Source organism: Chiloscyllium plagiosum, unplaced genomic scaffold (assembly GCF_037043375.1).
Source record: "Chiloscyllium plagiosum isolate Xiang-an unplaced genomic scaffold, Cpla_swu_hap1 HiC_scaffold_13, whole genome shotgun sequence".
Lineage (NCBI taxonomy): Eukaryota > Metazoa > Chordata > Chondrichthyes > Orectolobiformes > Hemiscylliidae > Chiloscyllium > Chiloscyllium plagiosum.
The window spans coordinates 19913965-20054604 of NW_028270151.1; the positions used below are offsets into that span (position 1 = coordinate 19913965).

Here is a 140640-nt window from a genome sequence, read left to right on the forward strand (position 1 = left end):
AGAAGACTATCTAGAAAAGGGAGCGGGCTTGCAAAAGAGGCAACAGAAAATGTCCACAAAATGTTCAATATGACCGGAAATTGTACTAAAATGGTAAACACACTTGCTTCCTCTTTCAAGTTCCAAGGACAATACACTCATCATAACCCTCACAATGGTGCTTAACAAGACCACATTCAGAGGCAACGTTGTAATCAGAGCATTCTGTGAGTAAATAGAGTCACTTCTCTATTTTGTTTCTTTTGAGATTGTTGCTGTTCATCAAACTGCCACACGCATCTTGTATGGACATATTAATTTAGATTTTTAATTTGTCCCATTATCAGTCCCTTCAGCACTGGATGACAAATGATTTTGACATTTAATCAGTTCTGCGTTAGACCTTACCATATACTTGCTCTTTTGTTTTATTTCTATCCACACCTAGCCCCCTCCCCCAGTTTTCCTCCTCCTTTCATTAGCTTAAAACCTCTTGGATTTTCTATTTTTCTCAGTCTGATGAAAGATAAACCAAAAATGTCAACTCTGCACCTATTTCCAGGGATGCTACATGACCTACTGAATACTTGCAGCATTTTCTGCTTTTATCATGGTAAATCTGTGAATCTATTACATTATAAACACTGTAATAGGACACTACATATTCAAGCTACTAAAAACAAACAGATCAAGGACTAATGCCATGAGTTTACTGGATGGTTTCACATTTATGATGCTTGTCCCATGTCCTGGATTGATTGCTGGCAGGAGACAGTTTGTTCTCTATTTTAGACCTTAAACCCTACACAGATGCAGTATGCATTCACATTTTGTCTCTTGTTAAAGTATGTTCCCTCAGTCATTACAAACTTGTCAGCAATGACCTCACTCTTACAGTTTTGCCAGCATTCAGACCAATTACCAGGAACCCCCCCCCCCCGCTCACTGGTACAGTTTCATCATGCCAATGTGTCCCTGAGTTAAGTGTCCTGTAGTTGGTCACACTGGTTTTAATTATTGTCTCCTCATTTTGTACAAAGATTTCACTTTAACTGCATTTATGAAAGTGGTCTGGTTTTAACTAGTTAATACACTACTCAATCAAGTTCGATCTATTTACCAATGCTAACCTGTATATATATTTTACATTTTCTTTTATTTTAACTCATATAACTAACATATTTAGAATACTTTTTATATAAGCAGTTTTAAACAAGTTTTGGTATACACCTTTGTATATTAATGTAGGTATTATATAGGTGCAGAAATTAGGATGGACAAGTTCTTCACTGTCCATATGAGATCTCATCATGTTTGTGTCCTGTTGAATACCCATACTTTGACCTGCTACAGCAGACACAACATGTAGATGGTCACACAGTAGTCTGTTATGTAAGGCGACAGCAGGTGATTCTCCCAATACCTAACCAGCATGGAGGGTGATTCAGTCAAGCAGCATCCTGTATTCTTATTAACATTACCACTGACAGATCTTCAAACATATGGGCTTCCTTCCTCGCATATCATCAAAGTCAGACTGCCTGATACTAAGCTCTTAATTTTAAATCTGTAATAGGGTGAGAGGGGAAAGAGAATAAAGGGACCTAAGAGGCAACTTTTTTATGCAGAGGGTGGTGCATGTATGAAATGAACTGCCAGAGGAAGTGGTGGAGGCTGGTACAATTTCAACATTTAAAAGGCATCTGAATGGGTATATGAATAGGAAGAATTTAGAGGGATATGGGCCAAATGCTGGAAAATGGGACTTGATTGGATTGGGAGATCTGGTCAGCATGGATGAGTTGGACTGAAGGGTCTGTTTCCATACTATACATTTCATTGACTCTATGACTAATAGACAAGGAATTGACTTTTCTTTGATAAAATGCCATTTATACAGGCCTACTAAAATTGTTGCCTAATTATTTTAGACCAAGGTTTTTCTTTAAATTACGGACGGGGTGCTCTATGCGAAATCCCGTGACGGCGGCCTGATTGAAAGTGGTCTGATTTCAACTATTTTAATAGTTAATACACGATTCAATCTAATTCAACCTGTTTACCAATGCTTAACTGTACGTAGATTTTATGTGTCATGCTTTTATTTTTACTCACATAAGTAGCATATTTAAAATACTGATTGATATTTTTATATCAGCAGTTTTTAAAAAACATTTTGGCATACATCATTATAAACCTATATCATATGTATTTACAAATTTTTTCTATTATTTTTATAGGTCTACAAATTTATTTTAAATAAACTGGTAATTTGAAAATAAAAGATTCATACTTTTAAATCAGTTAATAGTAAGTTATTTAAAAAATGCATTACATGTTAGAATGAAATTCATGCTGAGAATTATGGAAGGAGGAAAGCATCAGTATAAAAGGCTCAGGATCTGGTATTTCTAATGTCCTACCATTAGAAAATTTTAAAAAAATTGTGTTTATTAATAATGCATTGTCTTTACCTTCTTGGTGATTTATGTTTTATACATTGGGAAATGCAAATAGATCTGTGATAGATTGCTGATAAATCCTGTGAATATTTGGTAACATTTCATTAATTTAAATCAAATGCTTTATAAAGTGGAAAGATCTTGACAATTGCAAAATGTAAACCAGTTTTCAGAATTCCCTTTTGTTTTCATAGTGACTCAGATGCTAAATGACTGTGCAATAATCACACTTTATTTAACGCTTGTACATTACCAGCAGTGACACCTGAGGCTTTGTTATTGCCACGGATACACTCACTCAACTGTTTGGTAGCACGAAGGAGATGAGATTACATTAAAATTAAACTTAAGTGAAATAGCAGGGTGTATGCATTAAGAGCAAGTGCACTTGACTGGGTGGAACATAGTTCAATTCTTCTAAGTCACATTAAGTGAACTTGGTTCATTAACTCACTTAACTTGACAACAGGATTTTTAATTTCCATTTTGGATTTACATTTTGAATTTGTCAACAGCAGTTTCTTGATTGTGGCATAATTTATGAAAGCAGAGAAATCTGCTTGTAACAATGATCACTTATTGTTGAACTATCTCAAAGTATTTCTAAAAATCAATCACTCCTGGATTAGTGTATTCTTAATTGAATAAAATTAATGCATACTTTTATGCATTATACAATCATAAAGTCTATCACTTGCATGCCTGCTGAATCAAGTTATTCTTTGTTTTGATTGTAACGCCTATTTTCCTGTCAAATCAGTGCATTCAGTTCAGAATTCCTGTTTGTTTGTTTTTTTGTGTGTGACATATTCAATTTTCTGTCCATCAGAAAAAAATATACCGGAATAAGAGTAACATAAGTTGGACTGTTGAAAGAGAAATAAGCCTTCTACTCTGCTGGTAGTTGCATGGTAAACTAATAATGGAACTGTTGACTAAACAGACTGAGCATTCTGTTTATTCCGTCTCTTGTTCTTACTTTGAGCAGGTCTCTGTTATTGGTTAACCATCTGTTTTTACCTGGTTTCATCTTCCACATGGCATGAGCCAAATAAGATCCAGAAGTGTTTTTGCATTGGTGGGTTCTGATCTATATTCACACAGCTACACCTTTATTTGGTGAATCCCAGTGGTCTATGTTGAGGATAGGAACACATATAGTAAGCATGACCTACATGATTGCATCCAAGCCCAGAATGTACTGAAACAGGCTATTTTGTATAATGTCTTGTTAAGTAGAATTTTCTCTACCTCTGCAATTTGAAATTATTTAGTTTTGTAATAGAGGAATCAAGGAGTAAAAGGGCCAAAGGTATACCACCTCACCAAATGAGATTTAAGCATTGAAAAAGAATAAGAAGAACTGAGGAGAAAGAAATTGAGTGAATTTGGGTTAAATCGGGTAGAGAAAGAGAAATAATTAAGGAAGGGAAAATTAGATTCAGAAAGAGAGAGAGCAAAGTAGAAAGGAAAAATAAGAAGAAGAAGTAAAAGACTAAATTTCAAATTGAGAATTTTCAAGCAAGTATTTACGACCTGCAAGAACGAGATCCTATAGGTTTAATTTATGCCATCCTTAGCTGGTAAGGTTGAGCAACATTGATGGAACATAAATTTCATAATTAAAATATTCCTTATGTTTTTTAGAGCCGGCCTAAGTTTCTGCAGAAAGGATATTTGGTACTTAATGCACAAATGCAGGCATCCCATTAATTTGATAGTGACATCGTATGAAATGTATGACAGTTGGAAAATAAGGTTGAGAAGGAGGAAGGTGCATGGAGGAAACTACAGAGAACAAAGGCATAGCCACCAGAACAATGAGAGAACAAAACCAGTCACTTCATACTTCTCAATATTAATTGGAAGACATTTCTGTTTATCCAGCATTAAATGTTTGATAAACAGTCTGATAATTTAGCTGAACTGAAGAAGATAAGAATGATGATGGTGAAGAAGATTGGGTGCTAAGAGTATATGTAAAAACAAAAGCTATGCTTTTAGAACATAGAACAGTACAGCACAGAGCAGGCACTTCAGCCCTCAATGTTGTGCCAACCTGTGAACTAATCTAAGCTCATCCCCCTCCATTATCCCACCATCATCCATGTGCTTATCCAAGGATTGTTTAAATCTCCCAAATGTGGCTGAGTTAACTACATTGGCAGGCAGGGCATTCCACACCTTTACCACTCTCTGAGTAAAGAACCTGCCTCTGACATCTGTCTTAAATCTATCACCTCTCAATTTGTAGTTATGCCCCCTCGTATAAGCTGACGTCCTCATCCTTGGAAAAAGACTTTCATTGTCTCCCCTCTCTATTCCTCTGATCATCTTGTATGTCTCTATCAAATCCCTTCTTAGCCTTCTTCTTTCCAATGAGAACAGACCCAAGTCTCTCAGCCTTTCCTCATAAGACCTTCCCTCCAGACCAGGCAACATCCTGGTAAATCTCCTCTGCACCTTTCCAATGCTTCCACATCCTTCCTGTAATGGGGCGACCAGAAATGCACACAATATTCCAAGTGCGGCCACACTCGCATTGTGTATTGTTGCAGCATGACATTATGGTTCCAGAACTCAATCTCTCTACCAATGAAATCTAACACAACATACGCCTTCTTAACAGCACTATCAACCTGGGTGGCAACTTTCAGGGATCTGTGTATGTGGACTCCAAGATCCCTCTGCACATCCACACTACCAAGAATCTTTCCATTGACCCAATGTTCTGCCTTCCTGTTATTCTTCCCAAAGTGAATCACATCACATTTAGCTGCATTGAACTCCATTTGCCACCTCTCAGCCAAATCCTGCAGTTTATCCAAGTCCCCCTGCAACCTGTAACATTCTTCCACACTGTCTACTACTCCACTGACTTTGGTGTCATCTGCAAACTTACTAAGCCATTCACTTATGCCTGCGTCTAAGTCACTTAAACAAATGACAAACAGCAGTGGTCCCAAAATAGACCCTTCTGGCACACCACTAGTAACCAGATCGAGGCTGGATATTTTCCATCAACCACCACTCGCTGCTTTCTTTCAGAAAGCCAGTTTCTAATCTAAACTGCTAAATCACCCTCAATCCCATGCCTCTGCATTTTCTCCATCAGCCTATCATGTGGAACTTTATCAAAGGTTTTAATGAAGTCCATGTACACCACGTCAACTGCCCTATCCTCATCTACATGCTTGGTCACCTTCTTAAAAACTCAATGAGGTTTGTGAGACACGATCTGCCCTTGACAGAACCATTGTTGACTATCTGAAATCAAATTGTTGTTTGTTAGATTATCATAATCCTAACTCTTATACTCCTTTCCAAAACTTTTCCTACAACAGAAGTAAGGCTCACTGGTCTATAATTACCTGAGTCATCTCTACTGCCCTTCTTGATCAAGGGCATAACATTTGCAATCCTCCAGTCCCCTGGTATTAAACCTGTAGATGATGATGACTCAAAGATCAAAGCCAAAGCCTCCGCCATCTCCACTCTAGCTTCCCAGAGAATCCTTGAATAAATCCCATCTGGTCCAGGGGACTTGCCTACTTTCATTCCTTCTAGAATTTGAGAGGGAGAGGGTACAGTCAGAAGTGACAGTACTTCTGTTGAATAAAGGGAACTATGGAGCTATGAGGGAGGAGCTGGCCAAAGTTCAATGGTGCAATACCTTAGCAGGGATGACCGTGGAGGAACAATGGCAGATATTTCTGTGTATAATGCAGAAGTTGCAGGATCAGTTCATTCCTAAAAGGAAGAAAGATCCCAGGAGGAGGCATGGGCGGCCGTGGCTGACGAGGGAAGTTAAGAAACATATAAAGTTAAAAGAGAAAAAGTATAACATAGCTAAGATAAGTGGGAAAACTGAGGACTGGGAAGCTTTTAAAGAGCAACAGAGGATTACTAAGAAGGAAATACGCAGAGGAAAAATGAGGTACGAAGGTAAACTGGCCAAGAATATTAAGGAGGATAGTAAAAGCTTTTTTAGGTATGTGCAAGGCAAAAAAATGGTTAGGACTAAAATTGGGCCCTTGAAGACAGAAACAGGGGAATATATTACTAGGAACAAAGAAATGGCAGAGGAATTAAATGGGTACTTCAGATCTGTGTTCACTGGGGAAGACACAAGCAATCTCCCTGAGGTAACAGTGGCTGAAGGACCTGAACTTAAGGGATTTGGTGTTGGAGAGACTGTTAGGTCTGAAGGTTGATTTGCCAGGATTTGGTGTTGGAGAGACTGTTAGGTCTGAAGGTTGATAAGTCTCCGGGGCCTGATGGTCTGCATCCCAGGGTACTGAAGGAGGTGGCTCGGGAAATCGTGGATGCGTTGGTGATTATTTTCCAGAGTTCAATAGATTCGGGGTCAGTTCCTGAGGATTGGAGGGTGGCTAATGTCATACCACTTTTTAAGAAAGGTGGGCGAGAGAAAGTAGGAAATTATAGACCAGTTAGTCTGACCTCAGTGGTGGGAAAGATGCTGGAGTCTATTATAAAGGATGAAATTACTGCACATCTGTATAGTAGTAACAGGATAGGACAGTGTCAGCATGGATTTATGAAGGGGAAATCATGCTTGACTAATCTTCTTGAATTTTTTGAGGATGTAACTATGAAGTTGGACGAGGGAAATCCAGTAGATGTAGTGTACCTGGACTTTCAGCAAGCTTTTGATAAAGTCCCACACAGGAGGTTAGTGAGTAAAATTAGGGCGCATGGTATTGGGGGCAAAGTACTAGATTGGATTGAAAATTGGTTGGCTAATAGGAAACAAAGGGTAGTGATAAACGGCTCCATTTCGGAGTGGCAGGCAGTGATTAGTGGGGTACCGCAGGGATCCGTGCTGGGACCACAGCTTTGTAAAATATATGTTAATGATATAGAAGATGGTATCAGCAATAACATTAGCAAATTTGCTGATGATACAAAGCTGGGTGGCAGGGTGAAATGTGATGAGGATGTTAGGAGATTACAGGGTGACCTGGACAAGTTAGGTGAGTGGGCAGATGCATGGCAGATGCAGTTTAATGTGGATAAATGTATGGTTATCCACTTTGGTAGCAAGAACAGGAAGGCAGACTACTACCTCAATGGAATCAATTTATGTAAAGGGGCAGTACAGAGAGATCTGGGTGTTCTTGTACACCAGTCAATGAAGGCAAGCATGCAGGTACAGCAGGTAGTGAAGAAGGCTAATAGCATGCTGGCCTTCATAACAAGAGGAATTGAGTATAGAAGCAAAGAGGTGCTTCTGCAGCTGTACAGGGCCCTAGTGAGACCACACCTGGAGTACTGTGTGCAGTTCTGGTCTCCAAATTTGAGAAAAGACATTCTGGCTATTGAGGGAGTGCAGCGTAGGTTCACGAGGTCAATTCCTGGGATGGCAGGATTACCTTACGCTGAAAGACTGGAGCGACTGGGCTTGTATACCCTTGAGTTTCGAAGATTGAGAGGGGATCTGATTGAGACGTATAAGATTATGAAAGGATTGGACACTCTGGCAGTAGGAAACATATTTCCACTGATGGGTGAGTGCCGAACCAGAGGACACAGCTTAAAAATACGGGGTAGACCATTTAGGACAGAGATGAGGAGAAACTTCTTCACCCAGAGAGTGGTGGCTGTGTGGAATGATCTGCCCCAGAGGGCAGTGGAGGCCCACTCTCTGGATTCATTTAAGAAAGAGTTGGATAGAGCTCCCAAAGATAGTGGAATCAAGGGTTATGGAGATAAGGCAGGAACAGGATACTGATTAGGAATGATCAGCCATGATTATATTGAATGGCAGTGCAGGCTCGAAGGGCTGAATGGCCTACTCCAGCACCTATTGTCTATTGTCTATTGTCTAATTGATAACAACTGTTCATAACTAACCTCGATCCTTTCTAGTCTAATATCTTGTATCTCATTCTTCTCCTCTACAATATTCTCCTTTTCCTGAGTGAAAACTGATGAGAAATATTCATTTAGCACCTCTCCGATCTCCACAGGGTCCACACTCAGCTTCCCACTTCTGTCTTTGATTGGCCTTATTTCTACATGACTCATCCTTTTATTCCTCACATACCTATAGAAAGCTTTAGGGTTCTCCTTTAATCTACCTGCTGCAGACTACTCATGTCCTCTCTTTGCTCTTCTTAACTCTATCTTTAAATTCTTCCTCGCTAATCTGTAACTCTTCATCACCTCATCTTGAACCATCTTGTCTCATCCTTCTTCCGCTTGATAAGAGATGCAATTTCTGTAATAAACCACTGTTCTCTTACCTTATCATTTCCTCCCTGCCTGACAGGGACATACCTATCAAGGACACACAATATCTGTTCCTTAAAGCAGCTCCACATTTCGATTATCCCCATCCCATGCATTTTGCAATCGCATTCTTTGCATCCTAAGTTTTGCCTAATCGCATTATAATTGCCCTTGCCCCATTGAAAACTCTTGCCCTGTGGCATGTACCTATTCCTTTCCATCGCTAAACTAAATGTAACTGAATTATGGTCACTCTCTCCAAAGTGCACACCTACCACTAAATCAAAAACTTGGCTTGGTTCATTACCAAGCACCAGATCCAGTATGGCCTCCAGTCCATGTCTCCGAAATGGGCGGCACGGTGGCACAGTGGTTAGCACTGCTGCCTCACAGCGCCAGAGACCCGGGTTCAATTCCCGCCTCAGGCGACTGACTGTGTGGAGTTTGCACGTTCTCCCCGTGTCTGCGTGGGTTTCCTCCGGGTGCTCCGGTTTCCTCCCACAGTCCAAAGATGTGCAGGTCAGGTAAATTGGCTATGCTAAATTGCCCGTAGTGTTAGGTAAGGGGTAAATGCAGGGTTATGGGTGGGTTGCGCTTCGGCGGGGCGGTGTGGACTTGTTGGGCTGAAGGGCCTGTTTCCACACTGTAAGTAATCTAATCTAATCTAATCGAAATGGCCACAACATCAAAGTTCCAGGTACCTATCTATGCTGCAAGCTCACCTACCTTATTCGGATACTTCTGGCGTTGAAGTAAACGCACTTCAAACCAGCTTGCTGTCTGCCAGCACATTCCTGTGACTGTGAAATTCTGTCCATGTCCTCCCTACTCTCATCCGCCTGTGCACTGGAACTACACCTCAACTTCCCATGCCCCTGCTGAGCTAGTTCAAACCCACCTGAAAAGCTCCAGCACATTTCCCACTCAGGATATTAATACCCCTCCGGTTCAAGTGAAAACTGTCGTTTTTGTAGAGGTCCCAACTTTCCCAGAATGAGCCCCAATCATCCAAGTACCTGAAACCCTCCCTCCTACACCATCCCTGCAGCCATGTGTTCAGCTGATATCTCTCCCTATTCCTTGCGTCGCTATCATGTGGCATGGGTAACAAACCAGAGATAACAACTCTGTTTGTTCTCGCTCTCAGCTTCCACCCTAGCTCCCTGAAATCTTGCCTTACATCCCTATCCCTCTTTTTTCCTATGCCGTTGGTACCTACATGGACCACAACTTGGGGCTGGTCACCCTTTCTCTTCACAACCCCAAATACATGATCCGAGACATCACGGACCCTGGCACCTGGGAGGCAACACATCAACCGTGAGACTCGATCGTTCGCAACAAACCTTCTATCTAACCCTCTAACTATTGAGTCCCCAATGACTAACACTCTCCTCCTTTCCCTCCTTCCCTTCTGTGCAACAGGGACAGTCTCTGTGCCAGAGACCTGGACCCCACTGCATACCCCTGGTAAGTCATCCTCCCAAACAGTATCCAAAACGGTATACATGTTTTTCAGGGGAACAACCACAGGGGATCCCTCCACTTATTGTTTTTCTCCCCCTTCGAACAGTTACCCATCTTTCTTCGTGCCTAGGAGTAACTGCTTCCCTGTACCTATCACAGTCTCTGCTTCCCGAATGATCCGAAGTTCATCCAGTTCCCTAACATGGTCTTGGAGGAGTGAGAGTTGGGTGCACTTCTGCAGATGTACTTGGATGGGACACTAATGTTGTCCCTCACATCAAACATCATGCAGGAGGAACATTCCTCGCCCTGCACTGCCATTCCAGCTAGACCCCTTATCAGAAAGTACAAAAGAAGAGAAGCTTACTTGATGTGTCCCTGGTGTTTAAAGTTAGAGGAGGTGGTTGGATGGGTGGCCCTACAAAGGTAAGGCCTCGGGTTTAGAAAACACTCACTTATGTAGCTGGACAGAAATAAAAAAGTCCTTCCTTTTCCAGAAAACTCTCCTCTCTAATGTCAAATGTAAAAGCTCAAATCAGTGACTCACTGCTCCGACAGGCCCCTGGTCCAAACTTCCGTCCTTCGAGTTGTTGCTGCTGCTGCTGAGAAACAGAAAAATGGGTTTTGGGTTGTGTCACTGAGGCGCAACATCAAAATAGGACCTAGCAGGGGCCAAATCATCAAATCTTGGGGTAACACCAACTGTAAAGTTGCAGGAACAGAAAGTGAAAGCAACCCAAGTGATTCTCTGGCTGTGGCTAGACATATAAAGATGGAGCTGAAAATGTGTTGCTGGAAAAGCGCAGCAGGTCAGGCAGCATTCAGGGAACAGGAGAATCGACGTTTCGGGCATAAGCCCTTCTTCAGGAACCTTTCCTGAAGAAGGGCTTCTGCCCGAAACGTCGATTCTCCTGTTCCCTGGATGCTGCCTGACCTGCTGCGCTTTTCCAGCAACACATTTTCAGCTCTGATCTCCAGCATCTGCAGACCTCACTTTCTCCCCATATAAAGATGGAGCCAAGTGAAAGTGGTCCTAACCAGATGGGTGATAGTAGGGAGACATTGGAGGTGAATGATCTGTGATAAACTTTGTCAAAGGCTGCAGATACATTGAGAAGCATTGGAAAAACATATTTGCCTATTTCTATTCTATTTCTATTTCAATCAGTCTAAATAACAATAATGGTTTTATGCCCACATGGCAAATGGAATCCATTTTCTTGAGCACAATTGCTTAGAACCAATGGCAGAAGGATACAACATCACTGAAACTACATTTAGACATAATGTCCTGCAACATGGCTGCCACCTCCTGCCATGTGCCAGAAACATTGAAAAGCTCTTCCTTAGGACTGCTGTCCTGAGTATCAAACACTAAAATCTGTTGCTCAGTAGGTGTGCAATTGCTTCAGAATGAACAAATTACGGGTAAATACCCAAATCCAGGGTCTTTAGCATCAATATATAAGCTGATATTCAAGGCATAATGAACCACAATGTGATGCAAGTGCCAGTTGGTGAATAGGTGTGGTATTTCTAACTTTTAAAGTCAAAGCAATGTCTTTAGTTTGCATTTAGTCCTTTTTTCTCTCTTTTATTTAAAAATAATATTTTGTTAAGTATGAAATTCGTATAAGTGAAAAGAGCAATTAATTCTTCAAGTATAAGAACCAACAATACTACAATAATGAGTTAATGAGTTAAATGAAATTCAGTAGTTTTGATAATATTGGTGAGGTATTGCTGCTGCAGTATGTGGAAGCTATTGGACACCATCTGGAGTGAGCACCATTACTGTACATAATTGCAGCTTAAAATATTCACACACCTCTGATTAGAAAATATGATCAGGGGCAAGAGAATCTAACTGCAGATGAGGCAGGTGTAGCAACCCATGGAATAGTATCCAAGGAGCTTCTGCCACTGCAATTATCCAACAGTTATGAGGTTCTTGCAAGCTCTGTGGATGAGAGCAGGAACTGCAGAGAGAATGAGTGAACTGACAATGGTATTGTGATGCAGGGAGAGGAAAGTTGGGGGAGGAAATAGGAATGTAGTAGTGGCAGGTGACAGTATAATTAAGGGCATAGATACTGTTCTCTGTAACTGTGAGTGTAAGTCATGAAGATTGTGTGCCTCCCTTGCACCATTATTGAGGACATCACTTCAGAGCTGGAGAGGAGCGTGGGGTGGGAAGGGAGAGTCTCAGTTTCCATCATCCACATTGGTATCAACAGCATTGACAAGGCTAGAAAGGCGGTTCTGCTAAAAGAATTTGAACAGTCAAAAATTAAGTTAAAAGGCAGAATGTCCAAAGTAATTATCTCAGGTTTGCTAACTGAGCCATTGGCAAAAATAATGAGGTAAACCCACTTCTGAGAACGCAGTACAGAAATATTGGTGTGGGAGGAATGGGTTTCTGTTCATAGAGCATTTGTAACAGTACTGGGATGGAATAAGCTTTACTTGAAACATGCTGGGACTGGTGTCCTGGCAAATCAGATAATGAGGGTTGCAGTGGGGTGTTTAATAATTAGAAAGGGGAGGAAAGGGTTCTGGAGAGGAGATGCATACATGATGTGGTTGCATTGCAAGGCAGCTATTTCGGAAATTATACAAAGTTGGACAGGAAGGAACAGAACTAGCAAACAAAAAACTAGGAACCAGTATGGTCACAGGTTGAAAAAAATGTTAAAAAATCAAAATTAATGCCACTTCATTTAAATCACAAAGCATTCTGGAATAATAGCACAAATATAATCATATATCCATTGCAAAGACATTGCTACAAAACAATCTGTAGCTGGGAGCTAAGTATTTAAGCATTTGTGAATATTTGAAAGGACAGGCAAGAAGGGTGATGGGTAGTTTTGTTAGTACAAGATTAAATAACACAATAACAAAAAATAATCTTGGTTTGTTAGATGCAGAATCCATATGTATAAATCAAATAAAAGGAAAAGACGACACTAGCAGGAGTAGTCTATAGGTCCCCTAACAGCAGTTATACTGTCAGTCAGAAAATAAATCAATAGATAATTAGGATATGTATGAAAGACAGTACATTAGTCAAGGAAGAATTCCATTTCCACATAGTTTGGAAAATTGAATTGGCATAAGTAGGCATGAAGAAGAATTCATGGAGTGTATTTGGAACAGTTTTCTAGAACAATATGTTATGGATACAAATAGGGATCAAACTATTTTGCATCTGGTAATGTATAATGTAAGATCTGAGAGTAAAACATCTCCCCTAGGAAATAGCAACCATGAAATGGTAGAATTTAACACTGAGATTGAGAGTAAGTAAATTAGGTTGGAAACAACTGTGCTAAAATTAAATAAGGGAAATTACAAAGTAATGAGTGCAATTTTGACTAGATTGGACTGGGAAAGGGGTTGATGAACACTGACAGACATTTAAGAAAATCATTCATGCCTTCAACAAAAGTATATCCCAGTTTGGAACCACGGAAGTTAACAATAACATTAAATTAAAAGATAAAATAGCCATGTGGCAAAAATTAGTGATAAGCCAAATGATTGGGAATATTTTGAAAAGCAACAAAAGATGACAAAAAAAAAGAAAAATAAAATGGCTTGAAAAAGGTGGAAGTGAAGACTGCAGATGCTGGAAACCGGATGAAGGGCTTTTGCCTGAAACGTCGATTTTCCTGCTCAGCGGATGCTGCCTGACCTGCTGTGCTTTTCCAGCATCAATCTAATCTAGACCCTTGAAAAAGGTGGAGTTGACTCCCAACACACTCTTTCCATCAAGATCATGATGACTGGCCAGAAACGTAACTGGACTACTCATGTAAATATTGTAGCTACAAGAACAGTTCAGAACATTTCTGAGGTAGGTAATCCATCTCCAGACACCCTAAAACCTATCCACTATTTAGTGGTCACAACGATTCATCAATATTGTGATGGTGTTGCCATTGTGTTCAGCTATGTATTAAGGAGGAAAGATCCAGACCTTCGGGAGCAACTGGTTCAGGAGATTCAGATTATTTCCTACTCGAAAATACTCTTCTGTCTAGCAACCAATAAGGTAAATTGAATTTCTGCTTCCTGGTTCTTCATATTAATACTTACCATCAAAGAAGAAAACAGGACATGACATCATCAAAAAAAGTAAACCTACTTCGCAAATTATGTCAAATGCATGAGTTATTTACCAAAGTAATTTGTGTTTCTATGTCTACCATAGAGTCATAGAGATGTACAACATGGAAATAGACTTTTTGGTCCAACCCGTCCATGCCAACTAGATACCCCAACCCAATCTAGTCCCACCTGACAGCATCCGGCCCACATCCCTCCAAACCCTTCCTATTAGGTTAGATATATTGGAAGAACAATGCTTATTGTGGGCAGCACGGTGGCACAGTGGTTAGCACTGCTGCCTCACAGCACCAGAAACCTGGGTTCAATTCCCGCCTCAGGCAACTGTATGTGTGGAGTTTACACATTCTCTGTGTGTGGGTTTCCACCAGGTGCTCCGGTTTCCTCCCACAGCACAAAAAATGTGCAGGTTAGGTGAGTTGGCTATGCTAAATTGCCTGTAATGTTAAGTGAAGGGGTAAATGTAGGTGGGTGGGTTGCCCTTCAAAGGGTCGGTGTGAACTTTTTGGGCCGAAGGGGCTGTTTCCACACTGTAAGTAATCTAGTCTTATATTATTACTTATCATAACAGTTCCCTGAAATTGTTTTCCAACACTCAATGTTATTTGAGCAAAATTAAACGAGCCGAGCAACACAGTAATCAGATTCGGCTGCAGGGGTTGCTAAACTTGAAGTTCACATGGGATTCCTCTAACTTTAATTACGTTTTTCCGTGCTTTCTCATTTGTCAATAATAATTCAATATAAGAAGAGAAACTTGCTCTGATGCCAAATACCAGCAGCGGACTCCACCAGCAATAACTGCAATGTATTTGTTGTGTTTGCTGTTGCTTGTTTTAATGGCCTCTATGTTCGGCAAAGGCAATCAAAGTTGCACACTTCAAGGAAGGTTTAACTTGCCAGAGCTTTCACAAGATGGAGACATCATCATTGGTGGAGTTTTCCCCATTCATTACCGAGGAGAGCTTCCAAAGACTTCCTACCAAATTCTACCAGAAACTCCAACATGTATAGAGTGAGTGAAGTCTTCCTCAATATGTTATTGAGAACTCAAAGGGACTGTGAGAGGAAATGCCATGGTATAGTCCAAACTGACTGAAAACAGAGAAAGGAAGAGCTTCACAAAAAAGACAGGGGTCAGAGATTCTAAGAGTGTGGGAGAGGCTGGTTGGAAGAAGATGCTATTACCAATGTGGATAATTTACAATGAGTGTAGATTTCATTTTTCTCTAAACTAATTCTAAATTTATTTCAGATAGACTGAAATTCACATATGAACCAGTAAAATAATAAGTTGCAACATTTATGTTTTTTCTCCAGATAACATGTAGTCAATCCAATAGCTTATGTTTTTTTTATGAGTGGAAATTGTGATTGTATAAATGTATGTGCTCAGAATGACTTGCTGGTATACATAGTACATGAAAGACTCTGCTACATAAATACATTTGTTTATGTGCATTTTTCAGATTCATAACATTTGTGTTTCCCACAGTTTTAACCTGAGAGCATTTCGCTGGGCTCAGTTGATGATTTTTGCTATTGAAGAAATTAATAATGACCCATTACTACTTCCCAATATCACTCTGGGGTATAAGATTTACGATTCCTGTGCCACTCCAGTGTTGGCTCTTAGAGCAGCCCTGACAATCCTTAATGGTCAAGATGAAAATGTTACACTTTTGAAATGCCGTGGAGGTTCTTCAGTGCATGCACTTATTGCTGATGCTGGCTCAACACAATCCATAGCAATCGCCCGAACAGTGGGGATATTTGGAATACCAATGGTAAGTTGCAAAATATTTAACATGAAGCTGTTATAAACTTTCTCAGTAGCATGGAGATCAAGGATAGCAATGGTACTTCAAGGTTGAGGCAAGTACTTTTTTGTTGATCGGAACTTTCAAAGAATATGGAGCAAAGACCGTTAAATAGAGCTGAGGAGGAGATAAATTTAATGTCAAGTAGGCATAAAAGTTTGCGTGGACTTCTGTTTTCACATCCATAAGTCACTCTGAGCCATACTAACAAAGAAACATCCAGTTTGATCACTAGTTTGAGTTATGTTAATCAAGCTGCACTTGAGCAATGCTAAAGGTTTTGCAATTATCATTCCAGCATGAGATTATAAAAATAAATATTGCTCAGACATGGAGCATGGGCCTTGTTAGCAGGATGCATGATCTGATATTGGGAGGGATGGAATTCAGTCTCATAGCCAGCACATACACCATTTCAAAAGAACGCATCAAAGTGTCACAAGCTGAGATATTATAGATAGAGTCATAGAGATGTACAGCATGGAAACAGACTCTTCGGTCCAAACCATCCATGCCGACCCAATCGATTCCCACCTGCCAGCACCCGGCCCATATCCCTCCAAACCCTTCCTATTCATATACTCATCCAAATGCCTCTTAAATGTTGTAATTGTACCAGCCTCCACCACATCCTATGGCAGCTCATTCCATACACGTACCACCCTCTGCGTGAAAAAGTTGCCCCTTAGGTCTCTTTCTAATTTGGAGCTGTATTTTCACAAGTGGTGGAAGAGAACATGAAAAAAGAAAACCATTCATCAAATCTGTGAAATTGAATGTAGAAAGATTTAATTAGATCAATTCTGCATTCTACATTGTTCTCGCAATATTGCCCTTTGGTATCTGCACAATAATGAATACTTAAAACCAAGAGATGAAAATATTTGTGAAATACATTTGGCCCTTTATGTGCAATGGGTTCAGGGACAATATGAAATAGCATTGAAATAATCTGATTTTATCCCTCCACCCTGGAGGCTTCCTGCCTATATTCCTGATAAAGGGCTTTTGCCCGAAACGTCGATTTTCCTGCTCCTCGGATGCTGCCTGACCTGCTGTGATTTTCCAGCACCACTCTGATCTAAACTCTGATCTGTATTCAAGCTGCATACAGAGAAATTGGATGAATGGCTTCCCTCTTAAGAGTTCTATGTGAAATTGCTTTGAACAATTCTTAGTTCCAGTTCATGGTTTCAGCCTACAGTCCAAATTAGCAACGATTGCTAATTTCACTCATTTTCTGCAACTGGGAACAAAACAGATCAGACTCGTTTGAATTGCCATAGAGGTATTGTTAGGTCAAAGCTTTACTTTGTAGCTAACCTGAGATCTTCCCACTTCCATTTTGAAACAATAAAAGTAAATTATGTCCTTGTACTAGCATACATTTCTTAATTCCTGAAACAACTGCTAAAACTGTACAATTTACATAGATGACAGTCTACAAATTACTGTAATCAATCATACTGGCCAATATCTGAAAGCATTCTTTTAATATTCATATCTTCATTACTTAGCATTGATTGTGGTCTTCAATAAATTAAGGAGTGGACTGTTAAATGAGAACATTGTCTTGATTTGCAAATTTGGCCAAATTTAAAGTTCACAAACGTTAAGAATGTGTATGCGAACTAATCTGCAAGGAATAATATAATGAGATTTCGTCTTCCAACCTGAGTATAAAACTGATATTGTGCATCAGGCACCCATTACAGAAACCCACTTGATTTTCCTTTCTCCTGAAACCAGTGGAAACTGGCGTGGATGAGGTGGCAAATCTTTAATGCAATTTTGAGCTGTGGCAGTAAATTGAAAATCTATCCCTCAACTTCTTGAATAGACATTTTAAAAGACAGACTTCCTAATCACAACAAAAGTACTGTATTAAAATGTCTCTTTTTGATATTTTGACAGGTTAGTTACTTTTCTTCGTGCACGTGTTTGAGCAATAAAAAGCAATTCCCAACCTTTTTCCGAACTGTACCCAGTGATTATTTCCAAGTCACAGCATTTGTGCAGCTTGTGAAACATTTTGGTTGGACTTGGTTGGCAGTGTTTGGATCCAATGATGATTATGGACACTTGGGAATTTCGACCTTTGTGGAACAAGTCACAAAAGTTGGAGTCTGTGTTGCTTTCTCTGACTTTCTCCCCAAAGTGTATGACAAGGAGAAAATCCTGCACCAAGTCAAGCTCATTAAATCGTCGAACGTCAAAGTTATTCTCGCCTTTGCTCCTGAGATAGATCTGAGCTTCTTGATGGAGGAACTTGTGCGGCAGAATGTCACTGGATTGCAATGGTTGGCTAGTGAAGGCTGGAGCACTGCAGCACTGCTCTCTACAGCAGGCAATTCTGAAACTTTGGGTGGGACGTTGGGTTGGGCAATTCGTAGGGCTGATATTCCCGGTATTAAACAGTTCCTGGTCAGGCTCCATCCATCCAAGTACCCAGGCAATGTATATATTAAGCAGTTTTGGGAAGCTGTGTTTCATTGTACGTGGACACCATACAACAACACAGGAGAAACAAGGATGGGGCCTTCAAAACAAGAGTGCACTGGCCAAGAAAACTTAAAAGACGTCCGTACCATATTCACTGATGAATCACAATTGAGAGTTTCCTACAATGCATATAGAGCTGTTTATGCTGTGGCCCATTCTATCCATAACATAATGCTGTGCAAAAAGGGCCAAGGGCCATTTATCAATAAAGCATGTCCAGACATTTCAAACCTTAAACCTTGGCAGGTAAGTGGTCTATCAATAAAAATTGCATCTTAAAGCATTTAGTATTCAAATCACATGACAATAAATTTACACTCAATGCACTTGATAAGAATGACTTGTCAGATAATCCCACACAATAGGCAATAGCATGTGTAATCGTGATCATCGCAACTAAATGCAATTCAAATAAGGTTGTTGCGATAGAAACAAATATAAATTGTGAAGATAAATTGTTTTCACACCAGGTCTCAGTCAAATCCATGCATTCACTTTTTTGAATTGATCTGCCATCGTGTAGTTTGCAGTAAATCTGACAATCTACTATTTGAATGAATAAGAACAAAAAAAATGTATTTTTCTGTAAGGGGAGTGAAGCTTGCTTGATTCTAAATAATATAAGTATATATATTGTCCTTCTGATGATTCATTAAGCCAAGATATATCTGACCTCTCATGTGAACATGAAAGATCCTGTGACACTCTTAATTCTTCGAGTATGGAACATGTATAACCTATGACAGATATCTAAAACAAATTGAGTCATACAGTCCTAGAGATGTACAGCATGGAAACAGACCCTTTGGTCCAACACATCCATGCTAACCAGATAACCTAACCTAACCTAGTCCCATTTGGGAGCACTTGGCCCATATCCCTCTAAATACTTCCTATTCATATATGCATCCAGATGCCTTTTAAATTCTATAATTATGCCAGCCTCCATCACTTCCTCTGGCAGCTCATTCTTTACACACACCACCCTCTATGTGAAAATGTTGCCTCTTATGTCTCTTTTAAATTTTCCCCTCTCACCTGAAACTTATGCCTTCTAGTTCTGGACTCCCCCTACTCCAGGGAAAAGACTTTGCTTATTTACCCTATTTATACCCCTCATGATTTTATAAACCTCTATAACGTCACCCCTCAGCCTCTGATGCTCCAGGGAAAACAGCCCCAGCCTATTCAGCCTCTCCTTTTGGCTCAAATCCTCCAACGCTGGCAACATCCTTATAAATCTTTTCTGAACTCTTTCAAGCTTCACAATATCCTTCTGATAGGAGGGGTCCAGAATTGCACACAGTATTCCAAAACTGGCTCTGATTACTATCTAAGGAAGCTCACTGCGCTCAATTTGACTGTTTTATTTCTTACATTACAAATCTCATTACAGTTTTGAAATGTTCTGGTCATGTGATAAGCGGTGCAGAAATGGAAAGATTTCTTTATTATGGAAGCCAGATTAGATTAGATTAGATTCTCTACAGTGTGGAAACAGGCCCTTCAGCCCAACAAGTCCATACCGACTCTTCAAAGGGTAATCCACCCAGACTCATTTCCCCTCTGATTAATGCACCTAACACTATGGGCAATTTAGCTTGGCCAATTCATCTGGCCTGCACATCTTTGGACTGTGGGAGGAAACCAGAGCACCCAGAAGAGACCCACGCAGACATGTGGAGAATGTGCAAATTCTACACAGACAGTCACTCAAGGCTGGAATCGAACCCGGATCCCTGGTGCCATGAGGTAGCAGTGCTAACCACTGAGCCATTGTGCCACTCCAGATACCATGAGTTTTCCACTATTTTTCCTGAATTTAGCAGGAAACATTTGATTTTCCTTTTCATAGTATGAAATAAGTATTTTGTATCCATTTTCAAATGTGGTGCTTTAAATAAAATAGATACATTTAAAACATTTAAAATTTTCTAATTTAGGATTTTCTGTTACGATACTTAACGTTTGGATTGAAACCAATATCAGTGGAACATGAAGGCAAGTAACTGGCAGCATATAAATTGGAGGCAAAATTCCATTCAAAAACAAAATGTATATGAAAATTTTGAACATTTCCAAAACGAATTTTAAAAAGTCTGAGGATATTATCCCTCAACCCAGATAAATAATTTTAGCACTTGGCTTTCATGCATTTCAGAATGAAAAATGGGACTGGCCTTTGGAATTGTGTTGTATTTCAAAAAAAGAACCTGCATTTTTACTGTAGATGCCAACAATGTACTATTGAAGCATAGCTATTTATATAGACAATTTGGCAGCCAACATGCACAGCAATCTCCCACAAAGTGTAATAGTATAAATGATTTGATCACCTGTTTTTGACATGGATTGAGGAATAAATATTGTCATGGTACCCAGCCAACTCACTGTACTTATCCAATTGTACAATATGATCAATTATTTCCATTTGAAAGGTCAGAAGACTCCTTGGTTTACTTCCTCATTTAAAAGATGGCACCAAAAAGAGTGCTGCACTCCCTCAATACAATACTCAATACTGGAATATCAGATGAAGTCGTGTGGTCAAGTTCTGAAGGGGGGCTTTACTCCATGGACTTATGTCAATAAATAAATGACACTTATGACTATTTCAGATGTATGAGTCAGTGGCAGCCTTACTGGAGTTTCATGTTGACTTTAAATACTGGCTATAAGTATAACAGGAAGCATATTCTCTGATTTCTACACAAAGGTCCTGCGTTACTTAAAGGAGGTTAACTTTACAACTACGCTTGGAGATGAAGTGAGATTCAATGCCAATGGTGATCCTCTTGCAGCCTATGATCTCTTGAATTGGCAGGTGGACTCAAATGGGAACATTAAGTATGTTAAAGTTGGCCAGTACGATGCATCTGCTGAGACTGAGAACCAACTGGTGATACAGGAGAATGCTATAATCTGGAATGGAGGCCAAAAAATGGTAAGGAATGAAGGAAAATTAATGTCCATACCTTATTTCGTGCAGCTGAAAGTTTCAGTGGCCAAAACATCATCAAAGATATACAGATCATCTCAGAAAATTCTACATCCTCTTCCATCATTGTGATTAACATCATGAAACAAACAAGCAAAGATGGGCATGGAGAGTGGGAGTAAGTGATTGTATATTCTTATCAGATTGAGAGGTGTCTATCAGAAAGAAGACACAAAAATTCAAGGAGATAAAAAGGCAAAAGAGAAAGATTTGGAAGATGTACAGAGTGGTATTATGTAAGACCTTGACAATGCCCTATATTGTAAAACAAGCAGAAGTGAGTTGACAGCCTATTTTACTTGTCTCTCTATTTTGATGGAACTAAGAATGATAATGATAGGTAGCCTGCCAACTCATGAACCATCATTTCAATTATCACATGCAGTCAACTCTACTCACAGTGAGAAATTGAAATAAGATGAATCCGAATAAAGGATTCATGCAAATAGAGTAATCAAAAGAGATTTTGATTAATCAGTTTCTGGTATTTCTGATATTGTGATTCTATTTAAATGTTAAACACTTGTGGCCATAACAGAGATGTGGGTTTCACAGGGGGAGGAATGGTTATTAGATGTTCCAGGGTTTAGAACATTTAAAAAGAACAGGGAGGGTGGAAAAAGAGGTGGAGGTGTAGCATTGTTGATCAGAGAGTGCATCACAGCTACAGAAACAAAGATTGTTGAGGAAGGTTTGTCTATTGAATCAGTATAGGTGGAAGTTAGGAACAGCAAGGGATCAGTCACCTCACTGGGGACTTTCTACAGACCCCCTAATAGTAGTAGAGAGATTGAAGTTCTTAAAAGCTGGCAGATTTTGGAAAAATGCAGATGTAGCAGGGCTGTTGTTATGGGTGATTTCCATTTTCCCAATATTGACTGGAACCTCCTTAGTGCAGATGGTTTGGTTGGAGCCTTTTTTGTCAGGTGTGTTCAGGAGGGGTTCCTTACTTAGTATGTAGACAGACCAACGAGGGGAGAGACCATTTTGGATTTGGATTTGGATTTGGTGTTTGGCAACGAGGTATCATTGGGAGCAATTGTTCCACAGAAATGGCACAGCAGACATGTGGAGACTGTTTAAGGAGCAGTTGTTGCGAGTGATGCACAAATTTGTTCCTCTGAGACAGGTAAGAAGAGGTAAAATTAAGGAACCTTGGATCTATCACAGCTTTAGAGGATTACAGGCTTGCTAGAAAGGAGCTCAGAAATGGACTGAGGAGAGTCAGGAGGGGGCACGAGAAAGGCTTGGCAGGAAGGATTAGAGAGAACCCAAAAGCATTTTACTCATATGTGAAGAATAAGAGAATGATCAGGGAGAAGGTAGGGCAAATCAGGGATAGCATAGGGAACTTGTGCGTGGAGTCTAAGCAGATAGGGGAAGCCCTAAATGAGTTTTTTGCTTCGGTTTTCACTAAGGAAAGGCACCTTACTGTGAATGCGAAGTTTGAGAAGCAGGGATACAGGCTTGATCAGATCAAGATTGATAAAGTTGATGTGCTCGAAATTTTGGCAAACGTAAAGATTGATAAGTCCCCAGGGCCAGACCAGATTTATCCTAGGCTGCTCTGGGAAGTGAGAAAGGAGTTGCTACGCCACTGGAGAAGATCTTTGCTTCCTCACTCTTCACGGGAATCGTACAGGAGGATTGGAAGGAGGTGAATGTTGTTTCTCTTTTTAAGAATTCCTGGCAATTACAGACCAGGCAGTCTTGAAGACTGTGGTTAGCAAGGTTTTGGTAAGAATTCAGAGAGATAGGATTTATGACTATTTGGAAAAGCGTAGCATGATTAAAGACAGTCAGCATGGCTGCGTGAGGGGCAGGTCATGCCTAACTAATCTTATTGAGTTCTTTGAGGAGGTGACAAGACAGGTCGACAAAGGTCGAGCAGTGGATGTGGTGTACATGGACTTCAGCAAGGCATTTGGTAAGGTTCCCCATGGTAGGCTCATTCATAAAGTCAGGAAGTATGGGATACAAGATTTGGTGTTCTTGCTTCAGAACTGGTTGGCTTACAGAACTGGTTGGCTTTCCATCTACAGAAGTGGTTGTAGATGGAAAGTATTCCGCCTGGAGGTCAGTGTCGAGTGGTGTCCTGCAGGCCTTTGTTCTTGGGCCACTGCTCTTTGTAGTTTTTTTATGAATGACTAGGATAATGAGATTGAGGGGTAAGTTAGTAAATTTGCAGATGACACAAAGGTTGGAGGTGCCATTGATAGTATCGGTGGTTATTGCAGGCTGAAGCACGACATAGACAGGATGCAGAGCTGGGCTGAGAAATGGCAGATGGGGTTCAACCTGGAAAAAAGCAAAGTCGTGCATTTTGGAAGGTTGAACTTGAATGCTAAATATAGGGTTAAAGACAGGATTCTTGGCAGTGTGGAGGAACAGAGAGATCTAGGTGTTCAAGCACATAGATCCCTCAAAGTTGCCACCCAAGTGGATAGGGTTGTTAAGAAAGCATATGGTGTTTTGGCTTTCATTAACAGGGGGATCAAGTTTAAGAGCCGCGAGGTTTTGCTACAGCTCTACAAGTCCCTGGTGAGACCACACTTCGAATATTGTGTCCAGTTCTGATTGCCCTACTATAGGAAAGATACAGAGGCTTTGGAGAGGGTGCAAAGAAGGTATACCAGGATGCTGCCTGGACTGGAGGGCTTGCCTTATCAAGAGAGGTTGACTAAGCTCGGACTTTTCTCTTTGGAGAGAAGGAGGAAGAGGTGACCTGATTGAGGTATACAAGGTAATGAGAGGCATGGATAGAGTTAATAGCCAGAGACCTTTCCCTAGGGCAGGATTGATTAGCATGAGGGGTCATAGTTTTAAGATATTAGAAGGAAGGCATAGAGGGGACGTCAGAGGAAGGTTCTTTACACAGAGAGTTGTGAATGCATGGAATGCGTCACCAGCGGTGGTGGTGGAAGCAGCATCATTAGGGACATTTAAGTGACGGCTGGACATGCACATGATAGCAGTGAATTGAGGGGTGTGTAGGTTAAGTTATTTTATTTTACATTAGGATTAATGCTCGGCACAACGTTGTGGGCCAAAGGGCCTGTTCTGTGCTGTACTTTTCTATGTTCTACGTTCTAATTGGAAAAATACAACAGTCAATCCATTCTGTATTAATGTATCCATTATCAGTTTAATTTTGTTCGCATAACAGGTTTTAGATCAAATCTCATTATTTTCTCAGGAGGTTAAACAAATGCAATTCATAAACTATGACCTCCTGAATAATGCACAGAATTAATAAAATAGAAAGTTATTGCTCTTTTCCTATCCAGGTCATCAAGTCACAGTGCAGTGAAACTTGTTTACCTGGAACAAGAAAAGGAGTCAGACCTGGACAGCCAATTTGTTGCTTTGATTGTATACCCTGTGCTGAAGGTGAAATTAGCAATGAAACTGGTATGTATATCTATTTGCCTTCATCTCCCTGTTTTTACATATAATTCATCTATTTACACATTTGTGTCTATTTATCTTATCTTTATTTATCTATCTGGCTAACTATGAAATTGAGGACAAGCTATTAAGAGATTAATTTATCTCATGATGGCTATTCAGATCAGTTAGTTGCGATTTTAAAGAGTGCTTTATGGCAGCATCACAATATGTTGAAGGTCATGTGAGTATAATATTCATTCTTCTTTTTATAAAAACTGTAAGTGAGAAATTGGATTTGGGAAAATACAGCACAAATGACCAAAATTTGTCATTTCAAAAAAAAATGCTCATGGTTGTGGGCGTCACTGGCTAGGCCAGCATTTAGTACCAAGTTCTAATTATCCCAAAGAAAGTGTTGGTGAGCTTCCTCCTTAGACAACTGTAGAGACATCCACATTGCTGTTAGGAAGGGGCTTGCAGGATTTTGAACCTCTAACAGTACGGTATGTGGCAGGTGGTGATATGCACATGCATCTGCTGCCCTGTCCTACTGGATAGCAAAGGTCATGAGTTTAAAAATTCCTACTGGAGGAGCTTTGATGGTGTTGTTGCAATGCATCTTGTAGCTGGTACATACTGCAGACCACAGTACATTGGTAGTGAAGGGAAATTGATGGGTGACAATCAAGTGGTTGCTTTGTCCTGCATGAGGTCAAGTTTCCTGAGTGTTCTTGGAGCTGCACTCATTCAGACAGTTGGGAATTATTCCATCATCCTCCTCAGTTGTGTTTTTAAGATGGCAGATAAAATATTGAGGGCACAAGAAATGAGTTACTCACCACAGAATTCCTAGCCTATGACCTGCCATTGTTGCCACAGTATTTCTATGACTGGTCCAGTTCAGTTTGACAGTTTGAATTTCAAGGGTTGATGGTTCTTTATTAGAGATAGCTATGGCATTGGTCTAGTATAAATATTGCCTGTCACTTACTAGCCCAACCTGGAAGTTTACCAGGTCTTGCAACATAGAAACACATACTGCTTATTTGAGGAGCTGTGAATGGATCTGAACATTGCACAATCATTAGCAAACATTGCCACATCTGGCCTTCTGACCAAGGGAATATAATTGATGAAGTACCTGAAAACTTTTGGGCCTAGGTCATAGGAACTCTTGTAGTAATGTTCTGGAGCTAATTCATTTAGCTTATTCATTTGTTTACCTAGTTTAAAATATGAAAAAAGCTTTAATATAAACTGTTACTATTTCTTTATTTTTCTATTATTTAATGAAATAATGATTAACTTTTCAACTCTCGTTTCTCTTACTACTTTGCACCTAAGCTTTTTTTGTACCTAGATACCTTGGTACCTAAGATGATGCCATATGTGTCGACATTATACACTTTTCACTGTACTTTTGTACTTCTGTAATTGAGTATACATGACAATGAAATCTAAAGTCTAAAAATCTAAAATGTAGACACAATTATCTTCCTGGATATGGCAGAAGCCAGTGAAATGATTCCCATTGATTCCAGTTTTGCTGGGGCTCTTTGATGTTAAAGGTAGTCGAATGCTGCCTCACATTTGGAATACAACTCTTTTTTCCATGTTTGGATAAAGGCTTAAATGAGGTCAGGAACCAAGTCGCCCAAACTGAGGGTCAGTGAGTAAATTGTTCTTTGCAAGTCACACTTGATAGCACTGTTGGTTAGCCTTTTACACACTGCTTGATTTTTTTTTCCCATTACTCCCAAATTGCAATGTGCAATAATATGTATGAACACAAGAAATTCATAGTTGATTGTGCACAATGAGGCTTGGCCAGGTGCCCAGATTGCCATTAGATTATTGAAACAACTAATCTTGAGCGAAGACTTTGCCTGATTGTTAGCTCTGGATTTTTGATTTCTTTGTTAAGTGCATAATGTTTATAACATCAGATGTTTGCAATTTCTAAAACCAAAGCTTTAGAGGGTCTAGATGATTTACACTTCTGTTGGCCTGTAGTAACGAGCTTTCTTATTTAGAAAATGAAAGGTTATCAATGAATGACAGTTCTATTTAAAGATGTTTTGCCATTCTAATGTCACCATCAAATACATTGATTCCACCCAGTGTTTAGTGGATAAATGTACAAGGAAGTGTCATAACTTAGTATGGGGGCATGAAAGGCATGAGGGTGGCTGGTGTACAAGTCACACAAGGGTCTTGAGGGGTTTGGTGTTTCAGTAAAAGGGCATCAGGTAACATGGATACAGCATAGGGAGCCTGTGGAAATGAGGAGTTCTGGGGATGAGGGCTCGGAAGTTTTAAATTTTCCATTATAGCTGGGATGATGTCGCAAACCACCAGAATTGACTTTTTAACAATTTTCCTCAACATCCTGCTGCCCCTTTGTCCACCTCTGTATTCTTTCTATCGTTACCTTTCCTGGATCTGCTCTACATAACCTAATTTTGGGGCTGTTTCACCTGATTATCATAAATCATGACAGGAAATCAGGATTTTTGAACCGGACGTGTCGCCTTATTTTTTAGAACATAAAGCCAAGTAGCCAGACTGGGCAAATCACCCCTTGAGCCTGCTCTGTCATTTGATACAACCATGGCTTGTCTCATTTCTGCCCAAAATCCACTTTCCTATCTGCTCTCCACAATCCTTTTATTACTAATAAAAAATCTTTCTCCTCTTTGTATTTATTTAATGTACCAGTATCTACCTCATTCTGGGGTCATACATTCAACAGATTCACAACATGTTGCGAGAAGCAGTTTCTCCTTAGTTCTGGTTTAAAGCATACCCCTTATCCTGAAGCTATGACCCTTCATTGTAGATTGCCCCAAATTGGGAAACATCTTTTCTACATCTTGTTTTGGTCCAGATAGATAAATAGAAAGTAGTCAATCTTGAAATGTACTGAAAAACATGTCCTGTGTTGTCTTCTGCAGATTCCGTGGACTGCTTGGCATGTCAGTCCGATTACTGGCCAAACCTAAATAGAGACAAATGCATCCCAAAGGAAATTGAGTTTTTGTCATTTGGAGACACCATGGGGATCATTTTAACAACATTGTCCTTATTTGGTGCTTGCATATCAATGGTTGTTATGGCTGTTTTCTACTATTATAAGGATACACCTATTGTCAAAGCTAACAATTCTGAGTTAAGCTTTCTTCTTTTATTTGCATTGGTATTCTGCTTCCTCTGCTCCCTTCTCTTCATGGGTCAACCAACAGTCTGGTCCTGCATGTTCCGACATACAGCATTCGCAATCATATTTGCCCTTTGCATCTCTTGCATCCTTGGAAAAACAATCACAGTATTAATGGCATTCACTGCAACACATCCAAATAATGATGTTATGAAATGGTTTAGTCCACTACAACGAAGTCTTGCTGTGTTTCTTCTGCCATCAATTCAAGTTGTGATATGTATTCTGTGGTTGATATTATCACCCCCATTTCCAGCAAAGAATATTGAATATCAAAGTGTGACCATTATATTAGAATGTGATGTGGGGTCAGCAACAGCCTTTTATTGCATGTTGGGCTATATTGGCTTACTCTCTGTTATGTGCTTTGTTCTTGCATTCCTAGCACGTACGTTGCCAGATAACTTCAATGAAGCAAAGTTTATCACTTTCAGCATGCTGATCTTCTGTGCAGTTTGGATAACTTTCATCCCAGTTTACATCAATTCCGGAAAGTACATAGTAGCTGTTGAAATATTTGCAATATTGTCTTCCAGTTTTAGTTTGTTGGTCTGTATATTTGCTCCAAAGGTTTATATCATTCTATTGAGGCCAGAACTGAACACCAAAAGAAATATAATGGGCCGGTCGTCCTCTAACAAGTTTTGAATATGAGAAAAATAATTATCTGTAGTCTATCTAAAAGCAAAATTTATAAGTGGCCCAACTTTTATTTACTGCAATGCTAAAATTAGCATTTGTCATTTTGTATATTCTAATGGCTGTAACATACAGTAGAGTCCTTAGAAAATATCCAAGAGAAAATAAAAAAACAATATAAATATCTGAGAGCTTATTTAGCCTCCCACTTTATCAACACCATCTGACCAGTGACCTTACAATAACAACAGTGTCCTGAACAATAATTATCCTTCAACTAACGTCACTAAAATAATTTACCAAGTCATTACTGCACTGATATTCATGGGACCTTGCTGTGCGCAAATTGGCTGTTGTAATACCTGCATTACAACAATGTCTGCAATTTGAAAGTAATTTGTTACAAAGTGTCTTGGAACATCCAATTCTCCTTTTCTGAGCATAATGCAATTTCACAGCAACATTGTAATCTCTCAGTAGACACAATACCAACATTTATATTTTTAGATCTACATCACAGGAATCCACTCAACTGAAAACAGAAGATATGATAAATCAACAAATTTTGTTTGTGAAGCATTAACTTGACTTTAAATCAATTGCTTCCTCAGATTTTAAGTAGATATGGAAATAAAAATTGTCCAAAAAGCCTTACATTCAGGACAGATCCCAGAGGATTGGAAACCTGCCATGTAACAACTTTATTGAAAAGGAAGGGAGACAAAAATGAGTAACTATAGCCAATTAGCGTAACACCCATCATTGGGAAAATTTTATATTCTATGACAGGGATGACATGCAGAGTTTTTAGAAATACATAATAAATCAAGAAGAGTCAGAATGTCTTTATGAAAGGAAAATTATATCTGATAAATTTATTATGATAAATTGAGGATGTAACAAACAAGATAGTTGAAGGGGAACCAGTAAATATAATATATTTGGATTTACAAAACTATTTAATAAGATACCACAAAATATGCTACTTAAGAGCCCTTAGTTTTGGGAGAATTATATGAATGTGAATCGAGAATTGGTTGACGAATAGAAGACAGAGAGTTGAGATAAAAGGGACACTTTCAAGATGGCAATCTTTAGTTAGTGGAGTGCATCAGGTAATTAGTGCTTCGGCCACAGTTTATATTATATTATATATTAATGACTTGGATGATAGAAGCCAAGATTGCAGATGACATGAAAATAGGTGGTAAAGAAGGAGGGGGGGGGGGGGGGGGGGTGGCGTTGCTAATTAGAAATAGTATAACAGCTGCAGAAAGGCAGCTCAAGGGGGATCTGCCTTTGGAGGTAGTATGGGCTGAAGTCAGAAATAGGAAAGGAGCTGTCACCTTGTTGGGTGTTTACTATAGCCCCCCCCCAATAGCAGCAGAGATGTGGAGAAACAGATTGGGAAACAGATTTTGGAAAGGTGCAGAAGCCACAGGGTAGTAGTCATGGGGGATTTCAACTTCCCAAATATTGATTGGAAGCTCTTTAGATCAAGTAGATTGGACGGGGCGGTGTTTGTGCAGTGTGTCCAGGAAGCTTTTCTAACTCAGTATGTAGATTGTCCAACCAGAGGGGAGGCCATATTGGATTTGGTACTTGATAAGGAACCGGGACAAGTGATGGGCTTGTTAGTGGGTGAACATTTTGGTGATGGTGACCACAATTCTGTGACTTTCACCTTGGTTATGGAGAGAGATACGTGCGTGCAACAGGGTAGGTTTTACAATTGGGGGAAGGGTAAATATGATGCTGCAAGACAGGATCTGAGGAGCATAAATTGGGAGTACAGGCTGTCAGGGAAGGATGTCATTGAAATGTGGAACTTTTTCAAGGAACAGATACGACATGTCCTTGATATGAATGTGCCTGTCAGGCAGGAAAGAGATGGTCGTGTGAGGGAACATTGGTTGACGAGGGAGGTTGAATGTCTTGTAAGGAGGAAGAAGGAGGCTTACATAAGGTTGAGGAAACAAGGTTCAGACAGAGCATTGGAGGGAGACAGGATAGCCAGGAGGGAGCTGAAGAAAGACATTAGGAGAGCTAAGAGAGGGCATGAAAAATCTTTGGCGGGTAGGATCAATGATACTCCCAAGGCAATTTTATGCATATGTGAGAAACATGAGAATGACGAGAACGAGGGTAGGTCCTATCAAGGACAGTAGTGGGAGACTGTGCATTGAGTGCATTGATAGGAGAGGTCTTGAATGAGTACTTTTCTTCAGTATTTACAAATAAGAGAGACCATATTGTTGAAGAGGAGAGTATGAAACGGACTGGTAAGCTAGAGGAGATACTTGTTAGGAGGGAAGATGTGTTGGGCATTTTGAAAAACTTGAGGATAGACAAGTCCCCTGGGCCTGACGGGATATATCCTAGGATTATGTGGGAAGCAAGAGAGGAAATTGCAGAACCGTTAGCAATGATCTTTTCATCTTCACTGTCAATGGGGGTGGTGCCAGGGGACTGGAGAGTGGCAAATGTTGTGCCCCTGTTCAAAAAAGGGAATAGGGATAACCCCGGGAATTACAGGCCAGTTAGTCTTACTTCGGTGGTAGGCAAAGTAATGGAAAGGGTACTGAGGGATAGGATTTATGAGTATCTGGAAAGACACTGCTTGATTAGGGACAGCCAGCACGGATTTGTGAGGAGTAGGTCTTGCCTTACAAGTCTTATTGAATTCTTTGAGGAGGTGACCAAGCATGTGGATGAGGGTAGGGCATGGATTTTAGTAAGGCATTTGATAGGGTTCCCCATGGTAGGCTTATGCGGAAAGTCAGGAGGCATGGGATAGTGGGAAGTTTGGCCAGTTGGATAGAGAACTGGCTAACCGGTCAAAGTCAGAGAGTGGTGGTAGATGGTAAATATTCAGCCTGGAGCCCAGTTACAAGTGGAGTTCTGCAGGGATCAGTTCTGGGTCCTCTGCTGTTTGTAATTTTTATTAATGACTTGGATGAGGGAGTCGAAGGGTGGGTCAGTAAATTTGCAGATGATACGAAGATTGGTGGAGTTGTGGATAGTGAGGAGGGCTCTTGTCAGCTGCAAAGGGACTTGGATATGATGTAGAGCTGGGCTGAGGAGTGGCAGATGGAGTTCAACCCTGCCAAGTGTGAGGTTGTCCATTTTGGAAGGACAAATAAGAATGCAGAATACAGGGTTAACAGTAGGGTTCTTAGTAAGGTGGAGGAGCAGAGGGATCTTGGGGTCTATGTTCATAGATCTTTGAAAGTTGCCACTCAGGTGGATAGAGCTTGTAAGAAGGTGTATTAACGTTCATTAGCAGAGGGATTGAATTCAAGAGTCGTGAGGTGATGTTGCAGCTGTATAGGACCTTGGTAAGGCCACATTTGGAGTATTGTGTGCAGTTCTGGTCGCCTCATTTTAGGAAAGATGTGGAAGCTTTGGAGAGGGTGCAGAGGAGATTTACCAGGATGTTGCCTGGAATAGAGAATAGGTCGTACGGGGATAGGTTGAGAGTGCTAGGCCTTTTCTCATTGGAATGGCGAAGGATGAGGGGTGACTTGATAGAGGTTTATAAGATGACCAGGGGAATAGATAGAGTAGACAGTCAGAGACTTTTTCCCCGGGTACAACAGAGTGTTACAAGGGGACATAAATTTAAGGTGAAGGGTGGAAGGTATAGGGGGGATGTCAGGGGTAGGTTCTTTACCCAGAGAGTGGTGGAGGCATGGAATATGCTGCCTGTGGGAGTGGCAGAGTCAGAATCATTGGTGACCTTTAAGCGGCAATTGGATAAGTATATGGATAGGTGCTTAAGCTAGGACAAATGTTCGGCACAATATCGTGGGCCGAAGGGCTGTTCTGTGCTGTATTGTTCTATGTTCTATATTCTAGGTGGGAAGGCAAGTGGTGAAGATGACTCAACAAGTTTTTGAAGGATGTAGACATGTTAAGTCAGCAGGCAAAAGCGTGAGAATATGTTCTTTGGCAAGAAGAAAAGAAGAACAGAAAATTATTTAAATGGGATAAGACTGTAGAAAACTGCACCACAGAAGGATTGAGTTGGGGGCCTCTCCTGCAAGAATCGCCAAATTTGTGAGCAAGTTTAGCAGTTAATAGGGAAGGCAAGTGGTATGTTGATCTTCATTTCAAAGCCAATAGTGTATAAAAACAGGGAGTTCTTGCTGAAACTATACAAGGCACTAATCTTACCACATCTGGAATACTGTGAACAGTTTGATCCCCTAATCTAAGGAAAGATAAACTAGCATTGGAAGCATTCCAGGTAAGCTTCATCAGATTGAGCCTGAATATAGAGGGATTTTCTTATGAGGAGAGTTTGAATTGGCTTGGCTTGGCTTGAAGTTGAGAATAATTACTGGACACCTTATTAAAACATATAAGATTCCTAGTGGGCTTGACAGGATAGATGTGCAGAGGCTGTTTTCCATCTGGGAATGGCTAGGACGAGAGGTAAAATCTCAGAGAAAGAGATTGGGCCATTTGAGATAGAGATGAAGAGTACTTTTTTTACTGAGAGTAATAGATCTTTAAAATCCTTTACTGCAGCAGACAGTTACGGCTAGGTCATTAAGTTTATTCAAGGCTGAGGTGGACACATTGTGAATCAGTGAGGGAATCAATTATCCATTTAGCAAGTCATGTTTTAATTCAACCCTGTTTAAGGAGATTCTTTTAGTTGATTTGTGGGATGTGGTATTGATGGCTGGCCAGCATTTATTACCTGTCACTAATTCCCTTTGAGAAGGTGATGGAGAGCTGCCTTCTTGAACGTTTGCAGTCCACCTTGTTGATCCACAAGGGCCATTAGGGACAGAATACCAAGACTTTGACCTAGCAATAGTGAAGGAATGACAATATATCTCCAAATCAGGATGATGAGCAGCTTGGAGGGGAACTTGAAGATGGTGTTATCTGCTGCCCTTGTCATTCTAGATGGAAATGGTCATTGGTTTGGAAGGTACTGTCTAAGAATCTTTGGTAAATTTCTGCAGTGTGCCTTGTAAATAGTGCACACTGTTGCTTTTGAGTGTTGTTGGTGGGGTGAGTGGATGTTTGAGGCTATAGTGCCAATTAAATTTCTTGATTGTTGCTGGAGCTGAACTCATCCAGGCAAATGGGGAGCATTCCATCCCGCTTCTGACTTGTGCCTTGCAGATGGTGGATAGGTGTTGGGAAGTCAGGAGGTAAGTTACTCAGTGCAGTTCCTAACCTCTGGCCTGCTATTGTGTTTATGCAAGGTTTGTGAAGGTTTGTAGCTCAGTTTGAGGTTTAGGGTGTAGGTTTACTCGCTGAGCTGTAGGTTTGATATCCAGACGTTTCATTACCTGGCTCGGTAACAACATCAGTGGCGACCTCCAAGTGAAGCGAAGCTGTTGTCTCCTGCTTTCTATTTATATGTTTGTCTTGGATGGGGTTCCTGGGGTTTGTGGTGATGTCATTTCCTGTTCGTTTTCCGAGGGGTTAATAGATGGTATCGAGATCTATGTGTTTGTTTATGGCATTGTAGTTGGAGTGCCAGGCCTCTAGGAATTCTCTGGCATATCTTTGCTTAGCCTGTCCCAGGATAGATGTGTTGTCCCAGTCGAAATGGTGGTTTTTTTCATCCGTGTGTAGGGCTACGAGGGAGAGAGGGTTGTGTCTTTTTGTGGCTAGCTGGTGTTCGTGTATCCTGGTGGCTAACTTTCTTCCCATTTGTCCTACGTAGTGTTTGTGGCAGTCCTTGCATGGAATTTTGTAGACAACACATCTATCCTGGGACAGGCTAAGCAAAGACATGCCAGAGAATTCCTAGAGGCCTGGCACTCCAACCACAATGCCATAAACAAACACATAGATCTAGATACCATCTATCAACCCCTCAGAAAACAAACAGGAAATGACAAACCCCCGGAACCCCATCCAGGACAAACATATAAATAGAAAGCAGGAGACAACAGCTTCGCTTCACTTGGAGGTCACCACTGATGATGTTACCTAGCCAGGTAATGAAACGTCTGGATATCAAACCTACAGCTCAGTGAGCAAACCTACACCCTATTGTGTTTATGTGGTGAGTCAATTGAGTCTCTGGTTCATAATAACCCCCAGGATTTTGATATTGAGGGATTCAGTGATGAATACCATTGAATGTCAAGACTGGTTTGTAATCTCCAATTAATATTTTCCTCTTCACTCACATTTTTTGAAGATAAGTAGTAGAATCAATCAGCATCAGTGACTGACTTACTCCAGTGTATACAATGTTCTATTGGTTTACCTGCTTGATATGAAGCATAAGTAAATGTCTCTCTTTTTAAGGTAAAATTCACCAGTGGTCTGATTTTCCTTGTCAATCTCTGGAAAAAAAAATTCAGGACTGTTCTGTGCCATGTCTCCCTTCTTGTTACATTCTAAGGAAATGTTCTCTTTGTATCACTGCAACTGTTTCAGTGCCTATTTCCTTTCCCGATATCTGAAGGCTCCTTAGATTTATTCAATGACTGCAATTGATCTCTCATTTAAATTCCAGCAATTGGCTTTGTTTCAGCAATGAAAGCATGATAATTTCTTTACATCACTTCTTTATTCTAACCATTCTAATTTGTAACTATGCATCCTTCAGTCTGTTCTCTAAAATGAATACTTCTTCCATCTGCATACTCTCTATTCCTCCAATCACCTTGTGGATTTCCATATGACCATTTGCCATTTGTAATTGCAAGATTCATAGGTATCTACCAAAGCTAATTCTCTGATCTTGAATACTTGACATTCATCTAAATAAGTTTTAACTTCGCTATTTCAGAATTTTTCCATGATTACAATTTTCCTTCCATTATCAAAACTTTCCTCTAGTGTACATGAGCTAAACTGCTGATCCCACAGCATTCCTTTCTCCCTTGAAAATTCCACAAATGTCTTATGATTTGGAGATGCCGGTGTTGGACTGGGGTGTACAAAGTTAAAAATAATACAACACTAGGTTATAGTCCAACAGGTTTAATTGGAAGTACTAGCTTTCAGAGTGCTGCTCCTTCATCAGGTGGTTATGTCTGAAAGCTCTGAAAGCTAGTGCTTACAATTAAACCTGTTGGACTATAACCTGGTGTTGTGTGATTTTTAACAAATGTTTTCGTTTTCTTTCTTGTCCCTCAACTGAATTAGAATCTTTGCAGGAGCTCCCACCTCCTTCTTTCCTCTTTGTTCCAAGCTTTTCTCTTTCTAACTCATGTTCTTCAATTCCTTTATCCATTTAGAGTTCAAGTTTTCATAATTGCATTTCTTTTTAACTTTCTTTCTCTCTTTGTGTTATTGATTGTTTTATTTCCTGCTCTCTTTCTGATATTTTCTGGTTTTTCATTATCCTCTCATTCCATTAATCTCCACAGTTCTATTTTCATGATCTTCTAATTCAACTATTTTCATTTCTCTTTTCCTCTCTAAGTATGGTTTTATCATCTCTAACTCAATCGTAGTTAATTTCAGCTGTGATAACCTAATTTCAGGTTTCCTATCTCCTAATTTTAAGTGTACATTCACTTGAAGAATCTCATCCTTACAGGATCCTGCTTTTACATCTACCTTCAACTGATCTGCTAAATCTGCTCAACCAGTGACACCCACATGCTATGAATTAATGATAAAAAAATGAAGTTTTTCCATTCAGTTCATGGGTATGAATCTCATCAGTAAAATTAGCTTCTGGCGTGTGAATTTTGCCAGCCAGAAAAGCTTTGAAATTTCTTCAAGTCGTTCCAATTGGGATATTTTCGGCTGTTAGATTTATGGGCAAACCCAGTAGATATGATCAAAAAGGAGGAAATGTTGGATAAAGTTGAAGATAACAGGAACTGATAAGAGATTTAACAATGGGCTGTTACGTGAATTGAATGCGAATTCATCATGCAGGTCTGCTAAGAGCTAAAACTGCAGTAAGTCAGTAACTGCTGTCTGTAGGTGATATAGTGGCTCAGCGGTTAGCCTCACAGCACCAGGAATACAGGTTCAAATCCAACCTTGGGTGACTGTCTTTGTGGAGTTTGCGCATTCTTCCCGTGTCTATGTAAGTTTCCTCCCACAGCCAAAAGATGTGCATGCGAGGTGAATTGGCCATGTTAAATTGCCCTGTAGAGTCTAGGGATGAGTTGACCAGATGGGTTAGCTATGGGGGGCTGGGTCTAGATAGAATACTCTTCAGAGGGTTCGTGCAGACACAATGAGCTGAATAGCCTTTTTTCACATTGTAGAGTTTTGGACTAATCACCATATTGACCAATTCCAAACAATAAATATATAAGATATTTAAAGCCAAGTTTAATTCTGGGATCTGAGTTGTCTAGTATTGCTATCAGCTTGGATCTTAACAACCTCTACTACATTTACCTCTCAAAACTCAATTTCAGTTTTGAAATTTTAAATTGATGTGCCACAACCTCAATAGCTTTAAGAGGATATGGTTCCAGATTTCCAAAAATATGTGAACAGATTCCACCTGAAAACACTCCTGATTGATCTATCTCTAAGGATATTCCCCCATGTTATGGACACTTACCAACAAAAAAGTTTATTTCTATTTATTTGCTAAATCTTTTCAGCTTAAATTGGTCAATTAATCTTACATATTTGAGGGAGAACAAGCTTAGTCTGTACAATCTGTTCAAAATTTTAACCATTTTCTCGCAGAGATACTTTAATGAGATGTATCTGCCTGGAGGAATATCTGTCATACGCTGGCATACAGTTAGGATCAATTGTCCTAATTTCCAGGATATAGACCAGTACAGAACAGAACAGGGTCTTCACCAGTTCCATGCTGACTGTAGTGAAATAATTACAGCTTTGCTAAAATTTGTGTTCTCAATGAATTGCAAAGCAGCATTGATTGTTTATCATAACAGGTCAGACAGCATCCGTGGAGAGAGAGCAAGCAAATGTTTCAATTCTAGATGACTCTTCATAGCTGATGAACAGTCATCTGGACTCAAAACGTTAGCTTGCCTTCTCTCCATGGATGCTGCCTGACCCACTGCAATCTCCAGCATTGATTGTTTTCAGTACAGACTTCAGCATCTGCAGTAATTTGCTCCTTGATTGTTTACCACTAGTTGCACTGTAAGTTAGTGGTGTGATTATTTCTTTGAACCATCACGTGGTGTTGGAGTTCGGTTAGGAATTCCCAGATTTTGAGATAGTAATGATGATGGATCGATGGCATAGAGCAGTGAGATTGATTTCTGATCTGGACAGACCTTGAGATGATGGCATTTGCATGATGTTGTTATGTTTGTCTTTCTTTGCTGTAATTGCAGTGGTCCTGTGAAGTGCTGATGAGGTAAAATGCTCAAGAAAAAAACTATGCTATCATTTTAAATTTACACAAATGCAATCAGAAACGCATAGATCAGATACATAATGAGACAGCATTCTCACAGTCTAAAATAATACGAAGCTGCAAGTGGACAAAAATCTTAGAACATTGCAAATTTTCTAAGATTATCTCTGGACTTCCTTATTTTTAAGAACCTCCCCTTTGAAAAGGATTCAAAATTAACTTTTTGAGTCCAGTGAGCTATCAAGGAAACTTATGCCAGCAAAATGACAACTTAGCCTAAATAATAAGTCACTGTGGTGAAAAAAAAAGTCAGTTCATTTTGCCTGAAATGCTTTGCAGTGTTTTTAAAAGAGGAATGGATCATAATGAAAATGTGCACCTTCCTGGGCAGCTACAGTGCTGGTTAATGTTAATGAATTCAATGCAGAGGCAATTGTGGGTCCCTGACTTTATGATTCAGTTGCGCATTGTGTAAGCCTACTCAGCCTTCTGGGGAGAAGGCAGAGGCTCTTACCTCTTAGTTTACAAGATATGACTCAGACAAAGACAAGTTTTCATTGCCCTTATCCATGGATATATAAACCATAATAATGTGAATTCTTCAGGTAATATCTATTCCCAGGAGGTATGGAAGATTTAGTGGCTTGGGTACTGTTGAGCTCTGCAGTAGCATTTGCTGGCAATATTTAATCAACCATCAATTCACTTGGCACTAACTAATCTAGTGAGTGTATAAATGGGGATGCAAAGAAACAGAGTCACAGTTAATGCTGTAGAAATACAGAAATGTGTTTTCTATTGGCTTTGAGCTTGCTCCTTTTCACAACAGCAACAGCTGGAATAGTTGAACCAACATGCAGACATCAAGGAATGTTTGATCTTTCTGGGATTTCTATGAACGGAGATGTTGTTCTGACTGGCTTGTTTCCTATTCATTTTCAAACAATCCAACCGAACCTGTCATTCAAGGTAGAACCAGCTCCACCAGTCTGTAAAGGGTAAGTCAGAATCTGATGATGCCTTTTGTTTTTAAACTGGAAATCACCTCAGATGATTGCTAAATGTTAATAATCATTGAAAATATTTTCAAAAATTATTGATATTTTCTAAATCAACACAAGCTGTAAGATAACATTTCAATTTTACAAATGCAACCAAGCATTTATATATCTATAAGAACATGAAGTTAGAATGTTTTTATTCTGTCAACTGGATTGTTAGGGTATGAAATCTTATTACATATTATTATTAAATCTAGGAGAAAATATGTGCATGTGATAGTATGGGAATGTGGTGAGGACAAGTAGTTTTGTGAGGAAGTAGAAAATTAAAGGCTATGAGCATAAAGTTCATAGCCTTTAATTTGGCAGAAAAGGCAGAGGATGATCCTTTGAATTTGGAGATTAGTGGAGAAGAATGTGAGAACCAGGCAGACCCCAGTTCTGGTTTTGGAAGGGAGGGGTAATTGTAAGGACAAAAGTGCAGGCAATGGGTTGGACTGGATCAAGGGCCTTGTCAACTAAAGTGGGAAGAGGCAGTTTTCTCAATTGAGAAACAAGAATACATGATGCCAGAAGCACCACTGTAGAAGGTAGCATGATGGAGAAAGGGAAACTGGCAGAAAAGAGTGGAGTCCCTTCAGACTACAGAGTATAAGAAAGTGTAGTTAAGATGTTTATGCGAGTCAGTGGACTTTTCTCCAGAAACAGGAACAGTGAACCCAAGGAAGGAGGATGTTGAAGCTGGATCAGGTAAAGTTGAGAAAGGATAGACACCGAAGCAAGAGTAGTGAGTTAATGCAGTAACATTTAGCTAGTAAATTTGGCCAATGATTAGCTCGTTAAAATCCTTCCTCATTCATAATTTTATTGTGGAATAGATTGACTGGAAGGTAATTTCATTTGAGTTTCTTAAGATAAAATGAATGCATGCGGAACTTATGAGATTAATATTTAAATACTTTTTCCATTCCATTTCTTCAAACTTCCCTTGGCTTTATAACAGTGTCACTTCAGAAGTGTTACTTGTATGGCAGCCAGCCAAATATGACTGTACCACATGCAGCATTTGCTACAAGTCAAATTTCACCATCCATAAATTGTTTTGCAAAATATTCATGTTACAGGGTAGAATGTTCTGATCATGTAAGCAGCATTGGGAATTGATTTAGCTCAGTTGGCTGGATGGTTGTCTTATAGAGCAGTGTGACACCAAAGGTGTGGATTTGCTTCCCATCACTGGTTTGAGGTTACCATGAAGAACTCTCCTTCTCTACCTCTTTCCTTGCCTGAGATCTGGTGGCCCTTAGGTGAAATCACCACCAGTCACTTCTCTCTCTAATGAGAGAGCACCCTATGGTCTGATAAGACTATGGTGGTGTAACATTAATGGAATTTGAGGAGTAAAGGCCAGTTGTCTATGCATATCTAAAAGGAAAATTATCCCAACCTGTTTTACAAATATTACATCTGTATCATTAAGTTTTTATTACTATGTTAAAATTGCAACTTACTTGTGTATTGATGAGTTTGTTAAGCAAAACATTCAACAGCATCTACAAATAATGGCTCAACTGAAGTCAGATGAAATATAGAACTCTTTGAACAGTGCTGACAAAGTCACTGCATAGCTGCCTCAGGAGATAGATAAGCACTTAACCAGCAAGATTTTATTTTCATCTTATTGTCTCCAAGGACATATGAAAAAATGGAGCTGATTAGTGCAGATATAAAGCCAACTTAAGTTATGCAAAGCTATCTACGGAGAAATATATTCAGATGACAGATTATATCTCAATTATTAGCATTATGAATTAAAGAATTTGAAAGCTTTACTTCATCTGTATAGGTTTGATGTATAGTCAGTGCTTAAAAGTTAATTACATGGTCAGGCGTACATTCAGGTGTAACAGTTCAATCTTTACTTAGAGACAACTGTCACAGGACTCACATTCAAAGAAATAACACCAGACGTCATTGGGAACACTCAACAAGTTTGCAGATGATACAAAGTTGAGTGGGAGGGTGAACTGTGAGGAGGATGCAAATATGCTTCAGTGTGATTTGGACAAGGTGAGTGTGTGGGCAAATGTATGCAGTGAAATACAATGTAGACACATGAGATTATCCACTTTGGTAGCAAAAGTAGGAAAGGCAGACCATTAGCTTCTGAAAAAAGGTCTCTGAAACCGAAATATTAACTTTGCTGTCTCTCCACCGATACTGCCAGACCTGCTAAGTTTCTTTAGAAACTTCTATTTTTGTTTCAAATTTCCAGTATCCATAGTTCTTTGTTTTATTATATTAAGGCAGATTAAGGCAGATTAAGGCAGATTAAGGCAGATTATATCTGATAGATTGAGAAAAGAGAGATACAATAAGACCTAAGTATCCTCATACACCAATTGCTGAAAATAAGTATGCAAGTGGTGAAGACAGCAAATAGTACATTGGTTTTCACAGCAAGAAGATTTGAGTGAATGGATGTCTTACTATAATTGTATAGGGCAGTTTTGGTCTCCTTCTCTAAGGAAGGATGTTTTGGCTATGAAAGGAGTGCAACAAAGGTTTACCAAACTGATCCTGGGGATGGCAGGATATATCAAAAGACACTAGATTGTTTTCAACTATATTTACTGGAGTTTAGAAAAGTGAGAGGGATCTCATAGAAACCTATAAAATTCTGTCAGGACTAGACAGCGTAAATGCTGAAAGCATGTTTCTGATGACTGAGGAGCATAGAATCAGGGGTCCATAAGAACAGAAGACCATAAGACAGAGGAGCAGAAATTAGCCCATTCAGCTCATCGAGTCTACTCCGCCATTCAATCATGGCTGATAAGTTTTTCAATCCCATTCTCTCGCTTTCTCTCTGTAACCCTTGATCCCCTTGACAAGCAAGAACCTAGCTATCTCAGTTTTAAATATACTCAATGATCTGGCTTCCACAGCCTTCTATGACAATGAATTACAAAGATTCACCCACTCTCTGGCTGAAGAAGTTTCTCCTAATCTCCATTCTAAAAGATCTTCCCTTTACTCTAAGGCTGTGCCCTCGGGTCCTAGTTTCTCCTTGCACTGGAAACTTCTTCCCAACATCCATTCTGTCCAGGCCACTCAGTACTCTGTAAGTTTCAATTAGATCAATCTCATCCTTCTAAATTCCATCAATTATAGTCACAGAGTCCTCAAAAGTTTCTCATAGTCAAAGTATAAGGATAACGGATAGGCCATTTAGGATTGAAATGAGGAGAAATTTCTTACTCAGAGAGTAAAGAGCTGTGAAATTCTCAGGCACAAAGAGCATTAAGGGCTACAACATTGAATGTTTCCAAAAATAAATTAGATATAGTTCTTCGAGCTAAAGGGATCAAAAGGTATGGGGCTAATCCAGGAACAGGGCACTGAGCTGATGATCAGCCATAATCATACTGATTGCCTAGAGCAGGTTCAAAGGGCTGAATGACCTACTCCTACTTCTGTTTACTACATTTCTATGAAACAGAGCTGACACATCTAGTTGGAAACATTTCATCAAAACTGGAACCTTTTAGAGATGAATAACTTTTAAGCAATTTCAGTAGCAGTGAAATTGGGAACAAGGAAAGGACAGATAGGGCAAGATAGGGCAAGACTGATAAAATAACACAAGAAAAATGATGCACAGTGCAGGGAGATAACGGCATAAATAACTGGTGAGTAGAAGAGGTTATCTTCCCTGCTGGAGTGTTAAAAGGTGAAGTGTGGCATATAAATCCAGTGGATGCCCTTCCTGTCTGCTCATCTGAAGTTTAATGCAGCGAAGTATGTATCAGGTGGCTTGCCCAACATTTAAGAATCTCATTCAGCATCAATCAATATGTTATACAGGGCCTTGGGCGGGTAAGGGGGAATGTTTTGAGGCCAATACCATGTGGGAAACCCAACACCAGCTGGTGTGGGGTCGTTAATGGTGGAGATTTCCTATGGCCCCATCCCGGCCAATGTCAATCCCCCTACTAATCATTCTTGTAGCTTGTTGAAACAAGCCCCCAACCCTCCCTCACTATTTTGCCAAGTTTCTCAACTCCAACTGACCTGAGTTCCTGAGAGGGGTGCAACTCTCCGTGGCCCCACCACGTGGCTAGTACTGCTGGGTGTACAGAACTGCCGGCCATCTGATTGACTGACATACTTCTATGATAAGACTTGCTTCCGTGAAAGGGGTGCAAGTCTCTTCACAAAGCAGCTCGCAATGTTAAATTCTGCAGAGAAGCCATTGGGATCATGTGCAGAGTTTCCCAGATGTTTTAGCCAGTGAAGGTGTGAACCATAGTGGCTGGTAAAATCCTGCTCATAAGCTTCTGATTTAGAGATGAGAGTATTATTAACTAAGTCATTCTAACACCATTAATACAACAAAACTGGAAATTATTAATAATTTTAGTAGTCATTAATATCATTCATTGTCTGGAAAGTGGTAGTTAAATATTTTCATTTCCTGTCAACATATAAATATAAAAAAGGAGTAGATGTATGCCATTCAGTCCCTCAAAACTGCTCCACCATTGAATAAAATCTAGGCTAATCTAATTGTTACCTCAAATCTGCATTTCCATCTACTTCTGATAAATACTCAGCCCCTTGCTTAAGAAAAATCCTTAGAAAGAATGTCTGAAAAATATTCAAAGACTCTGCTTCCACCATGTCAGGAAGAGAGTTCCAAAGATTCACATCCCTCTGAGAGGATAAAAAGACACCTCAACACTCTTTAAATGGACAGCCTCTGATTTGTGAACAGTAGCTCCTTTAGTTTGAGATTATCCCATGAGAGGAAACATCATCTCCACATTTACCCCATGTTCCTAAAGTCACTTTTTTCTCTTCTAAACTCCAGCAGATATAAGCCTATCCTGCCCAGCCTTTTGTCAATACACAGTACACAGAGATAGTTGAATAAACATCTCTGAACTGCTGCAAATGCAATTATGTCCTTTCTTAAATAAGGTGACCAAAACTGTAGCGACTCCAGATGTGGTCTCACCAGTGTCCTGTATGTAACTAAAGCATAACATTCTACATTTGCATTCAATTACCCTTGTAATAAAATGATAGCATCCTATTAGCGTTATTTATTACTTGCTATACCTGCCTACTAACTTGTGTGTTTCACGCAATGGGACTCCAAGGTCTTTTTGCTTCTCAGAGCATTGCAATATTTCACCAAAAAGATAATGTGCTTCTTTATTATTTTTTCCCCTCCGTTGATGATGGTATGTCATTTACATTTGCTATAATATAATATGCAAAATTTTCTCAGCTTTGAAATTGTAAAACAGTAATTAATAAATGAACATATATTTCTCAGTTTCAATTCCAGGTCTTTTCGCTGGATGCAGACCATGATTTTTGCATTACAAGAAATAAACAAGGATCCAGTGCTCCTGCCAAATATAACATTAGGTTATAACATTTATGATACCTGTACTACACCTTCTCATTCATTAAGAGCAGCATTAACATTAGCCAGTGGTCCACATGAAGATGTCTTCAAATACAACTGTGTGGGTTCTTCTTCGATCCCTGTGATAGTTGGCGATGCAGGGTCAACACAATCTTTGGTGGTAGCAAGAACAATGATGTCCTTCAATATTCCAATGGTGAGATCATGATTATGAATATTAACCTCAGTCCACAATTCATAAAAGGAAAATGTAAAAGAATGAGCTTTTCTGTCTTTCGGACATCGAAAGCATTTTCGGGTTAGGGTTAGGGTTAGAGTACAATAACTTTTAATGACTAGTCATTGATGCTAACTCTGAAAGCAGTGTTCTTCTCAGCAAACTCCCACAAATAACATTCTTTATTGAAAGAGAATTTCTTTTACATGTCTTTGAAGAAAGAAATAGTGAAAGGGCCAGAAAAGAAATTTAGACCCGGGCTATAGAATCAGAAAGGCTTCAGAATTAACTGAAAATTAACAAGCTTTAAGAAATAAATCTAGAATGTTTAATAGAAGAAGGGAAATTTGAAAATAAAAATGATTTTAAGGGGCCAGGACTCAATAATTAAGCCACAATTTTATTAGGAAGACTTACGAAGGCCATAGGACAGAGTTTAGTAAGTCAACAGTGATTCAATTGAAAAAGCGTTGGTGAATATCAGAAGACAAACATATGAAAGAGCAAGTTTAAAGCAATGCTGAAACAGTACAGATTTAAAGCTGCACGGTAAAAAATAATTAGCAAGATGAGCAAAATATGGATCATTCTTCATAACAGATTCAAAGTCAGAGATGGGCCATGGAGTGCATAAGATTGGATTTCATGTGCATGACAGTTTTTAAGATATAGCATTGCCTCAGATTTGAACACTGAGATTTAAGTTAGTTAAGTCCACTTTTATATCCATGCAGATTACTTTATTAGGTAAAATACTAAAGAGTTTTCAAACAGGTTTGAAGATATCTTAAAGCTTTTGATAGTTATTTCAATTTAAGAACAAATATAATTCTCAAATGAGCAAAATTAACAAAATGAATTCAGCTTCCGGGAGAATATTGTAGACAATTTAATGAATGGCACCCCTACATATTAACAAAAACTATGGTTTGGAACTTTGAAAACAGGATTCACGTGATATAGAAATATTGTTGGACTTTTGATGAAATTGTGTCAGATTTTTTACAGTCCACGGAAAATTTAACTTTAGACAAAGTTTTTCAAAGCCTGCTAAAAAGAGAAACAAAAATGACTTACAGCCCTGAGAGAGATCTTGAGAGGGGAAAACAAACATTACCTCAAGAGGGCAAAAATATTATTTGCTTTATCATTCCAGAGAGGCATTCAACAGATCTACACCGAGAAAACAAACAACTCCTGCTAAAACCCAATGTCAGTGCTGCAGGAACAACAATGTCTCACAAGCAGAAAAGATATCTGCATTTGACCTGATAACTTAATTGGTGAAGACACCAAGGTATCTAGAGGAACTGAGGAGAAAGTGAGGTCTGCAGATGCTTGAGATCAGAGCTGAAAATGTGTTGCTGGAAAAGCGCAGCAGGTCAGGCAGCATCCAGGGAACAGGAGAATCGACGTTTCGGGTATAAGCCCTTCTTAATTCCTGAAGAAGGGCTTATGCCCGAAACGTCGATTCTCCTGTTCCCTGGATGCTGCCTGACCTGCTGCGCTTTTCCAGCAACACATTTTCAGATCTAGAGGAACTGGCTGACCCAGAGGAGCCAGAAGAAGCAGAACCTATCTACATCAGTTTAAATCCTGTTGATTTTATGTTTGAAAAAGATCATGCTATTATCTATTAGATTAGATAACATGGCTGACAAAGGATGTGGAATAACTGTCAGAAGCAGAGAAATACTACAAGTTAGACTACAATGTAATGACAAGTAGAGAGTTGAAAATATGTATGTTGATCACGAGTCAGCTTCACTTGAACCTGCATGCATGCCTTGACCTGAACTTTGTCAGAAGAATTCGTAGAATCCCTACAGTGTGGAAGCAGGTCATTCAGCCCAATTTCACCCAATTCCTGTATTTCTCATAGCTAATCCACCTAACCTACACATCCATAGACAATTTAGCATGGTCAATCCATCTAATCTGCATATCTCTGGGCTGTGGCAGAAGCCTGAAGCACCCAGAAGAAACCAAAGCAGACAGTGACCCAAGAATGGAATTGTACCTAGGACCTTGATGCTGTCAGGCAGCAGTGCTAACCACTGAGCCACCATGCCAGCCACAAGTTGGAGGTGATTGACAACCATTCAGAGAATGACTTGTCTGGCAGTAAACAGCTATCCAAACACAGGACCAAGGAAAAACTGTTGTTAACCAACTAGTCAAGGAGCAATCAGTAGACAACTATAATGGCTTCATATGGGATTCAAATAGTTGAAATCATCCAGTGAGATTCTTAATGTTGGCATAAGGTAGTTGTTTAATATTCGTAATGTGGAGAAGGCCGTACTTCTGTGCTTCATGGGCACAACTGAGGCTGGGCACATCATCACCCTCCAAAATGATGTTTTCATTTCACTTTGTAAATTCCATTTGGAATTTTGATTTTTGTTGCAAGTGCCCCTTTCCTATGTAAATATAGTGTGACATAAATGAAATAACATAGAATATACTACACAGCAACAGGCCATTAGGCCCAACATGAGCCACCTCCAACTATTTTCACTACAATCCGTCAATGTATCCACTACTGCTTTCTCCCTCAGGTTCTTAACTCATTATAGTATCTGTTAAAAGCATCCATGCTTTTTACATCAACCATTACTCTCCAGGTAGAATTTTTTCTTCAATGCCTTCCAAAGGTTTGTATCGTTCTAACGCGATTTCTACATCTCATTCATTCTGCTAGCTCTATTCTTATTTTGCACTTTTCTTTAAATTAAACTTTACATACTTTTAATTATTTTCTCCACAGGTCAGCTACTTCTCATCTTGCACTTGTCTCAGTAACAGAAATGAGTTCCCAGCTTTTTTCAGAACAATGCCAAGTGATGCCCACCAAGCTCAAGGTGTTGCTCAACTGGTGAAGCGGTTTGGCTGGACTTGGATTGGTTCGATCGCAGGTGATGATGACTATGGCCATAATGGAATTCAAGCATTCAGTGACGCAGTCAGAAAACTTGGCATTTGCATTGCTTTTACAGAAGTAATTCCAAAGGTGTACTCCAGGCAAAGGATACTTCAAATAACAGAGACCATCAAGACATCTACTGCAAGGGTCATTGTCATGTTTGCTCTTGAGGGAGATGCATACCCTTTAATCAGAGAGATTGTAAGGCAAAATCTCACTGGTCGACAATGGATAGCCAGTGAGGCCTGGGTTACATCTGCGTTGATAGCAACAAAAGAAAACATCCTGACTTTGAGTGGGACAATAGGGTTAGCAATTCACAAAGCTGAAATTCAAGGCCTGAAGAATTTCCTTCTTCAAGCCCATCCTTCCAAATCTCTGAAGAACCCCTTTGTGAGAGAATTATGGGAAACAATCTTCAATTGTTCTTTTCAGACAACCATCGAATACAAAGTGCAACCAGCATCAAAGGTATCTCGGAAAAAATGCACAGGATCAGAAAAGTTGAACAATATTCACAATATATATTCTGAAGTATCAGAGTTAAGAATTTCATACAATGTATACAAAGCAGTATATGCAATAGCTCATTCCCTTCACAATTTACATTCATGTGAAAATGGGAATGGCCCATTTGGCAATCAAACTTGTGCTAGTATCTTCAACTTGAAATCTTGGCAGGTAAATATTAAGGCATTGTAAATTAATTTGAAATGTATGAATTTCAATGATGCTGCAGTTTCATAGATTTCTTCAGTACAGGTTATAAAAGATGGAGCAAAAGAGAAGATATGATGTAGGGTCAGAAATCAGCAGAAATAGATTCATGTGGTAATGATGGGTTCATGGACATTGGTATCCTCCTACAAGAGATTGCAGAGTTATCAGAAGGATGCCTCATCAGCGTAGAGCATCAAACATCATCTTTTATTCTGTGTGGATCTTCACCAATGGACTTGAAGTAGAGTGCCATGCTATCCCAGGGAGGACAACTTGGTGTTTTCACTGTTCAAAATTCAACCACCTCTCCCTTGATTTCCATGTAAAAGATCTGGGGCATGTTGCAGGGTGGGATGGGGGTAGGGATCAGGCAACCAGGAATTTCTTAAGTTAGTGCTGTAACCTAGTCCCAAATATTCCCTGATGGATTTTGCTTGATTCCCACACATTGAGGGCAGTTTAATTGTTTGTGCTTTTACAGGCTTTTTAGGACAAAAAGAAGATACAAGGATTTTTATTATTTAAGTCCTGTAACTGATTGAGATTTAGTAAAAGTTGCAAAAGTGAATTTTACATGCAACGAGAGTAGAGGAAGAAAACAGGATTTGAAATAGTTTAATCATAGTAATAAGAATATGGTAAACTACAGGTGTTACAAAATGAATTAAATCCAGTGACTTATACATTTTAGTCAGAAAATACCATAAAAGCAGCATGCCAAAACAAATGATATGCATTGTTTACATTAAACTGAGGTTTGAAAATAATTGTTTCCATTTAAGAATATTTATGAAGTTAATAAATCAGATTAAACAATAAGAAAATAAAACTCACATTTATATAAAGCCTTTCACAACTCAAGCTATTGCAACAAGCTTTATGCTTAGTCAGTATAACATCAAACATTGGGACTGAGATGCATTGATAAATGACATAGTCAATCTGGTGTGTTTCCTGTTACCAAAAACAAAGGTGGTTCTTGTTTCGATAATAAAAATGCAAAAGAAAAATGTTGATGTCAACGTAAAAGAAAGAATGGGTTGAAATTAATGTTCCCTTCCCCCACTTCCCAACAATTGAATTCAGAGCTGGGAAGGGATCCATTCAATTGGGTGGAAGGTGCAAGATGGGTATCCACCACCATTCTACCTCCTCTGATCAAATGTAAGATGAGCGGGTTGGGGGTGGGGGGATATTGTAGACAATATTCTTCCCATCCAGAGGCCAATTGACACTAGTAAGTAGGTATTCAACCAAAGGCAAATAAAGGGACTTGAAGGGAGTCTACGCAGAAAAGCTTGTCAGGTTTGTCAGCAGCCTACCAATGAGTCCCTTATTCACAGGTACTCACTGTTGATCATGAGAGACACATCTCACCATTGCTTTCAATGGACCTTCCTATTTTGTTGGTGACATCAGCCCTGCAACATTCCCCTGCCCACATGTACCTCAATCAAGGATTCTACCGTTGATGCTCCAGAGGATAGGATTTCCACTCACCTCAATGCTTAAATGTCAAGCTGTTCAGAAAAATACTCAATTGCTTGATTGTTGCAATGATGGAGGGTGAGACTCCAATCGGATAAATTAAGTTCCATCCATCGTGTGAAAAGGTCTGTTGATCTGCTTTCCCTCATTTTGCACAGCTTCACTAGGACCTCATGGTCTCTGCATTATTACATCAATGAAGATGCAAATGAAGGAAAGGCAGAATTTTGAAACAATTCAGAGTAAGACAGATAGTTTATGATTTTGTTGTGCAACTCCATAATGATGTTGACGATTTTAAACTCTAATTTTTCACTAAGCTCTTACATTACTTGAAAGAAGTAAAATACACCAGTAAATTGGGAGAAGAGGTCTATTTTGATGATAATGGTGACAGTGTTGCAACATACGATATTGTCAACTGGCAGAAGAATGAAAACGGCTCGATCAAATTTGTGCACGTGGGACATTTTGATGCAACTTCAGATTCAGGCCATGACCTTGTCCTAAATGAAAAAATGATCATCTGGACTGGTGGGAAAATTGAAGTAAGTCATTATTTAGGAGTAAGTGAGTACTGCAAATGCTGGAGAGTCAGATTCGAAAAGTGTGGCGCTGGAAAAGCACAGCAGATCAACTCTCTTGCTCCTCAGATGCTGTTGATGTGCTATGCTCTTCCAGCACCACAGTTTTCGACTGTAAGTCATTACTTGTTCACTTTCAAGGCTTGTTATTCCAGAACCAGTGAACAGAATAGACTTGTGATGTTTGTCACATCAAAAATCCTAAGCATACTTTTAAAGATCAGCAAATCCACCACAATCATTTTATTACCTCTAAACTTTAACTTTGAGAAACCTTAAGACAATTCAAATAAACTGATTCTAAGAACAGGTTAGTCAATTTCTCAATGAGATATAAATCCAACTAAATTTGATCATCTCTAATGTTTATAATGAGGGACTGCCTTACGAGAAGAGGTTATGTAGATTAATCTCCTAATCGAAACCTAGAAGAACAAGAGATGACCTTACCAGATTTGTCTTTGTGTATCCTATTTTTTATAGAATTTGACACAGCATATACAGAAAGGATGTTCCCCTTGTGGGACAGTCTCAGACAGAGGGCATAAGCTCAGAGGAAGAAGTTACACATTTAAGACAGAGACGAGTAAGAATTGCTTCTTTCAGAGCGTAGTGAATCTGTGGATTTCTTTACCACTGAGGGATGTAAAGAATGGATCTTTAAGTATATATGAGGCAGATATAGACAAACATTTAAACAGTAAGGGAATCAAAGTTCATAGGGAAAAAGCAAGGAAGTTGAATTGAGGATTATAAGTGAAGCCATGATCCCATTGAATAGCAGAGCAGATTCAACTGGCTGAATTGTCTACTTCTGCACCTCCTACTTTTGGTTTCATATAATCTCTAGAAAGAATCAATGCAAAACAAATTACAACACTGAAGATCTTTTGTAATCAAAATGCCTTTCCTAATTGTCTTTCAACTCCTGCACTTACCAGTCTAATTCAACATCAACCAAATTTCTCTGGGTCTGGAATTACATCTAAGCTAGACTGAGTGAGGATAGCAGATTTGTGTTCTTCTTAAAAGCCATTAGTGAACAATTCAAGATAGTCTCATCTTCATTGTTCTTGAGACTTGGTTTATAATTCCACATTTTCAAATTGAGGTGGGATTTGAACATTGGTCCCTGAATTGTTAGTCCAGTGACAATGCCAATGCACCTTTTTCATTCTAACGGGTTTTTATTAAACTGACTAGTGTATACCAATGAAACTAAATGGTTCAATCTCATATTTTAGAAATAATTTAGTTATTTTAGTTAAAATACAGTTATTTTAAATCAGATTAATTACAATTAAGAATACTAATTTTAGATGATAAGAATTAATTTCAGTTGTATAATAAAACTGTACCAGTTGCCACTCTTAAGAGATATTTTCTGATCAAATGATGACGTTATTAACCAATTAAATTTGATTATGTTGCCTGATTACACTGGTTTTACAGTGATTGCAGCATTGAAGTTAAATGCCACCATGCAATTTTAAAAACATTTTGAGCAATTTCATAGTCGCATCCATTGAAAAAAGCCTCCAATCAGTCATGACTCAAATAAGAGCAATTCTTCTGATCTCTACTGCCAGTAAGACTTTTTCCAGATAGCAGAAATATGGAGAAAATTGCTCCTGTGTTACAATGTCAGTAACGTTATACAACCAGCAGTAATTTTATTTTATGTTTACTAGAATTTACCTATGAAATTATGCACATTCTGTCTCATTAATATTTCAGGCCCCAGAGTCATTGTGCAGTAAAAGTTGCCCTGCTGGATCAAGGAAAGCAATTCGAAATGGGGAACAGATCTGCTGCTTTGACTGCCTACCATGTGCTGATGGGGAGATTAGCACTGAAATAGGTACACATCGCATGGTTGTTTGTTACCATGATTAGGCTTCAAATAATTCTCTGCTTCAATTCATTGGATGTGAGCAGAGATGCAGAAAATGTGTGTTTTGTAATGAGTTGATATCATCTGGAATGCACTGCCCACAAGGCAGGTGGAAGTAATTCAACAGCAATTTTCATAGTGGAGTAAGGTACATGGATGAAAAAGAAGAAAAAGTTGCATGGAGAGAAAGGAATTAATTAGATACTTGTTTCAAAGAATCAACACAGGTGCAAGAGATCTACTATCCACTGTTCAACATGATTCCTTCTTCTAATGATAAGATCATAGATAAATGCATCATGCCGTATGGCACTGATCTGTATAGACTGAAAATGCCTGGACTTTGACACTGTTGAGTTAGTTTATTACAGCGAGGGCAACAATAAGGATATTGCTGTTAGCCTCATGAAATATGAACAAAGAAAACATCATCTAGTAAGCAATCATGGTCAAGATCACAACTCAACCACTCACATCAGTTTACATAGGTGGAAGTCTTTTGAGTTCAAGTTACATTTAGTTTGTCAGCTCACCTATAGCCATAACTCAGGCTTGTACATACCAAACAGTACCATGACAGCTTCAAGTGAAACTACCAGTTCTAGTCACGTCGTGCATCATTTTCTCAATATCCTTTGATATTTTTATTCTTCCAATAGTGATCCAATTCAATCTTAAATAGCATTATATCCTACATAGCAGAAAGGCTGTTAAAGTCCAGAGTTTGAGTCAAGTTGAGAAAGGTGTTTGTCTGAGTAGGCGAAACATCTTCAATCTGGTTCCTTGTGGATGTGGGTCTGCTATCTTGCAAACTCCCCTCCTTTAATGTTGACTCACACACAAAAAAGCAATTTCACTCAGAGGTGTCTCAAACACTGAAAAGATGTTTTAATGTGCTATTGTGGGCTGTGCATAACTGGCATAGGGTCAGGACAAAGGGAATTTTATTATGTGTTGTACCTGTCAATGCTGGAACTGAGTGTTTGAAAAGGAAACAAATTTTATTCCCCAGCAGTATTTTCATACCATTTGTCAAAGCTAACAACACTCTTAAAATAGACTCAAATTATTCTTTTGACCTGAGAAACATGTGAAAAGGAAAGTGTAGTAAAGTATAAACCTATGTAACTAATGTTGCTGTGGTTTGCAAATTGCTTATATGTCATTCATATTATCTCAGATTCACTGAACTGTGTTCCTTGTGCATTGGAAGACTGGTCCAACCTACAAAAAAATCAATGCATCCCGAAAGAAATTGAATTCCTCGCATTTGATGAAGCAATGGGAATCACATTGACAACTGTGTCCTTGCTTGGAACAGCCAGCACAATGTCTGTTGCAGGGGTCCTTTGGTATTACAGGAAAACTCCAATCGTTCGAGCCAACAACTCTGAACTCAGTTTCCTTCTCCTCATCTCATTGATGTTCTGTTTCCTGTGCTCGCTGACTTTTATTGGCCAACCATCAGTCTGGTCCTGCATGCTGAGGCACACACTGTTTGGGGTCAGTTTCGTTCTCTGCATTTCATGTGTACTGGCCAAAACCCTGGTTGTATTGATGGCTTTTCGAGCCACTCTTCCCAACAATAACATGATGAAATGGTTTGGGACTCTGCAGCAACTCCTCAGCGTCCTGGCCTGCACAGTTGTCCAAGTTGTAATCTGTGTTGCTTGGCTCCTTGTGTCTTCACCATTTCCAGTAAAGCAGACTAAATATTACAATAAGAAGATTATTTTTGAGTGTGATTTAGGCTCAGTGATGGCATTTTGCTGTGTGCTGGGTTACATTGGCCTTTTATCCTGCATGAGCTTTGTCCTTGCATTCTTAGCTCGAAAGCTGCCGGATAACTTCAACGAGGCTAAATTCATCACCTTTAGCATGCTGATTTTCTGTGCAGTTTGGTTGGCTTTTGTCCCAGCCTACATCAGTTCTCCTGGAAAATACGCTGTCACTATTGAAATCTTTGCTATTTTGGCATCAAGCTTTGGTCTGCTTATCTGCATTTTTGCTCCAAAATGTTACATAATCCTGTTAAAACCAGAAAGAAACACGAAGAAATATCTTATGGCTAAAACATGTCCCAAGAAATCAACTTAAGGTCAGAGTTTTCACTGAGTGTAAGTCACATGTTTCCCACAATGTTTCATGCTGTGTAGGTGGATGGGATATGTACTGGATAACAAGTCATGACAAATGTATTTCCAAAGAATAGATTTTCTTTAAACTTGTAATACCTGGAGCAACCTTATACTTGGGGAACAATAATATGTCATCATTGCATTTTATGAGTGTTTGGAGCTGCACAAGTTGTGGTCAGTTCAAAATGACCATTCACCGCAAGGCAGCAATGCAATGTGGCAAGAATTCATCTGCCTGCCAAGTGTAATACTATTATCAACCCACTGCTGAAAGTGCCTCCTGCTGGTTTCCTTACCAAAGTATAAAATGTAGTTGACAAAACTGTCCTGCATTAACAGCAATTGATTCACTTGGTCACAGTTTGTACAGAGAAGGTATGCAGACTCTTAAAGAAGCCAACCTGATTTTTGTTTTCTTGTTTCAATTATTAGTTAATATAATCAACTAAAGGCACTGTCATTCAACATAATCATGACTGATTATCCAACCTTGTTGCTGCTTTCTCCCCATAACTTTTGATCCTATTAGCCCTAAGAACAAGATGGTCCAAGGAGCCTGTTCTTACGTTGAATGGCTCTGTGACTCTACAACTATATGTATAACTTATGCCATTTAGAACTACATTTCAAGGATGGAAAATCATTGTGATCCTCAGTAAGAACTTTATAAGCACAAGGGTCATGGGAGTCAGATCTATAACAGCAGGGGAGGGGATTGTGGCAGTCCTGTAAAGGGTTGGGGGAACCTGGAAGACAGAGTTACGATGGTTGTGATGTTTTGTTTTGAAAGCAATTAAGATCTATTATTTTTATTTTCTCATCTCATAACTGTTCACCTCAGTCACGGATCCTCAGGACTCACAATCCCAAAATTGCAGCTTGCAAACCAATTTGGGTTATGATCTGTTATTGTCAACTCCAGGAAGAGGACATACAGACATGGCAACATAGAAAAAAGGTTTAGGGGCTGGCCTCTTTTGAGCCTGCTGTGCTATTCAATATCATCATGGCTGATCACCCAACTCAGTTCCCTGATCCTACTTTCTCCCCATACCTTTGATCCCATTAACTTGAAGAGCCATATCTAACTCCTTCTTGAAAACATTCAATGTTTTGGCCTCAACTGCTTTCTGTAGCAGAGAATTCCACAGGCTCACCACTCTTCGGGTGAACAAATTTTTCCTCATCACAGTTCTATATGGTCTAGTCCACATCTTTAGTCTGTGACCTCTGCTTCAAGACTTGATGGTCATCAGAAACATTGTTTCTCCATTTACCTGGTATAGTCCTGTTAGAATTTAATAGGTTTCCATGAGATTGTCCTCTTTTTCTAAACTCCAGTGAATAAACCGATCCACTGCATCTTCATACAACAGTCTTACCAACCCAGGAATCAGTCTGGTAAATCTTTATTGGACTTCTTCCAAAGCTAGAACATCTTTTTTTCAGATGCAGAGATTGAGATTGTACACAATAAGTCATGTGCAGTGTCACCAAGACACTGTACAATTGCAATGAGACATCCTTGCTCCTGTACTCAAATCCTCTCTTTATGAAGGTCGATGCGCCAATTGTCTTCTTCACCTCCTGTTGCACCTGCATGCTTGCCCTCACCAATTGGTGTATAAGGATACCCAGGTCCTATTGCAGCTCTCCTTTTCCCAATCTATTGCCATTCAAATAATTCATTTTGTTTTTGCTACCAAATGGATAATCTCACACTTATCCATATTATACGTCATCTGCCATGCATTTTCACAAATGCGAAATTTGTCCAAATTGCACTGAAGCATCTCTGCATCCTCCTCATTGTTCACTCTCCCACCCAGGACAATCTGCTCCAATCTCTAAGAATCTGTCCATTGATTTTCTAAAACTAGTAATCAGATGTATTCTTACTCCAGTGTCAGCAGTTAGTTTAGCTCTAGCGTGCAATCTCATGCCAGCAATTTCAAAATAGTATAGAGATGTGGTTCAGTCACATGACTAGGCAATGCACAAAAAAAAGGTTCATTAAGCCAGTTTCAAAAGACACCATTTCACCCTTTATTTAATTCTGCGTTGTGAAATTTCTTCTTACTTCTTTTGAGTACAATTCTTGCAATTAATCATACATTTGCTCTATAATCTGTCAGAACATATGGCTAATTGCTGTCTAATTATTCTTTTTTTGTTATTTTAATAACTTGCTTGCTTTTCCAGAAAGAGAAGAGCCAAATCCCTAAACGTATTCATAGTCCGGCTGGAATCTAGTCTGTAAAAAAGTTTATAAAATTTATTCAACATTTGTATTTGTTGGCTGCACAACTGGTTGTTTTTGGTGTACATTGAAATAAAATAAACTGGCAGCAGCAAAATCGTTTCCCTTGACAAACTGATTCTCTTTTCATCATTAAACATTAGAATGAGCCAAGATTTGTTTAAGCTCCTTGGAAATTTATCAGAATGTGCAGAGGTTCCCCGGGGGGATGCTAATATTTGGAAGAAGTCACTGGGATGTTCAAATTTGCAAGAGGCTTTCTGGAAGTGTGCTAATGGTCGCAAACTATCAACATTTGTGGACAAATGCTTGTGGGGTTCAGCAAGTGTATGAGGAAGACATTCAAATTATGGCAATATTTTTGGTTCATTCTTCATGCAGGAAACTGAAGAAATGGATATAATGAAGCATTTTTATTTGATTTGTTATGACATTATACAACATAAACAGATCTCATATTACCTCTATTTTTATGAAATGCGGCATTGATAAATTGCTGTTGAAATTTAAAGAACTTAAAGTTCTGTAACATTAAGATTAGGGCAACACGTTAGCTCAGTGATTAGCACTGCTGCCTCACAGCACCAGGGCCTTGGATTTGATTCCAGCCCTGGGTGACTGTCTATGTGGAGTTTGCTCTGGTTTCCTCCTACAGTCCAAAGATGTGCAGGTTCGGTGAATTGGCCATGCTAAATTGCCTACAGTGTTCAGGGATGTACAGTGTTCAGTGCATTAGTCAGGGGAAATGTAGGGTAATGGGTCTGGGTGGGATATTCTTCGGAGGATCAATGTGGACATATTGGGCTGAAGGGGCTGTTTCCACACTGTAGGACTTCTAAGATTATCAACTAGAAAAAGTTTATTTCTAAATTGACTTTTCTAACACTTTCTCTCCTCTCCAATTCTGACTGCGAATGTTTATTCTGGATTCGTCTTCCATTATACAGAGCAAGAGTGGACCATTTGCCCTTCTCCACCAAGCCTGGTCTGCCATTCACTAAGACCATGGATGATTTGATTGCGGCGTTACATCCAATTTCTTTCCCAATAATCGTTGACTCTCTTGTAAATCAAACAGTTGCCTAATTCAGCCTTCACAATCATCAACATCTCAGACCCTCGCACTTTCTCTTGAGAGAACAAATGTCTCCTTTTCCCCATCTTAAATAGAAAAGTTTGAAAACTGTGTCCCACAGTTCTAGATACTTGAAGTAAACATTCTGAATGTCTAATATATCAAAATCCTTCAGAACCTTAAATATTTTCATAAAATCACCTCATATTCTTTGAAATAGCAATGAGAATGGGCCTTATAATTCAATAATACTGTATGCTCTGATGGCAGACATAAGTAACTATAAATTTGAATAATGACTGTGTGCATGTTCTTGTGAACAAGGGAGAAGGAGAAAGATAGATATGAATAGATTATGTGAATGAGTCACTGTCATTACAAACTATCAGTCAATCTCTAATCTCCCTTTCCATTCCAGAGTTCTTACATATGTTGTTGCTAAGTTTTAAATGATAAAATAATAACAGCAACAGTGGTCTAATAGACTTGGGGGTTCAGGCCAGTTAAATGTCATTATCAATACAGAAAACAATCAGGAAACCTAATGGACTAGAGGAATTCAATAAATGAGGTAAGAAACCATGCTACAGCTTTACAGAAACTCATTTAGAACACCTGTGAGAATATGATGCTCAGTTTCAGATACTATCATTAAGAAGGGTGAACTAGCCTGAGTAGTAGTGTAACATAAAATGATATCTGGACTGCAAGGTTTAAGGTGTCAGCAGAGATTTCATGAATGAGGGTTGTATTTGCTGGAATTTGCAAAGTTAAGGTTGATTAGCTGATAGTACTGATTGGGTCAATGAAGATAAACTATTTTGCAAGTTGAGGAGTCAAACACTAGAAGAATCACGATCAGGTCTTTCAAAAGTGAGATGAAGAAACACTTCCACATAATTAAGTGTAAAAATGTTTGGGACGGTTTTGTAAAGTCAACAATTGTCATTTGCAAATTTTTGTCTAAGATTGATAGTTTAATTTATTGTGGTTCTGTTCGCTGAGCTGGGAATTTGTGTTGCAGACATTTCGTTCCCTGTCTAGGTGACATCCTCAGTGCTTGGGAGACTCCTGTGAAGCGCTTCTGTGATCTTTCCTCCGGCATTTGTAGTGGTTTGAATCTGCCGCTTCCGGTCCAAGTCCCACTCAGTCCCAGTCGACACGACCAGTTATCCTTAGAAGCCACACACTCAGATGACAAGCAACATGAGTTTAACTGGGACAACACTACTATTATAGGACAAGCCAAACAGAGAACAGCCATGGAATTCCTAGAGGCATGGCACTCATCAACTGATTCAATCAACAAGCACATCGACCTGGACTCAATATACCGGCCACTGCAGCGGATAGCTGGAACTGACAACCGGAAGCGGCAGATTCAAACCACTATAAATGCCGGAAGAAAGATCACAGAAGCGCTTCACAGGAGGCTCCCAAGCACTGAGGATGTCACCTAGACAGGGGATGAAATGTCTGCAACACAAATTCCCAGCTTGGCGAACAGAACCACAACAACAAGCACCCGAGCTACAAATCTTCGCACAAACCTTGAAGTTTAATTTATCAAAGATATTCAGGGAGAGGAGGAAAAAAAGGCATGAAGTTATGGCATAGGTCAGTCATGATCTATTTGAAAGCAATTATCTCACAGGATAAAGCAGCCTCCTTCTGTAACTACTTGTCTCTATTACCAGATATTGCCAAATGGGAAGTAGTTAGTCAACCAGGAAAGTGCTTGGAATGGAGTGTAAATAATCAGGTGGAATAGCCAGATCATTTGTGTCACCAGGAAATGGCCAATCACATTTTAGTCAGATCCTATTGTTCCATGATGATCATACACTTACTCTCACTGGCTAGTGTCATGCCAAACACTGGCCTTGCTTGAGAGGTTTGGTCAATATGTTTCTTAATCCAACAATACCAAACCAATAATAGTGTCCCACTATTGTTCATATTGTAATTAGTTCCTGCTTTTCAGGAACTACCTTTTTCTCTTTCCAGAGTTCAATCATTGAATTTTTCTAATTCAAACCTGATTCTGCACTATCATTAAAAACTATCACTCAATCCCCAATATTCCTTTCCTATCCACAATCCTTAAAGATGTTGTCTCAAAAATCCTTGCATATTTTCCCATTAATCTGCTGGGTGAAAAGGTCCAATAGGTTTTTTTCATTTACCACAGTATAGAAATGAATCCTCACTATCAACATTTTGGGTGGTTACCATTAATTGGTATTTATATAAGTACTGTGGCTAAAGAGGCATTCAAAGACTGGAAATCTTGCAGCGAGTAACTCCTTAAAGTCTGTCCACAAGACACAATAACGGAGTGTGATGGAACACTTCCCACTTGCCTGGATGATTGCCGTTCCAACAATACTCAAGACGCTTGACACAATTTATGAGAAAGCAGCCCACTTGATTGATACCGTATCCACAAATATTCACTTGATCCATCACTGACACTCAGTAGCAGCAGTCTGTACTAATTACAATGCACACTGCTGAAATTCACCAAGGCACCAGAAACAGCACCTTCCAATTGCATAACCACTACCATCCAGATGGACAGGGCAGCAGAGATGTGAGAATTATCACCTGCAAGTTCTTGTCCAAGTCACTCACTATTCTTACTTAGATATAGATCGCTGTTCCTTCAATGTCACTCTGTCAAATTCTTGGAACTTGCTCCCTAATGGCATTGTGGGCATACCCACACCACGCCTTGGTTCAAGAAGGCAGAATACTACCACATTCTCAAAAACATTTAGGAATGGAGCATAATGCTAGCTCAACAGCAATGCCAACAATCCATAGGTGAATAATAAAAATGGCTCAGACCAAAGCACCAATGATATTCTTAATCACTAATGCATTGTCCTGCATTATTTTCCTTGGCTCTTCCATCTATGTTACATCATTCAGTAACACAATCCTTCTTTAATCATACAGAAATAGCTTAGATAAAGAGAAACTAACAAATCCAATCTCTGCTCCATTGCTTAGTTGCACACTCATCTATCCAATTACAGTTATAGCTTCAACAGAAATGGCTGTTGTTCTTGTCCCCAAAATATTAACGCCTGAATTGCTCCAAAGACCTATCCATGGGGCAAAGCATTAGCTAGGAACTTGGGAAGCCTATAGTTCTTAATGACAACGCCTCAGCCAAACAGGGGTTAATTTAACAAACCTTTTCTCCTGTAGTATCAATTGTTGTAATACTTCAAAATTTGGCTTTCTTGCTTTCATCTTGATGAGTCAAGATGAAAAGCTTTGCCAACATGTCTCTCATTAGAGAACTACCAGCCAATCCAGTTGACAGGCAGCTCTGTAATCCTAGCAGTGCTAGAAGATAGAAGCACCCACTATTGAGAGTACTTGCAAGCTAGAAGAAGAGGTCAAGTTGAATATCAGATTACAGGTAACTCCAGGAAATTTCAGCAGGCATACGTGGGAGACACCAGCAAGGTAGCAATGGGGTAGAGGTGTCTGATTCAAAATGCTGAGAAAGGAGCAAACAGTTGTGAGGTACTATCTTGGAAGGCTGCCTCTCATAAACATAGGCAACCACCCCACAAGGGAGGCATCCCCCTTCCTGGCTGACAGCCATGTTACGTTGTTAAATCTACGAGGCTGGTCACTTTGCTTCCACTGTTTCCTGTTCACACAAAAATTGCAGAAGAGGTGGAATGAGGACCCTACTGGCAACTTAATTGTCAACTTAAGTATTGCAACTGGTCTAATGGCTGATGGTCTTCCTGGTGCCTTACCTAGCCCAGCATCACAGCTTCCCCCATAATATGGGGGACAGGATGGAGTTGGATGAAAAAGCAGTGAGGAGGTCATTGCCTTTACATTTAAATTTGCATCACACATACTATGGGGAGACTGTACATTCATAAAACCAAGATGTGATAAGTTATGTCTTAGGCACTGTTGCAGTTTCAATTAAAATTTTTATTTGTTCATGAGTTGTAGGTGTCACTGGATATACCAGCATTAACTTGCAACCCTAATTCCCCTTGAGAAGATGGTGGCCAGCTGCTTTCTTGAATTACTGTGCTCCATTGGAGGTAGGTCCTATGAACAAAAAAGTTCCAATTTTTTGACCCAGTAATAGTGATAGACATCGTAAGTCTTTGGTGCCTGCCTTGGAAGGGGTCTTGTAGGTGTGTGTTCATAAGGAAACGCCCAATCATTCTAAATGAACTTATAATTATGCTAGTGTTCTGGAATATCTGAATGCTACTGATTATTAGTGTGCTTACATTCCTCCTCAATCCTTGACTCCTGAATGAATGTGCTTTATTTTTCCAGGTGGTAAAAGTCATGGATTCAGTAGGTGCATTTAAAGGAGCATGGTAGAATGTACACATTGTTATATATTGATGACGAAGAATGTGAATGTGAAAGATGATTTGATACAAATCAAACAGGTTGTTTAGTCTTAAATGTTGTCATCAATTTCTTATTTCAATTCATGGCTTGTTTGTATTCTGACGGATGATTTGGTCATGTAAATGTCAATATAATTTTTAGTTGCCTGCTTCCAACAGTCAAATTTAGGAATCATTCACTCTTCACTCATGAGATGATAGTGGGCCTTCCGTTTGAATATATGCAGTTAGTATAGTGAAGTAATTTCTGAGCTGTGAAAAATGGAGTTCCAGAGATTTGATCCATTGACCATCAAGGCAAAAGGATGTAAATTGGAGGTAATGTTATCCCGTCCACCGGCTGCCCAATTTTAATTTCCAACTTCATAAAACTGGGAGTGGATTCACAACACTAACAACAAAACATGCAGCACCTTTAACATAGTAAAATACACTAAGAAGCTTCAGGGAGGAATAACCAATCAAAAATCTCTCACTGAGCCACATATAATTCCTTAGACAGGGCCTCACAAACCCATGATCACTATCATCTAGAAAGACAAGGGCGGGAACTACATGGGAACATTATCATATGCATGTTCCCATATATGCCACTCACTATTCTGACTTGGAAATATATCTCCATTCCTTCAGAGTCACTAGGTCAAATCCTGGATCACTCTCCCTTATGGCATTGTAAATCTACCCACTGCAGTGATTCAAGAAGGCAGCTTACTACAATGTTCTAGTTACCCCAGAACAACTATGGATAGGCAATACATGCTGGCCCAGCCTGCAATACCCACATCCTATGAGTGAATTGGGATGAAACCTCAAAAATAGGATAGGTATTGAACAACTTGGTCTAATAAATGGATGTGTCGCAGTGTGATAATCAAAGGTAATGAAAGAGAGAGAGAGAGAGAGAGAGAGAGCAAGAAGCAGCAAGGTTTGGTGCAGGACATTCAGAGTTTCAGCTTTAGCCAATCAGTATTCCAAAATAGAAGTGCAAAAATTTGGTCATGCACAGGAGACAGAATTGATGAAGCACGGAGGTCTTGGAGGATCGAAGGGCTATAGCACTTTAATGCCCTGAAAAACGTTTTCAATATTTTGCGGTGACATTATATCTGTGTAATTTGATATGCAATTATTGGTGAATAAAGTATTAAATGTGCAAACATTTAATTGTGTTGAAAGCTTGTGAATAACATAATCAAAAGCAAATATATTATGCAAAGATAAAACAAAGAACTGAGGAGGCTGGAAATCAGAAACAAAACTGAAATTGCTGGAGAAATCCAGAAGGGCCAGCATTTCTTGAGAGAAAACAGAGGTAATATTTCAACTCCAATTCTGAAGAAGGTAGAATTTCACAAGCAAATTTCAGTTATTACTATGCAAAGAAATGCTATAAGATAACAAAGTCAGAAAAATAAGTAATTAAAGTAAACATGGTTAAAACGCATACATTTGTATTTTCACAGATAAGATTAAGATGACTTTAATTTCAATTAATTAAAACAAAAATAATATATAACTATTCAAAGTATCACCTTTTGTGCCCATTCTATCATGTTTAATTGTATCTAGAGACCTGAAAATGTTCCTTTACATTCCACTGACAATTGATCAACATTTGCAACTTGCAACAAAAGTTGAGACGTCATTGGTAAAACCACAAAGCCTCAGGTGCCAATAATAGTAACAGTCAGGTTCTGAATCAATGGAGAATATTAATCAAGTAAATTGGCATCTGGGCCATAAATTATTTCAAACGTGAATTTCAGAAATTGCTTATGCTTTTCTGGTTTCCAAAGTCTTCCTTCCAGTCCTGCTTAACCAAGTGCATGATTTATATTAAGTGGAAGGTAAATGATTTTATTAAGAGGTTATGGGATAATTTATATTCTTGATTACTTTGGTTTTGCAAGCAATTTTTTGAGAAGACCCATGAACATTGAAATAAAATAAAATTCCTGTTCTAGTGCCACTTACACCTCTATTCATAGCCAAAATTTAGTACCATCTCTCCCTTTAGATAACACTTTTTCCACAGTTTTATTTCTTAACAACACGTTGGCTCATGCAGTTTTCAAAAAGCAGCTCAACTCCCTCAATTTTAGGGAGGCATAGTGGCTCAGTAGTTAGTACTGCTGCCTCACAGCACCAAGAACCTAGGATTGATCCCACCCTTGGGCAAATGTCTGTGTGGAATTTGTACTTTCTCCCTGTGTCTGCATGGGTTGCCTCTGGTTGCTCCAGTTTCTTCCCAAAGATTAAAGATGTGCAGATTAGGTCAATTGGCCATGCTAACTTGCCCATAGTGTTCCCTTTGATTTCAACAACACTTCGGTTCTGAACTACCAACTGACTATTAATAATTTAGTTAAATTCTCCCTTCAAAATAATATCCATGTTTTTAAGTGCCTTCACTAACATTTTAGTGGAAGACCTCAGCCTCTATCAAGATCATAAACTTGAGCTTCATAATTTTCCCATGTGTTTAAGGAATGAAAGCAATCTGAGCATGTGCATTGTGTACAATGTCTAAATATGCATCACTGTGATTCTTTCATGGAAGTTGGATGATTATTTTTCTCATTGGGCAACATGAGTCTTAGGTAATTCTGACTGTTGCTGAGCAGAAATTGGTTGGTCACCTTGATAAAATCACCCCAGAAACCACTCAATTCCCATTCTTTTTACTCATCATCCCTACTCCTAGCAATCTGAGACTCTCATCTAACTCATTTGTGCTTGAAGACTGGATTCTTACAATGTCATTATGATTCTATTATGGTATTTGAATGTCCAACTGAGCGTGATATCCAATGCAATTGCCATATTCAGTGAAATCTGGTCTGTGAGAAGAACAGACAATGTAGGCAAGTGATGCATTCTCCTCAGTGTGACCAATTGAAGCAGAAACCTTTTTGTATGAGGTTTCTTCCCACCCTACCTGCAAGATCAAGCAGTGTGCTGAAGGATGGTATCTGAGTCACCAACTTTTGCCATGTGTTAGTCAGCCAGCTGGTTCTGTATGACCATTTCAAGTAGGCAACTGGCCAGCAGAAACAATAATTTTGATTTATGCAGTGCATTTAATGTAGCAAAGTCTCAAACTAAAGTCCTCAAACAAATTATATATGAAGCAATTTTGTAACAGCTCTTACCCATGAAAAGAGTGAAACTATATTTTTAAACACTTTCATTATGAAGTGTGGACATAACTAAAATAATAACACTGAGAGGTGATGACATATTCATTTACATTCAGTCTTTTTCTTGTAGCCTGTACAGTTGTATCTAATACATTATTATTACTTGGATAACTCAGAGAAAGTTACATTCTTAACAATGCATTAACATTTATATTAGTTCTTCTTTCCACAATGTAAGTAACATGGGGGTGGCACGGTGTCACCAGGGACCCAGGTTCAATTCCAGCCTCACGTGACTGTCTGTGTGGAGTTTGCACATTCTCCCTGTGTCTGTGTGGGTTTCCTCTGGGTACTGCAGTTTCCTCCTATAACCCAAAGGTGTGCAGATTAGGTGAATTGACTATACTAAATTGCCCATAAGTGTTCAGGGATATATAGGTTAGGTGTATGAGTCAGTGGTAAATGTAGGGGAATAAGTCTGGGTGGGATACACTTCAGGGGGTTGGTGTGGGCTTGTTGGGCCGAACGGCCTGTTTCACACAGTAGGGATTTTAATTCTTTAAGTATGAAAGTTCTAACTGCAAACTCCATTGAAATAATTTGGCATTTTAAAACAAAAATACCACAAAGTCTAGGGGATTATGATTAGCTTTTGCTAGAGTCTTTCTGTAGCAGTGATGGATACAAACATCAAAATGTTTAAGAGCCAGTAGCAATCGCAAGGTTTTTTTCTTATCGATGGAGAACCTCTTTTGATATCAATTTACTATCTCAGAAAAGTTATGTAATGCCTTCTCCTCAAATTATTTCCATGTAAAAGGACTGCACCTACCCCAAAATAACCAGCATGATTTTCTATCTTAAAGGATTTGGTGAAATTTAGACCAGCCAGCAAAGGGTCATTAATCAACATTGCTTTCAACATCTCAGAGGATGCCTGACACTCCCTTGACCATGCCACTTTGACTTTCTTTTCAAGAAAACTCACCAGTGGAGCAGCCAGAGCGCTGCAATTCGGCATAAACCAGTGTCAGAAGCCACACACCCTTAAAAACCTCATGGCTTCCCTTTTAGGTATGAGGCAGGGAACTCAAGTAATTCTTGTATTTTTGCTGTTCTTGGCTGCACTTGGCCTGGCCCTACAATATGCCCATGGTAGGTCGCTCACAGCTTTCCAAATTCACTTCTGGCAAAATTTATCACCAAATCAGCCAACTATAAATTTCTAAAAGAAAAAACCTCTAACTATTCAAAATGGTCTTTCCAAGTATCACTGTATGCAAGTATATCATCAAGATAAAACTACGCAGTTCGGAACACTAGTTACTACTTAGTTTATCAATCCCTGGATATTTTCTAGAACAATTTCCCTGCCCAAATGACATCGTTCAGATGGTTTGGTGTTAAAAAAGGCTGATATTTCTTTAATTCTGAACCTTTAATGAAGTTACCTGTATCCTCTCAGAAATCCATTTTGCTAAGAAAACTAGCACAAACACCCCTATCAATACAGTCTTCCACGCAAGGAATGAGGCGGAGTTTGCCTTTGTTAGCCAGTTGACATTCTGTAGTCTATGCAGGATCTGGTTGAACCATTGGGCTTAGGCACTAACTTAATTGGAGAACTCCAATTATTTTGACAGTGTTCAATTTAGCAGTTTTTCAACATGTACTGGATTGTTGGTTTCACCTGAGCTTTTGTCTTTGGACCTGAGCAATAAGGATGCTGTTTTATAGGAGAGGATTCTCCTAAATTCACATCATGATGAATATAATCGTACACATTGGTTTGTCTCAATAGCCTTTTGAAAGCTCTATGAATGACCCTGTGGGGTCTTTCTATACTTCTGTTTTTAATGATGTGAGCATGCTGACTAATTCCCCTAACAATTCAATGGACAGTTAAATGGTTTGATATGAGAATAGTCTAACCTTCCTTCTACTTCATCCTCAGTATCTCGTTCATTCTCCACTGTCCTTGTTTATCCTCCTTCCAGCAGTGGTATTGCTTCAAAATATTGATATGGCACTGCCAATTCTTTTTCAAGCAAAATGAGTTGTCAATTGGATTGTTTAGTCTCCCAAATAAAAACAAAGAATGCTGGAGACATTCAACTGGCACGGTGAGAGAAACCGAATTAATATTTCAAATCCAAACACACTTCCTCAGGAGTGAAGAAGGCTGAAAAGTTCTATTTGTTATGCCCTCAACAAAATATCAAGAAAGGTACTTCAATATGAAAAACAAAAATGAAAAGTGGGCAGCACGGTGGCACAATGGTTAGCACTGCTGCCTCACAGCGCCAGAGACCCGGGTTCAATTCCCGCCTCAGGCGACTGACTGTGTGGAGTTTGCACGTTCTCCCCGTGTCTGAGTGGGTTTCCTCCGGGTGCTCCGGTTTCCTCCCACCATCCAAAGATGTGCAGGGTCAGATGAATTGGCCATACTAAATTGCCCGTAGTGTTAGGTAAGGGGTAAATGTAGGGGTATGGGTGGGTTTCGCTTCGGCGGGTCGGTGTGGACTTGTTGGGCCGAAGGGCCTGTTTCCACACTGTAATCTAATCTAATCTAATCATGATGGGATCCTTTGCACAGTCAAGAATCAGTCCACATTATTCTTGAAGATAATGCAGAGAGTCAGCACCCAGCACATTCTCATGCAATGTATTCCAGAGGCTCATTACTCTGGGAAAAGAAATGTCTGACATATAATATTGAATATAAGCAAATAAAAACTCATTGGAATGAGTTTTCTCTGTATTTCTCTGAATTCTCTGTATATTGTGTTCCATCATAATTCATTAATTTCTTGGTTTATGATATCAACATTTTCCTTACCATTGGTATTGCACAATGTAATCCATGCATTGATGTACAAACTTACTGGTTTAAAGGTCCAATTGAGAAAGTTCAACTATTGAACCACAGCTAAAAAGTGCCTTAAGCAATTAGTCATCACATTTGCTGTCCACCATTGGTATGGTACACGGCAAACAGCTGCTAAAAGGGTTATATACACTTATTTAATCATATCACAATTTAGTTTGAATTGTTTATTTTCTATAGTGCATTATTTAAAATCAAGTTGTGCATAACATTTTCAATAGATGAATTTGGTTCAGTCAAGTGAATATCAGAAGGATCTAATAGTGGAGAAGTAATCTTGGTTTGACCTGGGAATAATGCAATCCTCATGACACATTGATTGGAAAATACCTGAAATGTTCTTTATTCCTTTGCTTTAGAAAAGAGAGGCAAATGCAGTCAGGACCCAATTTTCAATACTTTTGAGCTCATTATCTCATTATTTATTTCCATTAGCAGCAATAATAATGAGAGGGATGATTGTTCACTCTAATATATGAGAAATGTAATTCAGTACATTATACTCTTGCATGACAAGATAAAAGTTCAGAAAATTGCAAAGTGAAGTGAATTCTGTAACAAGATCTTTAGATTACCATGGAAGTAATATTTCTTTTTCCTTTAAAGTTCATCCACCAGTTTATTTTTATTTTCCTTGTTTATGCTCTTTAAAACTTATGGAATTGATTAAGTCACTGTGATTTGAGACTGAATGGGAATATCTGGTGTGTAACAAAACACCTTGGTGAATTTGAGTCAAGACCGTGGTGCTGGAAAAGCACAGTAGGTCAGGCAGCATCCGAGGAGCAGGAGAATCGATGTTTCAGGCATAAGCCCTTCATCAGGATAAAGGGCTTATGCCTGAAACATCGATTCACATGCTCCTAGATGCTGCCTAACTTGCTGTGCTTTTCCAGCACCACACTCTCAACTGTAATCTCCAGCATCTGCAGTCCTCACTTTCTCCTGTATCAGTGAATCTGCCTGGCCAGCAGTCCTATTGAGAAAGGGAAGCTTAAAGGTTGTAGAATCTTTACAAATCCATAAGTGACATGGACATTACTGTTTAGTTGTCAGTTGAAATTTCTTTTCTTTCTATTAATTGAGGCTGGTCAATCTGTCTAGTAAAAGAGCTCAAACACTACTCGCAGCATGCTTAGAGAAAGTATTTGTCCAGGGACAGATGGACAAGAAGTTAAAAGTTGAAATGGCAGTGGGCCTTCTGGTATTTGGAGTATACTACCATACTCAGAAATCTGATTATGTTGTGAAAAAGAATCAGGGGGAGGTTAAAACCTTGAGAAAACAATTAAAGCAGAATCACATCGAATGCCAGAGAAGCTTTAAGAGAAATATTCAATCAAATCACATAGAGAGGAAGATCACCCTGTATAAATTAAAATGTTGGAATTAAAAAGAAATTGAGCCAACAACAGGTATTAATCAGAGTCAAGATAAGACAATAAGGTATAGGAACAGGAGTAGGGGGTTTAGCCCCTCAAGCCTCCTCTGTCTACCCTGATTGAGGCATCCTCAAGAAATTCTCAGAAATTAGTCAGACAGAATTTGCCTTTCATGAAGCCATGGTGACTCTGCCTGATTATGTCATGATTTTCCAAATGTGCTGCGATTGCTTCATTAATAATTGATTCCAATTTTTTTTCCCAAAGCTAGATTTTAAGCAATCTGCCTATAGTTACCTTTTTTTTGCTTCCTTCGCTTTTGCATAGGGGTGTCACATTGGCAGTTTTCCAATTGTAAGAGCATGGTGATGAGATTGGTGAACTCTTTTTATGACTGTATAGTCAAACTACTTGTGTATCTGATGACAAAAGAAAACACTTAGCACCTCTCACTTGATCCACAGATTAAGTGAATTTTTTGATCTGGATACAGCAATTAGCACTGGGATCTTATCATGTTATTACTAATCTGCGAGATAAATGAAGTCAATTATGGTGAAATGTTTGGTTAAAATCCTGGAATTCCCGACCTAATGGCATTATGGGTCAACCTTCAACAGGTGGACTGCAGCAGTTCAAGAAGACAGCTCACCGCCACAAAATAAATAAAGTTTTAAAAATGCAAAATTGGTTAAAAAATTGTGAGGTCATAGTGCTCTGTCTCTTTAACGAGCTACCAACAGCTGTGAAAAGCTATTGCAAAAGTTTTATTTGCAATCAGAATGTTAAAGATTTTTTTGTGAAAATTCACCACTTAGTTTTTAACTACAATTGTAAATTTTAGATTACAATTTAATCTCAAATCCCAATGTTCATTTGATACTATAACCAACAGTAATGCAGTAACTCAGAAATGGAAGTTATAAACAATGCTAATCAAAGTAGGGCAGCAACTTTGTTGGTGTACTACGACTCTTGCCTTCAAGTTCTGATTTCAGCGTGGTTCAAAAACATTGTCTCTTGTCTCTCTGCAACACCCAAGTGCCTAATACTTCTATTTGGACAGGAGGATGCCTTTACTTCAAACTTTTTTTGCACTTTGATCTCTGAAGTTTGTTGCATTTTAATTCTTTCCAAAGCATGAATAATTACATAGTCTGATCCGCCTAGCTGAGGCAAGGCTTATTGCCAGTTGTTTTAAGGAATGCATAATCAATCTCTAATCAGTTCTTACAGTGATTGGTATTGACTAATATCACCTCCCATTACTTCCTGACTGTTCCTTAAGTTGTTATTTATCTATACGCCCTATTGCTTCATTGCAGTCTCTTCATTGCTGCCTGATGACGTTTTCATATTTTGAAATTTTCTTAACCTTTTTTTTGAAAAGTGAGAGGTATATAAAATCAAAACCCACCGATTGATACTTCTGGGATCACCGTCTCAATCTGAATTGGCAAATCTCACGTTAAATTAGACACTAATGACTGATTTCTTTTTCATAAAGTCACTTGTTTGGTGATTTTGTTTTACTCTGTTACTAAGTAGCTGGAGATTGTCATTTTATTATAATAAGATATTGTACAAAAAGCTTCTCATAACCTCAAAACTGTGTAAGACCAAAAAAATCACAAAGAATTAATCAAAACAATGAGACTGCATAAAGAGTGAAGTAGTGAAATATTCTTCAACACGTGGTCTTGAGTGATGGAAGTCAAAATGATTTACAACTTCACAAAGTTAACCTCAACCCAACACCGGCATCTCCAAATCATGACTAATATAAAGGTTACACCAGGTAAAAATGATAAGTTTAGTTACAATAATTACTTCCCTTCTGAAACAATTTAAAACACCAGTACTCTACAACTCACCAGGGGAAGAGTTGTGGTTATAATTTTTTGATAAGGACTTACAAACCAGATAAGGAGGATACCAACTCTACCTTATTCAACCTTGGAAGTTTGGGTGATTTCAAAATCATTAAATAGAAATAAGCTAAATCGGGATCTCTTGACCTTTTAGCTATAATTCTAAAATATCATTGAATTGTTTTCACTCTTTGCAATACCATGTTGCATTTGTTTGTCAAGGGAGGCTAAGCACAGTTACCTGATATTACAGCATCAATATCTACATTGATCAGAGTTAAACAGAAATATTGAATCAATCAATCCAATTAGATTGTGCCATTATAATTAAGCTAAGTTAATTATGAAATGCTAACTTCCATATTAATCCAACAATCCTTCTTAGAAGATAATGCCCCACAAAGTGGGCACTTTTCATAAATATTGAATTGACTCCATTGGCTTACCAAGAGTTATTTTGCAATTCAGTAGAAAAGGATTGTTTTATGGTCTCATTCCTCTCCTTACAAATAAAGGAAACACTTGTTTTTATAGTGAAAATTGATGATCTTATGGTATTACCATTAAATTATTCATCTAGAGACCCTGGTAATGTTCTGGGGATCAGGTTTTCAATCCCACCATGGTAGATCATGGAATTTGATTTCAACATCTGATGATTCAATGATGACCATGACAGTGTTGTCAATTTTCAGGAAAAATCTATTTAGTTCATAAATGTCCTTTAGGGAAGGAAACTGTCATTCTTACCTGGTCTGGCCTATAAGTGACTCCAGAACCACAGCAATGTGGTTGACTCTTAACTGCCTTGTGGGGAATTAGGGATGGGCAATCAATTCTGGCCTGGCCAACAACATCCACATCCCATGAATGAATAATAAACAAAATTAATATTTTATTGATTCCCACAGCTGGCTGAACAGGCTGTAGGACCTACATTTGTTCATATTGCTTATTCTAATGCTGTTCTTATGCATAACAATTTTTGTTACACAATAGACAAACTTATCATTGATTGTAACCCCACTTTTAGACTAATGGGTAATTACAAATTACTGGTTAGTCAGTCACATGGCTTTGTCTATCCACTGACAATTCAGTCAACTGCCTGGCAGGACTTTAAAAAAGAAAATATTCTTTAAGGTCCAACCATTATATTTGTCAAGACCTGTTCATCACTGGCCCTATCTGATTCCTTATGTGTTACCACACACTCTTACACTCTCCCTGCTTTGCAGAAAGTTATAGATATAAATAGATGGCATTGTTAGCAGTTTCAATTCTGTCACCTGTACTGAATTGGATAAACTCAATATGATTGCTACAATAGATTTCAATATCACTTGACAAGCAAGGGACCCAAAAGTTTTCAACATTCAAAATAGTTAGCAACTCCAAATTACATATGCTGCTCTTTGATATGTTAAAAATAAATCAACACATATCAATTAATGGATTTTGTTTATTATTTTATAATAATATAATAAAATGCACATGATTTCTGTCACCAAGAATTGAATATCCACAAAACCCCACATTATCTAATGCAAACAGTGTTCACGGCATTATTTGTAATTATTGATTAGCAGTTGAAAATATTAGTTTTGCTTTAATGTTCAACAATACCATTACAATTCTGTTAGTTATGCCACCATTATAATTCATCTATTGACTAAATATTTTAAAGGACAATTAAAAACCATATGATACAATATTATTTATAATAATCAATGTTACCAGCATGAAGTATCGTGAGAATTAGTACTAATTTTAGTGGGATATCAAAATTCAACTAACTAAGCCATGAAATGTTTGGTGATGTGGCACATTCCAGTTCTGGTAACTTGTAGTTATTTGGAAGAGCTTTTAATGCTTTACTTGGTTGCAATTATATCTATTTCATGTTTCAAGTCTTTGACTAGTTCCTTGGTCAAGATTAAACTTCTTTTTTTCCCCTAATACCACTGATTTCATGTGCTTTAATATAAAGGTGTCAAGACTTTCAGGTTAGGGATTTCCTTAGCTCTGCAAATGAATTCTGTGCACAATGAAGTTGACCACTTTGAGATGCAAAGGTGCCCTAAGGTGTCAATCTTTTCGTAAAATTGAGACCCTTGCAATGAAAAATAACTGGTCACCACTGAAAAATACTTCCAGGTTTGTGACTCTGAAGAACTGGAAGCAGTTTGCCAATCTGATATTCCCAATGCCCATTTCTGACAGGAACAATTGCCCACCACATTTCTGTAGTGAGTAACTTCCTCTTATTGATCAGAAATCAATTGTGTTTATGTGCCATGGTTCAGTCACTTGAGTTGAGTATTGTACTGTTAGTTCCAAGTGATTCAGCTGCTTACAAAGCTGTTAACACCACTGCACTGATATTGAGTTAGCTGTTCCACATGTACAGCTCTCTCTTCACATTTACAGTAGCTTTATGAGACCTCATCTTGACCTATTGCTTACTTCCTGTTCTTGATTTCTTTTCTTATTTTTTTCAACAATACTTTTGTACAGGTTTCTCTTCAGAAGGTATTAATTAAATGATGTTTTTTTATGGGCACAGGTAACACTTGACTCAATGGATCTATTTGATTGTTGGGAAGGGCATCACCCCAACGTTGGCTTTACCCTCAAAAGACATTCAGGAACAGTCCAAGGATAGGAATCAGGAGTGGGAAATCCTGGTGATCTACCCCTGCAGATCCAGAAATTCTAAGGTCCATCATAGCATTATTGTTGCTCTCCCAACAGCAAAGAGCTAATTCACCAGTCAGCTGATCAAGTATGAAAATTTCAGGGATGTTTGGCAGTGCTAGGCTCTGCAAAAACTCAGTAAGACAGAAGGTAATCTAATATTATTACTTTATGTTTTCCATCCCACTTTGGTCAATTATAGGTATTTTGCTTTAAATTTGTGATGAAAAAAATGCATTCAAAGAGCCATGTGGCAGATTCCTCAGTTAATACATTCTTACATACCTGTGCCTTTGATGATAATTTTGTTCCTGCTCATCACATCATTCTTTATCATGATTCCTGGTTCTCTCTTCCTGGCAAATACTGAAGTGCATACTTATTTAGTATTTTTGCCATTTCTCCACCAGTACTTGTGATATTATTTTGTCTTTCCCTTCATGTCCTATTCCGTTTCCAGCCTTCCTCTCCTATTGATATGCCGGTATATTATTATATCATTTTGCCTATTAAATTAAGTTCCACAATTCACTCTTCTTTTTAGATTTAATCTCACAATAAGTAATCTTCAAGCCTTTTTTAAACTTTGGCTTGTCATCATGTTGTAGAGCATGTGTCAGCACAGCAAGGTTAGTGATTTGATATTCAGATAAAGCAAGATATTCAGATAATTTGGAATGTTGTACAGGGTATGGTAAGATAATGGATCTGTTTGGCTTTTAGACACTGTGGAACTGTTCATTATGTACTCCTTAAAGCCTTTTTGAAGGAATTTTCCTCATCAGATTCTGTTTTGTATTTTTCTCTGGTTTGAATAAGATAATGTAGCATTTTGGACCAAAAATGCAGAAAAGTAAACCAAAGCTAGATGACAAAATGGCAAAAATTTCAACTGCAACTATATATTTGCCAGGAGAGCTTACATAGGCTGGAATGAATGTTAACCACACTGCACAGAAGATGAGCATACTAAAAGTTATGAACTTTGCTTCATTGAAATTGCCTGGCAGCTTTCTTGCCAAAAAAGCTAGCATAAAACACACACATGCTAGAATACCAATGTATCCCAATACACAGTAGAAGGCTATTGGAGACCCGACATTACATTCCAAAATAACCTTTGAATTATGATATTTTGTATATTTTGTTGGGAAAGGGGGAGCAACAACAAGCCAGATGATGCATATGAGAATTTGGATGAAAGTGCACGCACACACCATGGCCCTTTGTTGCACAGGCCCAAACCATTTCATCTTATTCATTTGAGGAACAGTTGACTTAAATGCCATGAGCACGACAATAGTTTTCCCTAGTATGCAGGACATGCAAAGGACAAACGTAATGCCAAACACTGTGTGCCGCAGTACACAAGACCAAACTGATGGCTCACCAATAAATGTAAGTGAGCACAGAAAACAAAGTGCCAATGAAAATAGCAACAGAAAGCTTAATTCAGAGTTGTTAGCTTTGACGATGGGGGTATCTTTATAATAAAGAAATGCAGAAGCAATAATCAAAGTGATGCATGCTCCAAATAATGCCACCATCATCAGGATAATTCCCATGGTATCTTCAAAGGAGAGAAACTCAATTTCTTTCAGTATACATCTTTGGCTGTCATTGCTTGACCAGTATTCCAGGGGGCATTTCGTGCATTCTAGTGAATCTAGGAGAATGTAATCAGTGATAGATACTTGATTAGATTAGATTCCCTACAGTGTGGAAACAGGTCCTTTGGCCCAAGTCCACACCAACCCGCCAAAGAGAAATCCACCCATACTCATTCCCCTCTAACTAATGCACCTAACACTATGGGTAATTTTAGAACAGCCAATTCACCTGACCTGCACATCTTTGGACTTGTTTAAGTTGTTTAAAGTTAAACGAACTTGTTTAAGTTAGGTTTAAGTTTAAGTTATTCTTGGAATCAAAAAACCTTGCAGTACAGAAGTAGGCTGCTCAGCCCATTATCCCTGTGCCGGCTCTTTGTAAATTGCACTCTCCGCTCTCTCGTCATTTTTCTTTACTATTACATACGTCCAACTATCTTTTGAAAGTTGAATCTGCATCCATCTGCCTATTCAGGCAGTCCATTCCAGATCAAAACAGTTCCCTGTGTAAAAATGATCATTCTCTCAATCTCTCCTCTGTTTACTTCTTTAGCCATTGCCTTAATCTGTGTCCTAACCCTCCTAACAGTGGAAACAGTTTCCCCTTATCTAATCCCTTCACATTAATATATTTATCCTGCATTTTTCTTGTAAAAAATGCGGCACTTACTTAAAAAATGAAATATCTTTTCATCAAATGGTAAAATGACATTTGCTGACCTGTTGCATTGGTGATTTCACCTTCAGAACATGGTATGCAGTCAAAGCAGCATGTATGTTGTCTGTGCTGTACAGTCTTTCTTGTACCAGGTGGGCAGCTTTCACTGCATACAGACTGTGGGACCTTCATAACAAAAGCAAAAATAAAATTAATATTTTAAAAATAAAAAGTAATTGGAAGGGGAAGGTGATGTAGTATTTATATTATACAATATAAATAAGGAATCTTCTTTAACTTCCAGATGCATTGGATGTGCGGCTTTGCACCACTACCAACACAAGACCTTGCATTAAAGTAATTGGTGAGTACCAACACAATGGAAAGCTCACTGAATGGTAGGGCATGAAATTATGAAGGTAGCACATTGTAAAGGAAGTGCATTTATAGATTGTGGGTAACATACAGAGATAGCCTTGGATTACAATCAATGTCATTTTAGCCTTTTTCTGAAGCAGGGATTGACATGTTTACAGACCCAGGCAGCAGTGAGATGGCTTTTTATGACACTTATTTTTGTGGTGTGGCATTTCCAGATGCCCATGATGAAAAAGGTTTTTGGAAGCTCCCATAAACATCAAAGTATTTATTTTTCACCTTTACCTTGAGAAAGGCACAATGAGCACTTCTCTTGATTTTCTACTGTGCATACCGTGCAGGAAAATATACAGAACTGTTGGAAGGGTATTCCAGGACTTTGACAGTGTGACAATGAGAAAAATTAATATATTTCAAACTAAAGGTTGGGTAGCTCAGTTTGTGATGACACCAACAGCATGGACTCAATTCTCGTACCAGCTGAGGTCCTCACCCATGAAGTTCCCACCTTTTCAACCTTGTCCCTTTCCTGAGGCATGGGGACCCTCACCACCAATTGTCTCTCTAATGAGGGAATGGGACTATGGCGACCTAATCTCTTTATTTCAAAGTCAGGATGGCACATGACTTGGATAGAAGCTTTTGTATAACTGGATCTATTATAGTGTCCTTGTAGATGGCAGAGGTCACAGATGTCGAAGTTGCAGTTATATGAAGCATTAGGTCATGCTGTAGTATACTTTTGTGATGGTTCACAGTCTGTACCCCTAGTGGAGTGTATATCTGTTTAAGGTGGTAGATTGGGTGCTTTTCAACTGTGCTGCTTTGTGAACGGGTCTTCATTATCACTATCAGAATGTTGCCTACAGATATTCAGTGCCCTCAGTTGTTTCTTGATTTAATACTGAGTGAATCGAATTTTCTGAAGACAGGCAACTGTCATAATCAGAAAGACTCAGAGATGAATGAACCATTTGGCACTTCTGGCTGAAGATGACTACAAAAGTTTCAACTAATGTGTCAGACACCCCCATCATTTTTGACTGCAAACATTTGTAGAGGTTTCTCATTTTGTTATTTCAATGTGACAGGATTGCCAAATAATGATCTGATCCATTGGTTTGGGAATTTCTAAGACCTATCAATCACTCACTGTTTCTGCTGTTTGGCACAAAAGTAATTGTGTGTTGCAGTTTCACAAGGTTGGCATCTCATTTAGAATAAAGAACATAGAAGAGTACAGGCCCTTCAGCCCTCAATGTTCTGCCATCCTATTCTAAGATCAGACTAATCTACATACCCTACATTGTACTAACTTCCATGTGCCTATCCAACAGTCACTTGAATGTCCCTAATGTATCTAACTCTACTATCACTGCTGGCAGTGCATTCAACACATCCACCACTCTGTGAGTAAAGAACCTACCTCTGACTTCTCCCCTAAACCTTCCTCAAGCTATCTCAAAATTATGTCCCCTCTTAATAGACATTTCTGCCATGAGAAAAAAGTCTCTTTCTATCCATCAATTTATGCCCCTCAACATCTTGTACATCTCAATCAAGTCACCCCTCATCTTTCTTCACTCCAATGAGAAAATCCCTCGCTCCCTCAACCTTTCTTCATATGACATGCCCTTCAATCCAGGCAGCAACCTGGTAAATCTCCTCTGCACCCTCTCTAAAGCTCCCACATCTTTCCTAGAAAGAGGCAACCAGAACTGAACACAATATTCCAAGTGTGGTCTGATCAGGATTCTATAGAGCTGCAGCATAACTTCGCAGCTCTTAAACTCGATTACCCTGCTAATGAAAGCCAACACAACGTATGCCTTCTTAACAATCCTATCAACCTAGGTGGCAGCTTTGAGGGATCCCTCTATTCCTCCACACTGCCAAGAATCCTGCCTTTAAGCCTGTGTTCTGAATTAAATTTGACCTTCCAAAATGGATGACTTCATACTTTTCCAGGTTGAAATCTACCTGCCACCTATCAGCCCAGTTCTGCACCCTATCAATGTCTCATTGCAACCTATAACAGCCCTCTACACCATCCACAACTCCACCAACTTTTGCATCATTGGAAAACTTACTAACCCACCCTTCCACTTCCTCATCCAAGTCATTTATAAAAATCACAAAGAGCAGATGTCCCAGAACTGATCCCTGAGGAACATCACTGGTCACTGAACTCCAGGCTGAATACTTTTCATCTACCACAACCCTCTGTCTTCCATGGGCCAGCCAATTCTGTGTCCAGACAGACAGGTTTCCCTGTATCCCTTGCCTCTTTACTTTCTGAATGAGCCTACCATGGGAACCTCATCAAATGCCTTGCTAATATCCATGTACACCACATCTACTGCTCTACTCTTGTCACATCCTCAAAGAATTCAATAAGATTTGTGAGGCATGACCAACCCCTCACAAAGCTATGCTGACTATCTCGAATTAAACTATGGTTTTCCAAGTAAACATAAATCCTGTCTCTCAGAATCCTCTCCAATACTTTGCCTACCACTGATGTAAGACTGACTGGTCTGTAATTCCCAGGATTATCCCTACTTCCTTTCTTGAACAAGGGAATAACATTGGCCAACCTCCAATCATCTGGTACTACTCAAGTGGAGAGTAAGGATACAAACATCATTGCCAAACCTAGGATATATCCCATCCGGTCCAGCGGATTTATCTATCCTATCTTTTTCACAACTTTTAGTGCATCCTCCTTCCTAACACCAATCTGTTCTAGTATATCAGTCTGTTTCATGCTGTCCTCAGAAATGTCAATGTCCCTCTCAATTGTGAATACTGAAGCAGAGTATTCATTAAGAAGCTGCCCTACTTCTTCTGACTCCAGGCGCAAGTTCCCTCCACTATCCCTGACTGGCCATACTCTCTGGCTATCTTCTTGTTCCTCACATAAGTGTAGAACACCTTAGGGCTTTCCTTAAATCTACCCACTAAAGCTTTATCATGCCCCCTTCTAGCTCTCCTATGTCCATTCTTCAGTTCCTTCCTGGCTACTTTGTAACCCTGTAAAGCCCTTTCTGATCCTTGTCTCCTTACCTTAAATAAACTTCCTTCTTCCTCTTGACTAGATGTTCCACATCCCTTGTCACCCAAGGTTCTTTCAACTTACCATCCTTTTCTTACCTCAGTGGGACAAACTTGTCCAACACTATCAGCAGGTTCTTCCTGAATAACCTCCACATTTCTCTTGTGCATTTTCCTGAGAACATATGTTCCCAATTTAAGTGCCCCAGTTCCTGCCCATAGGATTGTAATTCCCCCTCCCCCAATTCTTTACTTTTCCATACCATCTGCTTCTATGCCTCTCCATGAGTATAGTAAAGGTCATGGAGTTATGATCACGATCACCAAAATGTTCTCCCACTGAGATATGACACCTGTCATGGTTCATAGCCAAGCATTGCTATTCCTGGCTTGCTATCCTGCACTACTAAATGGATCAGGGTTAATTCCTTAGTTTGTTCATAATGATACCATGAGGAACATGCACTGTTTTAAGGTTATTGATTTCAATCAACACAATTCTGCTGCTGCTGTTGATGGCCCACAGCATCTTGTGGATGCCCAATTTCAGATATTAGACTTTGGAAGCAAATTCAGCAACAGTTTTCAAAAAGGAGCTAGACACATACTTGAAAGAAGGTCATTATACTGTGGAGGAGATGAACAGAGGAGGGGAACTAAATGGGCAACTTTTCAAAGAAACAACACAAATGCAATGGCTCAAATGGTTTCCTGTTTGGGTAAATTATTTTGATTTCCATTACCTTTGATATGAAGAAATAGTTTTATGATATCATCTGTGAATGATCTAGCTCCTTCCACTAATAACAAAACAATTCATTGAACAAAGAAGCATTGATCTTACCTTTGTTTTGTTCCCATGCCATATAATACTATCTTCATTTATCATAAACTTATTTCCAGTTGCTGCAGATGCATCAAAATAGCCAACTGTTACATGTTCAACCAAACCATTCTGCTTCATCTGCCAGTTTATAATATCATATGATGCAGTGGGATCTCCATTTGAATCAAAATATATGTGTTCGTCAAAGCGGTTGGTAAATCTTACTTCTTTTAAATGCTGAAATAGCTTAGAGGAGTAATTAGAACGGAATGTTTAGTTACTCAAAATAATTCATGGACATGGTAATGTGTTCATTAGTCTACTGAACTAACATAATCCACTTGTAGCTTTAAAAAGTGCCTATAACAGTGGCAACAATAATTTGCATGTACATAGCACCTTTCCCAAAATGCCTCACAGAATAATTCATAGCGTCATAGAGTCACACAGCATGGAAACATACCCATTGGTCCAACTCATCCATGCCAACCAGGTTTCCCAAACCATACTAGTCCCATTTGCCTGTATTTGGCCCACATGCCTCTAAACCTTTCCTATTCATGTACATCTCCAAAAGTCTTTTAAATGTTGTTTCTGTACCTGCCTCTACCACTTTAGCTGGCAGTTCATTCCACATACGAAACATTCTTTGTGCAAATGGTTGTGCCTTTTAAGATCCCTTTTGAAGCTTTCCCTCTCACCTTAAATGTATGCCCTCTGGTTTTGAACTCCCCTACTCTAGGAAAAGGATTTTTACTATTCACCTTATCTATTTCTGTCCTGATTTTAAAACCGTCTCCAAGTTCACCCTTTAACCTTCTATGCTCCAGGGATAAAAGTCCTCGCCTATCCAGCCTTTCAGTGTAACTCAAATTGTCTAGTCCCATTAACTTTGTCGTAAATCTTTTCTGCATCCTTGCCAATTTGGCAACCAAAACTGTAGGCAGAACTCCAAACGTGGTCTCACCAATGTCCTGTACAGCCTCAACATGATGTTCCAACTCCTATATTCAATGCTTTGACTAATAAAGGCACCCTTTTTCACCACAGTGTCAACCTGTGATGCCAGTTTCAAGGAACAATGGATGAGAATCCCTCGGTTTTTCTGTTTTATCAAAACACAAAACCTCACATTATCGAAATTAAACTTCATCGGCCACTTGTCAGCCCAGCGGCCCAACTGTTCAAGATCCTGTTGTACTCTCAAAAAACCTTCTTCACTTTCTACTGTGCCATAATTTTAAGTTGATAGGAAGGTATATGGGAGGTATCAGAGGTAGGTTCTTTACGCAGAGAGTGGTGGGCACATGGAATGCACTTCCAGCAGTGATCGTAGAGTCAGAGACATTAGGGACATTTAAGCAACTGCTGGACAAGCATATGAACGGCAGTAAATTAAGGGGTATGTAGGTTAGGTTGATCTTAGATTAAGATAAATGCTTGGCACAACATTGTGGGCCGAAGGCCCTGTGCTATGTTCTACTGTTCTATGTTCTATGTACAACCAATTTTGGAGTCATCCACAAACCTACTAATGGGTAGCAGTAAGTTGAGGGATGCATAGATTAAATTATTTTACTTTACATTAGGATTAACCCTTGGCACAACATAGTGGGCCAAAGGGCCTGTTCCGTGCTGTACTTTTCTATGTTTTATGTTCTAATCATGATTGCTATATTCTCATCCAATATATAAATGACAAATAAAAGTGTACCTCGAACAAATCCTTGCGGAACACCACTGGTCACAGGCCTCCAATCTGAAGAACAACCCTCCACCACAACCCTCTGTCTCCTACCATCAGCCAATTTTGTGTCCAGTTGGCAAGCTGTCCCTGGATCCCATGTGATCTAACTTTACTAACCAGTATATCATGTAGAACCTCGTTGAAGGCTTTGCTAACATCCAAAATTTAACACAATTATGTAAGGAGTTAATAGATTTCTGACCAAAACAGTCTGGTTTACAGGGATGTCTTAAATGTGCAAATGGAGGTAGAAAAACAAACAGACTTAGGGAAAGAACTGCAGAGCTTAGAAACATTTTTTTTTCACAAATTTAGGCATTGTTTCTCCCTGCCTAGGTGTCTGAACACAGAATCAAAACTAGATTTCTGTGATGAAAGCCACTGTAAGTGCAAATTTTCAACTGGAATCTTATTGCCCTTCACCCCTGCCCACCTGGGGTCATTTATATTTTCTCTGGTAACCAAAAGCTTTAACTTGAGCAGGTTTCTGTTTACCATATTGTTGCTCACTCTTCAGTAGATTAATCAACTATTCACTAGTGGATATGTCTGTGTGCTTTCATTAAAAAAAAATTGAAAGAGATGCAATCCCAGCAGAAACAAATAGAGCGAATGCTGGAGAAACTCAGCAGGTCTGGCAGCACCCATGGAGAGAGAAGCAGAATCATCGGTTTGAGTCTGGTGTATCATGAGGGCCTCACAGCACCAGAGACCTTTGTTCGATTCCATCTTCGGGCAACTGTCTGTGCGAAATTTGGATATTCTCCCCATGTCTGCGTGGGTTTCTTCCAGGTGATCCAGTTTCCTCCCACAATCCAAAGATGTCAGGTTAGGTAGATTGTCCATAGTGTTCAGGGATGTGTAGGTAAGGTTGTAAATGTAGAGTACTAGGGTAGGGGCTGGGTTACTCATCGAAGCGTCGGTGTGGACATGTTGGTCCAAAGGGCCTGTTTCCACACTGTAGGGACTCTATGATCCATAGCATTTTGCCAAAATTTAGATTTGAACAGAGCTCATTCCTATCCCCGTACACTGCATAGAAAATTAGGGTCAATTCTTACATCTTCATAATCTCTGAGTTGTCAACAAAATGCTAGCACCGAGCTGCCAGATCATTTAAAGCAGCACTAGCCAGATATTAATGTTTCAGCTCTCCAAAGTTAACGGAATAGAATGGTAATAGTTTGGATCCATTTTCTTTTATAGTGCCCAGACATTGACAAGTGAACTTACTTATTTGTAAACGTTGAGATAAAATATTTTTTAATTATAATTTGCAATGCATCACTCTAACGATGCAAGTCAACTTGTACGGTTTATGGATCTGCATATTTAAGATAGACATTACATTACAGTGTTTGATACAAAGTTAAAAATCACACAACACCAGGATATAGTCTAACAGGTTTAATTGGAAGCACTAGCTTTCCGAGCGCCGCTCCTTCATCAGGTGGTAGTGGAGGAGCAGCGCTCAGAAAGCTAGTGCTTCCAATTAAACCTATTGGACTATAATCTGGTATTGTGTGATTTTTAACTTTGTACAGCCCAGTCTAACACCGGCATCTCCAAATCAGTGTTTGATATAACATTCATTCCTCTTACCTGCCATGGTTCGATATTGGAAACATTAGCGCAAAGATAGGCTCCCAGTAGTTCATCTTCACAAAATAGCAAACTGTGGAGTGCATGAGCTATGGCATAAACTGCTTTGTAGACATTATAGGAAACTCTCAACTGAGTTACATCAAAGAAAGAGTTCTTCACCTTTTGTAATTTTTCACGTCCAGTGCATTTCTTGGTGCGGAAGACGGAGCTGTTTCTGTTAAACGTGCAACCAAATATCGTTTCCCAGAAAACATTCACAAAATCGTTGGTGGAATGTATTGAAGGGCGTAGACTCAGAAGAAAGTCTTTAAACTTTGGGATTGCCATTTTGCGACTTGCAAATCCAATTGTTCCACCGAGAGACTTGAAATTACCCTTTGTTGAAGGTCGTGCCGCTGTAATCCATGCTTCACTGGCTACCCACTGAATGCCAGTGATATTTTGACGGACAACTTCTTTCAGCAACGGGTAAAGGTCACCTTCGGAAGCAAAAGCCAAGATAACCTTTGCAGTCGACATTTTTATGGTGCCTACAATCTTGAGTATTCTTTCTTTGGAATATGTTCTGAGAATCGTTTCTGAGAAAGCGATACAGACTCCAGCTCGCTGGACGAGCTCGCTGAACGCTTGGATTCCATACCGACCGTACTCATTGTCCCCTCCAATGGTCCCGATCCAGGTCCAACCGAAATGTTCCACAAACTGAGCTAAAGCCTTGGCCTGAAACAAATCGCTTGGCACAGTCCTGAAAAACGTAGGGAATTCTTGTTTGTTGCTTAGACACGCACAGGTAGAGAAATAGCTGACCTGCAATGATTTGAATAAAAATAACAATAAACTCTCCATATTAAGATAGATAGCCTTATTCGTGATATGACTGATAGGGTGGAACATGTTACAAGGTGAGGTAGCTGAGGGGAAAAGCATTGATTTATTTAGTGGGAAATTAGATCAGTACATAAGGCTAGCAGGTGTTTGTATCGACCAGATGAAGCAAGGGGGAAAGAAATTTGGGTGAAGCCTAAATATTGATAGTTGAGACGAATGACCAACAATTTTGTTAAATATGATGGATAAGGTTACGTTTGCAGATACCAATAACAAAATGCATTTGATTCAAGGGAAATCACAACCTGCTTCTGAATGGAACTGAGATCAAGAGATAAGTACTTCCCTAAATAAGAGTCATAATCCCTACACTGCAGCAAGAGACCATTCGGCCCATCAAAAAGTAATCGACCCTCCAAAGAGCATCCAATCCAGATCCATCCTCCCAGTAACCCCACATGCCATTTTTACCTTGACAAACTCACCAACACCTGGACACTACAGGGGAAATTTAGCATGACCAATTCACTTGACATGCACATCTTTAGACGTGGAAGGAAACCCCCTACACACATGAGGAGAACATGCAACCTCCACATGGACAGTCGCACAAAGTTGGATCTGAATCCCTGGCACTATGAGGCACCACTGCAAACCATTTAACCACCATGCCACCTCTAGTCAAAGTTACCATTCTGACAACCGAAGTCATGGCAATGTTTTAATTATTTATCACTGGTTATTTTGGTTTTGTTTGGGCGTTTTCCATCCACAAAGAATGAAATGGCCCCTTGTGAAGGAGTGGGAATTCTATGCAATTTGATGTGTAAAGTTGGTAATCTAGGGCTTTTCCATTGATGGATAAAAACAATGACTGCAGATGCTGGAAACCAGATTTTGGATTAGTGGTGCTGGAAGAGCACAGCAGTTCGGGTGCTGCCTGAACTGCTGTGCTTTTCCATTGATGGCCTAATCAATGTGAAATTAGGAGCTTTCTCCCTTATGGGCTTGCACTCCATCACCCATTGTTCCGGTCTTTGCTGTGTCCAGCCCATCCACAAGTCATAAGCCCAGGGACAGCAGTACTTACTTTATGATGTTCAGATGCGAAACAGATTACCAACAAAGTCATTAGATTAGATTCCCTACAGTGTGGAAGCAGGCCTGAAAACAAAAACTATGGATACTTCAAATCAGAAACAAAAACAGGGCTTATTGGAAAAGCTCAGCAGGTCTGCCAACATTTGTGCAGAGAAATCATAAATAATGTTTTGGGTCGAGTAATCCATCAAATGTTAATTCTGATTTCTCTTCACAGATGCTGCCAAACCTGCTGAGTTTTTCCAGCAACATCCATTTTTATCGTTGATTTGAGTGCTGTTTGTAAAGTGTAATATACACCCACGCCACCCTCCCCATGAAAAATCTACCTTTGATATACCACTGTCCCCCTGCTCTCCCCACCTTCCCCTCACCTCACTCTCCTGCTGTTCCCCTGTAAGCCCTCAGCTCTCCCTATCTCCCCACACCCCACTCTCCCCATCTTCCCACCTCGCTCTCCCCCATCGCCCGTGTTGCTCTTAATGTCCAAAGTTTGAGACTGAGCCAAATTGTATGTGTAAGCACCTGTTTCAGCGCCTGCCCCACTTGTGGAATTATTCTTGTCAAAGTTTGAAATTTCAACCTACGTAATTGTGACTTTGATAAGTCATCCCTCCTCACTTTACTCAACCTATCTATAACTTCTGACACAGCTACTCAAATTATCCTCCTCCATCACGTCTCTTCTATCATCCAATCTGGTGGGAGCAATCCTAGCCTGATGCAATTTTTTTAATACATCAGGTGATAGTCAGAGAATCATTTGCAATGATGTCTTTTCCAGATGTTTCAAACATGTTTCAGATGCTTCATCTGGAGTCTCACTGAAGATATTACCTAGTATGGTGCCAAAACATCTGAAAATGAAGCTCCCAGCTCAGCGAGCAAACCTACATCTATGTTTCACATGTTACATCTGAAGTCCTTGTCTCCTACTGATGATTATCTACATCACACCCTTTAGCAATATCATCCAGAATCATATCAGGTCCCACTTATATTCTGGTCTGTCCTAATGTGTCATTATGTTGCTTGATCCCTGCAATGATTTACTGCTGATTACCCAATAACCACTAAAGGTAAGTAGAAATTACCACCAACCAAGTACCAGAAAGGCAGAAGTCATTGTCTTTGGCCACCATTATAAATTTCTTACCCAGCTAATGACTCCATCATTTCCCAAGCAACTCTTTGAGCCCAACCTGACAACATGTATCATATTTGACATCAGAGTGAAGTTCTGAACACATATCCATTATTCCACCCACATCACCTACTTTTCCCTTTTATGTCATTACACAACTGTGTTCCGTGCCCCAGCTACTCTGCTGCTGATGCTGTTTCAATTGTTACCTTGAGTTTTGAATTTTCACGGTCTCTGATCTTCCATCCTGCAGATTGAAATCCAATATTCTGCTGCCCAATTCCAAACTTGCACAGAACTCTTCACCATTGCCCCGCGTTTGTAATCTGTTAGTGCCTCACTTTTAACACCCTCAGCTTTGTTTTCAAATCTCTGAATGTGCTTATTATTCTCTGTTTCCAGATTCAGACTAAAACATTTCAAATCTTCATGCTCTTTTTGCACATCCCCAATTCCCTTTGCATGCAGCTAAAGCTCTAGAATTTAGTTCCCAAACCTTTCACCATTCCAGCTGCTACCACCATGTTCCAAGCAATGTATACCAGCTCATAAAATTCTGCATAAAAATATAAACCTCCCACCTGCTACCTCATCCTCTTGTCAATTACTTGAAATATGCTTCTGTTGGTAATCAGCCACCTTGCCAGTTTCTCATTACCTACTTTTGATAATAATGCAAATTAGTTGCGTAACCATTCAGATTTGTTTGACTAGATCTTTTCGTGCCAGAGTCCAGAAGAAGGGTGCAGGAGTTTGGGGAGGTGGGAGAAAACTAACAGGCATAGTGGGAAATTTCAAAATGAGATTTAGACAATTCATGACATTCTCAGAATGCACATTTTTGATAATTGCAAGTGAGATTCTGGAATTCTTTACCAAAAAGATGGGGGGGGGGGGAGGGGAAGAGGGGGTTCGGGGGCGTGGGGAGTGGAATCAAAAAATTTAAAACCAAGATTGATGGATTTCTGTTAGTCAAGACTGAAACCAAGGCCATTAATAATCTGTTCTGTTTGCAAAAACTGCTTTTATTGAATTGCCTTACCATTGAAATACCAAACGATGCGACTGCCCTTGCTATGGTTATCGACTGTGATGATCCGGACTCTCCAATGATGGCTGCAATAGAAGAACCTCCCTTGCAATTAAATTCTGGAATATTTTTTTCTTGTCCATTTACCAGTGTCAGGGCTGCTTTGAGAGCCTGAGATGGTGAAGCACAGGAATCATGAATTCGATAGCCTAGTGTGATATTTGGAAGTATCTTTGAATCCTGATTAATCTCCTTTATTGCGAAAATCATGACCAGTGTCCAGCGAAATGCTCTGAGATCAAAACTGCAGGATAACAGTGATAAAATGTGCCCATAAATTTTATTGCATTAAACTTTACACAATTTGAATTGACAGTAGTAACACTGAAGGAAATGGTAGAACACAAATGACAGAGGTAGCTAATGCAACTTTATAAACCAAAGGAGACTTTGACACTTCCAAAAGGAAAGCAAAAAGATTAAAATGACTCTCAACATTGAGATACTTCAAGTTGAACATGATATCTAAACAATCACATTGGTATAGTACATGTGCACAAATTAACCTGATAACGTTAAAACTTTCTAAAATTTAACAATTTCTGGATCATAATCTGGATTCTACTGTCTGGTGACTCCCAGTGAATTTGAGAATGCAAATGAATGAAACAGATTGCAAATACATATTACAGTTAAACAACACAAAGATTAATATTCAAAGTTAACAAGACATTTATTAACTGCTTTAATGAACTCAATTCTGAACTTCTAAATTAACCAGAGAGTTTAAACACAATCTCACCTGGCACACTCTGAAGGTGGTGGATGAGTTGTAAAAGACTTACTTATTTTCAATTCTTTATTATAGATGGGAAATACTCCTCCAATAATGATGTCTCCACCTTCATAGAGACCTGGCAAATAAAACTCACCGGAACGCTTACACATTGATTCATCTGCTCCCAGTAAAGGGATGACAATACAAACCACCCAGATAAACGAGTAATACATTATAATGTGTAACAAGGCACCAGAGGTCATTTGTTACAGTGTGCAAAAGAGATTAATGTGCCTTTTATAAAGTTTGATGAAGTCTACAAGGTTGATCACCCAATTTAATTATGCTGCAAAATTCGCTAGAAATCCCAAAAGAAATATGTTTTTAGTTTACAGCAATCCTTGAAAGGTGAGGGTGTATCAAACATCCACAGTCTGGTGTCTGAATCAAGGTTCTCACCTGGGATACACATGCAGAAAACCAATTAAAGCAGATCTAATATTGTCAAATAATCAGTTTTGAGAAATAATTTTGGACTGAATCTAATTAATTTTCAACAATGTTCTGCAAATCTAGTCAATTGTTTAGGAAACTCTTTTCTCCTGATTTTAAATGATGCATATTTGTTTTGACTAAGCTGTAGCACTGTGACCTCTACATCAGATAGTGGTAAACAATTTTCAGTTTCTCTGCAAACACTTATGATAAATTGAATCTAGAAATGGCGATTGTTGTGGTGGTCAAGATGCTTGAAATGAAATTCATCTTTAGAAATAACGCAAATCTGGTGACACCAAATGGCATATTCTGTTTCATTTGTTGTTCATAGGAAAGTAAAAGACTTGGTGTTGATGCAGAGATGTTATTGTGCAGGCATATAGAAGGTTTGCTAAAATGGCAGTAAGAGAGAGGAACTTAATAATATGGAAAGGTTACAATGGTTTGGTTTGTTTTTCAAAGTTCAGAGAAGGCTCACAGGAAATTCAATAAAGGTTCATAATTGTGAAGGATGTTTTTAGAGTAAAGAAGGAGAAGCTGCTTTCATTTGCAGATGGCACCCCATCTTAAAAACACATACATCAGACAATTTGAGAATGCTTCAGTCTGAGATGAAAGGTTTTTTTATACAGTGAGTTGTTATGATCTGAAAGGTGCTGCCTGAAAGTTTGGTTTAAGCAGATTCAATGGCAATTTTTAAAAGACAACTCGATGAACACTTGAAAGAAGGAAAACAATGATAATAGGAAAAGACAAAAGCAACAGGTCTAATAATGGTGCACAGACACGAATGATGGGTCAGCTTGCATTGTTCCATTCTATGACTCTTTTAGATGAATGGAGGTGCCATATTAGTATAGGATACTTCAGAAAATTATGAAATAACTGGAATTTACAAGACCTAGTGCTTGGTGGTGATATTGTAAAAGGCAGTTCATACAACTGCTACTTACTATCCCTTCAACTTCATTATCATTGCATTGTAGTAGTTTCCTCCTTCTAGTGTTAGATTGTGCAATTCTATGGCTCATTGGAGCTTTCCTCTTTTATATTACAGCATGTTTTCCTTCACCGTTAGCCTAATTATTTATATTCTTTGCTACTTGCAGGGTTAAGGAAAATCCCAAAACCTTTTATTCGTATAAAAGGAACAAGGCAACTAGAGAAAGGGTTGGCCCACTGAAGGACAAAGAAGGAAAGTTATGCGTGGAGTCAGAGAAAATAGGTGAGATTCTTAATGAGTACTTTACGTCAGTATTCACTGAGGACAGGGTCATAATAGATGTTGAGGTTAGGGATACATGTTTGATTACTCTAGGTCACATCGGCATAAGGAGGGAGGAAGTATTGAGTATTCTCAAAGGCATTAGGTGGACAAGTCCCCAGGTCTGGATGGGATTTATCCCAGTTACTGAAGGAAGCAAGACAGGAAATAACTGGGGTCTTAGCAGATATCTTTGCAACATCCTTGAACATGGGTGAGATCCTGGAGGACTGGAGAATTGCTAGTGTTGTCCCTTGTTTAAGAAGGGTAGCAGGGATAATCCAGTGAGCCTGACATCAGTGCTAGGGAAGCTGCTGGAGAAGATACTGAGGGATAGAATCTATTTACATTTTGAAGAAAATGGGCTTATCAGTCACAGGTAACATGGTTTTGTGCAGAGAAGGTCATGTCTTACCAACTTAATAGAATTCTTTGCGGAACTGACAAAGTTAATTGAGGAGGGGAGGGCTGTAGATGTCATATACATGGACTTCAGTAAAACATTTAATAAGGTTCACTATGGTAGGCTGATGGAGAAAGTAAAGTGGCTTGGGGTCCTTGGTGTACTAGCTAGATGGATAAATAACTGACTTGGTAGCAGGAGACAGAGAGTAGTCATGGAAGGGAGCTTCTCAAAATGGAGAGCTGTGACCAGTGGTGTCCCACAGGGATCCGTGTTGGGACCACTGTTGATTGTAATATACGTATATGATCTGGAGGAAGGTATAAGTGGTCTGATTAGCAAGTTTGCAGATGACACTAAGATTGGTGGAGTAATAGATAATGAAGGGGACTGTCGGAGAATGGAGCAGAATATAGATAGGTGGGAGAGTTGGGTGGAGAAATGGTAGATGGAGTTCAATCTGGGCAAATGCGAGGTGATGCATTTTGGAAGATCCAATTCAAAACTATATGGTAAATGGAAAAGCTCTGGGGAAAATTGATATACGGAGAGATCTGGTTATTCCGGTCCATTTTTCTCTGATGGTTGCAACGCAGGTCAATAGATTGTTCAAGAAAGCATATGGAATGCTTTCCTTCATTGGATGGGTATTGAGTACAAGAGTTGGCAGGTCATTTTACAGTTGTGTAGGACTTTGGTTTGGCCACATCTTAAATACTGAGTACAGTTCTGGTCACCACATTACCAAAAGAATGTGGATGCTTTGGAGATGGTGCAGAGGAGGTTCACCAGGATGTTGCCTAACATGGAGGGTGTGAGCTAGGAAGAGAGGTTGACTAGATTAGGATTATTTTCATTAGAAAGACAGAGGTTGATGGGGGACCTTTTTGAGGTCTACAAAATCATAAGAGGTATAGACAGAGTGGATAGCAAGAAGCTTTTTCCCAGAGTGGGGGACTCAATTACTAGGGGTCATAACTTCAAGGTGAGAGGGGAAAAGTTTAAGGGAGATATGCATGGAAAGTTTTTTTTTAATGCAGAGGGTGGTGGGTGCCTGGACCGCATTGCCAACGGAAGTGATAGAGATGGACACGATAGATGTATCTGGACAGACACATGAATGGGCCAGCAGCAGAGGGATACAGATCCTTAGAAAATAGGTGACAGGTTTAGATAAAGGATCTGGATTGGCTAAGGCTTAGAGTGCAAGCCTGTCCTGTGCTTTAATAGTCTTTGTTCTTTGTCAGTATTATGATTACTTTTAAACATTTTGTTGCTTAATTCACATTTCAACTTTTCTTTTATGTTCGGTGTACTGTAGTAATGTGTACAGTTCCAACTGTTACATCCCATTCTCCCGATTAATCATGTTTTTCCATCTAACTGCTCATTCATTTGCCTCTGGCAGTAATAGAAATTACTGTAATTTGCCATGAAGTTGTTACAGCTTCAAGACACACACTGTTCATCAAGATGCTCCACCCCACCCCTACAGAGGAATGCCTAAGAGGAATGGTGGCAGAACTGGCAATCTGAAATGCATCAGCATGTTTTGTTTTAACCCAGCGAATTAAGACAGGTTCACAGTTGATCAGAATTCTTTCTTAAGATATTTTAATATACAATGAAGCTATTTTATTTCTACTGTTCCAGAGTGGGAAAGACCATATGCAAAATACAGTCACAAAAATATTAATTTAATCCACGAGCAATAGAACAGTTTACAGAAAGCAATTAAGTTCTAGGGATCCAAACATTGTTGATCTTTAGGATAAACATGACATAGACAATCCATATATTTGGTTTGAAATTTTTTAAACCACATATTAGCTCATATCCTGCATACATACAGTGAACTTGTGACCATTACTATAAATTCATTACGTTGTGAGTGACACTGGGGATTGACTGTGTTCTGGTAGCACAGTAGCATTATTGTTCATTGTAATACTTTTGTGTCAGTCATTACTTTTGCTGCTGTACCAAATTTATGGCTGTTAGCTCATATGAGGTGGAAATACTCATGTATTTGGTGTCAATTTGCATAAACATTATTCCTGATAATCTGACCAACTTGCCAAATTTGTAATATTCTCTCCTTGTTCCTCCATAGGCAGTACAAGATTTTCTCAAATGGATTATATTCTGTAGACCATAATCTACTAAGGTGGGGAACAGGATTGGATGACTCCTCTACAATTATGGGAGACTTGTATTCATAGATTGGCATTGGAAGAACGCAATGCGTAAAATCTTGCTTGCAATTTAACTGAGGAACTGAGCAGTCGAGCAGGTCCTCTACTAGCAGATGTCAATGGTCAGGGACAGCAGCTGAAGCAATCAAATGAATTTGTGCTGTAATAAATTATGTCTTTGGTGAGAAGAGGATGGATGAGCAGGGGAAAAATACAGACAAATGATTCCAATCCCAATGTAACCCATAGGTTTTGCTACTTACGTGTACAATCAATAGTCTGTTGTTCATCCTTAATTTTACTTTCTGTTAGTAATGATCTGATGTTGGTGGAGTAGAGAATCTTCAATGTTATAAATCTCATGTTACATTTCTGGTGTGGTCAGTGGAGTTCCAGTAATCAGTGTCAACTCAAAATGGGTAAGGTTGAAAGACATCTGGCCACAATGGAGCATATGATGAAAGAGTTAGAAGGCAATTTTCAAGACGGAGGGTGAATCTGCTGCAGGATCATTGAAAACTCAGAGACTGGTGTAGGGAATCAGACCTACAGGGCAAACAGATATAGATGCTCCCCATGTTTATTCCCTTTGCATTATGGAAGAGGGAAGCAGTACCTCTAGTCAGATATTCTACTTGCCAATGAATATGAAGATGGATGAATTTGGGAGAAGACTGAAAATAACTAATTATCCTATGATGGAAGACTAGTTTGAGGACATACAGCTGGCCACAACATTCAGAGGGTTCAATCCAAGTGATCAGGTGACTTTGTGATGGAACTTCTGTTGAACAATACTAGGATGTGGTACAAATCATCAAAATGTCTGCAGTGAGTCTTTGAGGTGCCTGAGAAGGGTTTTTTGGAGACAGAAATAGATGCAGTTACAGCAGACGTTTTGTGAATACAAGCAGGCTGAGAGGAATATCTAGTTCCTATATCCCTGGTGAAATTGTTCAACCAAGTCATCCTCCTTAATTTTTACTTCTGATTGACAAGGACTGAATACCAATGGGTCACCTATCAGTCAGAGATGACAAGGTCCAAATGGAGTTCAGGAGGTGTGACAGTGACAAACCTCAACTATCTTTCTTTGAAGCACAGGATCATATATCCAGTTGATGGGGAAAGTTTGGCAGGAAAGAGGTACCATCAGAGAGATGACTACCAGGATGTAGACTTCAGGCTAAAGAGACAGGTGGAACACCTGGCAACACTCCATGTGCAGATCCAGTCCTTGCTCTCTTATTTCCACAGTAAGTCTCATGGCCAATCCTGCTCAAGATAGTCTCTAAAGAGGTTTCTGAATTGTGCCAGGGTTGGGCACTCCAATCTAGAGTGTGCTTTACAGCCATTGCCAACACAGCCATCAGGCACAGAAAACCCATCCAGTTTAATGGTCTCATCATACATTAAACTAGTTTGGCCCAACGTCAAGAACCAGATTGGAGGGAGTTGACGATGGGTGTGTAGGGAGTGTGGGGTAAGTGTGGTGGTATTAAGGTGCTCTCAAGAAGATACTTAGTCTTATGTAGAATAATTGGGTCTCACCCCACAGTGAACATGAAATTTAGGCAAGGTTGAAGCACCATGCCTAACTGACACAAAAGCAGAGATGCAAACCACTACCAGGTTTTTCCATGTGTATCTGCCTCAAATTCACAGGATTATTGATGTCTCTTCCTTCACCTGGGTCTCTGCTTCAAAGGAGTTAGATATTCCGTAGCATGGCTATACCAGGCTCTCCATATCCATTTTCAGTCACACTTTGTATAGCTGGGGTTTTGGGTATATTATGATTTGATCACTATAACAGTGAAGTAAGAAGTACCCATGGTGTTGACGTCAAACAGGTATAACTCATTCTTCCCAACAGCTTCAAGTGTTATTGGCAGTTCTTGATCAAGCTGGACACCAAGTGACAGAAAAAATGGCTACTTTAATCAGTGACTAGTGTTACAGTCCTGGGATAGCTACTGATATTGATAAATAGTGGTAGAATTGTCAGAGGTGTAATTTGGCAAAGCAAGGAAGTGGCATCATCCCAGCAATAGCTCCCTGGTCATCAAGGACATTCTCATATCCATGGATATGTTCAGGTTAACGCAAGCCATTCCCATTCATGAGCAAAAGAATTCAACTGTAGCCAGAACATTAAAGTGTGATTGTTTTGTTTACTTTGGTGTTCCATGTCAGAATTTCAATGAGCTGGAACACAACTTTGAGAGCAAGATCCTACAGGAGTCTTGCGAGGTACAGGTATATGGCATTGACAAGGGCTGCACCACCTTTTAACATCCATATTGTAATAGACAGTGTTAATGGTTTATCTGTATTATGCATGGCTCATGCGTGTACACAAAACTGCTCTGAGTACCTACCAGAACTGGTTTATTTTTATATTAGCACCCCATACTAATGCATGTGCTATTCTCCATACTATCTCTTCTTTAGATAAGAGCTAGTCTTTCCTGTGGTCATCTTTTTGTATTCACTATGCCTTTTGATGGGGATGGCCAGTTCAATGAATGGATAGCCAAGTATTATATGAGGCTAAGCTCGGCATTCAAGAAGATGTCCAAGATCACTGAGAGAGAAGGGCTGTGAACAAAGGCATCGAACAATCACAAGACCAATGGACTGACCTTCTAATTGATGCAGACTACTTCTCCAAATTCAAGGGTTAGCATCAGATACAGGGTGTGTAAAACCCTGAATCCCACAGAGTTAGCAAGCAGCTAAACATGAATTGCCACACCTATGTTATTGAATCAATAGCCAGGAAGATCAATCTCAGATTTGGTTCACAAACGAAGGAGAGCTGTTTGAAGTCAGAAGTCTGGTGGATGGTGCAAAGCAAGCAGCTCATTCAGCAATGTTATGAAACATGAATTGTATTCTGAACCAGACCAGACCCTCGAAAAATATTTTAAGAGGACAGCATAGATTAGATGATTACATTAGATTACTTACAGTGTGGAAACAGGCCCTTCGGCCCAACAAGTCAAACTGTTTGTAATTAAATCTTCCAAAACACACCGCTTGGTAAAAAGAAAACTTCAGACACAGATTCTCACATGCAGTTCTCCAACCCAGGAGGTAAAAAGAAGCATGAAGAGAAAATTCAGAGACAGTAGCAACCAGAAGACATTTACTGAAACCTCCAACTGTGTTGAGACTCCAATAGCTTCTGATGCTACTGAAAAACCAAAACCCAGAAATCTTAATCTGTGATAGCTGGCCACACCCATAAAGGCTGTTAAAAAAAACAAGGCCTCTAAAACTGTTCACTCAAGTGGTCTTCAGTAGCCAGCTTGTCACCTCTGCCTTACAACTTCTCTTTAAAACAAAAGGAGAAAATAACCTCTTAAAGTGACAGAATCATCACACGTGTCAAGCTTGATTGCTGCAGTGAAGTGGTTTGATAATGATATGAAGTCTAGGCTTAACCCGTGAGTTGTGAAGCCAGTGGATGCATTGGAGGCCTACTCACATTCTGGGAAATAGCACAGGGAGGATCTTACAGAAAGCAGATCCCAAAGGAACAACTGCAGCCGATCATAAGACTCCTGGAGCACTGAGTGACCTAGACCCTTGCGTGGATGGTGCACCACAGCGAATGAATCCCATGGGATGTAGCAGTGCAGATAAGAGGTTGAGAACATTTTCTCAAGCAAATGCTGGATATTACCCCAACACGAATCATTTGCTCAGTCCAATAATAAGAAGAAAATGCTGCTATTAATATGGACTGGAACAATCTTGCGATCATGGCTCAATTAAACCTGTTAATTATGCAACAGTTTAGAACACAGTCACTACATGCCATGTGTAATTGGCAGGATGGCAATTTTCATGCAGGGAAGTGTATAATGGGATTTCCAGCAGCAAATGGTAATCATGATAAAGGAAATTGAGCCAGGGTGCTGAACAGTTCACAGGTCCTCCACCAGATGTGGTGATAGTGAGTGATGACAGCTGAGAAGAAAATGTTATTTGTGGAAAGAGAGTTGATGAAAAGATGGAGCACATGGACAAAGGGTTCCTGAGCTCAATGTAATTCACATGTTTTGTTCCATGTACATACTGCAAATGGTTCTTTGTTTATAAGATTAGATTCCCTATAGTATGGAAACAGGCTCTTTGGCCCAACCAGTCCACACCGACCCTCCGAAGAGTATCCCACCCAGACCCATTTCCCTCTGACTAATGGACCTAACACTATGGGCAATTTAGCATGGCCAATTCACCTGACCTGTGCATCTTTGGACTGTGGGAGGAAACCGAAGCACTTTAATTTCCCTTCCTATTTGTGATGATCTGATACCAGTGGAATAAATCAATCACTTCTTAATCGTTGCGTCATCCATGTGGTCAAATCTCATGTTACAGTTGGATTGTTCCTCATTTCCAGCTCATTTTATCATCTAACTGATTAAATATATTGCCATATTCAGAAATATATAGAAACATCTCAGTTAACCAGAGCTACACATTACATTTTCTACTGCTATTTCAAATTCCATATTCTTCAGTGGATCTAAATTGCTATTTTACTATTTGTGTGTTTCATGTTGTTTTCCCAATAATGTTACTTTTTTTTATCTATCTTTGTCAGTTCACATTAAACATAAAGTAATTGCAATAATAATCAGACATTCACATTTTACTTATCTTTCCTCATCAATATACAACTATGAGAGAAATAGACACTGAAAGAGACTTCAAATTATCATTTCAAAAAAGAGCAAATTGACTTTTTGAAATCAAAGAGTTGTATGATTTTGAGTGTGGGTTGCATTTGGTTAATCAAACAAGAGGAATGTTACAATTTATCAAACCAGTCCCACTTTTCCACAGGCATGTTGAAGATGAGGCATTTGTGCAGGTCAAAGTGTAATTCCAATTTCAAACTGACTAATGTCACAGGAATAAAGACATTTGATTTAACCACAATAAACACTTGTAAAATAATTATCCTCTAGATAATTTTCAGGAAAACTATAGGTTAGAATTTGACTTTTTACAGATCAATTCTTATGAATATTAGTTTGTATACTATCAAAGGTGCCGCAGAAAAGCTGCTTTAATGCAATGCTAAAACATTGGTGCACATTTTTCAAGTCAGGTAATGGATATTATCAATGTTGGAATTTACTGAATGCACATTATTCACATGCAGAACTTACAAAGAAAACCAAAGAAAGTGATGTAGTATTTCATGCAATCACAAGTTTAATATTGAAAGAATTCACATAAAAAGACAGGAACAGGACTAAGTCATTCACCCTATTCATAATCTTTCTCATTCAATTAGATTATTGCTCATCTGTATCTTCAGTCAAGTATTTGCCTTTTTCTCAGAACCTAACAAAATTGATCAGTCACAGCTTTTACATATCAGATTCAAGACATTTTGATGAGGCATTTCCAGATTTCTCCCACTTGTTGTGTGGAAAAATGCTTCCTGCTTTCATACCTGAGTAGCTTTGCCCCCAATTATAAAGTTATGCCTGAGCCTCCATGTTTCCACTGGAAGAATTAGTTTGCCACTATGCATATATTCACCTCCTTTTTGTCATTTTAAATATTTCAGTTGGATCATTCTTTTTGAGGTGGATAAAGGGAGGGAAAATGCAGGCTGGAAAACAGGGTTACAACAAGAAATAGATAATCCAGGATAGTCAAATGGAGCAGACCAGAATGGTTGAATGGCCTCCTCCTGCTCCTAAATTGTGCAATTCTATGTTAATGTTCTGGTAAAATTGAGATGTAAGCCAATTACATGAAACCAGATACCACAATTTAATCATTTTAACTCTGTTGTTGCTTGGATAAAACAAGGAAACTGTTACACAGCTGTAAAGAAGAGGAAAGATGAGGAGTTTCTTTCATTTCAAGTGACTTTGTGTATCAAATGTTTCTTTGTATTCTTCTCTGGTTGTAGTAGGATAATGTAACATTTAGGAACAAAAATGCAGACAAGTAGACCAAAACTGGATGCCAGAATGGCAAACACTTCTACAGCCACCATGTATTTGCCAGGAGAACTTAGATAAGCAGGAATGAATGTTATCCAAACTGCACAGAATATAAGCATGCTAAAAGTAATACATTGAGCTTCATTGAAATTATCTGGCAGTCTACGGACTAAAAAGGCAACCGCAAAACAAACACAAGACAAAAATCCTACATAACCAAGAACCAAATAAAAGGCTGTCACAGACCCAACATCACATTCTAAAATAATAATATCTTTAAAATAATTCACATTTTTCAGTGGATAGGGTGGTGATGTAATTAGCCAGACCATGCATATTAGACATTGTATAAATGTAAGGATGAAAATGGCCAGACGTTGTTGTACTGGCCCAAACCACTTCATCATGTTATTATTAGGAAGGGTTGTATTAAAGGCCATCATTACAACCAAGGTTTTGCCCAAAACACAGGAAATGCAGAGAACAAAAGTAATACCAAACATGGTGTGGCGTAACATGCAAGACCAGTTTGAAGGTTTTCCAATGAATGTTATTGAGCAGAGAAAGCACAGCACTAAAGCAAAAAGAAGCAGAAAGCTTAATTCTGCATTGGTGGCTTTAACAATGGGAGTGTTGATATGAACACAGAAAATTACGGTTACAGACACAGTGAAGCCAGTTCCAAGTAATGCCAGTGTCACTAAAACGATCCCCATGATCTCCTCAAAGGAGAGAAATTCAGTCATCTTCGGTATGCATTGGTTTCGCTGTTCATTTGGCCAATAATCCCAAGGACATTTTAGGCACGTTATTGAATCTATTTAAAATAAGCACAAGTACATGAAATAAAGTTTTTTCTAAAAATTAAAATGATATAAATAAGTTAAAATGCATGAATAGTTAAGTACATATGTGGGTTTATGTATTTATATACCTGTAATATTACTGATCTCCCCTTCAGCACACTCTACACAATCAAAACAGCAAATAGGCTGCCCTTTTCTGGCAGCTTTCCTTGTTCCAGGTTTACAACTTTCAGAGCAAATTGCCTGTGGTACCTTATGTAAATGAGATTAATAAATGTTTAGAGCTTTGCACGATCTAAAGTTTGGTCTAGAGATGAAAAGCACAGACTAATGTCACAAAAGTCACAAATGTCCTTGAGATCAAAGCTTGATTTAGATTTGTAGTGTCTCCACCAAAAAGGTGGCTGCGAACATCCAGTTAAATGATATACAAATGTAAGGGAGCTACCAGATGACCTATATTGGAAACAAACACAGAAAATGCTGGAAAAACCCAGGAGGTCTGGCAGATTCTATGGAGATAGAAACAATAATTTACGTTCTTCCAATGCAGATTCATAGCAACTCAAGTTCTCTCTCCATAGATGCTTCCAGATCTGTTGAGCTTCTCCAGTATTTTGTGGGTTTATTTCAGATTTCCAATATCCAAAGTATTTTGTTTTTGTTTGAGCTATGATAGGAAGATTCTTCTGTGAATTACATAAGTCATTGGTATTTATTTATTCACAGGATGTGGGTATTATTGGAAATTAATCTTTGCAGAGTTACTGGTGGCAACTGAATAGCTATCTAGGCTATTTCACAGAATAGTTATGACTCAAACACACTACTGTGGATCTGGAGTCAGGCCACACAGCATATTTTCTTCCCTACAGAATAGTAGGTAACCAGTTTGATTTGTTATAAGAATTTATAGAAATTTCATGCCAGATTTTTTAAATTAACTGACTTTAAAATTGCCAACAACCATATTGCTATTTAAATGCACCATAACATTAGTAGTTCAGGGTTCTGCATTACTAGCAAAAGTATTTTAATCTGATTCCTCATAGTAATTGCTATTGTCTTATTCCATTTGCGCCACCCTCACAGAATAGCCATTGTAAATGTGAGGGTGTACATGAAGATTAATTGGACAAGAAGCTGTATTTTTATTGCCTTCCCTGCCTCATCAATGGTTATTTATTGAGAACTAGTTTATCTGACCTGAAAGATCAAAAAGAAAGATATCAAAACAATAAATTTTAAATTACTTTTCTTCGCCCATCACTCCAAACAACTGATTCTTCATTAATAGAGAATTCTTCACCTGGAGTTGCAGATCCATCATAATATCCTACTGTTACTACATCAGTGCCATCCCCAGTGCTTTGCCAATTTACAATGTCATACTTTGGAATGGGATCCCCATTTTCATTGAAGTGCACCGTTTCTCCAGTCATAGTGGTGAAATTGACCATTTTCAAGTATTGCAAAAGCTTTAAGAGAAAACAATTGAAATAGCATGAACTGCAAAAAAGAAACAACTATTTGAACCTTATTTTCTGTCCTACCATGAATATAATTGGAACACAGTAAGATTTTGTTTCAACTGTAAAATAGTTTCAATACCTGTTGTGATTGAAAATTGGACAGATTGTCACATGTATTATTCCAGGATGCCTTGTCCACAGTGTTACATCTGAGCATGTGGTGCAGAGCATGAGCTATAGCATGTGTTGCCTTGTACACATTATATGTAACTCTCAACTGAGATGTGTCAGTATAGATATTTTTAATGGTTTGCAAACTCTCTTGGCCTGTACATTCAGAAGTTTCTTCTGTTCCATTTGCCTGATTCCCTGCCAAGCTTAGATGACAATTGAAGGTTGTTTCCCAAAATTCTTTGAGTAAACTATTTCCTGGGTTTGCAGAAGGGTGTGCTTGGTACAGAAATGCCTTAAAACCACGGATGTTTGCTTGAGGAATTGAAATTCCTAATGCTCCAGTCAGAAACCTTCGGCTTTCTTTCAAGGGAAGAATTGTTATGGAAATCCAAGCTTCACTTCCTATCCATTGAATGCCTTTGATGTTTTGTCTTGCAATCTCCTTTAGCAAAATTTCCATATCACCTTTAGCAATAAAGGCCACAATAACTTTTGTGTTTGCTTCCTTCACAACATTAATAGTTCTGAGTAACTTTTCTCTAGGGTATGTTCTGCAAAAGGACTCAGAAAAGGCAATACAAACTCCCAACTGCTGGACAGCTTCTGTGAACGCTTGCATCCCAAAGTTTCCATAGTCATTGTCACTCTTGATTGTTCCAATCCAATTCCATCCAAAATGTTTCACTAGTTGAGCCAATGCCCTCGCCTGAAAGTAATCACTGGGTATTGTTCTGAAAAATGATGGATGTTCTTTTTTGTTGCTCAAACAACTACAGGTTGAAAAATAACTGACCTGTTGGAAATCAGAATTGTAAAAACAATAATTAGAAAACAAAAAGATAGGCCTCCTGATGAGTCAGTTATCAACTCCTTTGGTCTATTAACGATATCTAAGGTATCAAATGAAGGGGGTAGCTGTCTCCACCTTCATTACTGAGTGCTTCTTTCATTGATTTCAGCTGTTATGACAGCCAAGATAATGAATCTAGGCAATAAATATTACTCAGGGACCCATGCTGGAAATTGACTGCATTTGAATGTTGATGAGAACAGGTATTAATAAATCTGACATTGTGTCACCATAAAAGACTGAATTAAAGTCACAGCCAAGGTTCAAAGGTTGAAAATGTTCACTTGAGGGTGTTGACACACACCAATGTTATTACTAGTCCTTCCTACATGGGCTAATCTTTAGAGTTGCTCTGATCTTAAAAGATAGTTGAGAGTTTGAACATTTTTATATTTGAATATAACAATATGCATAGAGGTTAGAACATGGAAAAAAGGTGCAAGAATTGACCTTTTAACCCTTGAGCCTCCTCTGCCATTCAATATGATTCTGCTGACCATTCAACTCAGTCCCCTGTTTTCCCTTATCCTTTGATTACTTTAGCCTGAAGAATTATATCTAGCTCTTCCTTGGAAATATTCTCCCTTTTTTTGCCTTCAACTGCTTTCTGTGGCAAAGAATTCCACAGGGCCACCCTAGGTGGAGAAATCTTTCCTCATCTCAGTCTTAAATGACCTACCCTGTCTCAGCCATGATCTGGAATCTCCAATCATTGGAAACATCCATCCTGCTTTTGTTTGTCTCGTCCTGTTAGAAATTGACAGGTTTCTATGAGATATCCATCATTCTTTGCAACTCCAATGACCATATTCGGATTCAATCCAGTCTCCCTTCACATGTCAGTCCTACTATCCCAGATATCAGTCTATTTGCAACACAATTAACACTCAGACAGTAGGACATTGGAAAGGTAATTAATCTTAATAATAATCAGCTAGGTTATACATTTACTTCATACCTCATCAAATATGGTGCTTGGTGGCACGTGTGTGGTATTGATCTGTCACCATGGGCAGTAATCATAAGAACCTATGTCATAATTGAGGCAAGTCCACAGCATCTCAGACAAAATTTTTTGGCAGTGAAGATATGCGAGAAAGATGAAATGTAACCGAGCCATTAACAACAAATGATAAACTGCAAATATACATTGAGACCCTTCTGAATATCAAATGGACATGAGAACAAAAAAGGGCAAACAAAATTTGAAGAAATTATTGTTGAATATTTGAAACTGAGAACAGACAAGAGCGGTTTCAAAACTTTATGATCCAATCTCAAAGAGACTTCTGAACAATACTTCTAGATCAGCAAAATTTAATCTGTCTTTCTTATTCAAAAACACATCAATTTCAAATACCTGGTCGAGTGCCAATAGTTAATAATAACGAATAATGATTAAAGGATATGGTCATTTCATTATAAATACCACAACAATAGCAAATCAGTGAATGAAATTGAAATGTTAAATTCCATTCTTCTCTTCAATCTAATCACCTTTCATTACAGATTTTCACTGTTTACCTGTGGAGATTTTATTGTAAATTTCAAATAGGTTAAATTTATGTTGATTCAATCAACCTCATTACAGTTTATTAATCAAAGTATAGAAAACTAAAAAGGGAAGTAATGATAGAACTGTGCATAATAATACACAACAGCTGAAGTATTGTATATAGTTTTGCTCATTATAAAATGACAAGGATGCACAGTAGAGGGGTGTATAAGAAACTCACCAGAATGATGTCTGGGCAGGAGTGATACATCAATAAACACAGATTAGATCGGATAGGATTGTTTTCCATACACCGGTGTGGGGGGGGGGGGGGGGAGGCGGAAGGTGGGGAGGTGTGGTCAGTGGCGGAGTGGAGGGGGGGGGGGACGCGGATGGAAGTGCCTATTGAGCTGTGCAAAATTCTGAGGAGGATAGCTACTGTCGATAGGGAGTTACAAAGTTAAAAATCACACAACACCAGGTTATAGTCCAATAGGTTTAATTGGAAGCACTAGCTTTCGGAGCGCCGCTCCTTCATCAGGTGGTTGTGGAGGACACAATTGTAAGGCAAAACTTTACAGTGTGATGTAACTGAGGTTATACATTGAAAAATACCTTGATTGTCTGTTGAGTCTTTCATCTGTTCGAATACCATGATAGTTTCACACGATAGGGACAAACTTTTCCCCTTAGTGGAGGGCTCATGAGCGAGGGGTTACAGTATTAATGTGAGGAGCAGGACAGTTCAAGGGAATTTGAAGGTTGCATTTTCTGGTGTTAGGAACTCACTGCCTAAAAGGCTGGTAGAGACAGGACCGCTTGAGACATTTAAGAACTACTTAGATGAACATCTGAAACGCCATACAAGGCTACAAGCCAAGTGTTGGAAAATTTTATTAGAATAGATGGATTATTGATATTGGAAGCGGACTCGAAGAACCGAAAGATATCTTTCTCTGCTGTTAAACCTTGATGACCCTATGCTTTAGTTTTGGAGATGCAGGTTTTGGACTGTGGTATACGAAGTTAAAGATAACGCAACACCAGGTCGCAGTCCAACAGGTTCATTTAGAAGCCTAGCTTTGGGAGCGCTGCTCCTTCGTCAGGTGGTTATTTCTATGCTATGGGAACTTCTCAATGTTGCGCTGTTATAATACTCGATGTAGTTCACTTACCATGGGGATTCTGAAAGGGCTTAATAGCCTTGAAACTGCAGCGGACTGTGAGGATCCTGAATCAGCAACAATGGCATTTACATTCCTACAGTCATCCTCTGAAACAGCGTCCCTTCGCCCATCTAAAATCTCTAAGGCTGCCTTAATAGACAAGGACGGCATGCCACACGAATCATAAATCTGGTAACCCAGTGTAAGGTTCGGGAGCAGAGTAGGGTTCCTGTTTATTTCTTCAATTGCGAACAACATCGCCTGCACAAAGCGAAATTCTCTGAAATCAAACCTACAAAAAAATACAATGATGGCAGAACGGGAAAGAAATCACATTAGCATTTGACCAATAAGTGATTTAGAGACATGCAATTGTACTGTTAAATACAGTAGTTCTTAATAAACTTATCAATACAGAAACGAGAAAAGTAACAGCAACAGACTGTCGGCGGGCGCACAAAAAAAACTTCCCTTTCAACTCCTCAAATCCATACTTGCATAATGGTCGTCGCAACTGAAGGACATTCTTTTTCGCTACAATTTGAGATATAATTCCAAATGCAAACAGGCTCAATGATGCACCCACCAGACAAAACATCACATCACAGAATTATTTAAGGAAATTTTGTTCATTGCAAAATGCAACTAACGTTTTACATTCTACTGCCTCGGGCTGCCTTGCAAATGATACTTTCCGATATTCTACGTTGGAGTGCAGGCTAAAAATTCCGCCCAAAACAATGTCTCCAGCCTTGAATAAACTGAGTAAGTCGAATTTCTCCCACTGTTTGCAGACTGGCTGATAGCCTGCCCATACAGGTGTTAGCAGGGTGAACAACGCCCAAAGCAAAACCATCCTTTATCAGCAAGTCACCGTGATTGGAAATTCCCAGCAAGTGCCTTTATATACAGTTTCATCTCACCGCTTTTCCATTTCTTTCAGTTAGAATTGACTCCGCGTGAAGGAAATGTCTAACAACTGCCTCAAAACCCACAAAGGAACTATCACACGGGCAAGTGGTGACATGTCCTAAGCTCCAGAGAAACATTGAGATCACTGGGACCTTGTTCAGAGGAAATTTGTGGTGTACTAAGGTGATCATGGTGTGTGGACTGATGCTTGGATATGGAGCTACTTGAATGGAATTTTCCAATGGCTGTCTCAGGCAGCGTCGACTAATTCCTCTCTGTCTGCAACATTCTGTCATTAATGCGGAACAGAACGGGGAGAACTTTACCTAGGATTTAGCAGTTAACAGATTAAATATTTTCGTGTATTGTAACAGTGACTGCAGGTCAAAAAAAACTTCATTGGCTATAAAGCGCTCTGGAACCTGGTTATGTCGTTAATGTCCTTATAAAACGCACACGCACTAATACATCCAAGGGGTGAATTTGCATTTGCAGATTTGTATTTGCAGATACATTCTATTTTGTTTTTTAAAAAGACACACAATCTGTAGACATGCAGTCCATGTGACATTTTATAAAGTCCTACTTTGGAAATAATACCAGTCAAGGTTGGAACACAGGCAGACTCTAATCTCACATCTTAATGTATTGTCTGAGCTGAGATATCATTTTTTTAACGTATAAAACCTTAAGTTATCTCGGGAATGCAACATGGAAGAAGTTCTGGGATTTACATATTAATGAAACGAAACCTGCAATTCATTCGAAGTGATTAAAGACTTAACAGCCATCTCGGTCTGTTCAATACATCGCATCAGTTCTATATATAAACTATGTGACCCATGATCCTGCCCACGAGCTGCCTGTCGAAGGAAAAGCGCTCCGAAAGCTTGTATTTCCAAATAAACCAGTTGGACTATAAACTGGTGTGTGATTTTTTAACTTACTTCAGAACGGTCAGTCCAATTTTGAAGAACTGGAGTCGAAACGTTAATGCTGTTTTCTCTCTCTATAGATGCTGCCTGACCTTCTGAATCTCTGTAGCAATTTCTGTTTCTGTTTATTTCAGATCTCCAGCATCCGCAATTCTTTATGTTGTTTTATATCAGCTGAATTTGACGCATTCATAACAATTGTTATGCAATTCAATGGCCTGTCTCATCAATAGCAATTGTACAGAGCTTCAAACAAGGGAACAGCGCTCCAGCAACATAATCATGGGAGAATCAACTAAAAACTCTGCGTGGTTTTCAGGTGTTGCCACAGACACTATACGATCGTTTTAGAGTTTGGAGTGGGGGGGGGGGGGGGGGGGGGGTGGAAACGGAAGGCAGTTTAGCCAGGAGCCTTTGTAAGAAGATGGTACAAATATGTTCCTAGATTCGATCTTGCAAATGAAGAGACAATACAGAAACGGAAATGCTCAATATAGATGAAAGGAATGGATGGTAGAAGTTGTCAGCTCTTCTATATTGCGAAGGAAAGTAAAGATGGAATAGTAAATGCCCAACTCATAATTTTCCGATCCCGGATGACACAGGAGCACTGATACGCGACTATAACATTTCACATGTTACACTTCTGCTGAAATAAAAACAAGTGGGGGGATAAACCGTACAATTTCAGGCCAGTCACCTGAAAGTCGGTGTTGCCGGGAACTCACAGACAATAATTCAAAATTAGTTGCTATTTGGAACAATTCCGGTTGAGTAAATGACAGCAAGTATGGGTTAATTAAAAATAATTTTAACACAGTTATTTGATTACGAAATTCGCATTTTTAAATAAAACTCAACTGGCTTGGATGGTTTTGTTGTAAGAGATGAAAAGGACGCTTCGCGAGGTATTTTGTGTGTGTATAATCAATGCTAGCAACAGAAAATGACGTTTTGGACGGCGCTGAGGTAAACATTATGCATCATGTATTTCCGACATTTGATAACATATTACATAACAAAACTGGATTAAGAGGTTGGTGACAGTATACATACAAGATTGTTGGCGGGAGAAAGGAAGTGTGCTGCATCCTTTACTGTGTATATTCATAACTCGCACTTTAGGTCATCAGAGTTAGATAGTCAAATCATGGGGTGGAGTTGCGTGGAAGTGTGTTTGGCAGTTGGGTGTATATGTGTGTGCAAGCTTGGTGAAATGTGTGTGTGTGTGTGAGTGTGATGGGGTATGTATGAGGAGGTGCGTGTGTCGGTGTGCATATGAGAGAGAGAAGGGGTCTGCATGGATGTATATGTAGACTTGCGTGTGTGCGCATGTATATCATGCAGTGGGCTCACCTGTGGTGTGACATGAACCCAAGGTCATGGCTGAGGCCATTCCCATGGGTACTGAGCTTTGCTATCAGCTTCTGTCCAGCCTTTATTGTCCAGTACTTCCCGGGAGCTGAACGACTACACCTTATTCTTCACAGCCTTCAACACATTATCGATGAGGATGAACACTTCACTAAGACCTTCCTGGAGCCTCCATCTCTCACTTTTAAACAACCACCAAACCTTAAACATGCCATGATTCACAGCAAACTGCCCAGACTTTGTATAACACTGTACAACTTTGCCACAGCAGCTGCTACAAGAGGTGTCAGAGTATCAACACTTTTAACACCATTACACATGGGGACATCTCCCACCACATATGCGGCAAGAACTCATGTGACTCAGCCAACCTTGTCTATCTCACAAACTGCAAGTCAGGATGCCCTGAGGCATGATACATTGGCGAGACCCAGCAGACGCTAAGACAATGGATGAACTGCACAACAGCAGGAGTGCTTGCTCCTGGTTGGGGAACACTTCAGCGGTCCGGGACATTCAGCCACAGACCTTTGGATAAACATCCTCCAAGTCGGACTTTGGGACAAGCAATAGTGGCTGAGCAGAAGCTGATAGCAAAGTTCGGTAACCATGGGAATGACCTCAACTGGGACCTTGGGTTCATGTCACAGTACAGGTTAACCCCCCCCCCCCACACACGCACACACACTCCGATATAGTCACACACCCACGCAGATTCTCTCTCATACGCACACCCTCCCCACACTTACACTGACATATATACCCTCTCACAGACACATACCCCATCACACTCATACACACACTTATGCAAGCTTACACACACACACTCTCTCTCTATCACATGCATTCACACCCACAAATGCACACTCAATCTGTCGCTCCTATATGTGCACACATAGAAGCTTATGGGGTGAATTTGTTTTAGCAGAATTACATTTTATTTTGCTCAAAACCTACATGAATTCATGTAAAACTCTGTAAAATTATACAGAGGGTTTGTCAATCTGAGATGGCATTGGGACACCGACAGACTTCACACCTATTGTTTAAAAACTTGAGCTGTCTTGAGAATGTAATTTTAAAGAAGCTCTGGGATTTACATATCAAAGAACACAACCAGCATATCCCACTATAAAAAAATGAAAGTTTTAATCTAAGATTGTTTTACTGCAACACATCTCCATGACACTGGACTCCTTTGGCTATAAATTCTGTGAACATGATCTTATTCTCCACAACCACTGATGAAGGAGCAGCACTCCAAAAGCCAGTGCTTCCAAATAACTATAACCTGGTGTTGTGTGATTTTTAACTTTGTCCACCCAGTCCAACACCAGAACTTCCAAGAATGGGGTTTTTAAGAGTCATGAGGGTGCAATGGGACGGGATCCACAGTTAGTCATTGGCCTAGACTGAAAATGGGGCAATACCAGGATAAGTATTCAGGTAAGTATCATACAGCAGGCCCACGTATCCAACATTGAGATGTGCTTTCGAGATGGTTTTGGAAGGGAGTGCAAAACTGTCTATTCTAAGTTTAACATTCCCAGTTAATTATCTGAATGTACGCTGACCAGGATTCATGAAGAGTCCTGATATATGATAACAATACACATTGCAATGACCTCTTACGCTGTTACTGAATCAAAATTCTGCAACAGCTTCAACACAGCACAGAATTGACAGGTGTTTGATGCAAATAGTTCACCACCACCATGAAATTAAGTTAACAATCACATAACACCAGGTTATAGTCCAACAGATTTATCTGGAATCATTAGTTTCTGAGGCGGTGCCTCTTCATCAGGTGATTGTGGAACAGGACCAGAAGACACAGAATGTATAGCAAAAGGGTCACAGTGTCACGGAGTTGTAACAATATATTAAACAAACTTAGATTAAGTCTTGCATCTTTTAGGATGGGATATGCTGGTTTAGGCTCTCTAGTTTGTAAATTTGAAAAGACCTTTGAAGTTATATTCTCAAAGTGGCTTCAGTTTATCTAACAATAGGTGTTTTCTTAGCTCAGACAATGCATTAAAGGTGTGAACTTAAAGTCTGTTCCAATGTTGAATCAGTTTTATTTCTAAAGTGGGACTTTCAGATTCCTACATGATTTATGAAGTTCTCTAAAACATTTGAAGTGGTAGTGGAAACCGTGTCAATAATAAAATTCAGAACAGAATTCCATAAGTACTCAAAGTGGAGAAAACTTTCACAATTACCAAAAAGGAGCACGGAAATTGGCTTTAAAAGACTGATGGGGTGCATTCATCCAAATAACCTTCCTCTGCATTGTGTTATTGTATGATTAATTGGAAATTTAGTAATATGATTAATGCAATGGTTGAATATATTTTTTAATAATTTCTGGCATGTGGGCATTAATAGCAAGGTCATCATTATTTCACCATGGCACATTATACTTGAGATGTCGGTGGTAAATCATCCTCCCAAAGTACTGTGCTCCTAATGGTACAGCAACAGATAGCCTGCACTGTCAGACAAACCTCTAAGTTTGTGAAGTAACAGTAAAGGAGCAACAATATATTTCCAAAGTACTGAATGATGCATTAGGAAAGCATATGCCTTACTCAGTGAGTGGTTAGAATATGGAATGCAGTCATTAATAGAGATGGTGGCAAATACATTCATGGCTTCTGAAAGAAATTAGATAAGCACTCTAAGATATGTGTGGTTAGGCGGAAACAGGGAAGCTATTTTGCTCTTGTAATGGGCTGATACAGTTTTGGTAGGCTGAATGTTTGTGGAAAACATTCTCTGTTAAGATGGTTTGAAGCTTAGAGGGAAGATTTCACACACTGGTTTTCACAAAGAATCTGCTGTCATTATTCTTCTAGATGGTAGAAGTCCTGGGTGTGGAAGGAGACACCTTTGCAAATTGCTCAAAAGCACCTGATGAATGGTGCACACTGCTGCTACTCCCCACCATTCAAATTGAAGTTCCAGTTTAATGTGGTTTACATTTTGATCAAGTAAGCTGCTTTGGTCCTTAATGTTCTTGAGGTGTTGTTGCAGTTGCACACACATCACCCTCTGAATTGTATCCCACAGCTGGTGAAAAGCTTTGGGGAAAGCAGGAAGTGAGTCCTTCTATTCAGAATATCCAGCGCCTGAAAGCAAAATATTTCTATGGCTTTTCCAGGCCAAAGGTATCATGCAGGATGTAGGAAGTAGAGAATTTAGCATTAGTAACATAAATTAAGGGTAACAGGTGATAATTGAGTTCTGTTTTGTTGAAGATGGTCATTATTTGACACTTGCATGTTAATTTCCACTTAGCCCTGCCAAGGCTGAAAACGATCCATGGGTTGTCTGCATATGGGTTGGCTCCATCATCTGAATAGTTGGAAATGGAACTGCCATCATTCCATGTCTGACCTTCTGATGAAGAATTTTCAATGTTAAAGTGGGTGAAGATTGTTGGACTGAAATCAGTGCTCTGAGGAGCTGGTGACAATGTGTTTTGAATTCAAAAAGTTTGTGTTAAGTATAACTTTAGCCAATGGACATACTTTGCATGGTTTCAATCTTAAGGGTAGTTTAAGGCTGCCCTGTATCAAATTACAACAGGATCTTGACCAGATGGGCCAATGGGCTAAGTGGCAGATGGAGTTTAATTCAGATAAATGCGAGGTGCTGCATTTTGGGAAAGCAAATCTTAGCAGGACGTATACACTTAATGGTAAGGTCCTAGGGAGTATTGCTGAACAAAGAGACCTTGGGGTGCAGGTTCATAGCTCCTTGAAAGTGGAGTCACAGGTAGATCGGATAGTGAAGAAGGTGTTTGGTATGCTTTCCTTTATTGGTCAGAGTATTGAGTACAGGAGTTGGGAGGTCATGTTGCAGTTATACAGGACATTGGTTAGGCCGCTGTTGGAATATTGCATGCAATTCTGGTCTCCTTCCTATCGGAAAGGTGTGTGAAACTTGAAAGCGTTCAGAAAAGATTGACAAGGATGGTGCCAGGGTTGGAGGATTTGAGCTATAAGGAGAGGCTGAACAGGCTGGGGCTGTTTTCCCTGAAACTTCGGAGGTTTATAGAGGTTTACCAAATTATGAGGGGCATGGATAGGGTAAATAGGCAAAGTCTTTTCCCTGGGGTGGGGTAGTCCAGAACGGGAGGGCAGAGGTTTAGGGTGAGAGGGGAAAGATATAAAAGAAACCTAAGGGGCAACTTCTTCATGCAGAGGGTGGTACGTGTATGGAATGAGCTGCCAGAGGAAGTGGTGGAGGCTGGTACAATTGCAACATTTAAGAGGCATTTGGTTGGACATATGAATAGGAAGGGTTTAGAGGGATATGGGCCAGTTTTAGCAGATGGGACTAGATTGGGTTGGGATATCTGGTCGGCATGGATGGGTTGGACCGAAGGGTCTGTTTCCAAGCTGTACATCTCTAATACACTATGACTCTAAATGCTGCCTTCTTCAATGGGTGGCACTTGTAACTCATTTCTGGAATATGATTTTTTTTTGGGTTATCTTTGGAATAAAGTAACAATGAGGGCTTGTGTCAAGTCCAGACAGAACACAAAGATACATTAGAATTTGCTAGATCCAAAAATGGCAAGAAGAGCCATGAAAAATTGAAGTGAGCCATTATAAGCTGTTAAGTAGCAGTTGGTTGTTTATCAGTTTCATGCGAACACCATTCGAGAAGTCACCTCTGCTCAACAAAATAAGGATGTCCTTCACAAATCTCGCTGTCAAATTCCACATGATATTCAATGTTGATGCTATGTGTGGTCAATCTGAAAACAACTGCTGTGGCATGGTTTTCCCATGAACTGTAAACTAGACACTGAACTATATGTGGACGGTATATTACCCATCTGCAGACTCTTCAGCTTTAGCCTCCATTTCAGGAAGTCCCATGCCACTCATTGCTGACTGCATTTCCTTCAACTCTGCTGATAGCATTGTTATTATCCGCTCAACTAGGCCACCTTGATACTACTGAATGATGCAGTAATATAATGGATGATCTGTCTGTAGCCTCGATAGCACTTCCTTCCTTTGGTCTCACAACCATAGACTCATTTGTTTGTTGAAAAACAATCAAACTTGCCCTTGAATATATTTGTTGACTCAACTTCTACTGCTCTCTGGGAAAGAGAATTCCAAAGATAACAACCACCTAGGAGAAGAAATTCTTCCTCGTCTCTGCCTAAAGTGGGAACCATATTATGTTTGAAATTATGTGTATTATTCTTCTGTCTACCCTAATACAAGAATTCAGTTTAAACTACTCCACATAAAACTGTATTTATCCATTCACCTAACCTACCTATAGCTCTTTCCAAGTATATTATCAAACATTTTACATTTCAAAAATGTTTTCCTGTTGTTCTATCATCAGCAAATACATCAGCAAAAAATTCTATCCCATTAAACACACTATTAATATATATTAAATAACTGTAGTACCATCACTGCTGCATCTAATAGTTACAATTTTCTAATCTGGAGATGAACTATCTATTATGTCTCCTGTTAGTTAGCCAATCTTATAATCATTTTAATATATCAATCCAACCACAATGCGCTCATATCATGTGCAGTAATCATTTATATATCCTATGAAATGCTTTTCGAAAACTGACATGCACCACACCAACTTTTCGGCCTTTTTTATAGCCTGCTTGTTCTATTCTTAAAGACATCGAATAAATTCATCAAACATTCATAAATGTGGTGTTGGAAAGCTCTGATAACCAACTTCCCGGGTGGCTGATGGGAATTCAAATGTTGTAATTACGTTTAGTCACTTTAATTTATCTGCCTCCCAACTCCAGCCATGGGTGGCAGGCTTTCCTCTGCTGCCTAGAAAGCTGACAGCTAAAGAGACACAATGATTGCTATGCAGAAGGGGTACATTTATTTCTATGCTGATGAACCATAAGACTCAGGAGTGCCTGCGATATGGATTCTTAGAACAGCTGGTGCTGGAGCCTACCAGGGAGAAGGCAATTCTGGATCTGGTATTGTGCAACGAACCAGAATGGATCAGGGACCTCGAATTGAAGGAGCCATTGGGAAGTAGTGACCATAATACAATAAGCTTCAATCTTCAATTTGAGAGGGAGAGGGTACAATCGGAAGTGACAATATTTCTGTTGAATAAAGGGAACTATGGAGCTATGAGGGAGGAGCTGGCCAAAGTTCAATGGTGAAATACCTTAGCAGGGATGACAGTGGAGGAACAATGGCAGATATTTCTGTGTATAATGCAGAAGATGCAGGATCAGTTCATTCCAAAAAGGAAGAAAGATCCTAGGAGGAGGCATGGGTGGCCGTGGCTGACGGGGGAAATTAAGAAACATATAAAGTTAAAAGAGAAAAAGTATAACATAGCAAAGATGAATGAGAAAACAGAGGACTGGGAAGCTTTTAAAGAACAACAGAGGATTACTAAGAAGGAAATACGCAGAGAAAAAGTGAGGTACAAAGGTAAACTGGCCCAAAATATAAAGGAGGATAGTAAAAGCTTTTTTAGATATGTGAAAGGCTAAAAATTGGTTAAGACTAAAATTGGGCCCTTGAAGACAGAAACAGGGGAATATATTATGGGGAACAAAGAAATGGCAGAATAATTGAATTGGTACTTCAGATCTGTGTTCACTGGGGAAGACACAAGCAATCTCCCTAAGGTAACAGTGGCTGAAGGACCTGAACATAAGGGAATTTATATTTGCCAGGAATTGGTGTTGGAGAGACTGTTAGGTCTGAAGGTTGATAAGTCCCCGGGGCCTGATGGTCTACATCCTAGGGTACTGAAGGAGGTGGCTCGAGAAATCGTGGATGTGTTGGTGATTATTTTCCAGAGTTCGATAGATTCGGGATCAGTTCCTGCGGATTGGAGAGTGCCTAATGTTGTACCACTTTTTAAGAAAGGTGAGAGAGAGAAAGCAGGAAATTATAGACCAGTTAGTCTGACTTCAGTGCTGGAAAAGATGCTGGAGTCTATTATAAAGGATGAAATTAAGACATATCTGGATAGTAGTAACAGGATAGGTCAGAGTAAGCATGGATTTATGAAGGGGAAATCATGCTTGACTAATCTTCTTGAATTTTTTGAGGATGTAACTCTGAAGACGGAAGAGGGAGATCCAGTAGATGTAGTGTACCTGGACTTTCAGAAAGCTTTTGATAAAGTCCCACATAGGAGGTTAGTGAGCAAAATTAGGGCGCATGGTATTGGGGGCAAAGTACTAATCTGGAATTTTGGAATGGCAGGCAGTGACCAGTGGGGCACTGCAGGGATCAGTGCTGGGACCGCAGCATTTTACAATATATATATAGTGATATAGAAGATGGAATTAGTAATAATATTAGCAAATTTGCTGATGATACTAAGCTGGGTGGCAGGGTGAAATGTGATGAGGATGTTAGGAGATTACAGGGTGACCTGGACAGGTTAGGTGAGTGGTCAGATGCATGGCAGATGCAGTTTAATGTGGATAAATGTATGGTTATCCACTTTGGTGGCAAGAACAGGAAGGCAGATTGCTACTTAAATGGAACTAATTTAGGTAAAGGGGCAGTACAAAGAGATCTGGGTGTTCTTGTACACCAGTCAATGAAGGTACAGCAGGTAGTGAAGAAGACTAATAGCATGCTGGCCTTCATAACAAGAGGGATTGAGTATAGAAGCAAAGAGGTTCTTCTGCAGCTGTTTAGGGCCCTGGTGAGACCACACCTGGAGTATTGTGTGCAGTTTTGGTCTCCAAATTTGAAGAAAGACATTCTGGCTATTGAGGGAGTGCAGCATAGATTCACGAGGTCAATTCCTGGAATGGCGGGACTACCTTACGCTGAAAGACTGGAGTGACTGGGCTTGTATACCTTTGAATTTAGAAGACTGAGAGGGGATCTGATTGAGACATATAAGATTATTAAAGGATTGGACACTCTCGAGGTAGGAAACATGTTTCCGTTGATGGGCGAGTGCCAAACCGGAGGACACAGCTTAAAAATACAGGGTAGACCATTTAGACAGAGATGAGGAGAAACTTCTTCACCCAGAGAGTGGTGGCTGTGTGGAATCCTCTGCCCCAGAGGGCAGTGGAGGCCCAGTCTCTGGATTCATTTAAGAAAGAGTTGGATCGAGCTCTCAAGGATAGTGGAATCAAGGGTTATGGAGATAAGGCAGGAACAGGATACTGATTAAGGATGATCAGCCATGATCATATTGAATGGTGGTGCAGGCTCGAAGGGCAGAATGGCCTACTCTTGCACCTATTGTTTATTGTCTATTGTCTATTGTCATCCCCTGAAGCAACATGATAATCCCATAGTCAAGTTCCCAAAGATACATCCCTCCATCGAAGGATTTGCAATCCTTCAAGGAGTATTCAACTGTCTTTCTGCACCATTCACCTTCCCCAATTTCATGAGAAAAAACAGGTCTACAGGTTTCACTTCATCTAAGGTTTTTGACTTCTCTCACACTCAGAATTCAAAGGAACTTCCAAAGTTAGATAAGTAAGACTTCCAAATAAAGCACCTCCATTCACCATTAAAGATTTTATTCTGAATCAAATATTCAATCATCTTATGTTTAATCACCCACAATAAATGCCAACACTTCTGACATCTTTATTTGTATTGTATTGTAAATAAAGTGCACCAATATTGGATAAATGTGTTGAAATCAACAAAATGTAATCTGAATTGGTTTCAAACAAGGTAGAAAACTATGCATTCAGTACTTGATAGTCAAGGTAGAAATCTATGCATTTACTACGTGATAGTCTGAGTGAAGAGCAAATATTCCAGAACTGACTTGCTAAATTTGAAATGCCCAATTTACAATGTATCAGTGAATTACAGCGGTTCAGTGATATGCAACAGGAGAAGAACAGGAGAAGCAAATTATTTGTGAGCTCCTTTGGAATATGAATGGAAAACTAATTCTAAAACAGTCCGAAAATTCAGTTTTCCACATTACCGCCAAAATGGTGAACTCAAGGATTCCAAAACCATCCCTTTTCCCATGACCAAAATCACCCCACCCTTCCAAAACCGATCTCCCACAATCTCAATTTAACACAGTTAAGGTACTTTTATTAATGTGTTTTTCGAAAGCGATGTGAGCCACCCATTTTGGACACTTGAATAGGCCAAGTTTCAGAATTTATTGATAGATGAAGCAAGTCGCAAATCAAAACTCCAAGCAATGAAGAAATTCAAGGCAAGACGAGGAAAGTAAAAATGACTTTGAACCATATTTAAATAAAAATAGGTCAGACATGGTTTTCAATTCTGATTAAAAGAAACTCGGAGAGATTTACAAAATAATCAACAATGTCAACAAAATTGCACTTCCTGCAGGTCATTGTGGCTTTGTTCAATTATGTAAAATGAGTGCTGGTAAAACATTCGGCTTTATGGCTCTTCACATGGGATTGCCATTCACTCTCATTAGAACAAAACAATTAACTACGAAAATATTCGGGCCTCATTTATGAACATTTTCAAAGCTTTTTTTGGAAGCCCATCATGTTCCTCTTTGTATTGTTTTCTTTCTTCAGAAGAACAATATAGCATTTTGGAGCAAAAATGCAAATAACCAGACCAAAGCTGGAGGCCAAAATAGCAAATACTTCAACCGCCACAGCATATTTCCCTGGCGAACTTATGTACGCTGGAATGAAAGTTATCCAAACTGTGCAAAAGATAAGCATGCTAAACGTTATGTGTTTAGCTTCATTGAAGTTATCTGGAAGTTTTCGAGCGAGAAACGCCACCACAAAGCACACACAGGACAGAAATCCAATATAACCGAGTACACTGTAGAAGGCTAACAAAGATCCTACATTACACTCAAACACAATTATTTCATTTGAGTGACTAGTGTTTTTCAAAGGATAAGGTGGAAATACAATTAACCAGGTAGTACATATTGCACATTGTACCAGTGTGAGGATGTAAACCATCAGCCGTTGTTGTCTTGGTCCAAACCACTTCATCATATTATTGCTGGGAAATGTTGCTTTGAACGCCATCACCACAACAATTGTTTTACTCAATACACAAGAAATACAAAGAACAAAACTAATACCAAACGCTGCGTGGCAGAGCATACAAGACCAAACTGAAGGTTCCCCAATGAATGTAATTGAACACAGAAAACAAAGTGTCAGGGCAAAAAGAAGAAGGAAGCTTAACTCAGAATTATTAGCTTTCACAATCGGAGTGTGTCTATAGATGTAGAATATTGCGAACACACCAACAGTGGTGCAGGCTCCAAACAGCGCCAGTGTCACCAGAATGATTCCCATTGTCTCAGAAAAGGAAAGAAACTCGATTTCCTTTGGAATGCACTCATCCCGCCTTTCATTAGATTTGAATTCCAATGGACATTTTATGCAGGAAATGGAATCTAAAACAAAACACAAGACTTTGTCATTATACACGTAATCTTAACGCCTGAGCAACGCAGAAATCCAGCTTAAGCAGAAATGCACTTTGCAATGTTGTTTTCTTACCAGTCATGTTACTAATTTCACCTTGTGCACATTGTACGCAATCAAAACAGCAAATGGGTTGCCCTTTTCTTCCTGCTTTCCTTGTTCCATGCTGGCAGCTTTCAGAGCAAAAAGCTTTAGGAACCTCATTAATAATGTGAATACAAGGGAAGAGACATATTAGTAAGTCCATATGGCAAATGTACAATATTATGTCTGGTGTACAGCACAAAACCAGCTTCTGTTTCCTTTGTTAGGACTGTCTTTTTTTGAAATAATATCGCAGTTTGTGACATCATCATGCCCAAGTTTAAAGCCACTGTAAAGTGATTGGAATAGTTGTGAAGTTGCAGAACCAGCATATTTTTGTTAAATTCAAATTCTCATAATAATATTGATGATGTGCCTTTGGAGTTACTTCATTTATTATTGAAAAAGGATATAGGGAAGCAACTAAATAAAATTGGATGTAATTTGTAGTAATACCATTTTATGGCTAAAATGAAAAGCAAATTCAGAAGTAAAAATGTTTTTTTCTTAATTTATACACGTGATGTGATCCTTGCTGGCCAGCCCAGCACTTATTGCCCATCCCTAGTTGCCTCTGACCTGCCTACCTGAACTAGTGAAATCTATTTGCTGTAGATTGGCCAAATTGACATAAAGGAAGAACTGACACATGTTTCCAAGTCAGGAATGGTGAGTGGCTGACAGGGGAACTCGAAGGTGGGAGCATCCCCATGCATTAGTTGCCAGTATTCTTCGAGCTGGAAGTGGGCATGGGCTTGAAAGTTACTGCCTAATGAGCATTGTTGAATCACTGCCATGTATCTTGTAGCTGCTGTTGCCGATCATCTGTAGTGGGGAAAGTGAACATTTGTGGATCTACAGCATCTGATCTTATATGATTAGTCCAGTTCAGTTTCTGATCAAAGATATCACCTGGGATGTTGCTAGTGTAGGATTCAGTGATGTTGATGCTATTGAATATCATGGGGAGATGATTACATCCTATCTTGTTGGAGATAGCCATTGCTTGGCATTTGTATGGCACAAATGTGTTTGAGATCGAGATGAACAAGAACCATGTGACGTCTAAATAAAAGATCCATTGCTCCCATTTTTTAAAAAAAAATTCAAACCGTGCAAAAACTTCACAAAATGTTTAGATCTTACTTCGCTGTTCATACATTCATTTGTTCATGCAGTGTCATTTAAGATTATAGTTAAATTTATAATTTGTTCTTCAGCTGCATTCTCACATTTCTGTCAATTTTAATTGCATCAGTTACGAGAAATAATGTTCTGCTGTGGAAGTGGATGCAAATAAAATGTCTCTGGTCTTACATTCTTAATTGATCAAACAAAGCGACTTGCAAATTATTGAACAGGTTCTTTCTGATTAAAATGCTTGACAAGTTGCAATTTTATTTAATATGTGGAAATGTTCAGTAGCGGGTAGGGAAACAACAACCATCTGTTCACTTTCAATTTCCATGAATGGAAGTTGATATTAAAAAGCTGACAATTTTTTTTTAAAAAAGGATTGTTCTGCACAGATCTTACCGACTTCTGACCGCCACTCCAAACAATCACCCCTTCTGTTATCGAAAATTCTTTTCCAGAACTAGCTGATCCATCATAGTGCCCAACATTTACAATGTCAATGTCATCGAGGGCATTTGGTTGCCAGTTTACAATGTCATATGTTGCGACAGGGTCTCCATTTTCGTCAAAATAAACCTTTTCGCCAATCTTGGTTATGAAATTCACTGTTCTCATGTAATATAGCAACTTTAAATAAAAACAAAATGGGAAATCGTTTACATTAATTGAAAATATTCAACCGTGCATTCGGCCACTTTGGATATATATATAAATGCAGTCATCATACTACGTTAAATGCTCCTCACCTGCCATGGTTGAAAGTTTGAAATGTTTGCACAACTCCCATCGGAGAAAGGTCCTTCCCCAGTTTTACATGACACCATATTGTGAAGTGCATGAGCTATCGCATAAGTTGCTTTGTACACATTGTATGTCACTCTGTACTGCCACACATCAGTAAAATCATTTTGGACATTCTGTAAATTTTCTCTTCCTGTGCATTCCTTAATATCTGATTCAGTTTTTCGAGAATATGTTTTGTTTCCACCACTTAAAGTGCAGCCGAAACAACTTTCCCAAAACTTTTTTACCAAGAGGTTCTCTGGATACGAGGTTGGATGAACTTTCATTAGGAACTCCCTCAACCCTGGTATACCGAATTTACGAATTGCAATTCCAATTGTCCCGGTAGCAATCTTTTTACTTTCCTCCGGAGGAAGAAGCAAAGAGGAAACCCATGATTCAGTTCCAATCCATTGTATGCCGCTGACATTTTGTCTAATCATTTCTTTTAGTAGAGTACGCATGTTTGATTCTCCCACAAAGGCAACGACAACTTTTGTAGAAGAGGTTTTTATGGTGTCGATGGTTTTCATTAACTTCTCTTGAGCATGTGTTATATGAAATGACGCGGAAAAGGCTATACAAACGCCTAACTGTTGAACTGCCTCTTCAAATGCTAGCATTCCAAAGTTTCCATAGTCATCGTCACTCTTAACTGTCCCGATCCAGGTCCATCCAAAATGTTTCACCAGCTGAGCTAATGCTTTAGCCTGATAGTAATCACTTGGTATTGTTCGAAAAAATGATGGATGTTCCTTTCTATTGCTCAGGCACGCACAGGTTGCAAAGTAACTAACCTGTCACAAATAAAGCAAAAACATTTGTGTTTCAATTATAGTTTGTGGTTGTTCATGATATCAACACATAGATATCGGTTGAGATGAGCAAATATGCCATCTCACGTCCTGCTAACAAGAGTAGCCCTGCTTAAACGCAGAATAAACTACTTATTTAATAATTTCAAAACACTCCCAAGATTCATTCCGAGCACTGATCATTCATAATTCGCCTTGCCCTTGCTACAAACACACACACGCCAATCCACAATTTAACTTGAAGAACTTCTTCAAACATTCTCTTCCCCACTGTCTCTGCAGGTTCGTTGGGGAGAAGTCTAGCTGTGTCTAATAATGCATCGAGAGTCAACTGTTGATCTCGTCTTTTGTCCCTTCACACTGAAGTTAATAGAGTGAACAGAAAAGCAAGGTGTCAGATATGTAACTAATTCTACATGACCTGCCTTACACCATTGCCGAAATTTACTCTTCAACCAAACCCTTATATCTTTTGCAACATTTTTAACATTATCCTTTTAAAAAAAAATCAAGAATGCGAGGTAGAACATTGAAGAATTTCATCCAGCTTCTGGCAGCAAAATTAAGCGCATTGTCTCTCAGGCTTGATTACAGACATCCGCCGATACCGAAACATTTAGTTTAATTTAGAATTATTTCATCTGCTAACAATGTTTGCGTTGCAGTCTATTTATCGTGTAGTTTACTGCTGGGTAGGCTTTGTAGACATTACACTCATTTACTATGTAGCTTCTCTTTCAATTCTATAAATAGTTAATTTCAAAAATTCAAGGAATACTGTAGTATTTTGGGTAAGTTTTTTTGTCAGCTTTTGCCTCTTGCACAGTATTTTTCTGGTCGTACTGGACGAAACGTTGTCATATGTAGTCGAGCATCGCAGTGCTGAATTCAATAAAACATGGCCTCATTTTTGAAGCTATGGTTTCTCTCTTCACAGATGTGCTTGACCAGCCAGTATCTTGAACATTACCTGCTTTTGTTTTAAATTGCACTTCAAATTCGATAGGACGTGATTAAATAAAAATCCTTGACCACGGGGTTCATTTCTGCAATAAGTTGTTTCCAGTAAGTGAGTTAAGATCTCCGTTAAAGCAGGAGACGGACAAAGTGGCAGCACATTAAGTTTTGAAAAGCGAGCAATTTACCCTGAAGGAAGATTCGTAATGGCTGATTGATCAGTGGAAAATTAAGTCAACATGGTTCAAAATATTGACAGATGCACGAAAGAAAAGTGCTGTCGGGCTCTTGTGGTGCAGTGTTCGCATCCTGACCTGTGGACCAAATGCCATCTCATCATGAGCAAGGGATGCCATAGCATCATTAGACAGTTTCATTAAAAAAAAGCAAAACTCTGATAAAGTAGTTAGTTTAATTATTTAGGATCTCTTCATACGGACAAAGTGTAAAGGTCCAGTGTACATGTGTCATCAGCCCGTCACCATGGCAACCAGTGGCGATTAAATACAAGGAATGCTCTTTGAATATCAAGGTAGCTGCAGTAACGCTGACCATCAAGACATGATTGTAGTAAAACAATGCCTTCTTGTTCACTGATATCGACCCTACATGTGATACTATCTAATGTTCTGAAGAAAGGTCAATAGACGTGAAACCTTAACGTTGATTTTTCTCCACAGATTCTACCATATCTGCTGAGATCTTCCAGCAATTTCTGGTTTGGTACCATATATAATTCCCTCAAATAAAAACCGAAAGAACTGTGGATGCTGCAAGTTAGAGCCAGAGTCAATCAGAGTGATTCCCTCTAAACCAGCTCACAGATGATCTAGGAAGACATTCAGTTCAAGGATAACTTGGGACTGAAAACAAGTATTGATTTTGCCAACACAGAAAGAATAAAAATGAACTAAAATTGCCATTTTTGTAACGATTTTTGAACATTTTCTTTCTCATAGTTCAGTTTTCTTCATCATCAGATTTCTGAAATGACACTTTCGAGGCAGTACCTTAGAAGAAGAATAACAGCCTCGTTATAAAGCCCTGGCTTTGCCGAGCCAAAAAAAACCAATCTACAATAATTGTACTGAACCGTCTCATCCCAAATGAACATTCTAAATGCGATGTAATTGAGGATTTTGGTCTCTCTTAGATTGACAACGAATGTTCCAAATTGCGTATTAGATGGATTAAATGACACAGAGAGCATCATATCATATACAATTGACCCAAGTTTATTCACACTGCATAACCGAGTTCTTCAACACCAGATCTTACCATAGGGATTCTGAAGGTACCGATGGAAGGTGCAATTGCTAAAGACCTCGTGGATCCAGAATCAGCAACAATCGCAGAAACAGTGGAGGAGTTCTTGCACTTAACAGAAGGTTCGTTTGCCTCGGGTTTGTTCAGAAACGCCATAGCTGCTTTTAGCGATAATTGCGTCAACTTACAAGAATCGTACAAGCGGTATCCCAGTGTGACACCGGGAAGTAGAGCTGTATCGTTATTTATTTCCTCGATTGCAAAAATCATCGCCAGTGCCCAACGGAAAGGTCTGAATTGAAAGCTGCAGAAGGGAAAGAAACAAGATTTTAAAAAACACAGAAAACAACGATAACAGGTAACCATTACAAAGTTATGATTAGCTATAATTCAGTAGTAACACCACTGTCTCTAAATTGGAAGTTGTTGGACATATGTTCCAAAGCAGACATTGAGCACAAAATCTGAGCTGACGTTAATCAAAGATTGTGCCCAATTTCAAATACAATGTTAAGAGAACCTCCAATCTTCCTTCTCAGATCCAATAGACGCATTTCAAAAAAGAACGGGAGAACTTTCACAATGCTTTCATCGATAAATATCCCACATTCCAAAATGCTAAACAGATTTTTTTTGACGACAAGACTGATTGTGCCAGATTGCGGTGCATGCACTGATTGCAATTTTATCAATCTTACAGCATTGACTGAATTGCAAACGTACCTGATTGGTTATAAAGCACTCTGAGATGGACCACAACAACAAAGTTAACGATTTTTTAAAAAGTCTTAAATTCGCAAATTAATTCAGAATGTGAAGCAGCATGAGGGCAGACGATTTCCATTTTACTAAACAAAATGAAAGGTCTAATGGCACCCACTAACCTGAGACATTTTGCTGTCTCCGGGTGTTGGCTGAATGAGAGGCGCTGATGTTCAACTTGGTAAGAATGCACGTCAAAAATTCCACCAAACGTGATATCTCCATCCTTCGACAAGCCCAATAAATCAAACCTACCCCAATGTTTGCAATCTCGCTCTTTACTCGACAATACCAGGGCAACAGCCGAATTCACCACTAAAAGGAACCAATAATCCATCTTTGACAGTGCAAGAAATTGCCCTTGGCTTACAGTAGGGTGACTGTTTTATAAGCTCTAGCTTTTTCCATGAAAAACTCCTTAATGGGTGCGCAATTGATTTCAATCTCTGTTGAACATCAACAAATTACTTGGCTAGTCCCTTAAGAAAATACACCATCACTTTCCTCAGCACGAGAACCATAAATCAAATAATTGAAAATGTAGTCACCTGCGCACCTTCAATCCAAATGGGGCGCCGCTGTGGCACAGTGGTTAGCACTGCTATTTCATACCGACAGAGGACTAAGGTTGGATTCCAACTTTGGGCAACTTTTTGAACGCATTCTTCCCGTGTCTGCGTGGGTTTACACCCACAGTCCAAAGGTGTACAGATCTACGGATGCTCAGTACTCTGAAGTGGTCTTCCAGTAGAAAACGTGAAGTGGATTTTCCAGTGTGATTCAGGACCGCAAAACTACAGATCGAGCACTTGTATTTGCTGGCTTCCAGAATTATCTCCATTTAGCTGTCCTCGTATTCCGCGAGACAATGTTAAATTGGGTCAAATCATTGTTCATTCATTACACAAATTCCTAAATCTGCCAAAGCCCATCATTTTTTCAAAAGTGCCCGCCTTATTTCAAATTACTTAGAAGCGCAAAAGATCTCAACTACCTGCACGGCAGGTTAAGCAAGTTGTTTAATGCTGCTACTGTGCAGTGGCTTTGTGAATTGTATGTTTCGCTCACAGGGTTCAGCCTGCAGGCCCGACATGCCGACTGGATGCAATATATATCATCTTTGAATGCCAGTGCCCAATGACCAGCGTAAGCTGTGATTTGCTTTTTAGGCAGCAATTGCTGATCAATCTTGACCAATTTAAGATCATTAGTTGAGGGGATAAATAACTCACATAGATATTATCTAGTCATCCTGTTCAGAGATGTTATTATAGAGTATGGGACTTGAAATCAGGACTCCTGGCTCAGAGATAGGGAGACTTCAGTATGTCACAAGAGCCGTTGAAAAGTGCTAATTCTACTTACTTGATGATGTGTGGGGGCTGTATACAAAAGAAATATATTCAAGCAGGTGCCTAATTGAATTGAATTGAATTGAATTGAATTTGTCACGTGTACCGAGGCACAGTGAAAAGTTTTGTCTTGCGAGCAATATGGGCAGATCACAGAGTTAAGTAGCATAGGGAAGTAACTAATAGGTAAACAGCGGCAAAAATAAAAGCACAGGTACAGGCAAATGTAAAGAGTTTGTGAGTCCATTCATTATTCTAATAACAGTAGGGTAGAAACTATTTTGAAACTGGCTGGTGTGTGTGTGTTCAGACTTCTGTACCTTCTCCTCAATAGTAGAGGTTGTAGAAAAACATTGTCAGGGTGGGATGGATCTTCAAGAATGTTGGTGGCCTTTCCTTGACAGCAGGCCTGGTGGATGGATTCTATAGATGGGAGGTTGGCCTTTGTGATTGTCCAGGCCAAGTTCACCACTCTCTGTAACCATCTCCGATCTTGAATAGTACAGTTGCCATACCAGACAGTGATACATCCAGACAGAATGCTCTCGATGCCGCACCTATAAAAGTTGGCAAGGGTATTTGTCATCATGCCAAACTTACTCAGCTGCCTGAGTAAGAAGAGATGGTGTTGGGCCTTTGTAACCAGTGCATCCACATGAAGAGTCCAAGAAAGCTTATTGTGGATGATGACTTCCAGGAGCTTGATACCCTGCACTTGTTCCACCTCTGTGCTGTTAATGTGTGTGCGTGTGCATTTGTGTGTGTGTGTGTGGGGGGGGGGGGGGGGGCATAAGTAATATCCCACCGAAAGTCAATACTGAGTTCCTTGGTTTTGCTGGCATTGAGAGCTAGGTTGTTCTCAGTGCACCATTTTTCCAGGTCCCATCTGTAGCTTGTTTCATCATCATCTGAGATTTGATCGACTATGGCGGTGTCATCAGCAAACTTGTAAATGGCATTAGTCTGGTATTTGGTGATGCAGTCATGAGTATACAGTGAGTACAGTCAGGGGCTGAGTACATACACCTAAGGGACTCCATTGTTGAGTGTTAGTAAGGATTGTCTCCAATCTTCACTGATTGTGGCCTGTAGGCCAGGAAACTGAAGATCTAATTGCAAAGAGTGGTGCTTAGTCCAAGATCACTAATTTTAGAAATCAATCTCAAGGGGATAATAGTGTTGAAGACTGAACTGTAGTCAATGAGTAGGAATCTTACGTAGCTATTCTTGGTGTCAGAATGCTCTAGGGAGGAGTGAAGGGCAAGTGATATGGCATCTGACGTGGATCTGTTGGTCCAAGAGGCACATTGGAGTGGGTCAAGAGTAGTGGTGAGGCTGGACCAGCCTTTCAAAGCACTTCAAGACCACCAAAGTTAGGGCCACTGGGCGGTAGTCATTGAGATATGCTACATGAGCCTTCTTAGGCACAGGGATGATGTTGGCCCTCTTGAAACAGGCAGGAACAGTGGCCTGCTGCAGGGAGAAGTTGAAGATGTCCAAAAAGACCTCTGCCAGTTGATCTGCGCATCCTTTGAGTGCGGCCTGGTACTCTGTCTGGTCCCATCACTTTCCTTGGATTCACATGAAGGAAAACTGATCTGACCTCTGACGCAGTGACTGTTGGGATAGATTCATCAGGATTTATTTGAAAGATATTGCCAATCCATGGTTCCCACTACGGCAACAGTGCATCAGTTAATCAGAATTGATTGGCCAACCAATCAACACTGTTGAAAGGAAACTAACCCAGTGCCAAGCTGACCTCTGTGGGGAGGCTCAGGCACGAGTTTGCCAGTGACTGTTTGGTTTGGCATGGCCGCAGTGGCTTACTGGATAAGGTATTGATCTTGTAAAACAGGAATTGTGGGTTCAAGTCCCATCTGGGATGACTAGAGCTTTGACCTCAAGTACTTGAAAGGAAATTGGTGGCTGTTGGATTACTTACAGTGTGGAAACAGGCCCTTCGGCCCAACAAATCCACACCAACATGCAACACGCCCAGACCCACTCCCCTACATTTACCTCTTCACCTAACACTACAGGCAATTTAGCATGGCCAATTCACCTAACCTGCACATTTTTGGATTGTGGGAGGAAACCGGAGCACCCGGAGGAACCCATGCAGGCACGGGGAGAATGTGCAAACTACACACAGTCAGTCGCCTGAGGTGGGAATTGAACCCGGGTCTCTGGCGCTGTGAGGCAGCAGTGCTAACCATTGTTCCACCATGCCGCCCACCATTGGCGCTTCCATGCATTTGCTGTTTTTGCTCTTATAAATTGGAGAGATTATCAGATACTGTCAAAGGAGCAATAGTGCTACTGTGCATCTTGTAGATGGTGTTCTCTTGCTCTTGTGCACCAGTTGTAAAACTAGTTCATTCTGAATGTGGTGGGGTGTCAATCAGTTGGGTTGCTGATCTATGGTTAGGGCCATGTGGTTAAGGTAATGGGTGAGACATCATTTGGGATGCCTCTACATAGACTAAAATATTTTTGATTGCATTTATCATCCTTCCTGCTCTTACTCAGTCCCTACAAAAGTTAGCAACATTTAGTTGTTAACCAAAGTATTGTTGCTTCAAAAACAAAAAGGGCTGAAATCTGCAGCGTTTTCCAACCCATTACATATCATTGTAACTCTGCTCCAGCTTGAGAATAGCAACCTTAGCTCCCAGCAAATATCCTAAAGTGGTTCCAGCTTTATTCTTATCAACTAATTTCAAAGAAGCTGTTTTCTCCTGGATAGTATCAAAATGTTTCAGTGATCCTGGAGTTGGAATCATACACACAAGTGGAGAATATGACACTACACTCCTCATTCATGACTTGTAAACAACTGTTACCCAGAGGAGGTGAATTATTTGCAACAGAATTGGAAGCCTCTGACCTGCTCGCATGGTCATGTTACTGATGTGCAGGTGTCAGACGATTGATTGTGGAGGGTAGACTCAGCAATTTTAAAATCATTGACTGACAAAGGGAACTGATTGGATTATTTCTTGATGGACAAGGCTGTTTTCTTGGACTTATGTGACATCAATGTTACTTGCGACTTATGAACCCAAGTCTTCAAGTAATCCAGGTCGTTCTGCATTTCAATTTGAGGTGTTTCAGTGTCTGACGGATTGTGAATCCTGCTGTGCATTGTATACTCATCAGAGAACAGTCCCCCTTCGGGATTTCTGATGGATGGATGAACAATGTTAAAATAGGTGAAGATGACTGGGCCTAGGACACTATACTGTGAGATTTCTTCACTGATCTCCTGGCATTGAGATAATTGAGTATTTTGCATCCGTGTTTACGGTGGAGAAGAACATGGAAGGTAAAGAATGTGGGGAAATAGATGGTGACCCCTTGAAGAATGTTCACATTACAGAGGAGGAAGTGCTGGATGTCTTGAAAAGCATGAGTGGATAAATCCCTGGGACCTGATCAGGTGCATCCTAGAACTCTGTGGGAAGCTAGAGAAGTGATTGTTGAGCCCCTCGCTGAGATATTTGTATCATCAATAGTCACAGTTGAGGTGCCGGAAGACTGGAGGTTGGTTAATGTGATGCCACTAATTAAGAAAGGTGGTAAAGAAAACTCAGGGAAATATACACCGATGAGCCTGACATTGGTTGTGGGCAAGTTGTTGGAGGAAATACTGAGGTACAGAATTTAAATGTATTTGGAAAGGCAAGAACTGATTAGGGATAGTCAGCATGGCTTTGTGCATGGGAAATCATGTCTCATGAACTTAATCAAGTTTTTTTGAAGAAGTAACAAAGTGGATTGAAGAGGGCAGAGTGGTGGATTTGATCTATATGGACTTCAGTAACGGGTTCGACAAGGTGCTCCATGGAGACTAGTTGGCAAGGTTAGATCTCATGGAATACAGTGAGAACTAGCCATTTGGATACACAACTGGCTCAAAGGTAGAAGACAGAGGGTAGTGGTGGAGGGTTACTTTTCTGACTGGAGGCCTGTGACCAGTGGAGTGCCAAAAGGATCGATGCTGGGTCCACTTCTTTTCATCATTTATATAAATGATTTGGATGTGAATATTGGAGGTATGGTTAGTAAGTTTGCAGATGACACCAAAATTGGAGGTGGAGTAAACAGCAAAAAAGATTACCTTAGAGTACAAGAGATCTTGATCAGATGGCCCAATGGGCTGAGGAGTGGCAGATGGAGGTTAGTTTAGATAAATGCGAGGTGTTGCATTTTGGAAAAGCAAATCAAGGCAGGCTGTATACAATTAATGGTAAGATCCTAGGGAGTGTTCTTGAACAAAGAGATCTTGGACTGCAGGTTCATAGTTCCTTGAAAGTAGAGTCACATATAGATAGGATAGTGAAGAAGGCATTTGGTATGTTTTTCTTCATTGGTCAGAGCACTGAGTATAGGAGTTGGGAGGTAATGTTGCAGCTGTACAGGACATTGGTTAGGCCACTTTTGGAATATTGCATGCAATTCTGGTCTCCTTCCTATCGGAAGGATGCTTTGAATCTTGAAAGAGTTCAGGAAAAAAAGGTCTTTTCGATCAATATTTTGAGGATTGAATCTTTGTGAATAAAAGATTAGACAACCTGCATTTGATAAACAGGAGAACACTCCCAAGATTATTACAATTAAAGATAAAATCCATGTTTATTTAAAGGGACTAGAATTACAGGTGTAAAACCCTTAAACAGTAGTTGGTCCTCTCAGTTTATAACAGTGTGAGTGAACCTAGATGAAAAGTAGTGGACCCAGCACTGATCCTTGTTGCACTCCACTGGTCACAGGCCTCCAGTCTGCAAAACTACCCTCCACCACCATCCTCTGTGTTCTTCCTTCGAGGCAGTTCTTTATCCAAATGGCTAGTTCTCCCTGTGTTCCATGAGATCTAACCTTGCTAACCAGTTTCCCATGGGGAACCTTGTTGAATGCCTTACTGAAGTTCGACAAGATTCCCCATGTGAGACTGGTTTGTCCTTAGTTTTTTTTTCTCCAGTGAGGCCATAAAAGATACAGAGTCCTAAAGGCCACAGTTGAAGTGTTTTGGGGGCAATTTGATTATAGCTAACAGATACTGCCTCTGACAAGAGGCTTTGAAGTTTCTAAAAAGATAATTTGTGAAATGAAAGAGGAGTGGCCAGTTCTCCCAGCTGAGCTTTGCTCTGGTTTTATTTGGCTTTGGCAGTCAGTCGGTTGAAAAAGCTACTGGACCCCAAAGAAGCAGGCTGATCCTCCTCTCTCTCTGGCAGCTCTCCTGTCAGACCCTTTTGTACCATGGGGTGTTTGTTGCAAGTATTTGGAACAGTATCATTAAGTTCAGATATTTTAAGTTATTTGGTATTCTGTTCTCTTTTGTTTGTGTTTCATTCGGTAACCTTGTAAATAAATTGTTTTGTTTAAAACTAAGTGGTTCAACAAGCTGCATCTCTCCTGGACTATCCACATTACACTTGCCTAAAACAGCCAGCAAAGTCAGGGCCTAGGCTACTTTCTTGAAATGTTTTGCAGGGTCCTGGCCTGGTCCATAATAATGGTGTAAAAACAACTGCAGATCCACAGCAACGTGATTCATACCAGTCCTCCCAGATGGTGTCACAAGTGTATTCCACTCACAGGGCATTAGGGATTGGCAGCAAATGCTGGCCAGTGATGTTCACATCCCGAAAGCAAATGAATTAAGAAGGGGTCACAATTTCAAGATTATAAGCACATTAATTAGCAGTGCAATGAGGAGAAATGTCTTTCCTCAGAAAGTTGTTAGGATTTGGAAAGCAATGCCTGGGAGAATGGAGGAGTCAAATTTCAATAATACTAGACATATGTATTTAAAAGTGATGAATTTCAAGTGTTATAGAGAGAACAAGAGAATGGGACTAGCTGGCTCGAATTCTGGGAGTCAGTACAGACATAATAGGAGGAATGGGCATCCTCTGTCCTTTAAAATTCTATGATTCTGTAATTTTACCATTGTAACTCTGACTGACTGCAAATTCAATTTGTCAAATTTTATTTTATGTTTTCCAATATCTAACCCAGTAATCACAATATCACTCTGGGTATCCTCCTTCAAACAACAATGTTACAGAGATATTTATCTTTATAATGGACAAGAGGAGCAGGCCAGAAAGAAGGTTTGGATGGGGTTGACCACGGAAGTCAGTAGCCATAGGATAGTTGCCAAACCTGGACTGAATGTAACAAGCAATTCAATTGCCTAATTTGATCTTCAATTTGACTACTATTAATTATAACAAGGTCACATCCTTGTAGTTCATAAATGGCAAACATATTCACATCTTCATGTGGGAAACTTGTGGAGCAGACAAAATCAAAAACAGATGCAACAACAGCCCACCGACAGTCATAATTCAATTCAAAGGAAGTGAGTAAAACAGATAAGTAGTAATACTTCCAAATCAAGCACCCCCATTCACTTCACGAAATATTTTATTCCTCAGTAATTATTTAATCATCTTATGTTTAATAATGGCTTCTGCAATGTTGCCTACGATGGACACCAACACTTCTGTCGCATTTATTTAGAAAGAAAATGATTCATATCCATGGACATATTGTGGCTAATTGCATGAATAATGGATAAATTGTTGAAACACCAAGTTGTTATCTTGATTTCAATCAACGGAGAAGTCTATGCACGCAGTATGTGATAGTCTCATCAAGTACAACATTTCTGGAATGACTTGGTAAATTAAGTCTTCGAAATGTCCAAGCTACAACATTTTGGTGAATTACAGCTCTGAGCAAGAAGATACACAACATATTTTATCTAACACATAGGTTTCCTAAGAATTAAATAAGCATGCAGGGCTTGCTGATTAGCAAATACTTGTTGCACAGATGTCACCATTACGAATGAATAAGCAAATTATTTGTATCCTTTCTCAGGAGATGATAATAAAACTGATTCTGAAATAGGTTGATTATCCACTTTTCCATCATGTCACTAAATAGTGGATTCAAAGAAAAGCTCTTTATTCCATTTAGTGTCACCTCAACTTCCCACCATTGACCCCCCCACCAATGTCAAATTAGCACAGTGATAGCATTTTTGTTTATGTGTTTTGTGAAATCGATATGAATAATTTATTTTGCACACATGAGTAGGCCAAGTTTCAGAACTGATTTTTTTTAATTCAAAAAGACAAGTTTCAAATCGAAACACAATGGTGGAATTCAAGACACAGTGAGAAAACATGGACTTTGATCCATGTTTATTCAGACACTATTTTCAATCTGATTAAATGGAAATCAGGGGGAGTTGTATAAAATAGTCCAAAATATCAGCCTGTTACAAAGCTGGTCCTTTTTTTCTGAAAAGCAGTTCCTTTTCTCAAAGATAGTGTGACTTTGGTTTTCTTCAGAGCGGTCGTAAGCAGGCTGGGCTCCAAATCAACTGGCTTGGTACAGAGATAAAAGGGTATTGAGAGACCCTTTTGTTTATATGTAAACAGATGAGATTTTTGGCCAAAGCTTTTATGTTTAAAAATGACCTGTATCATGAAAGGGGAGTGGCCAGTCCTGGAAACTGAAGTTAAGTTAGGAGGTTAGCCGTGGAGCTGTGTGGAAACAGGCTGCTAAACTCTCTCTTCTTCTGCCCTTCTAACTTCAACCCGTAATCCTTTGTTTCATTTTTTTTGCTCTGTGTTTAAGGGGTTGTTTATTAGGACTGTTACCTACATTCAGAACAGCATAATTACGTCCAGTTTGGATAAACTGAGTTCTGTAAATATTATTTATTCTGTTCTTTGTGCTTCATTCTGTAGTTTTGTGAATAAATTTTTGTCTGTTTAAAAATCTGGTAGTCAACCTAGCTAAGTTACTCCAGGTAATTTTCACTGCACACTTACTGAAACAAATTGCAAGGCTATGGTCTGGGCTGCCTGCTTAAGAATGTTTTGAGTGGTCTGGCTGAGTCCATAACAAGCCCAACTTAAAAATTCCTCTTCCTGCTGATCTTTGTGACTTTGTATAATTGTGTAAAATGGATGCTGGCGAAAGTTTTGGCTTTAGGTGTTCCATGTGGAATTGCCATTCATTATTTTTATGACAAAATAATTATCTCTTAACATATCTGGACCTTATTTGTGAATGTTTTCAAAGGTTATTTTTTGGAAACCACTGAACCCATCCTGCTCCTCTTTGGGTTGTTTGCTTTCTTCATCAGAATGATACAATATTTTCGAGCAAAAATGTAAATAAGCAGACCACAGCTGGAGGTCAAAATAGCAAATATTTCAACCAGCGTGGCATATTTCTGTGGTGGATATATATATACGCTCATATAAAAATTTATCCAAAGTGTGCCAAAAATAAGCATGATAAACATTAGTGTTTAACTTCATTGAAGTTGTCTGGAAGATGTCAACCGAGAACAGCTACCACAAAACACACGCAGGACAGAAATCCAATACATCTGAATACACAACAGCAGGCAAATGAAGATCTTACATTGCATTCAAACATGATTGTATTATTAAAGTGACTAGTGTTTTTCAAAGGATAAGGTGGAAATGCAATTAACCAGGCAGTACATATTGCACATTGTACCAGCATAAGGGTGTAAACCAGGATCCATTGTTGGTTTGGCCTTGGAGGAGAAATCTGAACAGTGCAATGCACACATCAAGTTTAAGCAACAATTCCTTTAGCAATGGTGTTTGCTTACCTTTTCTATTACTAATTTCATCTTGTGCACATTGTATGTAATCAAAACAGCAAATAGGTTGTCCATTAAATAATACAAAGCTGGAAATGTGTTGCTGAAAAAGCGCAGCAGGTCAGGCAGCATCCAGGGAACAGGAGAATCGACGTTTCGGGCATTAGCCCTTCTTCAGGATTCCTGAAGAAGGGCTTATGCCCGAAACGTCGATTCTCCTGTTCCCTGGATGCTGCCTGACCTGCTGCGCTTTTCCAGCAACACATTTCCAGCTCTGATCTCCAGCATCTGCAGACCTCACTTTCTCCTCATTAAATAATACAAGTCATGCACAATTTTGTCATCTGAATAAATGAAAATCAGGGACATGTATAAAATTATCCAAGTTATCCACCCAAGTTCAAAAGTCCTGTTACTGCTGGTCATTGTGATTTTGTCTGCTGTAGAAAACAGATATTGGTTAAAAGAAAAACTGGGATTTATGGCTCTGCAAATGAAATTGTCATTCACTATCATTATGGCAAAGTAATAACGTTCTATCTGCTCCTCATTTATGAACTTCCTTTGCAGGGATACCGTTCCATAGCTAAAATGAAAACAGTTTCAGAATATTTCAACATTCATTCACATGATGTGGGTGTTGCTTGACACCATACAAGGAAAACCAACTCAATTTATTGGCATAGCATTCACAAACACTTTTTCCCTCTGCCATTGATGACAGCATTTATTTTCCACCCCAGTTACCTTTGAGCTGCATTCTTGAAATGTTGCTATGCATTTGCTGCAGGTAGATCCATAATATCATTTTTATTGACCCGGCCATGCTGAAGCAACTGCAATATATTTCCAAGACAGGATGGTGAGTGGCTGTCAGGAGAATGGGCAGGTGGTAGTACTCCCATGTATTTGCTACCAGTGCTGTTTCAGATAGAAGTTGGCATGGTTTTGGAAGGTGCTGTCTAAGGACCATAATTGAATTTCTTCGGTATATCTTGCAGATGCTACTTCTGAGCATCTGTGGTAGAGGAAAGAAGTGTTTGTGAATGTTATGCCAATCAATTGGATTGGTTTTTCTTGTATGGTGTTAAGCCTCTTGAGAGTTGTTGGATCTGCACCCATCTAGACATGCAGGAATATTATATTGCAGTCCTGGCTGTGCCGTGTAGGTGATAGCTTGATCCTGGTCCAGAGGTGAGTTACTTGCTACAGGCTTCCCAGCCTGTAACCTGCTCTTGTAGCCAGCATACATATATGCCTATTCCAGTTTAATTTGTGGTCAATAGTAATGCTTAAGAGGGAATTCAATGATGCTGATACCATTGAATGTCAAGGGGAGATGGTTACATCCTCTCTTGTTGGAGATAGTTATTGTTTGGCACTTCTTTGAGACAAATGTGTTTGTAAGCATGATGAACACAAGCCATGATGTACACTTAACATCAAACTAATGGATCCATTGCTCTCTGAACTTTTATTTCAATCAAATGTATTCAAGTGCTTTTCAGTATGCATACATTTTTATGTCTTTGTTCATACATTAATTTGTTCATTCATTTAAGATTTTAATGCATTTGTAACTCTTATTGTTAAACTATGCTGTATTTTCTTGTCATTTTTAACTATGTCAATTATGAATAAAGCCATTCTGCTCTTGAATTGTATGCAAATAAAACATTTTTTAAAAATCTTACATTCTAGGTCAATCTTATATTCTAATCTATCTTAGAATTGGTGAGCAAACTTTTTCCCATTTAAATATGCCTGATGGGTTGACATTTTACTCAACATCACGAAATGGCCAGGAGCGAGAGGCGCGCCTATTTGATACAACCACTAGTTTGCTTTTGCATTTCAGAGAAGGGAAAGTGAAATTAAAAATCAGGCAGAGAAAAAGAAGAACACAGTTGTCCACAAACCTCACTCCAAACAATTGCTCTTCTGTTATTGAAAGTTGTTCACTAGAATGAGCTGATCCATAATACTGGCCAATATTTACAATATCAATAGCACTGAGGACATTTGGTTGCCAGTTCACAATGTCATGTGTTGCAATAGAGTCAACATTTTCATCAAAATAAACCTTTTCACTGATCTTGGTTACACTATTCAATGTTCACATGTAATATAGAACCTTTAAATTAAAGAAAAAATGTAAGAAAAAATGTGAATACTCTTACATTAATTGCAAGTATTTAACTGTAAATTACACCACATTTGATATATATGTAAATGTAGTCATCAAGCCATGATAAACGTTCCCCACCTGCCATGGGTGAAAATTGGAACCAGTTGCACAACTCCCGTTGGAGAAATATCCTTCCCCGGAATATTGGCAGGAGTGGCAATCTGATGTGCATCAGCATGTTGTTGATTTAACCCAGCGAATTGAGACAGGTTGGCAGTTGATCAGGATTCCTTCTTAACATACTATCATGTACAATGAAGTTATTTATCTCTACTGTTGATGAGCAAAATGAACTCTCTAGGGTGCAGAACAACATATGCAAAATATCATCACAAAATGCTCATCTAATCCTACAACAATTGACAGAGAGGAATTAAGTCCTATGGACTCCAGATCTTCAGGATAAACACGACATAGACAAACTTTTTTATCACCACATATCGACTCACATCATATCTATACAATGAAGTTGCTACATTATAATAAATTGTTAATTTTTGATTGACACTAGGGATTGCCAGTATTGTGGCAGCGCAGTGTAATTACTGTCCATTGTGCTTTCGTATATGTCGTTACTTTAACTGCTGCACCAAATTTATGGCTGCTAGCTCATATGAGGTGGAAATGTCTTATGAACTTGGTGTCAGTTTGTATTGATATGATTCCTGACAAGCTGACCAACTACCTATTTTTTATTTATTCATTTTGTGGAATATGGGAGTCACTGGCTGGTCAACATTTATTGCCTATCCCTCGTTGGTGTTGAGAAGATGGTGGTGATCTGCCTTCTTGAACAGCTGCAGCTCACTTGCCCTGGGTGAATCCATAATGCTATTAGGGAGGGAATTCCAGGATTTTGATCCAGCAACAGTGAAGGAACGCCAATATATTTCCAAGTCAGGATGGCGAGTGGCTTGGGAGGGAACTTGAAAGTGATGATGTTCCCATATATCTGCTGCCCTTGTCTAGATGGAAGTGGTCGTGGGTTTGGAGAATGCTGACTGAGGCTCTTTGGTGAACTTATGCAGTGCATCTTGTAGATAGTACACACTGCTGCTACAGAGCATCAGTGGCGAAGGGAGTGCATACCTGTGGATGCAGTGCTAATCAAGCAGACTGCTTTGTCCTGGATTGTGTCAAGCTTCTTGAGTGTTGTCAGGGCCCATAGTCTTTTCAGTATCCAGTGCCTTCAACCATTTCTTGATATCATGTGGAGTGAATCGAATTGGCTGAAGACTGGTATCTGTAATACTGGGGACACTGGAGGAGGCCGAATTGGATCATTCACTTGGCACTTCTGGCTGAAAATTGCTGCAAATGCTTAGTCTTCTCTTTTGCACTGATATTCTGGGCTCTTTCATCATTGAGGATGGGGATATTTGTAGAGACCTGTCTTCCACTGAGTTGATTAGTCGCCCACCAACATACACCACTGGATGTGGCAGGACTGCAGAGCTTAAATCTGATCTGTTGGTCATGGGATCACTTAGTTCTATCTATCATTGGCTGCATATATTATTTGACATGCAAGTAGTCCTGTTTGGTGGCTTCACCTCATTTTCAGGTACGCCTGGTGCTGCTCCTGGCATGCCGTCTGGCAGTCTCCATTGAACCAGGGTTGATCCCCTGCTTGATGGTAATGTTTGCGTGGTAGATATGCCAGGGTGTGAGGTTACAGATTGTGATGGAGTACAATTCTGCTGCTGGTGATGGCCCAGTCTTGAGTTGCTAGATCTGTCTCAAGTCTGTCCTATTTAGTACGCTGATAGTGCCACACAACACAATTGCCGTTGACTGACAGTCAAGTAGATATGATGACCAAACTTGTAATATTCTCTCTTTGTCCTTCCATGAGGAGTACATGATTTTCTCAAATGGATTATCTTGTGTACACCATAAATCTACTAAGGTGAGGAAACAGGATTAGATCACCACTATCGCCATTTGGAAGGACTGTATTCATAGATTGGCATTCGAATAATGCTGTGTAAGAGCTTGCTTGCATTTAGATGTATAAATGGCAAGTGAAAAATCTGATAGCAGTCCTTGAAATTTTTGTAATGGAAGCTCCAGCAGCAGCAGATGATAGTAATAATGTGTACTGAGCAGGGAGCTGAGCAGCTGACCAGGTTCTTCACCACCAAGTGCCAGTCGTGAGGGAGGACAGCTGGTGCAATCAAATGAATTCATTCTGTGCAAAATGGTGCCTTCGGTAAAAAGAGAATGAGTGGGAAGATGAAGCATATGCAAAATAATTCCTAATTCCAAAAAAACCCACCACTTTTCTCCAGGCAAATATTATAACTAGTTCATTGTTCATCCTTAATTTTGCAGTGGAATAGAGAATTCTGCCTCATGATCTTTGATTCTTCCATGTGATCAAATCTCATGAGAAATTTATGGTGTAGTCAGCATGGTTCCACAGTATTCGCATCAAATCCTAATAGGGAAGGTTGTAAGATATCTGACTAAAAATGACAGATGTTGAAACAGTTAGAACAGGCAATTTCCATGAGGACGGATTAAGCTGCTGCAGGATCCTTGATGACTCGGATACTGGTGAACGGAATTTGGTTTTCAGACCAAACGTATGCAGCTGTTCATCATGTGCATTCCTTTGGCATTATGAAAGAACGAGCATTACCTCTGGTCAGATATTCTACTTGCCAATGAATAGGAAGGTGGATGGATTCATGAGAAGGCCAGAAACACTGATGAAGATTTGATTGAGGACACATAATTGGCCTAGCGGAGAGGCCTCAATTCAAGTAAGAAGATCTGTTGGGCTACACTGGGATAATGTACAAACCTTCAAAGAAGTCTGCAGTGAATCTTTGAGGTGACTGACAAGGGTCTCTGAAGGCTGCAATAGACTGCCATAATAACAGTAGAGGTTTTGTGAACCAGCAGGCAAAGGAGAATATCTTGTTCCCATGTCCCCGGAGCTGATGAAGTTCTTCAATCAAATCATCCTTCTGGATCCTTACTTGAAATCAACATGAGAATGAATACTAAAGGATCATATAACAGAAACAGTGAGGGTCAGAAAACACATCCGGTTCAACAGTCTGCCATTCTCACCAGTCATAAACTAGTTAGGCCACCCATTTAAAGCTAGATTGGTGGTCATGATGGTGTGAGGTGGCCGTGGTGTTGGGAGGTGAGGGTGCAGTCTCATAAAGGTTCCTTCAAGAAGAGGCCTGTTTCCACACTGTAGGGAATCTAATCTAATCTAATCTAAAAGTGGCTCCATTTTATATGTTGGGATTGAGTCTTGCACCAGAGTGAGCATGAAACTTAGACAAGGTTGAATTATTTGTGCCTAACTGACACACGAGCAGAGATGCAAACAACTGAGTTTTTCCATGTTTTCCAAGATGATTGATGTCTCTTCCTTCATCCAAGTGTCTGCTTCACAGTGATCAGACATTCTCCAGCATTGCTAAACTGAGCTATTGGTTATCAGTCGCACGTTGCATTGCCTATAGTTTTGAGCAATTAACGTCCTGATCACTATGACCGTGAAATAAGAAATGCTCACGATGGTGATGATGAACAAATATAACTCATCCTTCATAACAGCTTCATGTTATTTACAGTTCATGAATAAGCTGAACACCAA

At 39.4% G+C, this 140640-nt stretch overlaps 5 protein-coding genes across 5 annotated transcripts; 2 read left to right on the forward strand and 3 right to left on the reverse strand.

Annotated features, from left to right (window-relative positions):
- Positions 1-15130: 15130 nt before the first annotated feature.
- On the forward strand, positions 15131-28866 carry LOC122556352 (extracellular calcium-sensing receptor-like). The gene is made up of 6 exons (XM_043702985.2): positions 15131-15306; positions 15787-16078; positions 18026-18859; positions 21330-21557; positions 24899-25022; positions 27956-28866. Exons 1-6 carry the CDS (start codon positions 15131-15133, stop codon positions 28864-28866), a joined length of 2565 nt encoding a protein of 854 aa, XP_043558920.2.
- A 10159-nt stretch (positions 28867-39025) lies between these two features.
- Positions 39026-54522, forward strand: LOC122555658 (extracellular calcium-sensing receptor-like). The gene is made up of 6 exons (XM_043701655.2): positions 39026-39153; positions 44501-44792; positions 47584-48420; positions 50268-50495; positions 52269-52392; positions 53606-54522. Exons 1-6 carry the CDS (start codon positions 39026-39028, stop codon positions 54520-54522), a joined length of 2526 nt encoding a protein of 841 aa, XP_043557590.2.
- A 20517-nt stretch (positions 54523-75039) lies between these two features.
- Positions 75040-89279, reverse strand: LOC122556351 (extracellular calcium-sensing receptor-like). The gene is made up of 6 exons (XM_043702984.2): positions 89071-89279; positions 88281-88572; positions 84163-84972; positions 80832-81059; positions 76618-76741; positions 75040-75953 (listed from the first exon to the last, which is right to left on the reverse strand). Exons 1-6 carry the CDS (start codon positions 89277-89279, stop codon positions 75040-75042), a joined length of 2577 nt encoding a protein of 858 aa, XP_043558919.2.
- A 10023-nt stretch (positions 89280-99302) lies between these two features.
- LOC122556350 (extracellular calcium-sensing receptor-like) lies at positions 99303-106206 on the reverse strand. Its single transcript, XM_043702983.2, has 6 exons — positions 106001-106206; positions 105360-105642; positions 101805-102632; positions 101447-101671; positions 100322-100445; positions 99303-100204 (listed from the first exon to the last, which is right to left on the reverse strand). Exons 1-6 carry the CDS (start codon positions 106204-106206, stop codon positions 99303-99305), a joined length of 2568 nt encoding a protein of 855 aa, XP_043558918.2.
- An 11848-nt stretch (positions 106207-118054) lies between these two features.
- Positions 118055-125150, reverse strand: LOC122556161 (extracellular calcium-sensing receptor-like). The gene is given in 7 exon segments (XM_043702672.2): positions 118055-118088; positions 118090-118978; positions 119085-119208; positions 120630-120857; positions 120977-121810; positions 124064-124355; positions 124936-125150. Coding segments are annotated over 7 exon segments (2616 nt in total).
- Positions 125151-140640: the final 15490 nt, after the last annotated feature.

Coding starts and splice junctions, on each gene's coding strand:
- LOC122556352 (XM_043702985.2), top strand. CDS start 15,131: ATGGCCTCTATGTTCGGCAAAGGCAATCAAAGTTGCACACTTCAAGGA. Junction 15,307..15,786: donor GAAACTCCAACATGTATAGA/GTGAGTGAAGTC, acceptor TGTTTCCCACAG/TTTTAACCTGAGAGCATTTC. Junction 25,023..27,955: donor TGAAATTAGCAATGAAACTG/GTATGTATATCT, acceptor TGTCTTCTGCAG/ATTCCGTGGACTGCTTGGCA.
- LOC122555658 (XM_043701655.2), top strand. CDS start 39,026: ATGTTTGATCTTTCTGGGATTTCTATGAACGGAGATGTTGTTCTGACT. Junction 39,154..44,500: donor GCTCCACCAGTCTGTAAAGG/GTAAGTCAGAAT, acceptor TATATTTCTCAG/TTTCAATTCCAGGTCTTTTC. Junction 52,393..53,605: donor GGAGATTAGCACTGAAATAG/GTACACATCGCA, acceptor ATATTATCTCAG/ATTCACTGAACTGTGTTCCT.
- LOC122556351 (XM_043702984.2), bottom strand. CDS start 89,279: ATGTATTACTCGTTTATCTGGGTGGTTTGTATTGTCATCCCTTTACTG. Junction 81,060..84,162: donor CCAATATCGAACCATGGCAG/GTAAGAGGAATG, acceptor TACTCCTCTAAG/CTATTTCAGCATTTAAAAGA. Junction 76,742..80,831: donor GGCATGGGAACAAAACAAAG/GTAAGATCAATG, acceptor TTTGTTATGAAG/GTCCCACAGTCTGTATGCAG.
- LOC122556350 (XM_043702983.2), bottom strand. CDS start 106,206: ATGGTTTTGCTTTGGGCGTTGTTCACCCTGCTAACACCTGTATGGGCA. Junction 102,633..105,359: donor GCCCTTTCAGAATCCCCATG/GTAAGTGAACTA, acceptor GATTTCCAACAG/GTCAGTTATTTTTCAACCTG. Junction 100,205..100,321: donor GGAGATCAGTAATATTACAG/GTATATAAATAC, acceptor TATTTTAAATAG/ATTCAATAACGTGCCTAAAA.